At 52.9% G+C, this 127997-nt stretch overlaps 55 protein-coding genes across 55 annotated transcripts in view; 24 read left to right on the forward strand and 31 right to left on the reverse strand.

The window, feature by feature from the left end:
• Window positions 1-519, forward strand: part of K489DRAFT_378522 (SFK1-like membrane protein) — a 1361-nt gene extending 842 nt beyond the window's left edge. Inside the window, exon 3 of the mRNA XM_033604428.1 lies at window positions 1-519. This exon is cut by the window's left edge and continues 211 nt beyond it. Coding sequence (XP_033461156.1) covers window positions 1-222 — 222 coding nt within the window. The 3' untranslated portion in view covers window positions 223-519.
• A 270-nt stretch (window positions 520-789) lies between these two features.
• On the reverse strand, window positions 790-2631 carry K489DRAFT_387705 (uncharacterized protein; the record flags this gene model as incomplete). The annotated part of the gene is made up of 2 exons (XM_033606348.1): window positions 790-2493; window positions 2611-2631. 2 exons carry the CDS (start codon window positions 2629-2631, stop codon window positions 790-792), a joined length of 1725 nt encoding a protein of 574 aa, XP_033461157.1.
• A 98-nt stretch (window positions 2632-2729) lies between these two features.
• K489DRAFT_378525 (uncharacterized protein) lies at window positions 2730-3661 on the forward strand. Its single transcript, XM_033604429.1, has 2 exons — window positions 2730-3487; window positions 3545-3661. The coding sequence occupies exon 1, from the start codon at window positions 2888-2890 to the stop codon at window positions 3386-3388; it is 501 nt and encodes a 166-aa protein (XP_033461158.1). The 5' UTR covers window positions 2730-2887; the 3' UTR covers window positions 3389-3487; window positions 3545-3661.
• On the reverse strand, window positions 3635-5033 carry K489DRAFT_387706 (Formate/glycerate dehydrogenase catalytic domain-like protein; the record flags this gene model as incomplete). Its single annotated transcript, XM_033606349.1, has 6 exons — window positions 3635-4093; window positions 4146-4400; window positions 4460-4491; window positions 4543-4632; window positions 4697-4715; window positions 4767-5033. 6 exons carry the CDS (start codon window positions 5031-5033, stop codon window positions 3635-3637), a joined length of 1122 nt encoding a protein of 373 aa, XP_033461159.1.
• A 5273-nt stretch (window positions 5034-10306) lies between these two features.
• Window positions 10307-13552, reverse strand: K489DRAFT_369048 (uncharacterized protein; the record flags this gene model as incomplete). Its single annotated transcript, XM_033603004.1, has 2 exons — window positions 10307-10750; window positions 10817-13552. The coding sequence occupies 2 exons, from the start codon at window positions 13550-13552 to the stop codon at window positions 10307-10309; spliced, it is 3180 nt and encodes a 1059-aa protein (XP_033461160.1).
• Window positions 13553-14690: 1138 nt separating this feature from the next.
• K489DRAFT_387708 (uncharacterized protein) lies at window positions 14691-17224 on the forward strand (the record flags this gene model as incomplete). The annotated part of the gene is made up of 4 exons (XM_033606350.1): window positions 14691-15159; window positions 15216-15911; window positions 15982-16054; window positions 16105-17224. 4 exons carry the CDS (start codon window positions 14691-14693, stop codon window positions 17222-17224), a joined length of 2358 nt encoding a protein of 785 aa, XP_033461161.1.
• Window positions 17225-17452: 228 nt separating this feature from the next.
• K489DRAFT_353833 (uncharacterized protein) lies at window positions 17453-18307 on the reverse strand (the record flags this gene model as incomplete). The annotated part of the gene is made up of 2 exons (XM_033602487.1): window positions 17717-18307; window positions 17453-17631 (listed from the first exon to the last, which is right to left on the reverse strand). Exons 1-2 carry the CDS (start codon window positions 17946-17948, stop codon window positions 17453-17455), a joined length of 411 nt encoding a protein of 136 aa, XP_033461162.1. The 5' UTR covers window positions 17949-18307.
• K489DRAFT_378531 (CobW/HypB/UreG, nucleotide-binding domain-containing protein) lies at window positions 18308-20137 on the forward strand. Its single transcript, XM_033604430.1, has one exon. It carries the CDS (start codon window positions 18616-18618, stop codon window positions 19732-19734), a length of 1119 nt encoding a protein of 372 aa, XP_033461163.1. The 5' UTR covers window positions 18308-18615; the 3' UTR covers window positions 19735-20137.
• Window positions 19888-20877, reverse strand: K489DRAFT_174346 (N-terminal nucleophile aminohydrolase). Its single transcript, XM_033599396.1, has 3 exons — window positions 20760-20877; window positions 20552-20709; window positions 19888-20492 (listed from the first exon to the last, which is right to left on the reverse strand). Coding segments are annotated over exons 1-3 (612 nt in total). The 5' UTR covers window positions 20762-20877; the 3' UTR covers window positions 19888-20040.
• A 140-nt stretch (window positions 20878-21017) lies between these two features.
• Window positions 21018-24174, forward strand: K489DRAFT_353844 (WD40 repeat-like protein; the record flags this gene model as incomplete). Its single annotated transcript, XM_033602488.1, has 2 exons — window positions 21018-21381; window positions 21439-24174. The coding sequence occupies exons 1-2, from the start codon at window positions 21205-21207 to the stop codon at window positions 24172-24174; spliced, it is 2913 nt and encodes a 970-aa protein (XP_033461165.1). The 5' UTR covers window positions 21018-21204.
• A 296-nt stretch (window positions 24175-24470) lies between these two features.
• K489DRAFT_378538 (uncharacterized protein) lies at window positions 24471-26067 on the forward strand. The gene is made up of 2 exons (XM_033604431.1): window positions 24471-24984; window positions 25047-26067. The coding sequence occupies exons 1-2, from the start codon at window positions 24546-24548 to the stop codon at window positions 25607-25609; spliced, it is 1002 nt and encodes a 333-aa protein (XP_033461166.1). The 5' UTR covers window positions 24471-24545; the 3' UTR covers window positions 25610-26067.
• Window positions 25705-28371, reverse strand: K489DRAFT_378539 (adenine nucleotide alpha hydrolases-like protein). Its single transcript, XM_033604432.1, has 2 exons — window positions 25898-28371; window positions 25705-25760 (listed from the first exon to the last, which is right to left on the reverse strand). Exon 1 carries the CDS (start codon window positions 28143-28145, stop codon window positions 26175-26177), a length of 1971 nt encoding a protein of 656 aa, XP_033461167.1. The 5' UTR covers window positions 28146-28371; the 3' UTR covers window positions 25705-25760; window positions 25898-26174.
• A 554-nt stretch (window positions 28372-28925) lies between these two features.
• Window positions 28926-32096, reverse strand: K489DRAFT_378541 (isomerising glucosamine-fructose-6-phosphate aminotransferase). Its single transcript, XM_033604433.1, has 4 exons — window positions 31703-32096; window positions 31553-31623; window positions 29776-31413; window positions 28926-29714 (listed from the first exon to the last, which is right to left on the reverse strand). Exons 1-4 carry the CDS (start codon window positions 31705-31707, stop codon window positions 29332-29334), a joined length of 2097 nt encoding a protein of 698 aa, XP_033461168.1. The 5' UTR covers window positions 31708-32096; the 3' UTR covers window positions 28926-29331.
• A 117-nt stretch (window positions 32097-32213) lies between these two features.
• Window positions 32214-32717, reverse strand: K489DRAFT_369057 (uncharacterized protein; the record flags this gene model as incomplete). The annotated part of the gene is made up of 1 exon (XM_033603005.1): window positions 32214-32717. One exon carries the CDS (start codon window positions 32715-32717, stop codon window positions 32214-32216), a length of 504 nt encoding a protein of 167 aa, XP_033461169.1.
• A 326-nt stretch (window positions 32718-33043) lies between these two features.
• On the reverse strand, window positions 33044-35703 carry K489DRAFT_378543 (amino acid permease). Its single transcript, XM_033604434.1, has 2 exons — window positions 34787-35703; window positions 33044-34726 (listed from the first exon to the last, which is right to left on the reverse strand). The coding sequence occupies exons 1-2, from the start codon at window positions 35266-35268 to the stop codon at window positions 33445-33447; spliced, it is 1764 nt and encodes a 587-aa protein (XP_033461170.1). The 5' UTR covers window positions 35269-35703; the 3' UTR covers window positions 33044-33444.
• Window positions 35704-36862: 1159 nt separating this feature from the next.
• K489DRAFT_378545 (uncharacterized protein) lies at window positions 36863-37701 on the forward strand. Its single transcript, XM_033604435.1, has 2 exons — window positions 36863-37205; window positions 37255-37701. The coding sequence occupies exons 1-2, from the start codon at window positions 37051-37053 to the stop codon at window positions 37418-37420; spliced, it is 321 nt and encodes a 106-aa protein (XP_033461171.1). The 5' UTR covers window positions 36863-37050; the 3' UTR covers window positions 37421-37701.
• Window positions 37467-38157, forward strand: K489DRAFT_174692 (uncharacterized protein). The gene has a single exon (XM_033599398.1). It carries the CDS (start codon window positions 37634-37636, stop codon window positions 38111-38113), a length of 480 nt encoding a protein of 159 aa, XP_033461172.1. The 5' UTR covers window positions 37467-37633; the 3' UTR covers window positions 38114-38157.
• Window positions 38158-39113: 956 nt separating this feature from the next.
• K489DRAFT_174690 (uncharacterized protein) lies at window positions 39114-43282 on the reverse strand. Its single transcript, XM_033599397.1, has 5 exons — window positions 41771-43282; window positions 41373-41712; window positions 41288-41306; window positions 40954-41238; window positions 39114-40863 (listed from the first exon to the last, which is right to left on the reverse strand). Exons 1-5 carry the CDS (start codon window positions 43068-43070, stop codon window positions 39232-39234), a joined length of 3576 nt encoding a protein of 1191 aa, XP_033461173.1. The 5' UTR covers window positions 43071-43282; the 3' UTR covers window positions 39114-39231.
• A 2309-nt stretch (window positions 43283-45591) lies between these two features.
• Window positions 45592-48415, forward strand: K489DRAFT_408563 (uncharacterized protein; the record flags this gene model as incomplete). Its single annotated transcript, XM_033607489.1, has 5 exons — window positions 45592-46911; window positions 46963-47083; window positions 47143-47570; window positions 47628-48219; window positions 48300-48415. The coding sequence occupies 5 exons, from the start codon at window positions 45592-45594 to the stop codon at window positions 48413-48415; spliced, it is 2577 nt and encodes an 858-aa protein (XP_033461174.1).
• Window positions 48416-48789: 374 nt separating this feature from the next.
• K489DRAFT_408564 (uncharacterized protein) lies at window positions 48790-49462 on the reverse strand (the record flags this gene model as incomplete). Its single annotated transcript, XM_033607490.1, has 3 exons — window positions 48790-48822; window positions 48977-49176; window positions 49255-49462. The coding sequence occupies 3 exons, from the start codon at window positions 49460-49462 to the stop codon at window positions 48790-48792; spliced, it is 441 nt and encodes a 146-aa protein (XP_033461175.1).
• A 1440-nt stretch (window positions 49463-50902) lies between these two features.
• Window positions 50903-52493, forward strand: K489DRAFT_378554 (uncharacterized protein). The gene is made up of 2 exons (XM_033604436.1): window positions 50903-51099; window positions 51151-52493. The coding sequence occupies exon 2, from the start codon at window positions 51191-51193 to the stop codon at window positions 52172-52174; it is 984 nt and encodes a 327-aa protein (XP_033461176.1). The 5' UTR covers window positions 50903-51099; window positions 51151-51190; the 3' UTR covers window positions 52175-52493.
• A 640-nt stretch (window positions 52494-53133) lies between these two features.
• Window positions 53134-54666, forward strand: K489DRAFT_316494 (uncharacterized protein; the record flags this gene model as incomplete). Its single annotated transcript, XM_033601168.1, has 2 exons — window positions 53134-53920; window positions 53957-54666. The coding sequence occupies 2 exons, from the start codon at window positions 53134-53136 to the stop codon at window positions 54664-54666; spliced, it is 1497 nt and encodes a 498-aa protein (XP_033461177.1).
• On the reverse strand, window positions 54574-55865 carry K489DRAFT_378555 (succinate dehydrogenase iron-sulfur subunit). The gene is made up of 3 exons (XM_033604437.1): window positions 55480-55865; window positions 55267-55418; window positions 54574-55206 (listed from the first exon to the last, which is right to left on the reverse strand). Exons 1-3 carry the CDS (start codon window positions 55832-55834, stop codon window positions 54883-54885), a joined length of 831 nt encoding a protein of 276 aa, XP_033461178.1. The 5' UTR covers window positions 55835-55865; the 3' UTR covers window positions 54574-54882.
• A 531-nt stretch (window positions 55866-56396) lies between these two features.
• K489DRAFT_378556 (uncharacterized protein) lies at window positions 56397-57854 on the forward strand. The gene is made up of 2 exons (XM_033604438.1): window positions 56397-56560; window positions 56659-57854. The coding sequence occupies exon 2, from the start codon at window positions 56701-56703 to the stop codon at window positions 57715-57717; it is 1017 nt and encodes a 338-aa protein (XP_033461179.1). The 5' UTR covers window positions 56397-56560; window positions 56659-56700; the 3' UTR covers window positions 57718-57854.
• Window positions 57473-58812, reverse strand: K489DRAFT_378557 (Pre-rRNA-processing protein PNO1). The gene has a single exon (XM_033604439.1). It carries the CDS (start codon window positions 58644-58646, stop codon window positions 57876-57878), a length of 771 nt encoding a protein of 256 aa, XP_033461180.1. The 5' UTR covers window positions 58647-58812; the 3' UTR covers window positions 57473-57875.
• A 196-nt stretch (window positions 58813-59008) lies between these two features.
• On the forward strand, window positions 59009-59988 carry K489DRAFT_378558 (proteasome subunit beta type-1 precursor). The gene is made up of 2 exons (XM_033604440.1): window positions 59009-59187; window positions 59242-59988. Exons 1-2 carry the CDS (start codon window positions 59084-59086, stop codon window positions 59927-59929), a joined length of 792 nt encoding a protein of 263 aa, XP_033461181.1. The 5' UTR covers window positions 59009-59083; the 3' UTR covers window positions 59930-59988.
• A 108-nt stretch (window positions 59989-60096) lies between these two features.
• Window positions 60097-62596, reverse strand: K489DRAFT_378560 (uncharacterized protein). Its single transcript, XM_033604441.1, has one exon. The coding sequence runs from the start codon at window positions 62509-62511 to the stop codon at window positions 60382-60384; it is 2130 nt and encodes a 709-aa protein (XP_033461182.1). The 5' UTR covers window positions 62512-62596; the 3' UTR covers window positions 60097-60381.
• Window positions 62597-62849: 253 nt separating this feature from the next.
• On the forward strand, window positions 62850-63825 carry K489DRAFT_353879 (ribosomal protein L36e; the record flags this gene model as incomplete). The annotated part of the gene is made up of 3 exons (XM_033602489.1): window positions 62850-62906; window positions 62992-63092; window positions 63179-63825. 3 exons carry the CDS (start codon window positions 62850-62852, stop codon window positions 63339-63341), a joined length of 321 nt encoding a protein of 106 aa, XP_033461183.1. The 3' UTR covers window positions 63342-63825.
• A 488-nt stretch (window positions 63826-64313) lies between these two features.
• Window positions 64314-64908, forward strand: K489DRAFT_408573 (UPF0041-domain-containing protein; the record flags this gene model as incomplete). The annotated part of the gene is made up of 3 exons (XM_033607491.1): window positions 64314-64386; window positions 64453-64525; window positions 64596-64908. The coding sequence occupies 3 exons, from the start codon at window positions 64314-64316 to the stop codon at window positions 64906-64908; spliced, it is 459 nt and encodes a 152-aa protein (XP_033461184.1).
• A 336-nt stretch (window positions 64909-65244) lies between these two features.
• K489DRAFT_335307 (PR-1-like protein) lies at window positions 65245-65915 on the reverse strand (the record flags this gene model as incomplete). Its single annotated transcript, XM_033602187.1, has 2 exons — window positions 65566-65915; window positions 65245-65511 (listed from the first exon to the last, which is right to left on the reverse strand). Coding segments are annotated over exons 1-2 (420 nt in total), but the record flags the coding sequence as incomplete, so codon positions are not given.
• A 432-nt stretch (window positions 65916-66347) lies between these two features.
• On the forward strand, window positions 66348-66750 carry K489DRAFT_175135 (uncharacterized protein). Its single transcript, XM_033599399.1, has one exon. The coding sequence runs from the start codon at window positions 66381-66383 to the stop codon at window positions 66630-66632; it is 252 nt and encodes an 83-aa protein (XP_033461186.1). The 5' UTR covers window positions 66348-66380; the 3' UTR covers window positions 66633-66750.
• Window positions 66751-68047: 1297 nt separating this feature from the next.
• On the reverse strand, window positions 68048-69259 carry K489DRAFT_316390 (NAD-dependent glycerol-3-phosphate dehydrogenase; the record flags this gene model as incomplete). The annotated part of the gene is made up of 1 exon (XM_033601159.1): window positions 68048-69259. One exon carries the CDS (start codon window positions 69257-69259, stop codon window positions 68048-68050), a length of 1212 nt encoding a protein of 403 aa, XP_033461187.1.
• Window positions 69260-71480: 2221 nt separating this feature from the next.
• Window positions 71481-74596, reverse strand: K489DRAFT_317106 (kinase-like protein; the record flags this gene model as incomplete). The annotated part of the gene is made up of 3 exons (XM_033601212.1): window positions 71481-71647; window positions 71716-74356; window positions 74447-74596. The coding sequence occupies 3 exons, from the start codon at window positions 74594-74596 to the stop codon at window positions 71481-71483; spliced, it is 2958 nt and encodes a 985-aa protein (XP_033461188.1).
• A 2886-nt stretch (window positions 74597-77482) lies between these two features.
• On the reverse strand, window positions 77483-78632 carry K489DRAFT_175338 (uncharacterized protein). The gene is made up of 3 exons (XM_033599401.1): window positions 78326-78632; window positions 78048-78200; window positions 77483-77986 (listed from the first exon to the last, which is right to left on the reverse strand). The coding sequence occupies exons 1-3, from the start codon at window positions 78449-78451 to the stop codon at window positions 77585-77587; spliced, it is 681 nt and encodes a 226-aa protein (XP_033461189.1). The 5' UTR covers window positions 78452-78632; the 3' UTR covers window positions 77483-77584.
• Window positions 78633-79000: 368 nt separating this feature from the next.
• Window positions 79001-79732, reverse strand: K489DRAFT_175291 (uncharacterized protein). Its single transcript, XM_033599400.1, has one exon. The coding sequence runs from the start codon at window positions 79578-79580 to the stop codon at window positions 79179-79181; it is 402 nt and encodes a 133-aa protein (XP_033461190.1). The 5' UTR covers window positions 79581-79732; the 3' UTR covers window positions 79001-79178.
• An 818-nt stretch (window positions 79733-80550) lies between these two features.
• On the forward strand, window positions 80551-81714 carry K489DRAFT_369073 (uncharacterized protein; the record flags this gene model as incomplete). Its single annotated transcript, XM_033603006.1, has 1 exon — window positions 80551-81714. The coding sequence occupies one exon, from the start codon at window positions 80551-80553 to the stop codon at window positions 81712-81714; it is 1164 nt and encodes a 387-aa protein (XP_033461191.1).
• A 963-nt stretch (window positions 81715-82677) lies between these two features.
• Window positions 82678-86317, reverse strand: K489DRAFT_316172 (ArfGap-domain-containing protein; the record flags this gene model as incomplete). Its single annotated transcript, XM_033601141.1, has 3 exons — window positions 82678-86007; window positions 86059-86192; window positions 86254-86317. 3 exons carry the CDS (start codon window positions 86315-86317, stop codon window positions 82678-82680), a joined length of 3528 nt encoding a protein of 1175 aa, XP_033461192.1.
• A 6191-nt stretch (window positions 86318-92508) lies between these two features.
• On the forward strand, window positions 92509-93478 carry K489DRAFT_175675 (uncharacterized protein). The gene has a single exon (XM_033599403.1). The coding sequence runs from the start codon at window positions 92617-92619 to the stop codon at window positions 93124-93126; it is 510 nt and encodes a 169-aa protein (XP_033461193.1). The 5' UTR covers window positions 92509-92616; the 3' UTR covers window positions 93127-93478.
• A 26-nt stretch (window positions 93479-93504) lies between these two features.
• On the forward strand, window positions 93505-94116 carry K489DRAFT_387750 (uncharacterized protein; the record flags this gene model as incomplete). The annotated part of the gene is made up of 1 exon (XM_033606353.1): window positions 93505-94116. One exon carries the CDS (start codon window positions 93505-93507, stop codon window positions 94114-94116), a length of 612 nt encoding a protein of 203 aa, XP_033461194.1.
• Window positions 94117-94637: 521 nt separating this feature from the next.
• K489DRAFT_175678 (uncharacterized protein) lies at window positions 94638-95314 on the reverse strand. Its single transcript, XM_033599404.1, has one exon. It carries the CDS (start codon window positions 95171-95173, stop codon window positions 94685-94687), a length of 489 nt encoding a protein of 162 aa, XP_033461195.1. The 5' UTR covers window positions 95174-95314; the 3' UTR covers window positions 94638-94684.
• A 141-nt stretch (window positions 95315-95455) lies between these two features.
• Window positions 95456-98767, reverse strand: K489DRAFT_387729 (acetyl-CoA synthetase-like protein; the record flags this gene model as incomplete). The annotated part of the gene is made up of 5 exons (XM_033606351.1): window positions 95456-96561; window positions 96625-96744; window positions 96813-97234; window positions 97399-97591; window positions 98743-98767. 5 exons carry the CDS (start codon window positions 98765-98767, stop codon window positions 95456-95458), a joined length of 1866 nt encoding a protein of 621 aa, XP_033461196.1.
• Window positions 98768-99382: 615 nt separating this feature from the next.
• On the reverse strand, window positions 99383-101897 carry K489DRAFT_175689 (uncharacterized protein). The gene is made up of 4 exons (XM_033599405.1): window positions 101548-101897; window positions 100152-101442; window positions 99685-100086; window positions 99383-99589 (listed from the first exon to the last, which is right to left on the reverse strand). Exons 1-4 carry the CDS (start codon window positions 101628-101630, stop codon window positions 99581-99583), a joined length of 1785 nt encoding a protein of 594 aa, XP_033461197.1. The 5' UTR covers window positions 101631-101897; the 3' UTR covers window positions 99383-99580.
• Window positions 101898-101930: 33 nt separating this feature from the next.
• Window positions 101931-102613, forward strand: K489DRAFT_369079 (uncharacterized protein; the record flags this gene model as incomplete). Its single annotated transcript, XM_033603007.1, has 2 exons — window positions 101931-102021; window positions 102207-102613. The coding sequence occupies 2 exons, from the start codon at window positions 101931-101933 to the stop codon at window positions 102611-102613; spliced, it is 498 nt and encodes a 165-aa protein (XP_033461198.1).
• Window positions 102614-106432: 3819 nt separating this feature from the next.
• On the reverse strand, window positions 106433-106636 carry K489DRAFT_298590 (uncharacterized protein; the record flags this gene model as incomplete). The annotated part of the gene is made up of 1 exon (XM_033600352.1): window positions 106433-106636. A coding segment is annotated over one exon (204 nt), but the record flags the coding sequence as incomplete, so codon positions are not given.
• A 1097-nt stretch (window positions 106637-107733) lies between these two features.
• Window positions 107734-108576, forward strand: K489DRAFT_175809 (uncharacterized protein). The gene has a single exon (XM_033599406.1). It carries the CDS (start codon window positions 107981-107983, stop codon window positions 108470-108472), a length of 492 nt encoding a protein of 163 aa, XP_033461200.1. The 5' UTR covers window positions 107734-107980; the 3' UTR covers window positions 108473-108576.
• Window positions 108577-108840: 264 nt separating this feature from the next.
• Window positions 108841-109314, reverse strand: K489DRAFT_175861 (uncharacterized protein). Its single transcript, XM_033599408.1, has one exon. The coding sequence runs from the start codon at window positions 109205-109207 to the stop codon at window positions 108920-108922; it is 288 nt and encodes a 95-aa protein (XP_033461201.1). The 5' UTR covers window positions 109208-109314; the 3' UTR covers window positions 108841-108919.
• On the forward strand, window positions 109315-110356 carry K489DRAFT_175860 (uncharacterized protein). Its single transcript, XM_033599407.1, has one exon. It carries the CDS (start codon window positions 109422-109424, stop codon window positions 110211-110213), a length of 792 nt encoding a protein of 263 aa, XP_033461202.1. The 5' UTR covers window positions 109315-109421; the 3' UTR covers window positions 110214-110356.
• A 990-nt stretch (window positions 110357-111346) lies between these two features.
• On the reverse strand, window positions 111347-112793 carry K489DRAFT_408584 (uncharacterized protein; the record flags this gene model as incomplete). The annotated part of the gene is made up of 2 exons (XM_033607492.1): window positions 111347-111514; window positions 111570-112793. The coding sequence occupies 2 exons, from the start codon at window positions 112791-112793 to the stop codon at window positions 111347-111349; spliced, it is 1392 nt and encodes a 463-aa protein (XP_033461203.1).
• Window positions 112794-113216: 423 nt separating this feature from the next.
• Window positions 113217-114632, reverse strand: K489DRAFT_315806 (uncharacterized protein; the record flags this gene model as incomplete). Its single annotated transcript, XM_033601113.1, has 2 exons — window positions 113217-113438; window positions 113508-114632. 2 exons carry the CDS (start codon window positions 114630-114632, stop codon window positions 113217-113219), a joined length of 1347 nt encoding a protein of 448 aa, XP_033461204.1.
• Window positions 114633-116965: 2333 nt separating this feature from the next.
• Window positions 116966-118785, reverse strand: K489DRAFT_315961 (glycoside hydrolase family 17 protein; the record flags this gene model as incomplete). The annotated part of the gene is made up of 3 exons (XM_033601124.1): window positions 116966-117380; window positions 117780-118196; window positions 118256-118785. The coding sequence occupies 3 exons, from the start codon at window positions 118783-118785 to the stop codon at window positions 116966-116968; spliced, it is 1362 nt and encodes a 453-aa protein (XP_033461205.1).
• A 1472-nt stretch (window positions 118786-120257) lies between these two features.
• K489DRAFT_316721 (DnaJ-domain-containing protein) lies at window positions 120258-120746 on the forward strand (the record flags this gene model as incomplete). Its single annotated transcript, XM_033601189.1, has 1 exon — window positions 120258-120746. The coding sequence occupies one exon, from the start codon at window positions 120258-120260 to the stop codon at window positions 120744-120746; it is 489 nt and encodes a 162-aa protein (XP_033461206.1).
• Window positions 120747-120808: 62 nt separating this feature from the next.
• On the reverse strand, window positions 120809-122108 carry K489DRAFT_378582 (putative carbonyl reductase). Its single transcript, XM_033604442.1, has one exon. The coding sequence runs from the start codon at window positions 121732-121734 to the stop codon at window positions 120988-120990; it is 747 nt and encodes a 248-aa protein (XP_033461207.1). The 5' UTR covers window positions 121735-122108; the 3' UTR covers window positions 120809-120987.
• Window positions 122109-122414: 306 nt separating this feature from the next.
• On the forward strand, window positions 122415-125052 carry K489DRAFT_378583 (uncharacterized protein). The gene is made up of 4 exons (XM_033604443.1): window positions 122415-122601; window positions 122669-122884; window positions 122939-123042; window positions 123445-125052. Exons 1-4 carry the CDS (start codon window positions 122473-122475, stop codon window positions 124835-124837), a joined length of 1842 nt encoding a protein of 613 aa, XP_033461208.1. The 5' UTR covers window positions 122415-122472; the 3' UTR covers window positions 124838-125052.
• Window positions 124798-125399, reverse strand: K489DRAFT_353919 (uncharacterized protein; the record flags this gene model as incomplete). The annotated part of the gene is made up of 3 exons (XM_033602490.1): window positions 124798-125097; window positions 125164-125191; window positions 125266-125399. 3 exons carry the CDS (start codon window positions 125397-125399, stop codon window positions 125044-125046), a joined length of 216 nt encoding a protein of 71 aa, XP_033461209.1. The 3' UTR covers window positions 124798-125043.
• Window positions 125400-125921: 522 nt separating this feature from the next.
• K489DRAFT_378585 (uncharacterized protein) overlaps window positions 125922-127997 on the reverse strand; it is a 3997-nt gene continuing 1921 nt past the window's right edge. The window contains exon 1 of the mRNA XM_033604444.1: window positions 125922-127997. This exon is cut by the window's right edge and continues 1921 nt beyond it. Within this exon, the coding sequence (XP_033461210.1) occupies window positions 126146-127997 (1852 nt within the window). The 3' untranslated portion in view covers window positions 125922-126145.

Consider the following 127997-nt stretch of genomic DNA (forward strand, 5'->3'; position numbering starts at 1 on the left):
TTCATCTTCTACATGTGGTCATACATCATCGATTTCTTGCCTGCGACCCGGACGAGGAATCGGGAAGATCGCTTCCCTCCGGTCAAGAAGAGTCACGATGAGATGGCCGAGGATACGGAGCGTGGCGGAAACCTATTTGGCGGACCTGTCTACAGCTCTGGCGGCCATGCGGCGACCAACGGCCACAACAATGAGCCACCTTCGGCCGCGAGGAATTTTTGATTTGGCAATTTAATACACGCGTTGCTGAAAGGTTTTGGGAAGGAGGAGAGTTTGCAATTTGTTTTGGAGATAAAAACATCTGACGGCGACGGCATTGGCCGCCGGAGCGCTCGAAGCGGCGTGTGCTTATGACCTGTGAATGAACAGAGAACGAATAATAATTTAAACTTAATGTCTGCTCGCCTTCATCTAGATGCGACATCTGGCTGTAGGCCGGAGCATGAGAATGCTGGCACTGCCATTCCAGCAGATGCCGGGAACGGTAGATCTACGTATCAATCCCATGGAACGGAGGAAGATTGCGACTCTCCGCAATGCCATTAAACAGCATGACCGAGCGGACATGCGCCTGGATCTTTTCATAAGCCCATGAGACTGAACGTATTTGTGTACGCTGTTGCAATTACGAACAACTGCCAACCAGCGCCGCTTTTTCAGGAAGTCCCACTTATCAGGCGACGAAACGATCTGGTACATAATGCACATCTAAATTGATACAGCAGGTGGAAGTAAAATAGATCCTGGTGGTACAGTGAAACATGGTATAGTGCAGCTCGCTCGCTCGCTTCAATACTCGCTCGACAGGCCCGGGAAGAGCTTCAACTTCGCCGGGTCCACATCGCCGTCCTTCCACAGCGCCCTGCCAAAGTCATCATCAGCACCCATCCGGCACCACTCCCACCCTCGTCGGTCCTCCCTCACGCCCAGGAGATCCAATTGTTGCCGGGCCGCATCCGGAATGAAGGCCTGCAGCATGATGGCCACGAGGCGGAGATTCTCCGCCACCAGATATACGACGGCGTCGACGTCCTTCCATGCAGCGGCGTCGTCCCCGGCAGGAGCCTCACCTCCGTTGGCGGCGGTCATCTCCTTGACCATGTTCCAGGGCGCGCGGTGTTGCAGGTAGCCGTTGCCGCTGGCGACGGACTGCATGATGATCTGCAGAGCTCTGTTGGGCAGAAGCTGTCGCATCTTCTCTTCCACCTGATGCGGGAGCACGCGTGTGCGGCCGTAGTCGCGGGCGCCGTCTTGGCCGGACTCGTGATATATGCTGGGCTTCTCGTCGCCCTGATGTCCCGGATGGGCGTAACGCTTTACTGCTCGCGCGACGTCCCATCTCTTGTTCTGCATGATGCGGGATGTCAGGTTTCCGAGGCCATTCTGGAGGTGCTTCTTGTATTTGGCGATGATGAAAGCATTTTCGTAGTCGGCGTCGTTGGCGATGCCTCCATCGTGGATCAGGTACCATCGCATGACATCCACGCCGAAGCGCTCGAGCGCGAAGAACGGCGAGACCACATTGCCGGTGCTCTTGGCCATCTTCTCCTTGCCGATGGTCCAGTGAGCATGTGCCAGGATTCGCTTGTGCACGGGAATATCGAGCGCCATTAGCATCGCTGGCCAGTAAATGCAGTGAAAGCGGACAATATCTTTGCCTATGATCTGAACATCGGCGGGCCAGCCGCCTTGCTTTTCAGCTCCTGGCGTGAATGGATATCCTACGGCTGATGCGTAGCTTAGCAGAGCATCCAGCCAGACGTAGATCGTCTGCGAAGCGTCCGTTGGCACAGGAACTCCCCACGAGAGACGTTCCCGTGGCCGGGAAATGGATAGATCTTCCAGCCCGGCTTCGACCTGCGAAACCACGTCGGCCAGTCGGGTTTTCGGCTGTATGTAGTCAGGGTTACTGGCATAGAATTCTAGCAATCGTTCGCGAAATGCGCTGAGACGGAAGTGATAGTTTCGCTCGCTTGTCCATTCCACCTCCTTGCCCGTCTCCATGCTGACAGTCATCTTTCGTCCCGACATCGGATCGATCGCCGGCTGTATCTGCGACGCTGGGTAGAAGGTCTCGTCAGACACGCTATACCATCCCTCGTGCTTCTTTTCATAGATGAATCCACGCTGTTGCAACATGTGCCACGCATATTCCACCGCCTCTTTATGCTGCGTATCCGTCGTCCGGATGAAGAAGTCATGGCTCATATTCATTCCCTTGGCAAGCTCCCGGAATGTCTCAGCTCCTCCATCGCAGAACTGCTTTGGTTCGACGCCCGCCCTGGCGGCTGCTTGCTGTATCTTCATTCCATGCTCGTCTGTGCCAGTGAGCAGGACGGCCTTGCGACCTTTCAGCTCTTGCCAACGTTTGAGGACGTCCGCCAGGACCATGGTATACATGTGGCCGACATGAGGCGGGGCATTGACGTAGAATATAGGCGTGGTGACATAGTAAGGCTTATCTCCGTCGATTTGTGTGGTGACATCTGAGCTCTCAGTCGCGAATGAGCGCCGTGGATTTCGATGTGATGTGGGGCGTGAGCAACATATCGGCCCGAACGGCCGTCGATGTGATATATATGAGATGGATGTTGTTGTAAATCTCGACACTGTCCGGATGCGCAAGGACATCGTGAAAGTTGAGGTGTAGTTTCTTTCGCATGAGAGCTCTCCATTCTTGAAACGAAGCTAATTCCAGCACATGTTCCCATCTTCGGCAACGCCCCAAGCGCGGATCTGGGGTACACGGCAGTGACGGCCTTTACCAGTACGAGACGTACATGCGAATATATGTCGGGCAATCTTAAAACGCTTGACGAAGATGAACTGGCCGAGCAGATGATTCCAGCAAACGGCCGTTCACGTTCTAACACGGCGAAACGTCATGATGTCGGTGCCATCTCGACTTCCTGTCGAGCTGTGGCTGCAAATCTTCGAGCACGTCGAACCTTCCGATCTATGGCTTTCAGTCCGACGTGTCAACCGGACGTTTCGGATGTGTGCTGAAGACATCGCAAAGGCTCACATAATCCACCGAATATCGCTGAGCATGAATCTTAGTCTCGGATCAGGAACTCATCATCGATGGTATGACGTTCGTGGTAGCGTCAGATTAGCTTTCAAAGCAATATCACAGCAAAATCCTCAATATGCAGAGTTCGAGATTACTGCCTTTCTACCTGTAGGCTTCTCGCAAAGCGCAGAGGAGAAATGGAACCGGATGTGTGCCAAAGATACCGGTGGAGACACTCCCTGGAACGTAAAATTGGATGGCGGGAGCCCAATCGCTATGCTCCTGCCAGACAGTACGATCTCTCGAGAGCAAGGCTTGTGCTGTAACTGGAAGTCGATGTTGTCCGGCTACTTGGCAAGGCTCAGAAGCTCTTGAAACAGAAGCGTGAACGCCATCAGCACACGTGAAGCCGAAATGGCAGCATTTGGAACATCACGCCTACTTGCACAAAGCCCCACCTCCTCATTGGATGAGGTAATTTCAACGCGTCACAGGCCAAGAAGTCGCGAAATTGAGTTGACGAGGTTCTAGTGTCTTTATCAAGTCTTCGCAGTAGCTTTGAGCTCTATCAGCATGCCATGTTCTCCATCTCATACGCTCGTGAAGCATTGACAGCTGGCTCTACGCGGTGCTCTCAGGGAGCTTGGCGCACTTGTCCTTGAACAATTTTTCCGCCTGGGCCCACACCCTTGCATTCTTCCAGTCGTTCAGCTCCAACAAGCTGGGGAGAAGTGCCGAGCTGAAGGCCTCAGACGCTTCGCGCGGTAGCAAAGAAGGCAGATGGTCAATGCTGATGACGGTCAAGGGCAAGTCCGTCGCATCAGCGCCGAGCTTGACGGGAACAGTCGGCTCCGAGAAAGTGGTGTTGATGTCGTAGATCGGGATCGGGTTGTTGGGGTTGGTGGTGTCACACGAAACATCGCATACCACGGCCAGCTTGCGTTGCGGCGACGCCAGAGAAGCCTGGTCGATGAAGGGCGGGATCTTCGCAGAAAGGTAAATGCAGTTGACAAAGATGTCTGACTCGACGATCTCTTGGTATGGTCCCTGCTTGGCCTTGGTCTCGGCAATATCCCATTGCTGGTATCGATGTTAGCGTTGAGCCGTGATTGCCTTGACAGCAATAACTTACAATGATATCTTCAAGTCCGGCCTTGACGCAGAGATCGACAGCGCCACGTCCGCAACGACCTAGTGCGCCAATGACGAGAACTCGGGGAAGGCGTCCAGTCTTAGCCTTGCCCTCTGCAACCGCTTTCTTGACATCGTCAATCAACAGGTTCTCGTTTTCGTAAGGCTTGACGCCCGGTAGGAGCGAGTCCTTTCCGTGGACTAGCTGATGGGCCCAGGCCATCAAAGAGAGAGCAGCGCCCGCAAAGCCGGCATGCTAGATGAAGTAGTCAATAACAATGTTGAGCGAATTACATGACGGCGATATGAACTTACGTAGCCGAAGGCGGCAACTCGTCTGCCATTCTCTAATAACCGAATCAGCTTTGGTCTCCGGCGAGTGTATCATTAAAACTCACCATCCTCGAGGAATTCGAGATCCAGCAGAGTGCCATTGCCGCGAGGAAAGCGACTCAGCACATTCTGCCAGCCGCCTTGATCCTTGTAGCCTGCCGAAGCCAAGTTAATACATCTACGTGTGTTTTGGAAAAAACTGAAGATAGCACGACTGACAATGAGCGAATTGAACGTGCTGCCGACCATGTTAGAAAGTTGTAGTCGAGATTGCGGTCTTTTTACGTACAGTGTGCTTGAGTGGGAAGTCCTCTTCCGGCAGCTCCTTCAAGCCGATGATGATGTGTTCCTTGGGTACATCGGTCCAAGAGCCTTCGGGGACCAGCGAGGCACCGGTACCCTCATATTCTGAGTCATTGAAAATGCTCAGAGACGAACGCTCGACGTTGACGACGTAGCCAGCATCGACGAGTTTCTTAGCGATGGAGGGGGTGATGGACGACCGATGCTCCAATGGCTTGGTCTCTGCACGGACATGTAGAACGGTTGGTGACATGTTTGAAAAACTTGACCGATAGAAGTTTGTGTTGATTGACAAGAGTATCGAGATAATATTTATTTGCTCAGTGAACGAGCTTGCATTGGGTTTTGCTACTGGAGCTTCAGTACCTGCCTGTCCTACCTAGGTACAATGGTCCCTGACGATGACTCTTAGGGTTTCAAGAAGTCTTTCGTCACCTGCAGATTTCGAAATAAACCAGGTTGGCGCTTTTTGCGCTTACACTCGGCTGACATTCCGAACTACTTGCCTCGCTGGCGTAGCAATCACGACGGTGCTCCCTTATAATACCTCAGCAAGTATTCAAGTTGACATCATGACTTTCATGAAAGGCCACCATTGACTTGGACCGCCCGCAACAACACTCTACTGGCATCATGCAGCGCGTCATGCAGCGCGTCGGCAATCATTCCACGCCGATTTGGCCGCTTCTATGGTCTTGGTTGCTTGATACTTATGTTCTCGACCGCGAGTCACGGCGACGTGCATAGCAAGAAGTGGCGCAGACAATCAAGTCATGATATAATGAATGAGTTATCAAGAACGACAGGTAGCTTGTGCTGAACGACAAATTGTAGCCCACAGAGTATCTCGCGCCACCACCAGTAAAACCAACACCGACGAATAGTTGTAGTAACCCAAAGCCGCTTGCTTCACAATTTGTGCTGCTCGACTCGATATTCGGGATGTATGATGCTCAACTCATCGCCATGTGAGTAGTGTTGGTTCTTGAATGACTGATGCAAAAGGGTCGAATGATCTGAATGAAGGTAATTGAATTCAAATGTTGCAATGCTCCGACAGAAGGGGGTCGCTGGCCAAAGAATGAAGACCACCAGCACTCTGACGTATTGACAGAAATTGGAAAGAAAGTCACGACGTTCTTCATAATTGCTGTGCGTTTGTCAGCAGTATCCAGGTCGTGTTGGACGGTTATTGCCGTACTTTTAAGACTCAAAGTCCGGGATCCCTCAGGTGAGGATCTCCTTCCTGCTCGTTATTGTCGTTGGCAAATGATATCGAAGCGTGCTTGGGGAGCTCGAATTGTATCCAGTGTTCAGCGGTAGAGCTCCTGTAGGTCGCCTTCCCATTCGACCCAGGATCTCGGGGCGTAGGTTCGTCCCCACGGAAAGAGGACTTGCTGAGCACGTGGCCAAGGGAAGAAGCGGAGTAGTTGAACATGCTTGTGGAAATGATGTCTGAGGAGTTGTAACAAACGTGACGATGTGGCACGGATGTTCAGATCTGGAGAGCCAATGTCTGACTATATGTCTTTTCTGCCCAGGTGGTCTGCGAAGTGGTCGAGTTCGTACATCCCATTCGAGACTCTGTCGCTCTTTGTAAAATAAGGCATGATGGCAGCAGGCCGCCCGTCAAAGGGGATTGCATCGAGTACCAAGGTAGCATTTCAGGCGTAGACTGTGTCGTTCTTAAGGGCAACGGGACCAAGGAAGGGAAGGCTTGTTGACCACCGCCACGAAGGCAACCAATTCATCGATGCTGACCGATGCCACAATGCTTCAGTATTACACTTGTCTGCGAAATTTGGATCGCTAGTATGCAAGGCAGCGGTTTCCCTTTTCGCTCAGACCGAACGCGGTGTTCAGGCTACCGGATGGCCCGTTGCGAACCCAGTAGGTCAAAGGGCACTGATGCCTGATGCTCGAAAGGGCCGCTGCAATCTAGCAATTGGATACGGCGGAGTGCGAGGGCACGCATTGGCGAGCTGCCAAGTTTCACCCTTCGTGTGTTGCATGCGGTTTATTCTGTTCGCCGGCCGAAGACAAATCGGCCAGAAATTGAAGTGCTCCCATACTGCTTGAGGGCGGCAACGTCATAGTATAATTTTCTCACGGCAATACATCGCCAGCACAGAGCTTGCGCCCTTACCGAGGGCGGCGTGAGCCTTGGTCAGCGGCGGCGACACGATGCACTTGGTCGGTTGTTAACTAGGAGAAGCTGTCGTATTGTGAGTGTTACTATTGTGTGGCATTGTTGCAGCGGGCGGGAGAGCTGGCATTGCTGGCGGAAGAAAGCTCCGGCGGCGCAGCGGTCGGGAGAGGGCGACCGCGCCCATTCTTGAGGGTAAAGCGGGCCACCCCGTAGGGCGGCGTGGGCGGGTCGGGCTCGAGCATAGCGCGTGCTGTCTTGCAATACCTTGTCTACACGTCGTCAGCCTTCGGCCTCCTTGCCCTCTTCCTTTGATGTTGTAAATGTCGTGCGGTCGTTTGTATTTCCGGGCTCAGAATCTCAAGTGTTACGGCATGCACGATACTGACTGGAAATTGAAGCAAAGTGCATGTCATTGAGCATACAAAGGAGCTGATTGGGAGGATACCAACATCGTAGTAATTCAAACAAAACAAGCAATGAATGACGAACGCATGACCAAACCGCCCTTTCGCTTCCCATTGGCCCATTGCCCACAACTAGAGACTTGTCTTGATGTTCTCAGAGCCATACGTCGTATGATTCGGTTGTTGTTCACTGGGCCGAGAAGGTTTGTCCAGCTGGAAAGGGAGGCATTGACATGCTGAACAGAGAGGAGCAAGAGCCCCTGGCGACCTGTCGGATAAAGGAAATGATTGCAGAAATTTCATGATTCATATGAGCCCAAAGACGGATGGCGCTTAATGGTCGTTTAATCGTTGAATTGTGATATAGCGTCGCTGGTTCACATGATAGCTTCGAAACGCAAAGTCGTAATACCATCAATGGCATGGCCTAAGAGAGCAGAGGTATCGGTGATCGATTTTTCCAGTGGAGAGTGTTGAGTGTTATAGGTAGACTTTGAAGACGAGGAGTGCTCAGCAACCCGAGTCACGAGGTTGTGGGTCATCACCGTAGTCACCATCATCTTCATCGGCATCGAAGTTCACGAGATCGTGCTCGTGCAAAAGTGTTGGTTTCTTGTTGGTGCCCGGGTCACGAGGGGTGGGCCCCGGGTCAGTCTTGCGACTGTTGGCCATGACGGCCGGGAAGGGGCACGCGATTGAGAGCATGGCAGGTAGCTGGATAGTCCTCTTGATCGAAAAGGTGTCTGAATTGTGTTGGTGTCTCAGATTTCAACATTCGCAAGTTTGCTCAACAGATTATATACACGCATTCAGCAGCTGATCTCCCTCTACATACGAGACCAATGGCCTTGAAGGGCCATAGCCGCCCTTGCTAGTTGATCCTGTGGGCTAGGAGGAAGGTCTGGGGGTTGACTCTGCCACACTCGCTGTTAAGGCAATCGTTGTCATGGGATCATTCTTGAGCAGCAGGCTGTCCAATTGGATCGACTCACTTCTGACTCTCATTGCACATCGACCTAGTGATTCAGGTACACCGAAGAGAAGTGTCTGATGTCAGCAGTCTTCGATGCCGGCAGGATGTTCAGGCAGGCCACGCCGCCCACAAAGAGGATGGGACCCTCCATGTCTGATGACTATAATTTTCCATGTTAAGCGCGCCTGAGAGAGGCGCAGGGCAAGCCTTGCCTAAGACATGACACAAAGCCATGGACGCAGACTTGGCTGATATCGCAGGTACGGGGCTGCATCTGGCAGATTTCGGAAGCGGACAAGGATCAACTTCGGGGCGCAACAAGGGCCAACGCGCTTGAGTTCCTGCTAGACGTGTGAGTCACGTAGAGTGTGAAGCCTCCTACAGTCGTGCGTTGTCGGCGCCTACGTCCACGCAGACGAAGACCTGGCGTAGTAGTGGCGAGATGGTGCCTCCCGTGGGATACTGGCGGCTTGTTCAAGGTGAAGTGCAGTCATGTCCGGCAATACGGGAGGAATGCGTCACAGTCATTGGTTTATAAAATGCGGAAGTAGCTTCCTTGCCCCTTTGGGTGGAGCTTAGCACACATCATAGCGCGCCTGGCGGATGCTGCCCGTGGTCGAGGTCAGCAAATTGGCGGCCGCCGGGGCAAGCTCACCGTACGGTCGGTACACAGTCACGACACCTCCAGGGCTGGCAGTCATAAGTACGGTAGGCCCGGGGCGCATGCAAGTGTTCTTTACGGGCGGAATTCGTGCTGGAGAGGAAGGATTGAGGGAGGTGGAGGTGGAGGGGCCGCAGCGTTGTTTGATGGGCGCCGGGCGGGCCATGTTCGTGGCCGTCAGTCATCAGTATGCACGCCAGCCCTCTTCGCTTTGGAGCCCGCCCGCCGCCGCCCCAAACACACCTCTAGCAGCATCATCGTCTGCCTTATTTACTTAAGATGCAGTATCTTCATGTTGACAACATCACCATCATCAACACCACAGAACCTGAGATGTTCAGGACCGCCACCAGCGAATATCTTCAGTACAGCGTGGTGGGAGATCGGCAACACATTGATCGTGCACCTGTGTTCAGGCGCTCACAACGCTGTGCCCTGATCACTGGGCACGCAGAGTGTACTGTATACTTTTACTGCACGCTGCGCATCCTTGCCCTTCCGAGGTCGAGTCGGTAGCCCTAATGCTTGCTTCCTGCTCATTACTGGTTCTGGCTGGAATTTCAGGAATAGTGCCAGTGGACGTCAGCAGTGTCCAAGGTGATGTTCCTCCCGCAGCTGCCTCCCGCAGCTGCTTGTGAGTTTGAAATTGTTCGTCCGTCCGGTCGGGTCAGATCCGTACGTACCGCAATACTGTGTAAGCACGATGCCTGTAATAAGGCCAAGCTATTGTCAGACCTGTAAATGGACCTATTCGTGGATATCTGATCGCCTGAGAGATCGTCGTGGTCGGGACGAATCGGCCATGTGCTCGCCGGAGTTGAGGCCAGGAGCACCAAACATGACTGAAGATACTTGACCCGACAAATACTTTCACTACCTCGCTTGACAATGATGCATCGCTCGAAGGGGCCTGTGACCTCCCTAAATGCTCTTCCTCGTCCGGCGCGGTGCAAAACGACCCAACACAACGGCTCGCGCGTGCATGTACTGTGCATGGGTCAAGCATACCCGACCTAGCACCAGCATCGATCCAGGTGAAAAGGGTGTTCAGCTTGTCATTCACTCCAGGCTACATCGGCATCGCGTCGAGCGTCACGACACGCTGCGTTGTTTAACCCATCAGCATTTATGTTTTGCAAGGCGGTGCACTAGCCCCTTGGGCCGCGATGACTGCATATTTCCTCATGCGGGCCTCGTGGTGGAAGCAAATCAGTAGCTACAGCGGGCCTTGACCTTCGCTGTCTCAAGATCAGATGACTTCTACCTTACACCTGCCAAAGATACGAGCCATAATAAGAGGCGCAGTCCTTTGCTGTCGTCAGTCCATCTTGACTTCAGATCACTCCTCGGCATCGTCGTCCTCCATCTCGTCATCGTCGTCACTGTCGCCACTCTCTCCCTCTCCATCCTCCTCCTCCTCATCGTCATTATCATCGTCATCATCATCGTTCCCGTCCCCGCCCTCGGGTGCATGTAGTCCATAGTCATCCTGGAAGTACTCCAGAGGCTTGGTCTGGGGCGTGAATCCGGCGGCTGTGAAATTCGCCACAACGGACTCCGCCATGATTTGCGCACAAGTTATCACCAAGTTGGAGGTGTTGGGCTGGAAAAGAGGCACCAAGTATTTGGTCATGACCTCACGGATATGCTCGGCTGTGATTTCGCCGACCTTTGCGAGGAGCTCAGCGTTATGGTCCTTACCGACGCCACGCAGAACTTGATTCGCAAAACTCGTCTGAGCCGCGCTTGCCATGGTGGCCTCCTCGCTTGCCATACCGTAGACCTAAATTTGGAATCGTCAGCGCTGTTGACTTCGAACGGTACCGTCACACATCGAGCGTGCACTTACAATTTCACTGATCGCACTCTCGATCGCGAATCGATCAATCTCGGACTTGCCGCTTGCATAGCCTTCAATCTCTTCCTTCGCGGCGGTGTATGCTTTGTATGGATCTGGCGATCGGTAGATCAAAAAGGAGAGTGTACCTGTGCTGCTCGACTTCAGCAGACTGACGCCATAGGCTAAACCGGTGCCGCGTACGGCGACCCATAATGGGCCTTCGGTCGCGGAGAGGAATCCAATGGCTACGAGTAAAGCAGGATAATCGGGATGTGACAAAGAATTGGGCCCTTTGGCGGTGAGTAGACCAAAAGAGGAGTCGATTGTCGACATGGAAACGACGTAGGCTGTTGAGCCTGGCGAGCGGCCGACCTTGCTCAGTGTCTCGGTAGTGCTGTCGAGGACCTCAAGAGGCTTGCTCAAATCCATATTGTGAGTGAGAACATCCCAAGTCGAAACAGGATTCGGCAGCTGCTCCACATTTGCGGCAACATACACTCTGAAATTCTCTGGACGATGTAAAATGTTGCAGAGTTTCGAGTACTTCTCAACAACGGCGGTTTCATCGCTCTTCAGCAGCGCTCGCAATCTTTTGAGACAGACGGCGCGGGTGAGAACATTAGTTGCACGCCGAACGCCGGATTGCTCGAATTGCACCATGTTGTTCACGGCGAACAGCATGCTCTCTCCATCTCGCTTGGACTCAGGGATTTCAGCAAGCATCTTGGTCAAGGAAGCATACAATCTGGTCGGGTCGTGGATGGCGTCGAACATCACCGTTCGTAAATGACCAACAGCGGTTTCGTAGCTCTGTGGCTCGAATGACATGCTCAACGCTAGCATCTCGCCGTTGCCGATGGCTGAATCGACGCCATAGTAGGTAGTATCCTTTTCGAGCTGAACGACCAGCTCTTCGAATTCGATCCGCTTGCCATCGCGCGTGACTGGTGTGGTGAACAAATTGGCAAGATACAAGGGCAGCAACGGCTTCAGTTCTATTGGTAGCGATGAAGTGCCGATCAGGATTTGTGCCCGAACGAACGTCGATGGGATGTGTTCGAAGTGAATAAATAATGGTGATTTGTTGTCAGATTTGTCGATTATGTCCTGGATCTGATTTTTCGAATCTCCAAGCTTTCGCGCGGCACCGGATCGCGCTGTTACGGTAGGAATGAAATGCACGGAGTTAGTGCTCGGCTGTGGCCATTGTGCGAGCAACTCGTCCGGAATCGGTCGGTTGTTTTCTTTTTGAGCCTGCTTCAATTGTTCCGATAGCTTCTTGAGTCCTTCCTCACCCAACCGGTCCTGCTGTGCTTTCACTCGAGTCTTTTCCTCGGCCGTCAGCCTGTCTGCCAGCTCCTTCGACGGCTCTCCCAGGACCACGACATGATTTGCGTCCGAGATCCATTTCTTGAGAAAGTCCTTCCACTGAGATTCAGTCCATGTCTCGATCTCGTCCAAATCTTTGAATGTGCACATCGGAGCAAGATTTCGACCGTCCCTGTCGCCGTACAAGTGATCCTCAATCACGGGTGTCGTGAAGAAGTTGCTGCCATCCTCTGCTTGCTGCTTGATTTGTCGGCGTGAGCGCTGGACACAGTCAAGCATGTACGCCATGTCCAAGGGCTTGCTTGCTGTATCCTGCAAGACCTCGATCAGTCGTTCATACACTGAACGTAGCTTGTCAGTATCGACTGAGACCAGACTGAACCAAATTGCTACGTCTGGGCGCGTATCGGTCGAATAGTAAACAGCGCTGCAAAGTTGCTCCCGTTCAACAAGAGTGTTCTCCAAGACAGCGATTGACGAGCCGCACAGAAAAATCAACAGAACGGCGAGAGCGCTATTGGAAACTTCATCTGTGATGTCGGGACCGACGAATCCAATGAGAGCTTCACCAGCAGACTCGTCTTCCTCCGGAAATTTGATCGTTTCAATTTTTGTCTCGGTCAGCGAGGGCGTGGACCCGGACGCCACCCAAGGTCGGGTAAATGGGCTATCCAGAGATGGAACATCCGCTTCGATCGTCGTCTCGAAATCGTCAAGCAGGCGTAGCAACTCCTTGTGATCAACTTCGCCAGTAATGATGACTCGAAGATTCTTGGGCTGATACATCTCACGATGGAATGCCCTGATACGCTCAGCAGTCAGAGAGCGAAGCTCTTTGGTCATTCCGCCAGTCTCCGATCGATAGCCGTTACCAGCAGGATACATCATTTCCCGGGCCCGACGACCCATGATTTCATCCGAATTGTTCTCTACGCCTTGCATTTCCGAATAAACTACACCAGCATCATTTCCTGAGCCATCTACATGGTGAACCTCGGTGTAACAGCCAGCGTCTGTCAGAGTTGGCACAATCACATGCTCCAAATAAGCCGGTAAGATCTGAGCAAAGCCTTCCCAACCAGCAGTCTTGAGCTCGTAACAAGTGTGGTCGATATCAGTATACGCATTGGTGTAAGAAAACGCGCGGCACGCCAGTCTGTCGAGAAGTCCCTTGTAATGGTAGCTCTTGGATCCCATGAAGCACAGATGTTCTAAAGTGTGAGGTGCACCCGAATTGTCGTGAATCTCAGTGGCAAGTGCAAACCATCCTTCGACTTTAGGTCCCTTTTGATCAATCACAACAACGCGCATCCCGGTCCTCGTCGACTCATATTGAGCGATCTTGACAGGCGCATAATCTACAGTGAGTTGCTGCACTGTTCTGAAGCGAGGGTGAGCCTGCGGGATGCCTGGCATGCTGTGTGATCTTTCAGTGGTCGTCGACAATCGGATCGGTGTATGGCACGAGATATTCTATACTGCAAGACCCGTGCCGCAGACGTGCTGGCACCGAGCTCTTCACTTTTGGCAGATCTTGTCTTGGTTGGCCTTGTATTTTTACGACCACTTTTTGGTCAACGGAATTGAGCAGGAAGCAACCAGACGACACTTCTGCAGAGAAGGATGAGAATGCCCAAAAGTGCTGTGTACCCAAATCTTGTGCTTGTATGTTGACTTTAAGATCATGACAGCGCATTTGGCTGCAGGGTAGAAGAACAGCCCACCAGAGTGACGCACCTTGAATAAAAACGCATGCGTGAGCCCTGGAGATGCCTGCCCACCTGCAGCTGTTGAGGGATGCATATAGCTGCAGCCAGGCCCGGGGATCCTGCATCCGACCTGACAGCTTCAGGCTCCTCCAGGGCTCATTTCAATACAGCCTGATGAGTGTTCAGCGTAATGGTGGACAAGAATATCATCACGGTTCTGATCGGAGTTGGGCATTTCAACCTACATGTGCTATCCAACTCTGGCGATAACGTTGAGAATTCAATATTGATGATGCATTCCAAGGTTGTCGTTCCTCATACTTGGAATAGAACACGAAAGAGATCGCCGCAGAGAGTTTGCGGCCAGAAAGGGTACTGCACACACATGGAAGCGCCGTGCGCCACGTATTTTACGCGATACCGACGTGCTCTGGTATCTCCATCATTGAACAGTTAGTTCCTAGCCTCCCGGTATATTGCAGGACGCGCGAGAGCCTGTCCTGCTCCATTTCCTCTTTACTTCTCGTCCCGTATTCCTTTCATGCTCTCATTGACTGCATCTATCCCGGGATGATACTCACAATATTCTCCCATATCCATATCAGATCTATCACGGCCGCGGTATGACATCCGCACCTCGCGTGCATTCCCGGCGCCTTCCTGACCGACCATTCTGTGCCCACCTGTCTTGAGACACATACGCCCGAGAAGCGCATCGAGCGGGAACAATGAGCGCGCTTTCGCACATTCTGGCATCCGAGCCAGAGCCGTCGTCAGCATCATCACCAAAATTACAGCATCAATCGGCGACATCTCAGTCTGACGCTGCGACGTCATCAGCCATCATGCCAGAACGAGTCGATAACGACAACGTCGACGAGCACGAGGACGATGACAACGACGACCAAAATGACAATGCAGCAACGCCAAAGCCTGCCGCTGATGCTGCCACGTCCACGACGGCCGCTTCCACTTCAAAACGCACTGGCGCACCGGCGCCGCAGCTTGGTACGCTCTATCAGAATACAAAGATGAAACATCTAAAGAAAGAGGACGGTATCCCTTTATGGAGGAAAGATATGCAATATGACTTCCTTCGCCACGTCCTACGCGACCAAACGAAGTGCTTCACAAAGTATAGCGAGCAGACCTCAAACCACACCTTCGCGGAAGTCTATATCGATGCTATGGCAAAGAGCAGCAAATGTAGCAAAATCCTGAAGGACAAATTGTTGACAGACCCCGAGAGCGCTATCACGATGGCTATGGTATGCCTGTTAGTCAACATCGGTCGGATGAACACCACGCTCAACTGTAAGCCATAGGGTAGAGCGTCGTAGCCATTGCTTTGTAGCTGATAATTTTTGCAGTTTTCCCAGAGATGCGCGCTCAGCTACGTACCTACCATCCTATCCCAGCACTCCAAGCACACCAAGATTCCTCGACCTACAAACAGTTGCAGGATGCGCCGCGTCTCAAATCCATTCTTAAGGGCGCAACAGAGGATACGCGTCAGCCGAGCACAATTGAGGACATCAGGAACGCCGCGAAACCACGGACAAACGCCGTGAACCTCATCTTTGTCATGCACCAATACTTTCCCAAGGTCACTGAGCTCCACTTCCCAGAGGACCAGGAGTTCTTCGATCTTGTTATGGGAACAAACATGGGCAGTGAGACGAGAGCAAAAGCTTTCTTGTGGCTCATGTGGTGGTACCTTGAGAGCGACTTCAGCTACGAGGACAGTCAACGCAATCCTTTTGGACCCGGTGAAGTCAGCGAACAAGACAGGGACACCGACCCGCTACCGGCTAAAGTTCCGAAAATTGCGATTCTGACCGAGGAAGAAGAGGAAGCAGAGAACGTCGACCCGCCTTCTGAATTGAAATTTGGCGAGGATAAGCGGAGAGAGCGAATCGCGATCCTCGCGAGCGAGCCGAGTCCAGCTATGATAGCCCTGAAGCGCGCACGCAAAGAAAAGGGGCACAGTTCGACTCCAGGTCTATCGCATGGTGATGATGGTGGCAGCGAGACAGGATGGGCCGAGTATTCCAGTAAATTGAATCGTGAGTGACGGCAACTAAGTCGAAAGGCATGTTCGATACGTAGTGCTGACATTCTCGACAGCTCTCACAGGCCGATTATCGGGAAGAAATTTGGAGACCGGAAGTGAAATGACGCGGTCACCTTCGCCAGGACGCAGCTATCAGTCAGTGGAAAGATCTTCATGCAATGACCTTCTACTAATCTAGGTCGTAGTGATGACGCCGGCTTGGATCAATCTCTCCATCTCACGACTCCTAGTGCACACTCCGGCAAGAAAGGACCCGGAAGAGGAAATTGGCGACGCAAAAAGGGCGACCTTAATGCTACTAGCAGAGCGTTCACGGACTCTTCACACCAGAAGCCCCTATTGCCCAGCACGAGTCACTTGAGCTTTATGCACGACGGCTCATTTGAAGGATGGGGCGACACACCACTGAGTGAGAGACATGGCGGCTCACAGTTCGGTATCGGCAGCGGCAAGAACGACCACGTTCCGACACCTTCATTTCAATCGACAAAACGGAATCGAGGCATGACGCAGCATCAGTCGGCTGTAGTCAATCACCGCAAGCAGCAAATTGATTACTCGCTCGACCGCCGTATTCGAAAGGCGCACGAGCGCGCAAGGGACAAAAGGGAGCAAGAAAGTGCCGTCATACGAGCATGGAAGCGAATCCGGTCCATGCCTCCCGACTACGACTCCGAGGAAGAGGCCATAAGAATCCGAAGGGCTCGAGAGCGTTCAGAGAAAGACACGGACGAATGGCGAACCACGAATCATCTCACGAAGGATGGCGAAGATTTCTTTGACAACGTAGATTTGTGGCGCCGACCACGAATGCTCTTCGCCGGGTTCGTGCGTATCAACGGAGAGGTCAGCGACGTAGGGGAAGAGTCTAAGAGCCTCGCAAACTCGCTGCGTCGGGCGTCGCGACGACTAGAGCGATGGCAGGACACTCCTCTACCCGGCGACGTGGTCCTTCGTCGCATGCAAATCGAGGCCCAAGGCGGATTCGAAAAACCTCGCCCACGAATTAGTTTGTCTCCCGTTGAAAATGTAGCCGAAATCGAAGAGCCTGAAAGCACGCTTGGCAATGGCCCGGTGCGAGGTAGCGCTGTGCGCGGTGGACGACGACGAGCAGGAACCTCGCGAGCTAAGGGCCGACGCGAGACCAATCAAAATGTTCAGCAAGAGATCAAAGCAGATCCCGAGCCCGCACCAGACGAAGATGACGGTGCAGCGGAGCTCGATGAGGAAGATCGAGAGATACTTGGAGAAGTCGACGCTGACGAGAGCGAGGATGACAATGAAGACGAAAATATGGACGATTGAACAGGGCTGACACAGGACATTTGCTGAATACATTTTAATCAGCTGTTCACCGCGAACAAGTGTATGCGCAGGCGCGATGTACTTTAGGGAGGAAGAACTGGGACAATGGAGTCGGTGTTGTATTTTGATTTACGGAATCTGCGCAGCGGACCAAGCGATCACACCGAGAAGAGGCAAAGGGTGACCGCGTAATCCATCCTTTCAGTGCTGAATTGGACCACGCCGGTCTCAGTCAGCGTTTCGGTCGAATGTTGTGGGCTTGTCCTTGATGGGAATGTCGCTGCCCGCAACAGAGCGGTATTTTCCACGAATGAAGTCGGAGATTTGCTCATCTTTGGCCTGCTCAACGGCTGTCTCATTGTCTTGTGCGCCCTGGCCGAGGAACTTCTCCTGCACGAAGTCGACACCTGACGCACGGCGAAGATAACATCCGGGTTAGCCAAGCACGAAAAGCGAACGGCTTTCACTTCATCAGGCAGATTCGAGACGTACCCTTGTCGAGATAATCTTCGTTCTTTTCGCTCTCGCGGCCACCCCCAGCAGCATTGTTGAACTTGTCGGCCAGCCCGCCGAAGAAACTACCCTCTGACTTTGGCTCTGTGGTGGATGGATTCTGCCCCGCTGACTGCCCGTGGTTACTTGTGTCTACTTCATTGTTTGCGGGGTTGTTGCCGTTGTTTTGTAAATTGCCACCGTTGTTGGCAAGGTTCTTGATAAAGTCCATGTTTGCTGATTATCACGTTGAGAAGCTGTGGAGCGCAGTGAGTTGTTCCAGGTCACAGTTGTCTATGTTCAAAGAGCGAACAAGAAACGGTCGTTGAGAATGAGACGAGAGATGAGCTTTCTATAGATGCTCCCATTTGCATGCCTAGACGGCAGCCGGATGAGCAAGTCGCGTGCCTCCAACGCCTCCTTCCCTGGCTGTTCCTTTGATGTCACTTGGCATGACGTTTCCGTGGAACGAACAAGGAAGCGGCTGCAAATGTCACTCTTGTGGGGGTCTGGAAGCGGCGTCACACTCTTCACCTGCAGATCTCCGAGGTCATCGTCCCAGACGAGTGCAAATTGCACGCATAGCTGCAAAACCTCATATTGCATGTGTTGCAGCATTAAACATGTGCGGAGGCCTTGCGAGGCGGGCGAGACATCATGCCGTCAATGCCCTTACACGTCCGCGGACCGTGTGTGAGATAAAGTGTGGGGCTGTCGCGTCGCTGCAGCTGTGAACCACACTGGCTACTCTTTCGAATTGATCCCTGCCCAGGTGGTCATGATATGGTCGAGCTCTAGGAAGACATAAATGATACCTTTACACATAATTAAACATTTTCTTCAGAATACCTCATACAGCAAGCTCATATTAAGACAGACTCGTCTGCAGAATTGCCACAATGAGTGAAGCAGCAGCAGCTACATGCGGCCGGATCCCGATCACGATCATCACGGGATTCGCAGGCTCTGGCAAAACCACATTAATTCTAAAATTGATTCCACAGCTTCGAGCAGAGAATCCTGGTTACAAACTAGCCTTGATCAAGAACGAAATTGGCGACCTCAATGTCGATTCTCAGTTAGCCGAAGCGGCTGAAATGACTGGAAGCAAGGAACTTTTGGGCGATTGCATATGTTGTACCAACGTTGGCCAAATCGGAGACGCGTTAGAGACATTAGACAAAGAGAACAACCCAGACCGAATTATTATCGAAACATCAGGCAGTGCTGAACCATTGAAACTTGTTCTCGAAGTGAATCGACTGTCCAAGGAAACTGGTCGCTATGATCTGGATGGTGTCATCAGTGTGATTGATGCCGAAAATTGGGGAGGTTATGCAAATACATCCTATACTGCCAAGCTCCAAGCGAAACAGACCGATTTGATCGTGATCAATAAGTGGGAGAGCTTGGGAGAGCGTGAATTCGACATCTTCCTGGATCGGCTCGGCGACCTGGACGTCGATACTCCGCAGACGAAGAGCGATCAGGGCTGGATCAGCAAGGATCTCCTTTTTGGTTTCGACCAGAAACTTGCAAGGGCATGGATAGAGGAGGGCTCACAACACGTTAACAACCACGACCATGGGCATGCTGAGGGCGATCACAAACATACTTCAGAGATTGAGTGTCTATCTGTGACATTGACCTCGACCACAACCGGCCCGAATTCCAGTGTTGACACCCAGAAGTTGGACCGTTTGCTCCGATCAGCGCCGAAAGACGAAGTGTATCGAATCAAAGCCGTTCTCTACAGCAATACGCCACCGAAAAATGGGGACGGCAGTGTCGTGGACGGCCCTGTAGCTGGACGGGGGCGTTACATTTTGAACTGGTCATTCGGGCGTTGGACGTGGGCTCACGATGCGATAAACGATGCGCACGCACCGACTCTCAGGATGTCGATCTTCACAGCGCCCTATGAATCGAATAAGTGGACGAAAAAGATCGAGAGTGGTGACTTCGTCGCTCTCGAAGGAAATTCTCAAGGTGCTCTTGGGGTCAAGAAGGTCCAATAAGAGTTGAGGCGTCGCAAGGCTCGTGGCGTCCGAGGTTGTCTTGGTATTTCGCATACGGCGGATCGGGAATAAAGTCAGTAGTTGTCCCGGAGCGCGGACACTGGCACGCAATGCAATCGGATGCCGCCCCTTTCAACCAGGAGGCCCAGTCGGCTACTGCGGCAGAGCAACAACGAGGATAGAATGACCGAGAGCTCATGACACATTCCTCGTTTGCTATTGACTCGTCTCGCTGCTGGGATTCAGCTGCAAATGCATGTAATGACACCTAGACGCCCAGCGCCGATCCAGAGAAAATCAATCCCTTCACGGCGCATACACAGGTGCACCGTCCTCATATGGCTCGTCTCTGATACCGTCTTTCGTAATAACCTTCACAAAAACTCCTTTGAAGTCAATCGGCAACCGTCTCTTAAGCTCATCTGTGCACATTCTCAGAATCTTCATGCCCTGCTCAAAGTCGATGTCGGGATGATGGTGCTTGTCAAGAGTGCTGAGACAGTAGTATTGCGCGTAACCATGTGCAGCATACGGTAAGGATGCACATGATGCGAGGTAGTCGATCCAGTACAGCTGCGGTTTGTTGGTAATGGAGTCGAAGCCGCCCAGGAGAAGGTTGACGTTGTATGGTGAACGTGATCGTAACGATTTTGCGAGCTCCGATCGTACGAATGATGCCGTCTCCGAGGGCGTCAGATCGATCGAGTTTCGCATGCTGTATAGCTGAATATTGGCCTGGATGTACTCTGCGAATTGAACTATAGTGATCATGAGCACGTGAGGATAACAATTCGAGCCCAGGCAATATCACTCATACCTGTGTCGCCAGCCTCTCCGACGAATGCCATGAGCGTCTGCTTGTTAAGCTTCCGGGTCTTATCATCGCTGGCCTTCAGGATGGTGGCACCTCGCATAGCCGCTTTTGAGGCGGCGATGATGGTGAAGTCCTTGCCCGTGATGCCTAGGAGTACCTCCCTGCAGTAATGTCAGCATGTTGTGAGGATATAGACTGAACCAAGACACACATAATGTTCTTTGCCGTAGGCTATGGCTGTACAGTCGAAGTCGATTGGTGAAACAATTGATCGTGTGGGAGTCTCGTTAATAAGGTGTTGTAGTTGCTCTCCTCTGTGTCCTACTGCTAGTCGCGGCATGCAGCTGTTCTTGACGCAGGCAACTGAACGTTGACGTGTAGCTGTCACAGGGAAGGTCTGCCGACCCCGGCGTTAGAAAACTTGCGACCGAACAAAAAATGGCAAAGCTTCAAATTTTGAACGCCTGCGCGCATCGCAAAACTTCAAGATTTGTCTCTGAGATTGACTGAAACAAGCACTTTCGGCAACGTTATCGTCGCGAGAGTCAGATTAAACATACCGAAACTGCAGGAACGACCTCTTTGACGACAACTCGGTGCGCCCGCACAATGAGCAGCCATTAATACATAGGCGAACTACTGGGCCAACGTCAATCATGGCATACAAAGCATCCTCCCGCACAACTTTCGAGCCTTCTAAAGTGATTCAACCAATATATACTGGCGGTAGTGTATCACTCAGCCACGATGGAAGAGCCCTTGCTACAGTCCTCGGCGAGGAGGCCCTGCTCACCGACCTGAACAACGGTCAACATTTGGCACGGATCGAAGGCGTAAGTCGTCATCCCATGATAGTCGCGAGCGCAGACTGACAATTGACAAGTGATTAGGATGGCGAGGCAATTACTTCTTTGCAGATCACCCCCGATGCGTCGCATCTTATTGTATGTTCACGGTCGCTATCTATGCGCATATATGCTCTCAGAGGTGCCTCATCGGACAGTGAAGTCACAACCAAGTTAGTTCGAACAATCAAACCGCACGCAACCCCCGTCGTTGTCACTGCGGTCGATGCCGCAAGCTCTCTGCTTGCCACAGGCGGAGCAGACGGCATAGTCAAAGTATGGGATATCCGAGGGGGGTACGTGACACACACCTTCCACGGCCATAGCGGCGTAGTGTCTGCACTTCATTTCTTCCAAGTGGAAGAACAACGTCAAGCGCCCTCAAAATCTCAAAAAAGGGCCAATCAGCCACTCCATCAAGGCGGCGAGATTGAAAACATCGCAACAACGACTACATATCGCCTGGCATCTGGTGGTGAAGATGGAAAGATCAAGGTCTGGGATTTGCATAAGAGAAAGAGTGCTGCGACGCTAGACGCTCACGTTTCAGTGGTTCGGAGTCTCAAGTTCTCGACCGCACGGCAGTTGCTATTGTCTGGAAGCAGGGATAAAACTGCCATGTTGTGGGACGCGAATACCTGGAAGCTTGTTTCGACTACTGCTGTACTCGAGACTATCGAAACAGTCGGATTTCTGGCCGATGACGATGCTTTTTTCACTGCTGGGGAGACTGCTCGACTAAGGATATGGGAGATCGCGTCAGGCAAAGAAATCACAGAAGAACAAGAAGCAGGCTCCGAGCTCGATGGTATCCTGGATGTGATACATTTTCCAAACCTTTCGTTCCTGTTGACCGTGCATGCGGACCAGACGCTTAAGCTCCATGCTCTTGAGTCGGTCTCGAAGCTGTCGGGTCGGAAGGTAGATCCGCTGCCCATTATTCGCAGGATCAGTGGAAACCATGACGAGATCATTGACTTAGCATATATCGGGCGGAAACGGAATCTTCTTGCTATGGCTACAAATTCGGAAGACATCCGAATCATCTCGTTATCTACAACCACCGAAGTCGAATCTGCATTACAATCTTCTCCTTACTTTGGAGCAGACGTGGCAGTACTCAAGGGCCATGATGAGATCATTATTACGATCGACACTGACTGGTCCGGGCACTGGCTGGCAACAGGTGCAAAAGATAACACCGCCAAGTTGTGGAGGCTTGATCCTGAAGCAAACTCATTCGAATGCTATGCAACCTTTACGGGCCACGCTGAGAGCATCGGCGCGGTGGCCCTTCCAAATGCTGTGCCGTCCGTTGGCTCAAAGGAACACGAAAATCCTTTGGCATTTCCGCCGAAGTTCTTGATTACCGGCAGCCAGGACAAGACTATCAAGCGATGGGACATAGGCGCGACCACTGGGAAAGCGCCGCGCGCCGTGTACACTAGGAAAGCGCACGACAAAGACATCAATGCCATCGAAACCTCATTCGCCCTCCAATCGCCCATGTTTGCCTCGGCTTCGCAAGATCGAACCGTGCGAATTTGGGATGTAGAAAGTGGCGAAGCTATGGGAGTGCTGAGGGGCCACAAGCGCGGTGTCTGGTCTGTTGCATTTTCACCACCCGGTCTACCTGGTCTGACAACCACCGGAGAGGGCGGTGGCGCAAGTACTGCACGTGGCATGGTCGTTACAGGAAGTGGTGACAAAACTGTGCGCATATGGAATTTGACCGATTACAGCTGTCTGCGGACATTCGAAGGCCATGTCAACAGCGTTCTCAAAGTGATATGGCTGCCTTCGTCTCGCGCAGGTAAGGACAGCCGCGGTGTGCAGGTTGCCAGCGCGGCGGGAGATGGACTCGTGAAGGTGTGGGATGCTCAAAACAGCGAGTGTGCAGCCACTCTCGACAACCACATTGATAGAGTATGGGCTTTGGCCGTACGGCCTCAGATTCCCGCCCTGGAGAAAGGGCGACAGAAAAACAATGGTTCGTCTGCAACAGCGACGAACGAGGATGACGATGAGAACATCGCCCATGATGGCACGCCTGATTCAGCCAGTTCGCTGGAGCTGGTGTCGGGATCTGCGGATAGCACCTTGACATTCTGGATCGACACGACCGCCGAGACAGCATTGCAAGCAACTACACAAGCGACAGCCCGGATAGAACAAGATCAAGAACTACAGAATCATATCCGCGCCAACAATTTCCGCGAGGCCATTGAGCTCGCGCTGCAGCTAAATCACCCAAAGCGGCTACTTGAATTATTCTCCACTGTGGTCAACGGGCCGCACACAGCTGGAAGCTTCACGGGCAGGATAGAGGTTGATGAAGTACTTGCCTCCTTGAGCAACAGCCAGATCTGGGCTCTGCTTAGACGGGTCAGGGATTGGAATGCCAATGGTCGCACGTTTCACATAGCACAGCGTGTGCTGTACGCCATGAACTGCACATATCCGAAAGAGCGGCTCTTGAGCCTACAGCGGAGAAAGGCATCATCCGTTCTGCCAAACGACGACGAGGAGCTTGTGAGTGCTATGTCGGAACTGAGCACCAAGCAACGGACGCAAAGTAAGGAGAGCGTCAAGGACGTCCTCGACGCTCTAAAGGCATACACTGATCGTCACCACTCGCGGCACGAGAAGACGGCTGATGAGCGATACGTTCTGATGTGGGCATTGCAGGAGATGGATGAAGTGAATGGTGGCCTGGATGGCTCCCTCGAAGTGACCAATGGCGTTGCACACGACGATGTTCTCATGCTTGATAATGTATAAGGTAGCTGCGAAGGAATGCAAAGCCTCATGTAATTCTGTGTCAATCGAAAGCATGCGCTTGTTCTAAGCGCACCGTTGGTTTTGGAGCAAGAAATGTCTGACACGTCTGACAAATGTCGATTTGTTGTTAATTGTAGCCTGATCATTGACTGGGCACGCATCGTGGCTTAGAACAACACCAGCATGAAAAAAGCTGGAGCCTACAAGTGGGACCTCGGCTACAGAACAACGCTCAGACGTCATGGTCGTGGCACCGCAAGGATAAAATTGACAATTCATCATTTAAACGAGCGACGAATGCTTCGCATTGGATCGTGAGAGCTACATTTCAACCACGAAGATTTTGACGATATACTCATCCGACAACAACCATGGATGTAGCGATCTCCAGCACGACAGGAGCTGCCCTGTTTTGGCTGTACATCGCTGCAGCACTGATATTGACCACAGCTGCGATCTATACCATTGCAAGCATCAAGATTGATCGGAAAACCGCTACCGACGTTGCAAACACCAACTATGATACCGCAGTATTCACAGCATGGGCTATTATCAGCTTTGCGACGATCTCATATAATATGCTGCAAGTGCTGGCGCAATCCTACGAAGCTTGGCCTTTGAGCCAATTTTACCCTTCATTGAGTCTCGACGACCCCTTTGGTGCGATCCAAAATCTGTGGGCGTGGTCGACGACATCGACGCCGTTCGTCAAATTTGGCCAGGCGATTGCGGGCGATGATTTCGGCTGGCTCTGGGCGCAATCGGCGTTGCTGAAAACTTTTTCTGTTTCGCTTTACATTGCATACGAGGGTAGGTCGCATCTTGCACATTGCTTCTGCATATGCAGAGTCTGACAGGAGATTCACCCACAGGTCCTCGCATAGCAGTTCCGAATACCTGGGTCTTCCTTGGTCTTGCACAGATCTTGCCGGTGTCATTTGCCTTGAACCTGTTTTATCTGGCTCAGATCCGGCTGCCCCAGAAGCCTCATTATCCCGTGGCCACGATCCCTCAGCCTGTTATTTTCGGCACGGCTACTGTCTTCTGTGCTTGCCTCATTGCCGCCCCTAAATTCGCAGCTTCGGAATACCTCCTTCCCATAATCTTGCTTGCGCGACTCGCGCTCCTAGTCCCCGCTTTTGCAACCAAGACGGAATGGCTCGCGGTAGATCATCCTGATCCAGAGCAATCCGGCTTCGGCTTGTACACGGCACAGATCGTCATGGAGACTGCCATCCTAGTGGTGACAGCTATCCAAGGGAATACCATCGTGCAGCGCGAATTCGATTGGGTCGACCTCTTCCGCGCCCTCTTTTTGAACCCGGCCGTGACGACGCTCGGCCTCGATCTTATTTTCAGCATGCTCAGCTATGGCACATGGATAGCCATACAGCGACACAGCTTTCCAGAGGACGAAGAGCCCAAGGAAGAATAATGGCCTTCCGTGGACGATCGGAGGTCTTTCTCCTGGTCGTTTATCTCGCGCTTGGCTCGAATACCGATATTTCATCGCCGCATGCTGCCTCACAACACGGGCTGACAGCAGTTATGACTGATTGCAATTCTGGACCTGCGACCATGGAATGCTGAAAGTTCCAATGCGTCAGCTCAATCCGGGGCGTGCAAATGCCATGAGCCGAAGTCATGAACAATGGCTTTCTTACGCCCGCTGATGCTTGAGCACTCTTAGATCTACACGAACTACTTGGAGGGCTATACATACCATAGTGTGCAATATATTGCAACCAATAGAAGTATTTGGATACATCGCCGCTTACACTTCGGCTTTGTTGATTCTGATCAATGCCATGAGCATGTAAAAGCAATCGATGTGTGATGAGCAGAATCGCAGTTTCGCCATGGCTGGCGCCTGTATAGTATGAAATGATCGGTCAAATCTGCGATTGGTTTCGAGCTGCTTTTCCCTGATTCCTTGAGCGCCAATGCACAGATATTGTGATGGAGCAACCGACTCCATTCGTCCTGTTGTCACGAAACTACTACATATCGGCATAGAATCTTTCGGAAAATCGTTCGAGTGTGCGAAGGACATCTTTCAAGTGGAATGATTCAGGCAATGCCATGTCCGTTCGTGCATGTTTACCCGTGCCCACCCATTCGATCGCGGCACCTCGTGGTAAAGAGTCGACCACGATCACTGTCAAAGGGCCACACGATTCATGGCCCTCGACTGCGTGAACGATGGTCTGTTGTCGTCCTGGCCCACGGCGATTTTGTAGATGCCAGACGTCGAAATCTTCGCGCTCATCGACATCGGGGGAATCATTACCAGCGGCCGTCGACTCAATGTATGCCTTCCAAACACATCTCGCCAGTTGGACCCGATGCTGAATATCGTCATCATTTGTTGAGGCTACAAATGCGACTGGATTTGTCCAGAAGAGAACCTTCATGCATTTACCGATGCGCGCAAGATGCTGCAATGCTAATACGGCCTCGTGCAGAAAAGAGATTGCCGGTGACGTGTGCGCAGGGCAATATATATCCATTGATGCAGGTTCCAATGCAATTTGTCCTGATACGAATACTGTAGCGTCCGTGGCCGGTGTTTGAGGGTTAGTGGGGAAGCGAATCGCTTGGGAATATGGTCCAATGTTGGCAGGCGCCCAATACGATCTTGATTGGACATGCAGACCTTCGCGCGAACCCGGTGCCACGGTCATGCTCATCATGAGCAGACTGTCTGCTGGCAAAACCTCGGCGCATGCGATGGTCAATCTCGCTGCTGGGTTAGGCTCCGTGAAGTATGTTCGATAAGCGTCGTTGACGGCGGCGAAATCGTGCATGTCCCGAAGTATGATTGTAGTGTATGCGATGTCACTGGTTTGCAACCCCATATTCGATACCCGTGCTACAGCCTCAGCCATGATCGATTGGGTTTGTTCGCTCGCCGAGGACCCTTTCCCGGTCAACGCAGATAGCAGAATCACATCACCTTCCTGTTCAACAGAGTCCGTTACGCTGTCCAGAGTCTGAAAAGGCTTTCCGGGCCGCAATGATTCTTTGATCTCGGACGAACTCTCTTGGGTTGTCTGATTTTCCACGAGTCGATCAATAATCTGCTGGAAGGGATCGTCTAGTATTGCAGGTTTAGGAACCTCTACAATTGGGCTGCAATCAGTAAGGGGCGTTACGCTTGAGTCGAGAACGCGGACTGCCGCAGATCCAGCTTCTCCGGGCACGGTCTGCATAGACTCCGGATTGATGACAATGCGACCTTTCCACAGTGGTGCTGGGCCTGCGACACAAAGCGTCTCATATTCACCGCCTTCTCCAAGTACAGCGCCGTCGTCTGGTGCCCCAAACCTCCGAGCGGCGTTGGTAAGACGAGTAATTGTACGATGATCCGCTACATTTTGCCAGAGAAAGCTCTCATCAAGGCCACCGGAGGCTACCTTGATGATGCGTGCATCCTGACCTACAGTCGACATGTCCTCCAAAAGCGAGCTTTGCGAATGGCCAGCTAGAGACGGCCATTGCCAGAGATATGAGAGCGGTACAAGTCCGAGGCGGATAGCAACGGACTCCACTCGGGTACGTTGATAATCGGACATTATAGCACCGCTACTGACGGCATTGATCTCCGGATGGGCTTGCAGGACTTTGCGGAGCAATGGCATGAGCGATTCAGTCTCGTCTGACTCGGTGGAAGTTGCCGATGATCCCAGTGTCGCCGGTCCATATGATTTGGCTTGGTTGACGGCTGAACCAAGGATCTCTTGTCTATAGAGTGGTAGTTGCAAGGCATCTTGATATTGAGGTATGACAGCATGGCCGATGGTCTGGTACATGTAGCTTTCAGAATCTTCAACGGCAGCATCACGGCCGCCCTGTGATGGATACAGATTTGCCAGCGCGACTATTCGATGTCCGTTGCGCTGGCAATGAAGCATGGAAAAGAATGAATCTTTGCCGCCGGAGATGAGTGCGACGACGTTTAGCCCACCCATATTGCAAAGATGCCTCGATGAATCTCGCTTGTAAAGATAACCTTCACGGCCAGGACTCTGGGACAATACGGCTTATGGTTCAACTAAAGCTCGTTCATGGCCAACGGGTAGGTCAGTTCAACAAGGTTTCGGACGCTGTCGCCTACAGCGTGGAATAATCGTTACTACTTGTGGACAATGAGGACAGTTGATATTGGAGGGATGAAGTTGCCATTCAATACACAAGAATATGTCATTTGAGTGATCCGAGAAGCTGTCCCAGTGTCGTGCTTGAAAGGCTATAGCTATGCCGACACTGGATTGGTCAAGGCATACAGGGCAAGAATTACATTGTTGATAAAATTCGTTCATGAAAATTCTCACGTCATTACGCAGGCTCTTCTTCCCAGGAAAATTTGAACAGCCTCCGCTTTTCGAGACCTCAAATGCAAGACCCTTTGCATTTTTAAACAAGATGTGATGAGACGAAATAGATCCCATCGTGTTCCTACGAGAGGATATCAAAATGGGGAAGAAACCGAGTATGTTCGGCCGCCGGCACGCCGTCAGGGCCATTCTTGCACAAAGGCAACGGCAATCGAGTCGGAAATGGCCGGTCAGAGGGACCGAGTTTTGCAATATATTTTGCTCTGTGGCGCGATCGACACTACGTCTTTCCACGGTGATGATGAGGTCGACGAGCAACATTATGGGAAACTGATCGATATCGCGCCGCCGCACGAAGGAAAAAAGAAGAAAGCGTTCCATGGCAGCCGGAGATGAGAACTTATAGGAAAGTCGGGTAACCAGGGCGGATGCGCTAGTCTTTCTTCGGACGCGCGGCTCATTTGGACTGCCCAGTGGACCAGGTAATGCCTGCCCGTGAGAAATGGATTGGATTGTATTGCAGCCGCAAGGGAAATGATCATTAAAATCGAATCGAACGAACGGTGAACTAGCTTGGAGACAAATTTGAGAACTAATCACGTCTGCAGTGAAACCGTGAAAGCACCGCCGATGCCACTGTCGCAATTCCCAATATATCCGGGCAATTCTTAGGTATTCGTGCAAGCGTATAGCAACAAGTGTTGGATCTGACATACAATAGAAAGACCTCCCAATGTGACGCACCATCTGGTTACAAATCCATCTATTCCGAGACTCCGAGGCCCATGACTGGAAGACCACACATGCCATGTCGGGTACCTCACTCGACTGTCACGGACTTCGCCAGGTTGCGTGGGAAATCCACGTTGACGCCTTCAGCGACGGCCAACCAGTAGGACATGAGCTGCAACGGGATGACGTTGAGCAGGCCTTGTAGGACATCGACGGTGTGAGGAACCTCGATCTTGTCAGTCTTCTCACCGGGGAACTCCTCGTCTCCGGTGTTGCAGATGACGATCGGTCGACCCTTTCGCGCAATGACTTGCTGGTAGGCGTTCAGAGATTTGGCGAAAATGTCGTCTCGTGTCAAGATCATGACAATAGGCAGGTTCTCGTCGACGAGGGCGAGGACACCATGTTTCAGTTCGCCAGACATGACGGCTTCACAGTGCAGGTATGAAATTTCCTTGATCTTGAGTGCGCCTAAGATTCGTGATCTGGTTAGCAGTGCCTCAAACGACGTGGGGTTGTCAAGATATCTTACCTTCGAGAGCAGTCGCGTGCTGAGCGCCACGGCCGAGCAGGAGCATGGACTTCTGATCCTTGAATTTCATGCACAGCTCCTTGATGCTCTGGTCCATCTTCAAGATCTCCTTGAACTGATCAGAGACCTTTCCGAGACCTTCCATGATATCCAAGCGGCGTTGCTGCTTGCTTGCGCGGTCTTCTGACAGCGAAAGCGCGAACATTACCATGCAGACGAACTGGGCTGTATAAGCCTTGGTGGAGGCGACACCGATCTCGGGGCCTGCGTTGATGTGCACACCACAGTGGGTCATCAGAGAGATGCTAGAGCCGACGACGTTAACGATTCCGACGGTCAGAGCACCGCGCTCGAGACAGTAGCGCAGGGCCATGAGCGAGTCGGCTGTCTCGCCAGACTGCGAAACAAACACGCAAGTATCATCACGGAAGACAGGCGCTTGACGGTCGAGGAAGTCAGAGGCCAACTCCACCGAGATGGGGATATCGGTCAGTTCTTCGAAGCATCCTCGAACAGCCATGCAAGAATGGTAGGAAGTACCACAGGCGATGAAGATCAGACGTCTACATCTCCGGATTGTGCCAATGTATTGTCGCAGACCTCCCAGGGTCACCAGCTTCTTTTCCACATCGAGACGACCACGCATCGCGTTGATGACAGACTCGGGCTGCTCGAAGATCTCCTTTTGCATGAAATGGTCGTAGCGACCCTTCATAATCTCTTGCAACTCGATTTCGATTGTCTGGATGGCGCGGACTTGGCTGGTTCCATCGCTCTTGGTCAGACGGTGGATGTTAAGCTGACCTTCGTGGATGTGAGCAATGTCGTCATCCTCGAGGTACAAGACCTTCTTGGTGTGCTCGATGATGGCGGATGGGTCGGAGGAGAGGAAGAACTCGGTCGGCTGCGGGACTCCATCGTCGGAGAGGAAGGCGCGCGATTGCGAACGGTGAAGTAGTGATTTGTCAGGAGGTGCGAGCAGGTTGGCGCCAAGAAGTCCTTGGTTCCTCTTAATAGCCACGTTTTGGCTCGCCTGTTCGGCCGGGAGCACTTCGCCGCCATCACCGAATTCAACATCGACAAAGTCGACCTTCATCTTCCGAGCTGTTCGCACACCCACGACCAGAGGCGAACCCTTACGAGCCGCAACAACTTCGCCTGGGTAGCGGACACTCTTTATCAACAGACCGAAAGCGCCCTGCAGCTCTTTGATGACCGCCTTAACGAGGGTCGTGAAGTCGATAGTCGGGTGGGCATCGTATATGTATTTGGCGAGCTTAGCAATGGCCTCCGTGTCGGTGTCCGTCTCGAACTGGAAGCCCTTGGTCTCCAAAAGTGCCTTCAGCTCTTTGTAGTTGGTGATGATGCCGTTGTGCACGACGGCAAACTCCCACTTCGGATCCGATCGATGCGGGTGGCAGTTTTTGCGGCTGGGCTGACCGTGGGTGGCCCAACGAGTGTGTGCGATACCGGCATGGTTGTCGAAAACTTTGGTGAGATCTGGGTTCTCGGCGGCGATGAGCTCCTTCAATTTGGCGACCTTGCCAACCTCCTTGTATGCGAAGACCTCATTCTTCTTGTCACCATCGATGGCGATACCGGACGAGTCATAGCCTCGATATTCTAGACGAGCCAGACCTGTGGTGGAAAGGACAATGTTAGACGTATGACGGGAAGATGGGAACAGCGACGAGCACGGTCTCAGTGACACTCGCACGATGCAGAGCCTGAACTATACGCGGGTCGCCGTCCGCACTTTCGCGTGAATCGAACTTACCATTTACCAGTGTGTCGAGGATGTATTTGCGGTCCTTCTCCACCAGGTAGTTGATGTAACCAAAGATGCCACTGTTCGAGGCTGGTGTTAGTTCTGCTTCTCCGCGAATTGATTCCGTTGCATCAGTTCAGGACGGCCAGCGATACTCACCACATGATTGCGCGAGGATTGACGAAAAGAATATGTTCGATATGCTCGGGAAGGTGAGGATTATCACCTCAACAATGTAGGCGGTGACCAACAGTTGGCCAGTTCACAATCGTGCTTTGTTGAGGCGAGTGAAGCGCGGGGTACGTTGACGGATGCGCCCTGAGTTGATCCAAGTGTTTATCAACGTGGAAATATGATCGATTCGGACAGATCCACAGGGAATTTTGGATCAGAAGAGTGAAGTGATTATAGAAATTTGAGAAGTAAGAAGACGAGGAAGGAAGAGTGTATGGAACGATGTGAGGTTTGGAAAGGGATTGTGACGTGTACAGTCGATGGCTCTTCTCGATGATTTATTATTCTTCCGTTGTCACTCGGTTTGATGCTGAGCCGCTCCTGGAACGCGGCGAGAGCTCCCTCCCCCAGGGTCTTCGTGGAGCTTTCTATTGTTACCATACATGCACCGTGCTTCACCGCACTAACGAAATACCGTATGAACCTAAGGTTTATTTTAATAAGCTCGGGCGTGCTCCGCCCCATTCGAACGAACGGGCTTGAATGCAGCTATCTCCGTGAAAGGGCACGCTGTAACAACAAGTTTCACTGGATAATTGAAGTCGGGCATCGGAGCTGCACTCACGAGGCTCAGCACTCCTGGCGTCCAGATGCCCATTCCAACGTCCAATGTGACCATCCGCATGGTATCCTTCTGTTCTGCATACAGGCACACCTGAGTGTCATGCCAGCTGCTTCCACTGCTTCTGGACATTGGCTTCAACTCTGAAACGCCGGCAGCTCTGAGCGAATGTGGAACTGAGGCGCGAAGAAGGTCTAACAATACTTTTCCACGGCAGGTCGAGTGCCTCATGGCGATAAATCTCAGCGCTGACGCAGGACATTCGACCATCATGACCTGTGTGGCACGAAAGGCCTTCATAGACAGGTCCCGTTGAATCGTTGGAACATGATCCGCGAACGCCCAGAGGTAACCTTGGCCAGTGGCATAACGAGCCATTCAGAGGACGACCTTCGGGGATCATTCAGGTCGCAACCACACGCTGGTAACGCACGGGGGTCCAAATACGAGCCAGCTCTGCGACTTGAACACGTCTTGGCCGTTAAATTACAATGGTCGATCTTCTGGTGAGGGAAGATTCGTTGTACGAGAAGCCGGAATGCGCCAGGCCGTACTTTCGTTGATTGCGGGCTAAAAATACACCTTGAGCCACGACCACCGCCGCCGCCGACGCCGTGGACTGAGCTTAACGTCATTTTCATAAGACAAGGGCACGCATGGCAAAGGGCTACTACTATACTTAGGCACAATACGTGTACACCTCTAATTGCTTCATGCTTCGTACATGTGAAAAGTTTCGACACTCCTGAACACTGTTCACTTCTCATGAACTGACCATGCCGCCGTTCTCGATCCCGTGCAAAGCCACGTGGAAAAGCGAGGGCATTCACTCGATTGTAGGAAAGTCCGAGCGATGGGTTTTAACGTAGCAATCCATCTGACATGACAGCTCGTCCGCATGGCATTGGGCACGTGGCAGTGCACCACGGAAGCCTGTTGAGTCTAGCATTTTGCAGGGGCGATATCGGTTTTTGATTATTCATGGATGTAAACAAAACACGTTCAAGCGGAAATTTGAAGAGCTGGAGAATTTTCATTGTCATGATCGTAATCATCATCGCCGATAAAAAGCACGTCTCAGGTGTTCTACTACTACAACACCGCACTAGCAGAAAAACTTATAGAAGCGCTTCCACGCTGGCCACGTCGCTTGCTCGGCCTTCTCTTCAGCGATCAGTTCCGCGAGGTTAAGATCACGGACACCAGTGTGGAGGTCGGCATTGTGACTGCGCACGAACGACGTCCTGAACCAAAGTTTCCAGCCCAGGTAGAAGACGATGACGATGGGTGCAGCAAGGTATGCCTGGAAGAAACTTTCGGCTTGACCCTCGGGACCCAATTCACCGTACCCAACGGGCCATGCGCCTGTCCAGAATTGAGCCATCAACACCAAAATGTTGAAGATGAAGCCCAGATATGAGCCGAGCAAGCCAGCCTGGCTGCGGAAAGCCAGCTCGCTGAGGCTGTGACCCTGCTTGGCCCAAGCACGACGGAAGCGAATGTGTGCGAAACAAATGCTCGTCCAGGTAAGAATGACCGACAGACCGGAAAGGGCAAGCATCCAGTTGAACGCATCCTTTCGCTTGTCAGATCCGGCGAAGAAGGCGAGAAGGCCGAGGGCGGATGCAACTGCGATTGACACGATGGGGCGACCCTTGCGATCGACGTAGCCCAAGATTTTGGGCGCCTGGCCTTGGTCGGCAAGCGCAGCGAGCGTACGTGAACTTCCGTAAATGGACGAGTTGCCCACAGACAACACGGCAATTAGAATGACCACGTTGAAAATGGACGGGAGGACGGAGATTCCGGCATTCTCGATGGAGATAACGAAGGGCGAGGCCGTCGCGTCCCAGCTGCCACCGCCGTTGATGAGACGCGGGTTGTCGGCATTGACCAAGAGGCCAACGAGGGTGAGCGAGACAATGTAGAATAGCGTGATACGCCAAAATACTTGCTTCACAGCCGTGGGAAGAGATTTGCGTGGGTTCGCCGTCTCGGCAGCAGCAAGACCAACAAGCTCTGTTCCGGAGAAAGAGAATGCAGCGGTGACAAACACTGAACACAGACCCTTGAAACCATTCTTGAAGGCGCCGCCGTTGGCCCACTCTCGGCCTCCAATGTATCCGCCTTGAGGGCCGCCACCGGCCGCGAGAATGATGCCCAAGATGATGTAGCCGACGACAGCAATGACTTTGATGATCGAGAAAACGAACTCGGCCTCACCATATCCTTTGACGCCGAACAAGTTGATAGCGATAATCAGAGCCAAGAAGATGGCCACCCAGGCGTCTGGATTGATCGGGCTCTTGCCTTGTTCCCAGTACTGAATGGTCAAGCAGGCGGCGACGATTTCAAGCGGCAGGACAACGAGCCACTGCAAAGCGTAACTACGAGGCATATGTCAGTACGCGTATATTGCAACCGTGGATACTACAGGAAATGCTTACTTCCATCCCATGGCGAAACCCCAAGCCGGGTCGATGAAACGAGTCGAGTAAGCGGAGAAGGATCCAGCGACCGGGAACAAGACGGCCATCTCGCCGAGAGCGTGAACCGTGCAGAACAACATGATACCGATGAGTCCGAAGGCGATAAGGAGCGACGCTGGGCCACCCGTGGCGAGTGCGGAGCCGGAGCCGACGAAGAGACCAGTTCCGATCGAACCACCAATGGCAATCATCTGCAGATGTCTGCCCTTCAATGATCTCTGCAGCGGAGATGAGGCGGTGCCGGCAGCAGCGCTCTCCGGGTCGTAAGCTCGACCGCTGACGCTGTCCGAGCGCTTCGGGGTCATATGCGCATTGGGATCCCGCTTGAAGCTGTCGATGAAGCGTCCAGCGAAACCTCGCGACGAGCTGGTGTTAGAGTCGTCATACTGAGGCAGCTCGGTCGGGCTGGAAGCCGACCATTCGGGGCCTGATTTCTCCATGCTCGGTTGAGGCTCTACTGCTATGTCGCAGTGTGCTGTCCTTGCGATCTAAGGTAAGCAGAACAGGTGAGGACTCGGCGGGCGAACATAGGCGCCTCTGAGGCGCGCGATGCCAATATATATACCATAGCTAGACACCCACCCGCACACGGATGCACATGAATGCGGACGAGGGCTGCGATACCTACTGAACCTTGTCACGCGCACATGAAAATGGTGGAGTGCGAGCTTGCTCGCTCGCTCAATGGACCGCCTTCTGGAAGCGGCATAATGGAAGACTTCAGGGCTGTCAGACTTCGGATGAATGCCGCCTTGTAGCGTGGGTGCCGCTAGTGCATGGCGAAGGCGCATGGCGAATGGGGAAGGACTGGCCGCCAGCGGGGCTGGAAGGATGCCGGGAGATAACAAGATGCTTTGTGACTCGTCACGTTTTTGATAGCGTCCAGGTGTGGCTCGGACGGGTCATATCTCTATCTCTACGACCGTAAGATCAGCAACACCACCACCATGACCACCACCACCGCCGCCGCCGCCGCTGCTGCTGCTGCTGCCGGAGACAGAGGTGGGAGAAGAGATTGGACATGAGATGTCCCATGGCCTGTGCGAGGCAAATATTGGCGATGGAGGTGGGTAGTGTGTCGCCGCCGACAGCTTGCGTGTACAATAGCTGATTAGTGCTCGCCGGGAAGCAGATATGCACAGTGCACTGTGCACACATGGTCTACAATCTAGCCGAAAATCTCCCCAACGCGTGCGAGACACGATAGACTTTTCGCGAGCTACTACGAGGCAATCGTACTGTCGGGTCGTTGGCCACCAGATATGCCTCTAGCCGAGAGCGCAATCGAGCGACTCTGTTGGACCTTCCAGATCCGCCGTACTGGGCTTTGCTCCGATTGTCTCAAGATAACGCGAGCCCACTAGAAACCTACCTTTCGGCGGAGCCGCCTAACGCTTCGGTGGTTTTCGGCGAATGTTTTACCTGCCATTCTTTCCCGACAGCCTTGGCGAGATGCCGACAGGTTTGATTCCCTCTGTAGAATTTCACCCGCGTCGATCGCCTGGAAGGCAAGCATGTGCCAAACGAAAGCGAGATGTCGCAGACATGTGCCCCGCGAGCATTCCGATAGTCTCTGCTGGAGATGTCGCTATGCGGCACAACAAAGTTTATTCACGCAAAAACAATAGTGCAGATGGTCGATATCCTGCCGTGATGGCTGGGATGAATGTCATGCACAGGAATGTGGGAGCTGTACAGTAGCACAACGCAGGTGGGAACATGACCCGAGTTGAAGGACAGGACAGGACAGGCAGACAGAGACACTGCGGACAGGGTCTGACGTGCCCGCCTGAACGAGAATCCTGGTAATCCATGGATTCCAGGATTACAATGACTGCATTGTTGCAGCTGCAGGATTTTAACTAGGAGTCGGGGTGAGCGATTGAAGAATGTCACACTGTTCTGGGGTAAAAGGTCTGTGCGGCGACGGCAAGGCAACCTCGGAATGCTACATTCCTACCACTAATAAGCTTGGAAGCTTGCTATCGTCGTCGAAACACTTGGCGATCCCGTCCCGAACGCTACTTGCCTGCTCTCGTGCTCATATTTGATGCTTCGAAGGATGCTGCGACTGGAATCTGTTGACCAGTGAAAAGATCCAGTTCCACCTGGTTAAACAATGGTGATGAAGTTGGGCGTGATGACACGCGACGTCACGTGGACGGCGGGACGAACAAGGGAAAGTGCCCCTTCATCTCTTCCTTCCGTCCATTCTTCCTTCCATGCGACGCAACCTGTCCAGCCTGGGGCCACTACTCTTCCTGCAGTACCAGCTCATGAGGGGAATGGGAACATCTGACTGCTCCAAAAAAACATGTCTGTCCTGCCATAACAACCTGTGTACGCCGACGAGGGAAGTGTCCACATTTACTGGAGAGTAGGTTGCCAATCTCTTTTCCTATGGTGGGATACTCAACATCGAACAGCGAGGAAAGCGCCTTCAAAGGCTTGCAATCACATCTTGAGAGCATGCTTGACCTCTCCGCCGAACTGTCCGATTGCGAATCATCGAGTGAGGTTTGCGGTATCTCCCTGCCCAGGTGGACAACCAAGTATCCTCGAGGGAGGGACCTGCCCTTTCCAGACGTGTGAGACGGGGTGCGCCGAGTCGCATAATCACTGCGATCGCCGCCTCCGGCTCGCAACCTCTTCGCCAGCTTCTAGAATGTCTTTTTTATCAAGCGAGGCTGGACTTGCCCCGCCAAACCCAAGGTCCTCGAAACCACCTGCATCTATTCGATACAACGGCTGCGAGTCCGCGACGAGGCATGCGCTAATTCTTTGGTGATCGGTGGCCGACCCCGAATGGAACTTAGCTCGCCCCATTGGTGTGTATACATATGTACTGGAAATGTACTGTACTTTATAGGCCCACCTGGGCAGGTGTGTATCGTCGGTGCAGGATGCATGTTTGTCGCACATCTGACTGCTCACCTGGGCAGCAGGATACTGATCCTTGAAGAGGCGGCCTCACTTCGCCATCCCTCCATCATCTCCATCATCGATGACTACTTTGTATTGGCTCGACCGGTCATCATGTCAGTGATGTATTCGTGTGATTTTTGGATGCTTGTGCGACAAGTCGACGAGTTTGCCGTATTTCTCATCGCTCATTCTCGTTTGATGTTCACTTTCAGATCAAGTCGGAAGGTGAACGCAGGCGATTTCCTCGATCTTCTGATAACCTCCAGGGCTGTGGCGCTGCCGAATAGGGCAATTGCGCCATGCCTTGTAGCACTTGTCCCTGCAAACAACCACAGCGTCGCATGGTTTGCAGCCGAGTGATGGCGCTTATAACCCTGGAGGAAGATGGAAACTGTCATTGTCATGATAATCATAATCATTATTATACCAATGTCAAGTTATTATCTTTCGGGCCAATAACCACTCCATTCATGATCTGCACTTATCATAATGTTTCTCAACATCAACTTATAGACTATCTTTGTTGCATCGCGAATCCTGCGATAAGCCGGCGTCATTTCGGCGTTGTTATTCCAATTTTTCGGCACGCGGGACACGGTCTTCTGAGCCCATCGCCGAGATAGACCTTGTCGATGCCATGTGAGCGCACGCCCATCGCGCCACGACAGCGTGACCATGAACGCCTCCGTTGCAGCACATCTCTGTTGACAATCTCCCCGTCGGCCTGGCCGGGTCTGGCCGAACGGCGACCTCAAGATCCATGGGCCGTCGGGTCAAAGACGTCTCGCAGATAAGAGACACCCCACCCCGTACGAGCAATTCCATGGCGACGTGCCGATGCAGGTCCAGGCTGGCGCCAATGCACCACTAATACGGCCTGTCATCAATGCGAACTCAGATTACGCAGGGGATCGAGCCGATACTCGACAGATCTCCGATGCCAAATATGGACTACCTAGGTGTTTTTGACGGAGAATTAGTTCATTGGTCTCGCGGATACAGATTCTGCTTCTTTGGCGGCCAGAGCCGTATCTGTACCCACGTTGTGGCGCTCGTTATCTACCGTCGGCCCGACATAACTCTCGATCTGTTCCGCATGACAACCACCACGATGAAGGATCGAGGAATACTTTCTCGTCATACGTCTTTCGCGTTTCACCAATGCCATTCGTTTGCGACTGAGCCCTGGGGCTCGCAAGAGAGCCTCCTCCGTGCGCGGTGTCAAGCTGAGCGATACTCTTGAACACTGTGGCCATGGACAAAGTACTATTTGTTTCGCTGACTCCGAAAGGCTCATGTGCACATCGATCCGAACCGTTCATGTTTCCGTCTCGATGCCCGGCTCGCGTGTATGTCGGTGGAAGATCGATCCGATCTTAGCCTCGACACGCTCAGCCTTGCGCAGCGCCCATTGAGCGGTCCGAGGAGCCTACGAGAATGTTAGCATTTTGTCAAAAGACCTCCTTCTCCGATCGGGGCTAAGAACAGGACGGGCGTACCTTGTATTGCATCACTCCTCGATGTTGACGCTGCTTCTGTTTGGCATCCTTCTTGTAGTCCCGCATCTGATCGATAATAGTATAACTTTGAGAGCCGTCGGGTTTCTCGCCACTGTCGTTCTCGTCATCCTCGCCGCGGTCCGACTCGGAGGTATCGGAGTCATCCTCATCCGAACTCGATTGTGGTTCGCCACCGACTATGCCTGCTTCTCGTTCTGCTTTCTGATCATCAAGATGATCTTGTGCCACATTCAGAACTTCGAGAACATTGCGCAAGTTAGGATCTTTGTGTGCCCAAGAGCCGTGTGCACTCCCCATACCGCTCCAGAATTTGACGTTGAGTTTGATGCTGCCGATCTTCTCGCCGCAGTCATCCAGGCTACATGCTTTCGCACGCGCGAAATCGCCGGTCCACATTGGCAGGGTGATCTCTTCCTCCTCATCATCCCGGATGGCGTTTAGCCAAAGTATGGCGAACGCGTGAGTACCGTCTTTGCCTAGTGTCTTATGCTTGATCCGTATTGCAAGACAACTGCTGTAACGTTGGCGCACGGCAAGTTTGAGACTATTGCCTTTCCGTGTCTTCCAGATCGACGACCCTTCACCAGGACGCATCTTGCCGCTGGACAGATTGGTGTATAATTTGACATCCATGTCTCTTAGACGTTCTGGAATTCCTGTGGTCGAGATACCCGGCTGGATTTCGAGCGTGCCATAGTCCCATCCCAGAAGGCTCTCCGGCTCTTGGAGCTGGACGCTCCGCCAGATCAAAGATATTCGCACACGGCCATAACCCACGCCGCCGACCAACGGGTAGTACTCGTTGATCTGGGAACGTTTCGCAAAGACGGTTTCCAATGGAAGATGAACGATTCCCAATAGAGGATCGTCCTCTCCGACTCTTTGGTCGCGCACGGCAACGAACAACTCGGCCGTCCGCCAGTCGGCGATGAATCTCTCAGTGCCGGCATTGAAGAACGGGCGAGCATTCTTGGGCTTGGAGCGGGTCTTGTAGACCTTGTTGTGGTTGATGATGATATTACAGTACGCGGAGGGTAAGTCGTCACCGTCTTCTGTCTCCTCTCGATCCGCTGCCGTCGTGTTCACGTGAGACTTGCTGATGTTTGACAACTCAAGACCAGTGATTTGGTGAATTTGGATCCCAAGAATACCAGAAGGGAAGCCATCAGGCGGCGGCGCGGAGATCGTCATCGCGTCCTGAAAGTTCTTCAACTCCTGTGCTCTCATTTGCTGCAGTTCTTCGTCTGTCTTGGCATGTCGACCTTTCTTGATCTGCGCTTCCCGTAGTTTTCTTTTGGAAATGTGTTCCACCTTTTCTTCCAGCTGCTGCTTGGATCTGATCTCGGAATCAAAGTCTTGTGCTTCGTATTGACATTGCTGGAGCCTTGTTTTGGAAAAGTATCCAACACTCCATTTGAGCTTGCCTGGCATCTCTTCGCCTGCCTTGAGCGCTCGGAAACCATCTACACGATCACACATTTTGCCGTTACTTTCATCTGACCTCATTATGTTCTTGAGGTCGACTTCAATTCGGCCCAAGTCGTCATCTGCGGTGAAACGGTCCGAGTCCCATAATTGTACCCGTAATCGCTATTGCACGTTTTGTCAGTAATTGTGGATTGGTCAAGCATGGACAATCCAACACCAAGGCTCGATTCAAGAAACGACCAGAAGACTCACCTCATCAACATCAAGCTCTGCCGGCGTGACCAAGAGATAGCATCTTTCGTGCCACACTGGATTCATCTCCTTGCTCAAGACTCGTGTAGACCATAGCGGCTTGCCAAACTTTGCATATCCTACAGATACGTACGGGTCTGCGCCAGCTTTGCGAATCAACGGTATCGCAATATCACCACATCGGAAGTCGTGTCCGGATTTAATATCGACTACCAATACACCTCTTGCAGTCGTATCCTTCTTGAAGTCATCGCCAGCCAGCATGTCTTTGAGGTCCAGAGTAAGCTAGAGATCTGTCAGCATCAGACCGTCTTCACTTGACCTTCGATCTTACCGATTTGGGAGCCACATATCTTTGAGGGTGTGTCAGTATTGTGGACAATTGCAGTAAAGACTCAATAGGCGAGGATGGGACTTACTCAGACATGGCCGCATCTATGGAGCTCTGCACAAAGTTCTTGATGAGCGGCAGAGCCATGATGTTTGGTCCATACTTTATCAAGGGAATGCAGCTGATGTCAACTTTCGGCTGGCCTAGACATGTCAGAGTGCAAAGTGCAAAGAATGGCGGATCTGGCGTGAGCTGAAGTCGCAAGCGAGCAAGACCGACGACGCCCCGGACATCGACCCATATGGGAATCTTCAAGTTGCCGGGGAGATAAAATGCGAGTACCATGTGCACATCCTTGGAGCGGTCTTGCAGCGATGTGGGAGGTCGAGCGTGATAGGCAAAAGACACTTCGAGATTGATGAAATCGCCTAGGCTCGGTCAGCGTGCAAGACTTTACAGCTATTATTAATCGCGGAGAACACCAACCTTCCTCTGCTTCCATGCCACCTGATACCTGAGCTTCTGAGGGACCTCCATCGGCTGGCTCCTCTTCGACGGGAACTCTAGAGCTCTCAGACTTGGTCGATTCGTGGCTCTTCGTAGGCGGTGAGTCTTGGTTCTTGCTACCAACCTTCTCATCCTCGGAATTGAGATTGCCATCTGGGCCAACAGATCGCGCTGCTGCTCCACTGGGCAGCCAGCGAATGCCTAGAATGCGAAGCGCTTCGCTGCCTTGGCCAATGTCTTCCACGCCGACCATTTGAACAATGCCTGGTAATGATGCCTGCATAACATCCTCAAGCATATCAGCTACACTCGTGAATAAGTCCGGGTTGATCAGTGGCCAGACAGAGCTGACGAGCGAGTTCAGCCAGGCCACTGACTCCGTCTCCCGTGCTTTGGCATCTCTGATTGTGCTTTGACGATTCGCCTCCCAGATCTGCGAGGCCCAGATGTCTCGCACGCGATTGGCCATCCAAGCCCGCAATGTACTTATCAAGAAAAGTATTGCAACACAACTGCCGGTACCAAGGACCAACCACATGCTCAACCCGAACAAAGGAGTCGATTTTGCTAGGTCTGGGACAAATCGCTCCGCTGTCAAAGCTAGCGTGATGATGAGCGTGCATCCCAGCAGACCCACTGTGACTACTCTCTTGAGAACATCGATGATCTGAATGCGGAGTTCTTCGTAGTGTGGCGGCGGGAATAGCATGTTCATAGAGTCAAGGCCATCTTGCATCTCGCGGGTCTCGTCCCGCAGCTGCCCGAGCGACTTTTGTTTGTTACTTAGTCCGGTTGCAGTCCTCAGAGTCGATCCAAACGATGGAGGGTTTTCTTCAATCTCCTGGAGTGCATGCTGGGTAAAGTCGGAAATCTTGACCGGAAGATGTGTGACGGGGTCGGTGACTTCACGCTCTGCGCCCTCATTGCGTTTTGCGACCTGTTTTCTTTTCTTCTTAGGATCCTGCGGGCCCAAGGTACCCTCTGAGGTGTCGACTGCATCCTTTAGATCACCTCCGCTATCGTTGTTAGCCTCACCATGATCGGCAACGTCTTGATTCGCTTGTGTCTCGGCGGCCACAGTGCGGGTGGCCGACGGTTTTGTATCAGCATCTGGTGTGTCGTGGTCGGCTGTGCTTGGGTGGAAGCTTTGCTGAGCAGCGCTAGCTTCTCGGGCTTGCTGTTCAGCACGATACTTTTGGATGGTGGGAATTGGTCGTGCATTGGAGAACGGTGTGCCATATCGCCGCCGCGACTCATCGGCATCTTGACTACCCGACATTCTGAGGGGCGTGAGTCGGACTGGATAGCGATTGCGTTCCGTCGATGCTACATCAATCAATGCCAAACTCAATGCGTCAGAGGTAGCGGTTTCATTCGGGATGTATCTATGCTGGAGGCGTCTTTGCAGGCAAGGAACCTAGCTGTCTCCGAATTCATCGAGCACTGCGTACAGACCAGTCGAGTTTCAAACATCAATCAATTTCGGCTCATTATCGACGGCTACTAATGGTATTGTCATGAATATGCTTGGCACACAGCAAACCAGTAAACTTGAAAACTGCACAAATGACACTTCCGGGTTGGCCTTGTTACGTCACTCCTGCGTACGTACACATGCCCAAGTTGTCAATGCACAAGAGAATTCCCCCGTACATCTGCCGAGACGACGACGACAATGATGGGTGACGAATGCCCAGGCGCATTCACCATCTGCTGGCGCTCAAAATCGAGCAAGACTTCGTCATCAGTATGTAAAAACATGTACGATATACCAACGCATGTCGCATCGTTATTATGAGGCGTCGCGAGAGCGTAATATTGCTTGACGTGCTGAAATGATAAAGAGAAAGAAATCGCGGGCGCATCGACTTGAGAGCCGATAACAAAGAACCCTGGCCAGGTGATCGATCATTTTCACTTGGAAGCCCTCTAAAAGGGCGGTGGTATTGCTCATCCACATGGGTACTAATGTAACGAGGTACTCGGGGAAAGAGGCCTACCTGCTGCATTCTCTAGGTAGGTAGACCACACCTGATCTAATAGGTCAACGCGTACCTAAGAAATGGGTAGATACATGCTGAACTGCATCTCATGCTTCCTCTATTATTACCCATGTACAGTATCATCACTCCTCAGTTCCATACCGGTCTCGTAAATCCATAACTTACAAGAAAGAGATCGGGTTGTGTACACGACCGGATAGTTCTTTGCTGCCTCCGTCTGGTCAGGAGGCCTGGTATGTAGCAATATAGCATTTCTATAAGAGCATCAGAGTATGCAAACCATCATGCCATCGGGGATAACACGGGATGTGAAGCAATGCGCTACGTGGATCATCATCACCATAGTCGTCCACGGGTTACACTTCATCTCATCATCGTTATCATTACTAACAATGTGTCTCACGGCCCGCTTCAAGCAGAATCGGATGCTGCTGAGATGATCGGAGAACTGGTTCCGAATCTGATACTGGGTCGCTGGGGGGATGAATGTTGAGATGGGTCAAATAATACTCCCGTGTGTGCTCCTGCTCCCAGGCTGAATTAAAACAACAGTGATAGCTACCTGACAGTTCAGCAAGCCAATCATGCTGTTGTCCCGCGGTGCCTTGAGAAGGACCCAGGATGGGAGCTGCCCAGCTGTGCTGTATGTTTGAGGCGTTCAATTCATCACGGTCCGTCTGGACTGGCTTTCATTCGGCCAACCGGGCTGCAGTGTCCGGTGCAGGTGTATCGCGTGCATAATTCGGCGCGGGCGGCCTCATTCCTCTCGCCAGACCGTCCAGGCTTGCACGCGTATGCATGTCCTGCACTGATGGTGGTTGCGCGGGTCTGCGCGGTTTCGTCAACACCGACGGCGATTTTTGATACGCCTGGTGTCCCGGATGATGCAGATGGGCACTGATGGCTGGCTTGCCGCCTTCATCACCCAGATTCCAAGGGTTCCAAAGTTCCAAGGTTGCCATCAATTCACCGGCGGAAGCACCGCCCGGCCTCTAGCGTCCGGCGAGTGAACTAGGTTCGTCTTAATTCTGCGCGTGTGTCTTGTCTCCCTGCGCTACTCTCGCCATGTCCACGATCAAGCGACCACTAGGCGAAGTCACAACACAACATTGTCGACCGTGTACTAGAATCGCGACGACGACGACGACGACGACGACGACGACAACAACAACGCGCGCACAGCTAACGATTCGCATGCATTACCAGCGTAGTGGGGGCGGAGATTCGCGTCGGCCGCATGGTGGAGTATTTTTCGTACTTCGTCCCCTCCCCCACTGCCTGAAGGTGGTGTACGTACTTTGCGCTCATGTCATCCTGCCGTCGCCGCTCGCTGGCGTGTGGCAGCTCAGCGATGGCGAACAGCGTTCTTGACCAGGGTCCCTGATTCCGAATCTACACCGGGGTCCCTCTCTTCTTCTCTCCCTCTTCCCCCGTCTGGCAGATCACGCAGGTTCCGGTTCTCCCGCAGTATATTGTCGCTTCGATTGCTGACACTCTACGTTTTGCTCAACTTGATGCTGCGCCTCATCTCCACCTGTGATACGCAAACACGACAAAAGGATCCGACCTCCTTTGCTCGATTCGGTACAATCTCTTGGCCTGTTGCATGCATGAATTCCTCCTAGTCGCTCTCGGCCACTGCTGCGCTAGATACACGGCCTTGTCTGGCGTCACCGCTGACTACTAAGGATACCGGTGTGTTAGGACATCATCGTAACAGTTCCACAACCGGTCGACCGGTGTTCGGACCGGTGAGATAGTCAATCAGACCGGTGACATCGCACGATAAATATCATCATGGCGGTTTGGACTCCTGCGTCCTTGGGGTACGGCCCCGCTTATCTTCTCGACGGCCTTGTAAAGCAGGATCACGAGGATCCCGAGTGGAAAATGTTCGTTGGAGATGCTCAGCATTTGGAACCGCAGTTGCACCACGACTTTGTCGTTCAGCGGCCCGACGTTGGCAGAGATGACCATTCCATGCGACACGACGGGTCAATCGCACCCAACCACGAGCGACAGCCCTACGGATCGACCAGCTATAGTTCCCCTCAAACTATTCAGCAGAACGGGTCATTCGTTGACCACTTCGAGCCACCTTCGTACGCATCGACTAGCTATAGTTCTTCTCAGACCGAGGGTTTCAGCACCCCGTCATCGACACCAGCTCCTGATCATGCGGACGAAGCTTTCTCGCCCGGAATCGACGAAGATGCATCAGGATCTGCTTTTATTCCGAACGATGCCGCTGCTCAGCAAAGTGCCGTCCGACATGAGCGACTTCCACTCGCGTACGCCGCTGATTCACAAAACCTTTCAAGCTTGCGCGACCCGCTGTCAACGACACTACAGTCCAGTATCGCGTCCGAACAGGCGCGCTTCGTGACGCAGCCGCCAGGCTTCGCGTACAATGCTCCAGCCTTAACACCATGGTTTGGTAATGTACATGACATAGCGCAGGGGCCGCATGAGTATGTATCAACGTCTTTGAACAGAAACGCGCTAGATGAAGCAAGTCTCGAAACTCAATTCCACTCCTTTCAACCATTCCGCGGGCTTGACGATGCCCACGACCTCGGTAGTTCACCAGCTGGCCCTGATCAACACATGGCTTTTCTTTCGTCAGAGCAGCTGAGACTTCAAGCGATACCACATCATCAGTCCAATCTCCTTGCGCAACAGCTCCTGGACAGCTCGGTCAATATTGGGGCGCAATTTGGAAGCCCCGGTGGCACTGCGCTGCCGAATGGGCGCAACATCGCTTCCCCGAACGACTTCGGCGTCGAAGATACTCTCAACGATTGGCAAATTGTATCGCCATATACCCAATCTCACGCGTTCCATGACATCACCACATCCTCGGTAACTGGTGCAGAACACGCGAGTGCTCCCTCACCAGAAATCACCATACAGCCCCCAGCGAGCTCTGCTATGAACAGGCGTACCCGAGTGCGTGTACCCTCGGAACCAAATCCAAATACATCTAGGCCGAGCCAGTTTCGTGTCAATAAGGGAGGTCGGAAGAAAGGCACAAATCTGCCACAAGCTGTTAAGGTCAAGGCAAACCAGATGCGCGATTGCGCCGCGTGCTGGTGGTGTAGATTGCAACGGATATCTGTAAGTGGCTCCCATATACCCGCTATGTGTCACACACTGACGTTACCCCAGTGCGACCGACCTGAAGGAGCGCCTTGTTCCAAGTGTATAATTCGAGCACCATTGGGTACTTCGAATTTCTTCGGATGCGATCGCACTAAATTGCCCGACCTCGTTCATGACTTTCTACCTCGTAAGAAGATTCATTTCTCTCCACGATCCCATCGTCATCCAACTTACCCAATTTTGCAGATTCCGCGACCGAGATGCACCAAATAGAAACAGTGAAAGCTACAATAATGCGAGATGTAGATGGTTTTCTCGATCGAGGCATCGACGTATCCCTCTCCTGTGGCTACGGGCCACCACTGATCTGGAAACTGTACGAGTTTCGTCCACAAAATGCAGCACTTCTCGAGCAGTGGCAGTATGTGCAGGACAAGAGGACTGGTTGTACCACGCGAGTTCCAAAATGGTCGCCGCCGCTTGGAGTCAGACAATTCGATGAGCTCAATGATGCCAAATTCGAGAGTCACCTGACTCGGCTCTTGCACCCGAACGAGCTCATGCACTTCGGACGAAGTTTTTACAAGGAAGAACGTCGCCGAGATAAAGCCATGTTCCAAGCAAAACTGCTCCAACACATGTGTGATCTGCACACCAACAGTGGTGATGGCGAAGTTCGTATTCCTGACAAGAAAATACACTACCGGTGCGCTGCTGACTAGTTCCCACAGCTCAAGACACTATTGACAGAAATCTTGCGCATGCTTCTAGTCACTTACATCATGGCCCATGTGCTGACCATCGAGCGTGATACTGTACACAGCGTCATGCGCTCACTGCAACGCGCAAAGCCGCCCTCCAACGTGCGAGGCATGCAGCATATCTCGCCTCGTCTGGCCAATCAACAGTTGAAGTGTTATTTCAGCAGGATTCGCGCCAAAATGTATGAGCAGCTCTTGAAACAATTTCAAGCTATCCTCATCAAATTCCTCCCTGGCGCCAAAGAGTCGACTTGGACGCAATCCTTTTGCCTTATGCTGGGCTTCGCAATGGTACTCGAAGAACTGCAACATACGCTTTTCATACAAGCAGATGTCTCGGCCACAAGGGGCACCGCTTCACATGCTCAAGCAAATCAGCAATGCGCCGATGCGTGCCATCGAATCGACGAGCGCTTTGCGCTGCTGATCGGTATTTATCGATGCAAATATCGTGACAAGACTTGGACAGGTCTCGGGAGCTTTGGTCCTGGTACGCCCAGGCTCGAAGATCCAGCTTCCGATTACTTTGCCCGCAGGGTTCGCCACTTACTTGATCAGCGAGGTAAGCTTCCCGTTTTGAACAGGGATGTTTGGGCCCAGTTTGAGATGAATTCACTAACATTCACTATTACCCTCATTTAGTCGACCACTTGAAGAATCGCGCAAGTGTCACATATGCACCTGACTCGCAACAGTTCTACACGACAAGGTTGACCGCAAGGTTTCTCCTCGCTTTCCGCGATCTGCCCCAGATGTGAAGACTTCCATCACGACAGAGATGCTTCTAGAGTCCCTGTGCCGAGGGCCGGATCCCCCGTACATACTGCTGCTTGTGTGCGGCCTTGTAAGGAGCTTTGACGTCGGGCTCTCTTTGGGGTGATATGCACGCAGCAAACTACAAGCAGGCGGTAATGATTATGATAGAATTATGACAACCACGCCTGGTTCAAGCAACCCTTGGCGCCCTATTACAAAGGTAGTCCCACTCGGCGTGACAGGATACTGAGAACTGTCGAGGAATTTTGATACTTTATACCCGCCTTGAAAGCAAGTCAAACGACGCCATCCCAAATTTTTACCATCGCGTGAAATTGCTTTTCGTAAAGAGCATATCAGACCCATCAGCAACGAGCTACGAAGAATGCACTCGCTCGCCAGCGTACAACTGTGATAAATCGCATTTTGATCAGCTTTGCTTCCCGCCAGCAGGAGACTCAAGCTTTGCGTTATGTTATGCCCAACATTCATGTGCCCGCCAGAGAAAAACACAGTATGCCGATCAACGCCCCTATCAAGCCTATTCCTTTCACTTCATGTACCGGAGCTGCACCCGTCTGCGCGGGTGAGGCTGCGCTGGTCGTTGCAACAACCGACGCACTCGTTGCAGCTGGAGCAGACGTGCTTGTTGTCGATAATGTAGCGTTGCTAGCACGTCCAGCATCGGCAGCACAAGTAGCTGTCTGTGGGAGATCGGTGACTTTTGAGCCTTTGCAGATGAGTTTGGCAAATGCGATCACAGCTATCGAATTCAGGTGGTCAACGCAAATTCACGACGTTTGAAAACATGGTCGCTCGAAATGCAAAAAAGGAGACTTACCAGCCTGGTCGGCGGTGTTGCATCGTTTGCTCACACAACACGCCAAGTCGTCGATCAAGGGCTTGTTGCTGCAGATGCAATTGACATCGCCGTTCTGACAGCCGGCGAACCCACCGATACAACTCTGGGAACAGGCAGGCAGGCCAACGATTTGCGAGACGGTTCTGGTGGCGAACAGGGCTGCGAGGAAGACGATATTCACCCTCATCGTCGGACCTATCTCACGTATAGGCGGGCTTCAGGTTGTTCGAAAGTCATTTGCAGCAGAGCCAATGTAAAAGGTAAAAACAGAAACGAATCATCCACTGCAATCGTGATCGAAAGATTTCGCGAACGCGGTCGAAGACTTCCTCACTTGGGGCAAATGCGCATGCGAGGCAGAGAACCTCCCCCTCGATCACTTCTTACATCACCGTTAACTTAAAACGAGAACTTCAGCCAAGTCTAGAGAGTGACAAGAGTGTTGTACATATTCTCCGGGAGATTTGACGTCGAAAGCACCAAGCGCGATCTACCGTTGGACAGATCTTGTTGGACTGTGGAGCCAATGACTGTACATGGACGGTGTTTGTCGACGGCACGCAGTCAACTCCAGAAGTACTACGGTAGAATTTCATTGGTGCCGCACGACAAACTCCCGTCTCGATCGCGTGGTTGGACGAAATGGAGCCGCTCTACCCAAACCCTATCACCTAGCTCGGAATAGTCTCTCCATTGTGATTGTTCCAAGGTTGACACGCTTGTTGGCAATCTGGGGTTCAGATCATGCTCGTCGATGGATACTCTAACTTCAAATGTCCATTATTTAACACTCCAGATGGGCCACGGATACGATACAGGCCGGAGAATGTGCTGTTCGGCGAATCATTTTTTGTGACAGGCTCGCGCGACAATTGGGGTCACAAGCCACCATTTGCGATGGAGCTGTGGACCTATTTCTCGTCCCGGTGTCCCACTTTGCATACGTCTGGACGATTGGCAGACGTTGATAAAGGTTAAGGTGTTCTGCTGGAGGCTTTGTGTCTTTCTGACGCATAGGTCGGTGTGGTCGTTGTTGTTGTTGTTACTGAGGCAGCGTGGCAGAATGGCAGCATGTTTGGAGGCATGGCTGTGATGCCTAAGGCAAAACTTGAAATCTTGGCGAGCCACCGCGCGGGGCATTACTGATTGGGCGGGCGATGATTTTCTATCTGGGTAAGAGTCACGAGTCAAGATTCCACAGTTGATCAGACAGAAATCATAGTTCGAGTGCTAGTGGTATATTTGACTACGAAATCAGCTCAGGTCCGACCCTCAGAACATCGAGCAACCTATCGCAACAATGGTGGTCAACGGTGATATGCCCTCGGACGACGACAGCGCCCCTCCCTCACCAGTCTTGGAAGCACAGAAGGACGAGGAGGAAATACGACAAAAAGGCCCAGCACCAGCACCGAAATCAGCGCTCAAGAAGAGCAATGCTGCTGCCGCCGCTCTTGCGTCGAGGCCAGAACTTCCAGAACAACCAGAGCCAGCCGACCTCGACGTTGCGTCATTAACACCTTTATCGCCCGAAATCATTGCTCGGCAAGCAACTATCAACATCGGTACGATTGGACATGTCGCTCACGGAAAGAGTACGGTGGTCAAGGCAATCTCGGGAGTGCAGACGGTCAGATTCAAGAACGAGCTTGAGCGAAATATTACAATCAAACTTGGATACGCGAACGCGAAAATCTACAAATGCGACAGCGATGAATGCCCACGACCAACCTGTTATAAGAGTTTCAAGAGCGAGAAAGAGATTGATCCACCGTGTGAGCGACCAGGTTGTGAGGGTCGGTATCGTCTACTGAGACACGTTTCGTAAGTATTGCGGTGGACACACTTGTGACAGAGATACTAAGACGCCTTCAGTTTTGTGGACTGTCCCGGACACGACATTCTCATGAGCACTATGCTTTCAGGTGCTGCGGTCATGGACGCTGCTCTGCTACTCATTGCAGGAAACGAGACCTGCCCTCAACCTCAGACTTCAGAACATTTGGCCGCCATCGAGATTATGAAGCTTCAGCACATCATCATTCTGCAGAACAAAGTCGATCTCGTACGAGAGGAGGCTGCTGCACAGCACTACGAGTCGATCAAGAAGTTCATCCGCGGCACTGTTGCTGATGATTCGCCGATCATCCCAATTTCCGCCCAACTCAAATTCAACATTGATGCCGTCAACGAAATGTTAGCCACAAGGATTCCAGTCCCGAACCGGAACTTCCAAACGAGCCCTCACATGATCATCATTCGTTCGTTCGATGTCAACAAGCCCGGTTCAGAAATCGATGAGCTGCAGGGAGGTGTTGCAGGTGGATCAATCTTGACTGGTATTCTGAAATTGGGCGACGAAATCGAGATCAGACCCGGTATCGTTTCAAAAGATGAGCAGGGCAAGATCCAATGCAAGCCAATCTACTCACGCGTTGTCTCTCTATTCGCTGAGAACAACTCGCTCAAGTTTGCTGTTCCCGGAGGTCTTATTGGTGTCGGAACTCGTATCGATCCTACTTTGTGCCGAGCTGATCGTCTTGTCGGTCACGTTCTCGGTTTGAAGGGACAACTACCGAAGATCTACACAGAGCTGGAAGTCAACTATTTCTTGCTACGACGGTTGCTGGGTGTCAAGACGGCCGACGGCAAACAGGCCAAGGTCGCGAAGCTCACCAAGAACGAGGTGCTGATGGTCAACATCGGTTCTACTGCCACAGGTGCCAAGGTCCTGGCCGTCAAGGCTGATGTCGCCAAATTACAGTTGACGAGCCCAGCGTGCACTGCCAACGGAGAGAAGGTCGCGCTCAGTCGAAGAATTGAAAAGCACTGGCGGTTGATCGGTTGGGCGACGATTCTGCAGGGAGAAACTCTGGACCCACAGGAGCCCACGGATTGAGAAGATATTTTGCATGACTGAAGTAGTCGGGATTGAGGCAATGGATATCCACGGGCGTCATCAGTCCCGCAACCAAATCTGATCCGAACGTGGGTACTGTTTCGTTTCAACTTGCGAGGATGAATTGAACGACGATATGTAATTGGCGGCGTTGTAGGTGTCGTGCGAGGGTATCCATTCTTTGTCATGTTGAGCCATAGACAGCTAGTTATTCAGCACGATGCTATGTCTGCACAATCAAGCTCTCGTTTGAAGGTGAAGCAGAATGACTTTTCCATCAGAGCTGTTCTGTTCATCACACATGAGGTGCGGAGATGGCAACATCGATGTTTTTGCCAATAGAAAAGCTATTCCTGAGGCTATTCTATTGCTGTCATTAGATTATGGAGAGGTTGTAGCCATCGCTGAATCAGCATCCAACGGATTCTGATAGATTCCACGATCCAGCCGGGATATAAAGAATGCGTGTAATGAGTGTAGAGGGAGGCGTCGCCAGGTGGGGCGAACAGCGTTTGATGCGGTGACGACGGGTGTGTCATGTGTGTGCACAACGTCGTCCTGCAATCATTTTTCAATTAATATAGGTATTGAACACTTTAATAACATACTAAGCTACTCCGTCTCAAGAAGTGATATTGCTTCGATCGGATACGGAGAGGCTCGGCCGCGCAAGGTTGTTGAAAATAACACAACTGCTATTGTGCGATTTTACTGGCAGCCACGACGCCTCGACCTCATGAACGACTACATGATAAGCTTGAGATTAACAAGAAGTGAGCGCCTCATCCTCATCACGCTGGGTTACATATTTTGCGCGCCTGTTGTTTACAGGAGAGGAACGCTGCTCTTGAGACTCTGGTCTGCGAGAACAAGATTCGCAAGACAGCGGATCCAACAGGCTGCACAGGCGCCACCTTCGTAAGCGATCTTAACGACGGCAAGGCCCCAAAATTACCGCAATGGCCTCTTCACATGTCATCGTCCTCGACTCTGCTCTCAAGCGCACTCAGATCAAGGTCACACCGGGTCGTTATATGCGCGAGGTCTTAGAAGAGGCATGCAAGACGAGAAAGCTAGACCCTGAAGGCTACAATCTCAAAACACAATCCAACAAGCTCGTCGACCTCTCTCAGCCGTTTCGCTTATCCGGTCTCGCGGCTGGTGCCAAACTGCAGCTGGTTCAAGGGAGTCGCTCGCCGACGGTCGTGACCGTTGCTCTCCAGCTTCCAGAGAGCGAAGGCGGTGGCAAACTGGTTGACAAATTTCCAAGCACAACCAGTCTGTGGCTTGTCCTCCGCAAGTACGAAGATGCCGTGGCTGGGACTCCGCCTCGGCGGCTGAACCTCACCCAACGAGCGGTGCCCACCAATGTCGGGTCCGGAGCAGGGAGATTGGAGTACGAGCAGCCGTGTTTGAACGTCATGGGCCGTGGGCTTGAAGGCTTCTCGGATCTCCAAAAATCGCTTTCCCAACTCGGTCTGACCGGCAGCGTCATGATAAGGCTGTCTTTCAAGTCAAGTGGACAGCCGCTAGAAGAAGCCATGAGGCAGATGGAGCAGTATTTCATTGTGGCCGAAGCTTCGAGTTCTGCTACCGAGGCGGCAACATCTGCAAATGCTCCATCATCGACCACAGAAGCGCCGCAATCGCAACTGAATGACACAATTTCCAACGCTGACCTCGCTTCAAATGCCGCGCCGATTGACCAACAAGTGATGGATGTGCCAAAGGAAGAGTCCGTCACAAGTGGCTTAGTCGCTGCTCCTACAGACATTGCATCAGAAGCATCAAGCTCAGATACTTCCAACACATTGAATGGCATAGCAGTATTTCGTCCGCCGTCGTCCAATACGCCTGCTGCTGCACTGCAGGAGGAAGACTCCTCCACATTTGAGCCTGGTATTGAACATGCCAAAGCTCACCAAGCCGCTCTGCAACGTGCGAGCCGAAATACCAAGTTACTCTCGGACGCCGAGCTTGCTGAGCAAGCATCTGCACGTGAAGCCAAGATCGCAACGATTCAATCTGTCAAAGTCCGGGTGCGCTACCCTGATCAGAGCATCATTGAGACCAAGGTCACAGCCGCCGACACGGCGGCTGATCTCTATGCAAAAGTTACGGAAACGCTCGCTAACCCGTCCGAATCTTACGAACTACGATTTGCAGGACCGAAGGGCCCACATCAGGTGTTGCCACACACGAGCTCCCAGCTTTTAGTTCGAGATTTTGGTTTCCGGGGCAGCATTCTGTTGACACTTGTCTGGGCAGCCACGGCGAGTGTGCAAGCGAGGCAAAATCCCAGCTTGAAAGAAGCTTATCGTAGCCGCGCAACAGATTTGAAGGTGGAACTGCAGGGGCAGCGCGAAGCAGGGCAGGAAAGCCACCGCACGGCGATGGCACGGCCGGAGAACACTTCGGGTGGAAGTAGTGGTAAATCTAAGATCGATGTGGAGGCAAAGATGAAGAAGTTTCTCGGGTTTGGCAAGAAGTAACTGTATGGTAGTTGAGCGTCACCGTTAGCGATAATCCGAAATCTTACACGCTGTTGACAAGTCTCCGAGCGTTAAAAGACTGGTTTTGGCACAGACGGTGGAGAGCAATGAAAATTGTGTCGAGAATGATATGAACTGATATCTACATGACGGAAAACCCAACCGAAAGCAACTCCCTACCATTTTGCTGTACAACATTCCCCTGAAATCGATGGATTACGCAAAGGCCATGCTCTTCTTGATCTCGGCAATGGCCAAAGCTGGGTTCAAGCCCTTGGGGCAAGTACGGCTGCAGTTAAGAATGGTGTGGCATCGGTACAAGCTCATGCTGTTGTTGAGAGCATCCTTACGTTCCTCGGTGCGTTGGTCACGGGAGTCGGCGATCCATCGGTAAGACTGCATCAGCACGGCAGGTCCGAGGTACTCCTCGCTGTTCCACCAGTATGAAGGGCATGAAGTGGAGCAGCATGCGCAGAGAATGCACTCGTACATGCCGTCCAGCTTCTTACGGTCAGCCTTGGACTGAAGGTTCTCCTTGCCCTATAATCAATTCGTCAGCTCCATCCCAAATACTGGGTTTCGACACATGCCAAGACTCACGTCAGCTGGTGGTTGGTCCCGCTGTAGGTATGGCTTGATCGATTTGTACTGCTTGTAGAATTGGGTCATGTCCGGAACAAGGTCCTTCACGACGTAGGTGTGAGGTAGAGGGTAGATGCGCGACTCCTTGGCAGTGTCGGTAGGAATACGGCCTGTCACAATTCTGCATCAGCTAAATTCCTAACTTATACCATTCTCTTTTTGCCCACGTACACAAACAAGCCAGGGTGTTCACTCCGTCGATGTTCATGGCGCAACTTCCGCAAATTCCCTCTCTGCAGCTCCGTCGGAAGGTAAGAGTCGGGTCAGACTCGTTCTTGATGCGAATGAGGGCGTCCAACATCATCGGGCCGGTCTTGTTGAGGTCGAGGGTGTATGTTTGCATGTAGGGCTTCTTGGTGGGTTCATCTGGGTTCCATCGGTAGATCTGGAACTTCTTGTTGCGAGCCTGCGGATCCGCCTTGGGCTCGGCGACGGTGCCGGTTTTGGCGGGCTCGACAATGGAGGCCATTCCACGGCGGAAGACCTGAGGCGCAACCATGCGCCGCGATGCGAGTCGAAGAGCCATTGCTGCGATGTTGTCGATGACAATTGACGTGATTGAGTGGAGATGGTCGCTGTGAGGAAGGAAACAAGTAGGTCCAACTCGTGGCAAAAGTGGTGACATCTGGGGCAGCGCCCGGCGTTGCCAAGCCCTCCACCCTGATCTGCTTTGGTTACCGAGGCCGATGGCCAATCCGCTTGCAGGAAATGGTAAACGAAATCGGAGCCGCTGACAGATTTGCATTCCTCGAGTGTGAATTCGTTCTTCCACGCGCAACATGGTGCTCCGATTTTATATCGCTACAATACGTTCCAATCGGTCTTCTATCGCAAATGAATCACATTTACCAAACGGCAAATCAGCACCTGAGCAACCCTGGCGGTTTACGTCTTTATGCAGAGAGTGAAAGTCGCGCGCATTCGTAGGGGATACGTTACACACAAGCTGCGCCGAGAGCGACGGTATTCCGTAGACTTCTCTCCAATGTGATCTGGTGGCAGAATTGGGCACATCCCGCCCGATCTCGCTTCCACAGCGCTATCGAACTCAATCTTGCATATCCACACTTTCATGACTCTTCCATTTTCGTTGGTCATCCATCTCGACATTCCGGTCTGCTACGTGAATGATGCGCTCAATGGAGATTGCCTCATGATGTGAACGCACGTGAGTCACGCACGTGACCTTAATTTTGCCATACACACCACCGCCACTGATGGGTTCTCGTACCTGAGGGGCATGTAGTAAGAAGTATGCCCTCTGGGATCAACAGTTCAGCTAGGCCCTTCTATCACTACAACAATAAAATATTGCGTCGAGACTTACCGATACTAAGATCCTTGTTGCAGTGGCGACCACACTCAACGTCGCTTCGACGTCAAGGGACGACAATGTCCACCATTGGGGCCGCATCCCGTCGCCCTGTCGATCTGATACTTGACTTCGATGGCACACTCACAACATCGGACACGACGACAACGCTCGCACAGATAAGCGAACAGTCTCGTAAATGCTGGCAACATGTTCTCGATGGTTGGCTGGTCGATTCAAGGCAGTTCAAGCAAGTTCCGTATGATTGGAGTAACCGCGGGCACGAGGAGTACTCCCGTTGGCTGGATTCGCACCGACCCCTAGAGATGGCGAGTGTACGTCGTGCTCAAGACTGTGACATGTTCAAGGGCGTGACGATTGAGCATATGAGGGCCGTGATTAATGCCTCGTTGAAGAACGGAGAGATACGCATGCGAGACGGCTGGCAAGCGTTGTTTCGTTTGGTGAAAGATTCTCATGTTGTCGGAAGTCAGGTCCGCATCCTGAGTGCCAACTGGAGTGAGACATTTGTTCGAACCGTTCTTTGCACCGCTGTACAGCAGAATGCAATATCGTCGTCCGGAGACGCAGAGACTGTATTGCATCAGTATCTTAACGACATCGAAATTTTTGCGAATGAGATCCATGGTCTAGGCTCGCCTGCTGGAAGTTCAGGACGCCTCGTTCGTCCCTTTGATCTTGGCATTCGAACGAGCGGTGATAAGGTCAAGTACATGCAGCACATGACGAGTCGAGCTGCTGAGCACTCGGCAGGACACAGCGACACGGACAGGCCGCTGATTGTATATGTTGGCGATTCTGCAACCGACTATGGCGCTCTTTGCCAAGCTGATTTAGGTATATGGCTTTGTGACATTCCGGAACAGGAATTAGGCGCCAAATTCAGCAAGGCATTTGCCCCGCTCAGAACAGATTTACCTCTGTCTCTTGCAAATTTGGGTGTCACTGAATTCATCGAGTCGCGGAAAGAAGCCAACGCTTCGGCTTCGAAGTTCTATTGGAGCAGGGACCTGCCCACGATAGTAGCCTTCCTTCAAAAGTATGACGCTTTTCGTGGAGGCATCAAATCGACATGAATCGCATAGCATATGACTAGGGCCGCGGCCACTTTCTCCCCTCTCATCGAGTGTCATGGCCGCATCTAAACTTTTGATGTCCCTACGACAAATTTGCAAACTCCTTAACGCCTACGCTAAACTGGTGATCATCCTATCATCTGGGTAACATGAAACTTTCAAAATCTTTCCTTCATTCTCCCAGCGACCGTCCTGAGGTTACCGTAAACCTTGCCAGGTGGGCTTCCCAGAATCAGACTGACCACTGCCTCCCGCGCAACATGTATATTCTTGAATCCACCGAGAATGTGCACCTTGTGATCTGCGAGAACAATTCTGGTTCGGCTTGCGTTCTCGATGGCAAATTTTGTTTTCCCGTCCTTTCCGGCAATTCGGCCGATCGCTCTACTGAGGTGCTCGCCTTGAAGAGACTTTACGTCCTTCACCTCAAAAGTCTGGATGTACAGATCGTCTAATCGGAGAAGTGCAATTGCATCATCAAGGTCGAAGCCCAAACAGAAGGCCTGAATGAAATCTGCGCCTTTCTGAATCGCGCCTGTGTCCGTAGTGCGACTAGATGTGCGAAGCTCAACGGCCTTGCTGGCGATGTTCATGCGCACCTGTAGTTTGAGGTGCTCAACCAAGGGCGGGTATATTTTCGCCCAGTTGGCTTTGAGTGGAGACATGCGATGCGGTGGCACTCGCACTTTTCGCTCCTCTCTTCGATGTCTTGCTTTGCCCGCTTGTTCTGGGGCAAACAAAGCGGTGTTCTCGCTGTCTACCTCCATATTTGACTCAAATACGCCATCTTCCGCATCTTGATCCTCTGGAAGCGAAGTTTCAGTCGCAATTAGAATGTCTTCATTCATGTGTTCTTCTGGTGCGGCGATGGGCACGCCCTCGTTTGCCAACTCTTCCGGGGCTCTTTGCAGAGCCGTGGGCGCAGGCATTTTGAGGTTGTTTCAGTGGTCGTGCGAAGTTCGGGACGAAATTCTTCGAATTAATATTTGGTTGCGATCCTATCTGCAGGATGAAAGGCCACATGCAACTTGACGAGTATCTCTGGCGAATACAATTTTTTTCGCAATCGCAATTTTTCGTCACGGCGAAATTATCACTTGGGTTGCGATAAGAACTTCGAGAGTTGCCAAAATTTTGAATTGCCCTCCAGTGATGACTCAGCACATGATAAGACGGAGCGGTCCGAATGAGCTTGCCGATGGAGATCCCGCGATGACACCTGCGCGTCTGTCTGGAGCCTTCACAGGACTGGCTTGAATTGACCCATTATCCCATATATTCACGACGTTGATCCACTTTCCGGCAAGCACCAGGCACATTCACACTGATCTCATCTCCGTTGTCACCGTGCTTCATACCCAACAAAATGGCATCTGCCTTCGGATCATCAATGCTCTCTTCTGAGCCAGGCTTTTCCTTCTCACAAGCTCCACAGATGCGTTCAGAGCCACGACAGCACGGTTTCTACCCGTAAGCAACGCATATCGAACACTCAAATGACACGTGCTAAGATAACTTGTGTAGCTACACGGACAATGGTGGTTCAACGCTTGGAATTACTGGTCAAGATTTCGCCGTGCTCGCTGGTGACACTCGCTCTACCTCTGGCTACAACATCAACACACGCTATGCGCCGAAATTGTTTCGAATTGGAGGAGACGGACCGAACAATGAAGGAGCTAAAATTGTGCTATCTGTGGTTGGTTTTGCGGCCGACGGAAATGCGTTGAAGGAGCGCCTAGACACTATCGTCAAGATGTACCGTTACCAGCACGGCAAGGACATCTCAGTACACGCATGTGCACAGCGGCTCAGTCACATCCTCTACGGCAAGCGATTCTTCCCATACTATGTCACAGCGATCCTAGGTGGACTGGATGAGGAGGGAAAGGGAGCTCTGTACAGCTATGATCCTGTTGGATCTTATGAGCGGGAACAGTGTCGTGCGGCCGGTGCAGCGAGTTCTCTCATCATGCCCTTTTTGGACAACCAGGTAAACCTGAAGAACCAGTACGATCCGGCATCAGCGCAGGGTCTAGAAAAGAAGGCATTGCAGCCTCAGCCTTTGCCACGGGAGCATGTCATCGAACTGGTACGTGACGCATTCACGAGCGCAGTCGAGAGGCACATCGAAGTCGGTGATGGGCTACAAATGATGATCATCACGAAGAACGGCATTGAGGAGATCTACTCGGAGTTGAAGAAGGACTGAGCAAGTACGAGAACAATGCAAACTATGTGAAACGAAAAGCATGTACAATACCCTGTAGCGACGACAAATGTGATGATCATGGTTCCTCACACAAGATGGCATCGCAAGGCACGAGACTGCGAGGTTCAAGTCTAGTCCTATGCAGGTACGGGACTGCGTTGCGTACGACAGAACGGATTTGTGCCGCCTCACAAGGTGTATGATTTTCGTGTGACGAGTTACAGGTTTAAAATAAAACAGGCAATTATCGTATATCTCTATCGCACAGAGGGACGCCGCCCTTCGAATGTCATGAATCTATGCAGTAGACGCCGCAAAACATGAAATATCCTCCCAGCCATCAACGCCATAAAATTCCCACATGAAATGACCCTTCCGAAACACCATCGCTCCAAGCATTGGCAACGCAGCGATCATCATAGTCGATCCGCGAAGATTGTTGAAGTGGAGAATCAAGCCAGTTGCCCTGCTAGTCCAATAAACAAAGCTTGCGCTGCAACCGACGCCGCCCACAATGTCACCTTCTTTAGCCGGCGATTGCGATGCTTGCGATCACCGATATCGCTTACAAACGCGCGATACACTTCTTTGCTGACGTTGTTGACTAGACCGCAGTCAAAGACCGTCCACGATCCATCAAAGTCGCTGAGCCGCTTCACAATGCGGCAGGAAATGGGAATAAAGTTCGATCCGCCATGAGAATGACTGTTGATATACGCAATGATTGGGCGTACAGCGGCGTTGTTGACGTACGACAGAGTGTTGTTGAAGATCGGAATGCTAGCTCGTACATCATTGAGATGAAGCTTCAGATCTATAACCACCGGGCGTTTGTCATTTTCTGTCAGGAATGCAGGCTCGACAGACGCTCCGTCAGGTGACTCAGAAGAGTTGTGAATGACATTTTGGGCGTTCGAGGCATCTTCTCGTGGATGTGAGTTAATGACCGTCGTCTCCAAGCGCTCATATATGTCAGTGAAAACTTTGGCAACGCTATCATCGGCATCATTTGGTATCATGTAGTCTGCTACAATGTCGATGTTGCCTTCATATATCCAGCTGAAAGGTCCTTCCACACCGCGATTGAGGTGATCGATCTTGAGGCCGTCAACTCGAAGTCTGCTGTGCTTCTTCCATTGCGCAGCGTCTGGATCACGCCCATCAACCAGCGGCGCACCTGTGTATCCATGGACTTGTCGGGGGTGAATTGTGAACAACGATTCATCAAAGCTGCCACTGATATTGTTCGCGTTGAGGATATCGTAGAAAAGCCATTGCTTGCGAAGTCTGGGCAATTCCCCATTGAAAACGCTGATCGTGTAAGGCCGAAAGCCACCCGGTTGGTACATTGTCAGTAGCACATCATCAAGTTTGAAACTGTCGATTTCAAAGTCGCCAGTGTTGTGCTTTCGCCGGTTCTTGGTCGGATCTTGTGGCACTTTCACAGGCTTCACATTCGTTCGGTCAAGCACTCCGCGGACTCCACGCACTTCGACATCTCGTAGTAAGCCCTTGCCGTTGAACCACTTAGTGAATGAGAGCGAAATTTCAATCGTATCCACTTGAAGATCAAATTGAGTGTAATTCCCGTCGTCGAGCTCCTCCAATTTTGTGGCCTCTTGAGGAGAATCTTTCAGCTTGTCCTTTTCGATCTGTGCCTCTGCTGCCGCCGCCGCCGCCGCAGTAGCAGAAGAGCCCTTGCTGACTGTCCGTCGTCTTTTGTTGGTTGGCCGCCGACTGATGAAGACGTTTCGGAAGCGGATCTTGCCATCGCTCCAACGTGGCACAATTGCGCTCTCGAACACTATTTGAACACCCACGCTTCTCGTTAAGTAACCCGCAACCCAGCTAGCAACTTGCTCTTGCGTGAAAACAGTGTTGAGTGCCCAGATGGTCACTCCAAAAAATGTTGTTGTGCCAATGACCACCCATAAGATATGTCCCCAAAATATCCAGCTAGCGAATGCGAAGATCTCGTCGAAATTGAATGGTCGACTGCTTCGTATTGAAAACCATTTAAAGCGAATCTGCAGTCGATGCCAGAAACCTGTTGCAGCAGCAAGGAGCTCCTCCTTCGTCGGTCGGTGCAACGCGGGAAGTCGATTCAGAAGGGTCTTGCCGGTACCAGTTGTCGTTGCTGCTGGGTTAGGTGATGGCAGATCTGATTTCGGGCTTTCAGTGGTTGGTGATGACCTGCTAGCCGTTCGCAGTTCGTCTGACTTTTTATCATTGCTATTCCATCGTCGATATCCCGCGAGCAAGTTTATGTCGAGAAAGGTGTTAGGGATCCGATGATGCGCAGAGAAACCAAGACGAGTTCTGCATCGTAGCTGTTTTACAATCACGGAGGAGGCAAGGGGCGGTGGTGAGCAGCTCCTGATGACGGTGATATGCAGTTGTCGGGAGAATGTGTGTCCCGCGATGCAGCTGCTCAATTTTGATGAGATTTTGCTATGTGTCGGCCTGACGGTGGACCGAATAAATGTAGCAGCAATGCTCCTCTGGAATACCGCGCTCGCTAAGCCGGGTACACTTGGGAGTTGAAACCTCCTGCGCCCAACGTTGAAAGCGCATCCATTCATGATCAATTCATGTTGAACGATTGCAAAAGGCGCTGTTGAAGAGCACGACGATGAAATGTGGGAAAAACCCGTCCAGTTCGGAGTCGGAATCAAGTTTCATACTTGGACCTCCATCCCGGGGAAAATTAAGCTTTCTACAGATGACGCTCCATATTCATGGTCGCGACATTTTTCACGTGATCCAGCTGCACCCGCTGCGTCAGAAATGCCAAGCCACCCTCACGAGTCGCACTCACGCTAAGCGAATTTCCTGGATGCCACCCTAAGCGGCATGATATTGACTACTGCTGCTTCTTGACGCTGCCACAACCTGATCATTTCAGCACACATCAGTCAAAATGCCGAAGGACGTCAAGCAAAAGTCTGGCTTGATTCTTGGAATCAATGCCGGTCACGTAAGTGAAATCCGCTCGATGATCTCGAACTCTTGAGTACAGGATTTCAGCAGGAAGGCATCGACTAACCAGCCTGCTCCTACAGCAAGTAACACCGCTTCAGCCGAAGCAGCGCATCTCGCGCATGAAGGGTCATTTGAGCAAGCGTACTGCCTTCGTCCGGGATATCGTCAAGGAAGTTTCAGGGTACGTGTTAGCACCAACGAGCAGCCCACCAAAGTAGGCTCTCAGGCGATGGTGTCAACGGTGGACTGACAACTGGGTGTGAACAGACTTGCACCATACGAGCGCCGCGTTATCGAACTTCTCCGCAACAGCAAGGATAAGCGTGCTCGTAAGCTCGCCAAGAAGCGATTGGGAACTTTCGGTCGTGCGAAGAGAAAGGTCGACGAGATGACCAAGGTCATCGCTGAGAGCAGGAGAGCTGGTCATTAAGCGTGCAGGTGTTATTTGAGAATACTGGGATGGCATGCAAATTCGGCGCAAAATGGCATGATTTCTTCTTCAATACTTGACTCCATCACGACTATGATGCCCAACCAGTTGCGGCTCAACTCGATCTGATCGACGGCATGACGGAACTTATGCAGGACGAATGGAACCTTTCTCGACCGTTTGGTGCACTCACGATGAGGGACGAAGACTGTCCAGTGAGCTCGGCCAGGAGCAGTGATCGGAATACCATGGAGCACAGCAACACTGCATGGCACAAATTCCGTGCTATTATGTTCACGATAGCGACGACAGAGCGTCTCAGTGGAAAGTACTTTGAACTCTTTCGTCTTAGTTATACAAGTTGTGTCAATTTGTGGTTGAGTTACCTCCGATCCTGTGGACGTGAGTGCGGTGATTTATGACATTTGTGAAGTCTCACACGTTCCGGGCCCCTGTCAATGTCTTCTATTCTCGCAACAGCCACCTTTCATGTCTCATTCTTCCAAGGTTCTTGTAGATGGTCTGTACATATGGCCGCACGTCTAAACTACGAGCACTTTGACTTGACGAGTCGCTGCTGCACAATTCGAGCATTCAAATTATCCTGCGATGTGTTTTCAGGCGACGCGAAAAAGGTCCGCAAAATTCGTATATGAGTCCGGACCTTGGAGAAAGGTGCAGAACAGGCCTTCTACCGCTGTTCAGGAAAACAAACTTGAGCATTCCAAGGTGGGCAAATGACCTTGGAAGCATGGCGAGAAGTGGTGAACTCACACGGCAGGCGGCCGGTGAACTGGTGGAATTTATTCTTAGCTCCGGCCGTGCGCGAGAATTCCACCTCCAGGTGTGACGAAACAGCTCTCAACTTTGCAATCCCACAACATCACACTCTCTCCTGCGAGTGATCCTGCAACGAAAGGCAGGTCCCTTCAATCTTACAATCACATTATCAAAAGCAGCGCGTTCTCCAAGATGGCAGCCGCAATCAAAGCGATCAATGCGCGCATTCGCGCCAATCCGGTGACGGACTACATCTGCTCAACTCGTAAGTCATCGTTGGCGCTTCAGGATCGGTTTGAGCTATAGCGACTGACACTTTAATCATGTGCAGACTTTTGGGGTCCCGCAAGCAATTTCGGAATTCCCCTAGCTGCGGTGATGGATACTCAGAAGGATCCCGACTTGTACGTTGAGTAGCCCGCTCCCCTACAACGCACACTCTCGATGCATTCCTGCTTACAGGCTAAACTTCAGCATCTCTGGACCCATGACTGGCGCACTGGTTCTCTACAGCGCAACCTTCATGCGCTACGCCTTGGCGGTGTCACCCAAGAACTACCTCCTGTTCGGCTGCCATCTCGTAAACTTCTCGGCTCAATCCGCACAGGCATATCGTTATGTCAACTACTGGCACCTCGGAGGTCGGGAAAAATCTCTCGAACAAACGGCGAAAGACGGGTTATCAGATGCCAAGGCTTCAATTGAGGGCGCGGCGGCGACTGTGAAGGATAAGGCTCAAGATTTGGCAAGCCAGGCGAAGGCGCAGGCAGAGAAGATCACAAAATGAGGTCACGTAAAGAAGCCGATACGCAGGCCTAATGATGGATAATGAATCCAGCCACTACCAACTTTGTGTTAGCATGTTCTCCCGGCCGCGGCGAGACAGCGCGTGGCATTTGCATTATATATGCGTGGAGTTCAGGCGATCGTAGGTAATGGTTTGGAATTCTTTTTATGACTTCGGGGGGCAATCTGAAGAATTTACTCAGAGCCGAGTCGATAGCAGTACCGACATCGCGACTAAACATAGCAACGACAATTTTGAGAAAGCTCTCGTCACACTGCCAGCATTTCCTGCTCCACCAAGGGACCCCGGAATGTCCCCTTGCGATCTTGGCGCAGAAACGTTCCCTGCGAAGGCGCCGATGACGTTTCCTGGTGGATAGTACTCGCAGACTAGAAACCAACCTTTGATATCATTGTTGTTGCACCGGGCGGCTCCGCATCCGACCGCGTCGGTCCTTTGCCAGACGAGCTGTGTGAAATGTCCTGTCTGCTCTGAGAAACTCGATTGTCGGTAGCTATACATGCTTGATTCCCGGTACCATCCATCGATAGCCCGCCCAGGTGAGGAGTATCCGGCCGCGAGATTCTCTCCGTATGGACTGTCCTTGAAATCGAGGATCAGCACACATTCAGTCGGAAGAATGATCTACGTGTGTACCGAATGCTCCCATTTGCATGTCTGGGCATACGCCTGTGCGAAGTCTGCGAGCGTGGAATTCCAAGTAACAGTCGAAGCATTATGTTGCAAACGATACGTGTTTGTACTGTTCAAAATCGTCGTCTCCAGCGATGGATCCCCATACGACGACATGACTGTTGTAACTCCGTCGATCTGGCTCGAGTTGATGAAGTTGGTTCTCAAACTCGCTTTGTCTCGAATGGCTCTCGGACGACTATGCGGATTGCCAATTATTCCGAGCGTTGTCCATCCTCATATAGCTCTTGGAACGCCGGTTCGTTATGCCGCGCCCAACAGCATCTTGACATGCAGCGATGGCTGCCCATCTGCTCTGACGTAATGAGACGATTCGCTGGCGCTCCAAACCTTGAAAGTGACAGAGTGACAAACGCCACGGCTAAGCAGGCGAGGTCGCAGGCCATTTGCGACACCAAGATTGGACACACATTCAAAGATCGACCACGACGACTTTTCCTCGTAATCAAGGAAACTTGGGCTGAGATGTCCAGCTTATGAGTACGACCTTGAAAACCTTCGATATAGTTATTAGCCCCAGACGCTACGTCCTAGTTGGTAGTTCATATTCTGTTCTGACTCGACGAGGCGCGGAGAAGTGCAGATGAACTTCAAGCCTGAGGCGTCCAGTACACAGACCTCTCGAGCGCCAAGCCCGTCGTCCCGCTGGAGGTCTACACATAGATGCGAATTCAATGTGCTGGACTTTTCTTCTTTCTCCTCTTTCTCTCTTCAGATCAAAACAACGGAGCCAGCCACGACCGTTACCGCGCTTCCTCATGAGCACGTTGACTAGGTATCGGTTGCCAGCTCTCCTCGGAGGGTGTGGTTCTGGAGAGAGATATCTCCTGGATTATAGGAAGCCTGCTCCTCGATGGGTCACTTTATTGTGGCGATGGGGTGGAGGTGTCCGAGAAGGGAGGACAAATTTATCATGGAAAAAAGCCCTTGCCGTTCTTTGGGGAATTTACACGACGACCCATTCAATGACGCTGGCGATATCTGCCACAAAGGATCTGCCATGGCGGTGAAAATTACGCCGCGTTACGTTGCTGCATTCAGGCAGGAGAACGGATACAGGCGATGCCAGTGATGCTATAACGACGCAGCGCAGCGTCAAGCTGTGCAAGTCTACTCTAGCAGATCGCGCATCTTTTTGCGAATTTTCACCTGCGCCGTGATACGTAGCAATTGTCTTAACAATGTGGTTGCTGGTGACTCGAGTTGGATGTCGGGGTACCTTAGCGGTAAGGTAGGGAGTACATGCCTATTTGACGTTGAAGCGGCATTCCATACGGCTTGATCGTGACCGAGACTCGGGGCTGTGAAAACTACAGCGCCGTAGAGATTTCGAGACAGCAGAGAGACCCTCCGATCGCGTATAGTTCGTCACGCATGGCCCATGGCGCCAGCTCTGCGTGAACATGACTTCGAAATTGTTTACAATTGAGGCACTTGAACGAGACGCAGTCGAAACAGTGACTTTGCTATGGACAGAATCTACACGATGATGGTCAAAAATCTCCCAGCGTATATTTACGCCGTTCTCTTCTGATGTGAGAAGCACCATCGTGGGACGTGCTTGTGGTGGACATCACGAATCAAGTATGTCAACCGTGAGGTCGCGTTTCTACATGACCGATTGTGACCTCTGCACTTCAAGCGCTGCATGACTGGGAGTGTATCAGGCTGAGACACTCGTGAACTTCCGTTCGCTTGACACGCACAGTCATCGGCCTGTTCTGATCCTCACCGCCCTCTAATGGCGACACGCGCAATTTTGGTTCTTCTCTAGACATATCCCTCGCTCAGCAAAGACCCAGGCCTGTGCTGTCTGCACTCACAATCAGCGGAAGACGTTTGCGCTGGCTTTGGCGAAAATTGCCCCAGCCCAACGACAGTGTCCAGTCTCGAGCGCCGACAGGCGCCTCATGGACGTCCGAACAGCAACTGTCTCGGCTGAGGTCATCTTCTCTGATTGTCTATCAGCCGGTTTGCATCCACATGCTCCTTGCTTCCATCTTTTATAGCACGCTAGACCAGGACCCATGCGTGGCATTTGCGCTGCATGCTAGGTCGCTTGGATTAGCCAAAGTTGGCTATGCCAATGACAGACACATGGCATTTGGCTCTATAAGGCGACATTGCGCCTGCTCTATTCGATATGGTGTTTGGAATTTTGCAGTTCAGAGTCCGATCTGAGGGTGGTGTGCCTCCTCCACTTGCATTGTATCATAAACTCATTTCGGGAACAGCTCGATTCGTGTGGCGTTGGGGTATCGTCGAAAGAGGCGAGGTGCGAAGAGAGCAAATACACCTGGGCATGCTTGCACGCACGCAGGTAGCCCTGCGAGTTCGCTTTCAAAGCTTCGCTCCACGTCGTTGCGCGCCACCTGTTGATATCTATGTTAATTGTGGATCCATATTGTTTCAAAAAGAACGTGCACTAACTCTTTTCATGAACGGTAGGCTCAAGTAGCTCAGGCAAGTCCTCGGGTCGAGCTTTGCCTTCCAAAATATAATGAACGGCGGTGAAGAGTGGGAATTCGCCCTCTTTACCATTCGCCTTCAGAAAAGAATTGACCTCCGCAGCTGTGCTGGTACCTTGCAGCTTCTGTCCGTTCAACTCACGACGCTCAATCTCGTGAATGTCAACGCGCTCGGCGACGCTCATTTTCGCGCAACGGAAGTTGCGGCCGCCCGAACACGATGTGATTAGATCGGCTACACCACAACTCTCCTCGGTGAAGGTCTCTGGTTTGCTGCTTGAGCCAAAGAACATTTTACCGAACTTTACTTCCTCCATAATCCCCACGCGCATGATGGCCGCCTTGGCGTTATCGCCCCACCCTAGCCCGTCGACGAAACCCGCGGCAAGCGCCACAATGTTCTTCAATGCACCACCAAGAGACACGCCCGCCACGTCATCGGTCACACGTACGTGAAAGTACGGTCGGTGAAAGAGCTTCTTCATGCTCGCATGGCAGAGTTCGGGGTACTCGGCTGGAATCGCTTTTAGGCCTGACTTGCTGTTGCTGGACGGGGCCGAAGATTCGCCAGGTTCGTGGTGGTCCATAGCTGGAGGAGCGTACGCAATAGTTGTCTCGCTGAACTTCTCCAAAGCAACCTCGTTTGCGATGTTGGCACCGCTTAACGCGCCGCAGTAGATTCCCAACTTCTCGCCGATGCGGTCAGAGAATAGATGGCAGCCATCGTCTGTGACTTCAACGCCCTTGATGCAGCTGATGCCTCGTGCGAAGGGCACTACATGTCCTTCGATATCGTCGCACGTCTTTCCAATGAACTGATGAGGCAGGTTGAAGACGAGAATTGTCGCACCCTTGACCGTGTCCAGCAAATCTGCGTTTGCGATCAAATTGGTGGGAAGAGAGATGCCGGCGAGGTATTTGACGTTCTCGTGGAGCTCGTTGATGAGGTGTGTAAGTTTTTGCGGTTTTGATGCGAGAGCCGAGTTGGCCTTGTAGTGTTTGCTGTCCTTGGAAAGCTGAACATCTTCCTCGAACACCCACATTTGCACCTCTTCCTCGAACTCATCGGGATGCTCACGAGTGTTTTCGGCGACCACTTTGGCGATGGTGGTTCCCCAATTTCCGGAGCCGACAATGGCCACACGGTGCTTCTTCGTAACGCCCGACATGTTGATGTTGGTGGCTCTTTGATTCGACCTAGCAAGGAGACTGGTATGTGACGTAGGTGCTAAGGTGAAAGCTGCGGAGTCTGTGCGAAGGTCTGACCGCTGTTGCAAGAGGCGCGCAGGGTGATGATAAAGTCGAGATCCAGACACACCTTTGTCCCAAACAATGACTCGAGCAGGAGAGGATGGGGTTGAGACGCGGGTGAGGTGTTTCCAGCAGTCGCGTGCCCGAACGGTTCCGAGGCTCGTCAGTCGGCGGGATGCAATTGGGATCTTCCAACCCGCGAAAGCAGCGTGCATATATAGCGGCCGGCCGAGAGAGAAGGGTGGTGCGATAAGAAGGTGAGGAGGAACAGAGGGAGGACGAGACAGCCGCGGCTTTGAAGATATTTGAGAAAATGGCCTCTTCTCAACTTGTTCCCGCGTTGTGTGACCAAAGCAGGCTTTTTTGGTTGAGCTGCGGTGTTTGATGGGACTTTCTGGTTATCCTGAATGATGATGCCTTCCGCTATGACCTCAACCCCCAGGAAAGGCAAAGCACGGCCCTCGGCTGTATGTACCACAGAACCACAGATGCCCCAGATGCCCTTCGGCCGCTCGGGGGGTCACAAAACTTCCCCAACAACATTTTGCAGACGCTTATGTGGAAGACATACGGACACGATTCGTATACCACCTGCACCATACCTTGTAGCTGTTGTACACAACGCAGGGATACCATTCTGTTCAGTAATAATTGGCTGCATATCCGTCCGTGGCGCGACGTCCCCGCCTGCGACATTCCCACCGATGCCCTTCTCCCAAGGCTCCCTCACGATATTGATTTGAAGCAATGGGATCGACGACCCCACGCCAAGTGCGCGTTTGCCTGTGTGCTTGCGCGTTATGTAGCGGTATGAGAAATGGTGTGCCTGCAGCTGAACACTTTACAATGCAAAATAGGTATCTTATATACATGCCCGTATTTGGTTGGGGGTCGCGCGACCATCCCTACGGCCTTATTGCACTATCGCGTGGATTGGCCGGCTTTTGCGGCGATAGCCTCGTTTGCAGACACGACCTCGGAAGGTGTAGCCGTCGACTGGGCGGGCGGCGAAGGTCTTTCAGCTCAATGTCCGCTGATCACCTGGGCACCGATTGACTGGAGGATCAGGTCTTGCGCGGCCAGCATTTTCCACCGGTTCAAGTACCCTGCTCAACCACCCAGAACACACCCATTCATTCATTGCAGCATTTGAGTGAATCTGTCGCCTTGAGTGAAAATGTCTCTTGACCCTGACATTCACACTCACAGTGACAGTTCATGCTGAAATGAAGCATAAAACGTGTAGAATACTACTATCACTTTTACACGTACTAGCATATCAGACAAACGATAATGCTGTGGGCGAAACCAATCGATAAATCCATCAAAATGTAAATTCCGGTCGTTCTGCGTCGCTTTATCAACCCTAATTCGACCCTAGCCGTACGCCTCAGTCAAAGACGGGGCAGACAGTATTTATGGACGGCAATACCAGCACTTGCCCCGATCGCTCACTGCCTCGTAGGACCGTGGTTCCATATGTATCAGCTACGAGGGTGATCGCGATCGTCTTCGTACAGGCGGAGGAAAATGCTATTATGCGCATTACAAGCCCCATTGATCAACATTGACAAGAAAGCGCAGTCTACCCAGCGGGATAAAAGCAAGATAAAGCCGACACGCTGTATACCACACCACAGTCTAGTGAAACTCCCGTTTTCCAAATGAAGTCAAATGCTTGAAAGGTCTCATGCAATCTGCCCGGATATCGGATACTTGAAAGAACCCCCCAAACGCCGATGACCAACCGCCCTCTCTCATCATCACAAAAAAACCCATTGTCATTTCCATTGCGAAAGCCGTGACATTCGCTGCTCATGGTCCGTTCCACTTCATTTCCAATGTTGGGGTGTTAGGCATATAGATGGAGCAAACAGGCCTCGCGTCACAAGATATTTCAGCGTACCACCCAAGAATGCAAAACCCTGCGCCACCCTCTCGCTTCGTCCAATAGTCATTGATGCGTGTAGGTTTTTTTGATGTTGCGAATGCCATTGATTTTTCGGTAACATGTTCTCGAAATTTGAGATTCCGTGTCAAGATGGGTGAAGGAGAAGGAACGAAAGCTCCGTGTCGAACAAGCCGGCGGATGTGTAGCATCCCATATCCTTGGAGCGGCCAAGAATCACAAGTGTAGATTCATCGAGGTGAAGATCCGGAATATGTCGGAGGATGTGCATTCATCGTCGGCGATGAAGCAGTCCGCGGGGCTCTTCCATCGCTGAAGGAAGCGCGTTTTTGTTGAACCTGCGCAGCATGGATTTTCTTTCGAAGTGCACTCAGACGAGCCCGGGTCCCGTCAATGACTATCGACAGCGTCAGCGACAATGAAAACCAACGAATGTGTATCCAGGCGTCGTCAAGCCGAACTTACGTTTCACCACTGTCTGCCGATCCTCCGACTCCATGCCATTTATGATCTCGTCCGCGGACTTGTCCCTTTTCGCACTCGGCCGGCGCATGAGAGGCTCATCATCATTCTCCAACACAGCCTCGAGTAACATGATTGAAGTCCGATATCCCAATTCGCAGTCCTGAAAGTCCTCACCAACCAATTCTGCGACGGCAGCGCCTCGGCTCATCTCTACCGCACGATCGAACATGAGTCGCTCCGCAGTGACGCCACTAGTTATCCGGATGTGGTCGACTGATGTTGTGATCGCCGCAGTGGTACTGGCGGACGCATGGTTGCTGGGATGGCCGGGATGTGCCTCGGGGAGCTTCCGTTGCGTGGCCTGCAGTTTGCGTCCGACTACTTCGGACTTCTCCAAGCATTCATTGAAGCGCTCTCGAGACCACTTGACGACACCGAGGATGCGCGTTCCGACGTTGGACGTATTGGCCGTCGCATCGGCTGCTGAATGGTCACCACTCGTCTGCTTGTTCCACCAATATATCGCCAGATCAATAATCTTGGTCAGGATGGCCAGCGCCTTCACATAGAGAACTAAAGCCTCCTCAGCAACTCCGACAATGGCAATGGTGGTCATGTCCTGGTCGCCGTCTTCATTCTTCGAGCCAGTCAGGATGTTCTCCTGTGCCTCAAGTTGAAGGATTCCGAGAGGGTCCTGGGACGAGGGTGTGGCTGGAATGAGTTGACGATACTTTACCTCAGCAAACCCGAAGATGACATCACTGCGGGTAGCCGCCTCTTCCACGATCCGAACAATCCTGCCGTCCTCGTCTAAGGGCAATTTGGAATCTTGGCCATTGCCGATCGCTGGGAGGCCTTGCGTCAGGGGATAGGCAGGAAAGGCACCAAAGCCCTGGGGCGGCGAGGCACCTTTCGCTGGAGGGGATGTGCCCAACGCGCCGAGCAATCGCGCATTGGCGGCATTGAGCGCCTTGCTAAGCATGTTTGTCGCGGACTGGGGCGATGGAGCATATCGCCTTTCGAATGAGCCCGCACGCTGATGAGCCGAAGTCCTACCGGTTACCATTTGCATCGTACGTGATGGACTGGCAGGCTGCGCGCCTGTGATGGAGGTTGGCTGACCTTGGGTTGTGGCTCGACGTACCATGGTACCCCCACGAGCCTGCAGATGAGGCTGCGCATCCAGTTCATCTGCGAATGCGTTGACCTCGACAGCTCGCTTCTCAATAACCACATACTCCTTTTCGAACATCAGATCTTGCGCAGTCTTTTCCTTTGCTTCATGGGCAGCGTGTGCATCTCGCGGCCTTTCTGCTTCTAGAGTGGGCTCGCGGACTAGTGGCGGGCCAGCGAGTGGTGACGATCGGCTTGGACGTCGTTCCATGCGTGTTGCCGAAACATGCTGTACTTGCGGCTGTGTGACCTCTTGACGAGCGGGCGCAGTCATATGAGCAACCATTGGCGGCCGTCGTGACTCGCGCTGACTGCTCTGACGTCTCATCTGTATGCCTGTCTCTTCCGGTGTATGTTGCGCACCAGAGGACGACCGCCGACGTGCGTCTATTTGCTGCTGCTGATATTCTGCGTCGTGAGGACTCAAGGACGCTCGCCTCTGCACTTCGTCTTGGGACCGCCTGGGTTGTGCTTGAGCGTGTGAGTGATCGCTTGCAGATCGCTCTGCATCTCCGCCTCTGCTCGCCTTTAGACACAATTCTGTGGCTTCCAAGTCTGGCAGTTGTGTGTGAGCAATGTCCTCGCTGGCCAAGTTGGGTATGTCGCCAGTCACGACGGGATCATTAAACAAGTCTTCATAGGTCATTCTCTCCACCGGGCTCTTCTTCAATAGTTTCCGAATCAGGTCTTTCATGCCTCGACTAATGACCATGTTCTTGTTGTCGAATATGATCACGTCGTTCGCCTTTTCAATCTTGCGCAGCAATTCGACGTGATTCTGAGCTCGGAACGGCGGTTTACCGACCACCATTTCGTGCAACACAGTTCCAGTCGACCATAGATCAGCACGCGCATCGTACTTTTCGTATCGCAAGATCTCCGGCGCCATGTACAGAGGCGACCCGCATAGCGTCTCGGCCATCGACGTAGAGGGCAGATGACGGGCAAACCCAAAATCAGCAATTTTGAGCATGGGAAGCGACACGATTCCTACTGCCGGGATCAATGAGTTCTCGGAAGCTGCGAGCGGGACGTCTTCGGCCTTTTGCTTGGACATGTACATGGGCGCTGGGTTGAGGAGTAGGTTTTGCGGCTTGATATCTCGGTGAATCATATTGCTCGCACGGAGATACTGCAGTGCACTTGTGATTTGTTTGAGGAAATGTCGTACAAGAACCTCATTCAAGCCTCCAAATTCCGGATTAGGATATTTTCGAAAGATGTCAGCGGTCTCTGGGAACGTCGGCAGAGTGTGGCGCTTCTTCATAAATTGCGCCAGATCTGAGAGCTGACAATATTCCATGACCAAGTAGATATGGGCGGGTGTACTCGTGCATGAAAACAACTGCACGATATGCGGATGCTTTAAACGTTTGAGGATGTCAATCTCTTGAGCGAGATTCTCTTTGAGCTTCTTGGTCAGTTTGGCCATCTGAACAACTTTGACCGCGGCGAAAGACTTCATTTTCTGGAAGATTTCGTGTCAGCATCAATGCTCGCATCAGTTCTGTTCCCTTCACTCGATCGAGAGGCCTGGTGCGTGTGCTGAGGGACCTACTCTATGTTGGGCGAGGTATACTGCAGCGAAACTGCCCCGGCCGATCTCCTTGCCTCTACGAAACTCTCCTATTATTTCATCTGGCTCTTGCTCTGGCGGCACCTGGGCCGACCGCCTCGACGAGGACGGCGGTGCCCGTGGTGCTGCCATGACTGGCTGGGTGATGCTTTACCACGCCCGAGCGGCGAGTCTTGTGTTCTTAAGCACTATGTATCGTCGGCAAGTTTGGCGCGAGGTCCAGAAGGCATGGGTGGTCGATTAACACAGCGAGGCGGAATATGGCGGAAGGGAGCTGAAGTCGAGTTCGAGATGTCACGGACGACGAGATGGATAGCTACCCAGGCAGGCGGGCAGGCAGGCGGATGGATGAGCGAGTGGACGTCTACGGTGCACAGAGAGAATGCTTTGCTATGTACAGTAAATCGATTGACGTGCACGCGGTCGGTGACGATGATGGTCAGCGAGGTGGCGCTGGTGACTGGGCGGTGGAGCGTGGAGATCGATGGGTGATGATATATGTATGGTAGGGTCGAGATGGATGAATGACTGGACGTCTCACACGGCGTTTAGGTGTCGGCGATGATGTGATAGCGGCCGTTCGAATTGCGGAGAAGCAGGGACCTGCGGGCTGCGCGCGGACGCCAGGCAGACGAGCAGCTTATCGATCCAGCGGAGTCCAGGACGAGATGTTTGAGTTTGAACGACGAGGAAGTCCCGAGAGAGGAAGAATTACTAGGTATATGTGACGGTGGCAAGCCACCTGCAATGAAGAAGGGGCGTTGATGATTGTGATACAGATGAGGGGTTGCAAATGCTAGCGATGAATGGGAGAGTAGGAAGCGAGAGATAGGACAATACAATAGTAGTAGGGCGGCGAGACCGCGTGCGCGCCAAAGAAAGAGACGGGAGATACAGTAGATAGAGCAAGAAGGTGGGTGGTTGGAGGTTGGTGGTGGTGGAGGTGGTGAGTATGAGCCCTGGAGCGATGGATGAGCGCCCGGGGCCAGTCATCAGCGGATGCGGTCAAAGGGTCGTCGCATCCACTTTATCACTCTTGTTCTTCTCGGGCATAGGGGTGTAGCCCACGGGTGCATATGACAACGAGTGGGCGACCATCACGCTCAGATGACCACCAGGTGGTTCAACCGTCTCCGCCATCAGAGATGCTGATGCAATACTGGACATTATACACGACGGTGCACTCAACACTTTCGAGCAGTCCACGGGTACTATACCTCACCTGCAGTCCAGTACAGAGAACATGCTGCATGCACGCAGTAAGAAACAGCAATGCGGGTGGGGAAAGCTTCTTGGGGATCCATCGATAAGCTATCGATAGCATGAATTCATGGACACCGCTGGCCGTAACCAGCTCATCAAAATATTGATAATTACCAGATTGAGGCGCCGCCCATGCTTTCCCTCTCAAGGTCGCAATTTGGTTGAAAGGTGTTGATCCCCAGCCTCGATGGCAGTCATACCGGAATATTACAGGACCTAGGTACTCTCCTTTCCAGGTGACATGTCTGGTTCACCGAGTCCAGTCCGGCACCGAGTCGCGAGAGGACCAAGCTAGGTACGGTACATGGTCATCTGCACGACAGCCTGGGGAAGGAGCACGCATTTGAGGTTTGTCGGTATGTCAGGTACTCCACAGGACCTACTGTACTGATTCACCTTATATTCTCAGCTCTGCATATACACGATTGAGTGCATCCTGATCGAGTCTCCAATGTCTGGCGGTGTTGTTCACACGAATTACCCACATTGTCAAGAGATCGTGTCGGCAGAGTTGAGCACCCGACCAGCACGCAACCACCATATGTGTGTCGCGTGTTGTCCCGTTTCGGCTTCGCGGGTCCCGCTCCGAGCACGTGCAAGTTCCCTCACCCCCGGCGGCTCGATCGTCCACCGCCCAAATTGGTGTGAATCCTGCTGCAGTCGATTCACAGGGATACTCAAATACTGCCAGTAGCTACGGCAGCTGGGTCATGCAGGCAAACATGGAACAAGTGCTTTGCTGCTGGAATCAATAGATGCAGGTGGTATTGCCTGGACAAGTACGACGTCATGTCAGTATCCTCCAAGCATACGAACTGCGTTTGTGGAACACCATGCGCAGAACCGCAACCATTTGTGATCAGTTGTGACCGTCCTGTTGCCAGGATGAGACCTGAACACACGAGAGGATAGCTGTCACGTGAACAGTGTATGGCGATGGTAACTCACAAGTCTTGTCACGGCCCGCGGTGCCCTGAATCGATCAGTCGTGTGTGTACTGTCCCGTGTGCGTCCACATCCGCGTGATAATTATTGTTCCGATCGCTTTCTGGTAAAACCGCGATCTGCCATCAACACATCTAAAAGCGTCCTTTCGTTCTGAATCCATCGCTATTGAGATCGATGTTGTCATCACTTCAGGTTTCGCACCGATTGGAATATCGCGCTGCAAGGGGCAGGATCCAGATGACGGAAGCAGGAACCAGCGTGTCACACAGACTCCCCACGTGCGGAGACAGCGGTCAACCAAGTTGTGGGCAACGATCAAGCACTGCACCGCGTCCTCGCACGCCGTCACATAGTCGACCTCTCACATCGCTGTCGCTGCATCTGTGTTGATTGAATGTCCGAGTGAATTCTTCGACGCAACTTTTCCAGCAAGCAGCCGATGCTCACAGCGCGATCCGAAACTTTCGAACTTTTCGTATAGCACCCATCAATGACTGTACGAGAAGCATATTTCCAGAACGAGCTCACTGTGTCGGAAGTGAGTATCATTGGACGCTTGGATGTGCTCGAATTCTGCCCTTTACTGAGGGCCACTCAATGTCTGTTCACCGTGCCTACGCGCAAGCCGGTTCGGTTCAGACCTGGTAAGAGTGGCATAACCGGAATTTACTGCTTTTCGCAGAACCAGAACATCACCGAACTCTGACGTTGGTGCAGCGTCTCTCCCGGCAGATGTGAGCGGAACACGTCAACTCGCTTGTTCACTCAACAAGTCTAGCAAGAACATCAAAACTTTTTGTATTACTTTAAATAAACATTATGCTGAGATCCAGTCACTCACGACCTTCCCCGTATTGCAAGTGGTGTCCGATTCCGTTGAGCCGCAATATCTGACCGAGAAATGTCTTTCTATAGGAGGGCGATGACGGCAAGACCAGCGCCGAGCAGACCACCAGCAACAGCGGGGACAGCAGTCGGGTAGGCTGCGCCTGAAGGTGTGCTCGTGGAAGTGACGACCATGATAGAGCCGTTGCCGTTGGTGGTTGTACGGGTGGTGGCCGAGTTGACAGCATTCGAGATTGTGGTTCCGGCGCCTCCAACACGCGAAGAGGCAGTCGAGGCAGCTCCATTCACGGCTGAAGTGACGGTGGCGACCACGCCGTTGGCTCCGGTGGAGAGCGTGGTCGCTACTCCGCCGAGTGCGGAGGTCGCGGTCGAGGCGGCACCGGCAGCTTTTGAAGTTACGGTCGCGAAGGCACCGGCAGCATCTGAGGTAACGGTCGCAAGGACACCACCACCAGCGCTTGTAACCTGTGTCGAAGTTATTAGTACAACTTGCAGACCGCTGGGGTTGTTGTAGAAGTCAACGAACAAAAGTCGCAACGTTGCCGCCGAGAGAAGTGACCTGGGTGGCGATGTTACCACCGATGGAAGTGATGTCACCGCCAATGGAGGTGATCTGCGTTAGAATGCCATCGAGCTGAGCAGCGGCGAGCACAGCGGGCACGAGGACGAAGGTCTTGATCTGCATGATGTTTGCTGGCGAATGTTGATGGTAGTGTAGAACAAAGTCGAAGGCCTGAAGAAGTGGTGGAATGAGGAGATGATTCAAGTGTGGTAACTGCGTTTGCTGAACAAGCGAATGTCGACAATAAATATCCAGATGAGAAGGACGACCGGTATGACTTTAAGGAGTGACGTGAATGAAGGAAGGTGATTGAAGATCAGGGACACCAGCCAAGGTGAGGAAGGAGGAGGTGTCGTAATGACGGCCATGGTTTCCAGCAAGCAGGATACAGTAGTGATGCTGGAAGCGGATCGGCCAGGCACGAGGGCGACTCAGGGCTGCTGATGAGAGATTACGTCGGCGCACGAGCCTCCCGGCAAAGTGGTCGTCAGCTCGGCGAAGTCAAAAGCTGCAGGTGGGAATTTGTAATGACCCTAGTACGCCTGATGGAGTATCGCCGCCAGTTGCGCAGCCGTCCAGCCCGAAACTCAGGAGTCACCTGCGCAGAGGAAACAATCGTCCTTAACACTTCTGAGCAGCGATGGACCAGAATTGCTGACAGCTCAACCCTCACAGCCACCCAAGCACACGTAGGCGTTTCCAACTCCTCCGTGACAGGCCCAGGACAGGAATGCGTCTGACGACGAATGTGAGCGGACTGTTGTGCAAAGCGTCGTCAGCACTGAGCCCAATCTGTGGCTCCGCGCGCAGGGCTTTGTGCGATCGTATGCCAAGAGAGCCAGGCAGACGAAAACACTGGTTGGTGATGATGACGATGACGGCGATAATGTTGTGATTCACAGCGGCGGCGGCGACGAGGACAGTGGTGTTGGTGTTGCGACGAAGGACAGATGTTGCAGGTAAAGATCAAGAGAACGGTGAGCGGCGGGTCGTCGCCTTTTCATGCCTTCTCGCAAACCATACCTCATGTTATTACACAGAAGCCCCCCAACCACTGATCGCGCGCGCACGGAAGAAGGGTGGCAGCCATGTCGTTCACGGCACAGTCGCCCTAATGTTCTGCACCTTTGCTCTGCCAATAGATAGTGGGGAGCGCGATATAATGAATAGTCCAGATGCGTATCTCCGCCTTGTACAACGTTTCGGACGAGCCACATCCGCCGCGCCTCGCGAGCACATCTCGTGGTACATACATACAACCGTTCCACAGATACTTATCGTCGTTGCTATTTCCCTGGAATACCACAAGGCAACGAAGTGGAACGCCGGAAATTCATCAGCCTCGTTCAATTTGTCTGCGATGCGCGAGCGCCCTGCCAGACGGAGAGCGCCGTGACCAACTTCCGCTGCCTTTTTCCAGCAAGACCAAGAGACATTTCGACAAGAAAATGGGCTTTTGTTAGCGCGTCCACCACAATCTAGGCGAGCGGCAGGCATGACTCGCAAAATTTACACCAGACTCATGCAACAATCACTTCAGCCTGCTCTTGATAGCCTGGTCGCTCACACTCTTGCCGGTGGGATTCATCAGGAACGGGCGATTTGAGGTCGAGTCGACGGAAGTGGTCGATGGAAGTCAGTCTTTCCCATAATAACGTGATGACAGCTGAAATCGAGGCGACAGCCCCTGATTATTAGGCATTGGAATGGCGTCGCCCAACGGTTATTGACAGGGATGGATAGATGCGGGTACCGGCGCGCCGCCCTTGTCACGACGGCGCATCAAGTGTGTTAATGTAGCTCACGCGAGCAATTTCTCGTGCTTGGCATTTAAATTATGAGTTGGTGACAGCCTTAGAAGTGGCACGGCAACACATTTTAAAGCTTTCCGCACTCCAGACAGTCTAATAATTCTCCTGATGTCTCCGGGAGGCTGCCCAGGTGAACATGATGTCCAATGCTGAAAGGCGGAGAAATTCCTGCCATCATAGGCTTCGAGAGACTTGTTTGGCTTGACCAAGACAATGCTGCCAGGGCTGAAATTGGCACTGTGAGCTATTATTCCTGCAACGGGACGATGAACAATGGTGCCCATATTTCTAAAGCCTGCGGGCGGGGGTGGATGAACTGCGAAAACGTCTCGAGCGTGCCGATGAAACGCCTGTCAGGCCAGGAACGGCTCAGGTCTCGAGGACGCTGGCTCTTCAAAGCGTACGGTGTACTGTACAACAGTCGACTACCTGGCAAGCCAGATGTGCCGGCACGGAGGCTGGCCCCACACGTGACCTCGGCTTCACGACTCTCGATACCGATGTTCGAATACAGGCTCGTGTGAGAAGGCGGCAACAGATACGGGAAGTCGAGTCCGTCATTGTTCGTGCTGTCATCGAGGCGATCGTTTCGCGTTCTACATCGTCTCTGAGGTATCGAAAGAGATCTGAAGTCGTACGTGACGTGCTCCAACACCATGTCGGATTATGTTCGCGATGGTCCGAGACCGTTCGAGGAGGAACCCACGAGCGACTTCAATTATCCCTGGGCCGCCGCCCCGGACATCATCCGCGCAAACCAGAAGGACGCCTATTTCCAGTCAGTACTGCTGAGCCAACTGTCATCGGTCATTCGATCTCTATATGGAGCTCGAACCGAACACAAATGGTCGCGCGAGGCCGGCGTCTTTACCGAGCTGCTCTATCTCGGCCTCACTACCTTCATCGGCAACCGAACCCTAGGAGAGGAGTACTGTGATATCGTCCAAGTCGAAGACGACACGCATAGCCTTCCTTCTGTCGTCCGTCGCGGAGGATATATCATCTCCAGCGTCTTGCTGCCCTATGTTCTGACGCATTTCCTGCCGGCACTACGCCGTCGTTTGCGCTCGAAACTGGAGAAGACTCTATACCGATCTCATCGGAGGAGAGTTTCGTCGCCGACGCGCCGCAGCCAGCCTCCGAACCGTCTTCACCAGATTCAGGAGTACGTGCTCAAGCATCTGGACTCAGTCACCTCGCCGGCCCCAATCTATGCCGTGAGCCTGGCCATTTTCTACTTCAGCGGAGCATACTACCAGCTGAGCAAACGCATCTTCGGTCTGCGATATGTATTCACTCGTAAGCTCGAGGAGAGCGATCAGCGAGCCGGCTACGAGGTGCTCGGCGTCTTGCTCGTCGTGCAGATGGTCGTGCAGACGTATCTCCATCTACAGGACACCTACGAGACCGCCCAGCAGCAACTCAGTGTTCCAGCACCCTCGGCAGCTGACGTCCTTGAGAACCAAGGCGAACCAGGGCACGACGATCCCTTCACCACACCGCCGCTGCTCTTCAACGCTCCGGCGCCGCGAGGTCTTGATCCTGAGGCGACGCGCCAACGCATTTCCCACATGACCAACACGCCGCTGGCCACAAAGCCGCGAGTCGATCTCCGCGGCCCGGAACCCCTGCAGTGGATCGAGAGTGGACCTCAGCGAAAGTGTACGCTTTGTCTCGAAGGCATGAAGGACCCGTCCGTGACGACGTGCGGGCATGTCTTCTGCTGGAGCTGCGTCACGGAATGGCTACGCGAGCAGCCCATGTGTCCACTCTGCCGACAGAGTGCTTTACCGCAACATGTCCTGCCTCTACGAGGTTGAATCCGACGGTTGTGGGATCGATGATGGACCCACCGCATCTTTCCTGCTGCTGGACCCTGCGATCTGATGCGCAATGTACGAAAACGGCGAAGAAGACACAATACTCAATCATTCATCTCGCGATTGCAGCCCTATCTAATCCCGGTCCATTAAAAAGCCCCCGAGTCATTAAGCCATTATCCATCCTTTCGGGCAACTTCTATTCTGTTATTGTGATAAGAGAGCCATGCAAAACCCCATGACTTCAAGAACAAACACGAAGGCCCAGCAACGGCCACATGTGGTCATATGCGTGAGCATTTGCAGCATAACACGTAATCCAAGCCCTTTTATACGTGTTGGCAGATCATGAGGCGCCCTTCTTGTCGCTCTCGGGCTGCCTCCCAGCAGGAACAAACTCCGCTTGCTCCTGAGCTCCCTCCGATGGTTCACGAAAGGCGCAAAAGGTCTCATAGATGCACCGACTCTCGCCTCTCAACGAGGTTAACCGTGGAGCCTTCCAAGTCCCTGGCCACCCCTTGGCAACTCTCCGCTTAATGACTTCCTGCTTCGTCAATCATTCGTTGATGGGCGCGCGCGCTGGCGTGACATCGCCCGGATGCGTTGCACCAGGCCAGACCGCGGTTCTGAAGCATCATGCTTGCTCGAGGCATACTCACTCTCGGCGTACGCCTCGCCGGCTCGCAAGACATCTACACTGACGGCGAGCATCGTCCCGTCCAGCCCTGGCCAATGTTGTCGTAAAGAACGCATGCTAAGATGCGGCCGCGGTCGTCGAAGGCGATGGATCTGTCCGAAGGCTTGACCTGGGAGCGCCCGGTACGTGGCGTCGCGAACAGTGTCTGGAGCTGGAGGCGTGGATGCTGCCAGTGCTGTCGATTTGGCGCGAGGCAAAAGCCCCGGCAGCCCTGCAGCAGGCATCGTGGACGATGTGGCCAACGGTTCAGAAAGTCGGAAGTGCTGCTACTTCTTCACTAGACCTTCCATGGCATCCGTAGCAGGGCTGGCACGGCTGCGGGGCCGATCACGACTGTTCCGTTTGAGGAGCCGCTGCGGTGCATCTCGCGGCCTACCTTCGAAGCCCGAGCCATTTATTCCACCGGTGCCGACGATGCTGCCGTTGGGAAGGACCTGAGGCAGCGCCGAGAGATTGTCGCCGTTGGAATCGCGGCCGGCGCTGACCTGGCTGCGGCCGAGCTTCTGATCCGTCTTGAATTCGAGGTAGAGTCTCGCAGCTGTGGTCAATGGTATCGGAGCTGGCTGAGTTGGGATATCTGCGCCATTCTGCAGGAGCAGCTCGGCCATTGCGAAAGGTTTGCGGAGTCCATTTTGGGGCGAAGAGCTGGATGGCGCTGCCGGAACAGCCGTAGTCATCCGTAGACTTGATGTTGACGGGGAATGACTATGGTAGAAACCGCCAGCGGGCGCTGCCGGGTCGGCGGCTGCCAGGGCTAGGTACACAGCGTGTGTTGAGCGCGAGCGGTCGTGGGCGTTAGGATTTGCCCGCTGTGCAAGAGCATGTAGCACACTATGTATATCATTTTTCTTGATCGATGTGATGAGGTGATCATCTGGCGTAAGAGCGCCCCCGCTGTTCTGCACGTACGTTCGATCGCCGTACTTGGCCGTGATGAAGTGTAGCCTTTGATCTCGTGTCGAGTGCGGCGCCGGCTTGAGGAATTGATCGAGTTTCGATTCCCAGACCGTGTTGCTGATGCGGTTGCCCACGAGAAGCATGATTTCAACAATGTCTGGCGTGAAGGCAGACGTATCAAGCGTCAGCGAGCGGACCTTGGAGATGTGGGTTCCCAGCGAGCGATGAATGCCACTGCATTCAATACATAAAAGTATCCCCAGATTGATGGAGCACCAGTCGACCTTGCTGTCGGATCCACAATCCGCGCAGAACCTGTTGCCTTCGTCGACGTCTCGAATGCGTTGCAACAGAGCCAGCGACTCGTGATCGCTGGCCTCACTTCTTTTATATTGTGGTTTCTCAGCGATCGTGGAATGTCGACTGACCGCCGACGCAGCAGCGTTCCTGTTGGGGTTAGAGATTTGCCGGTGGCCCGAGAACGACGAGCTCTTCCCAGTCAGGACCGCCGCGATGTCCTTTCGGGTCGAACTGGGCTGCCCTGGCGTGGGTGACGCTGGCAATTGCGAGTTCTTGTTCTCGAATGCGCTCTGCAGGGCATTGTTGATCGCAGCAATCCACGAACGCATGTCCTCCTCCGCAGGCGCCTGGTACACACGCATGAATTGCGGCGTGATCACCTCAAAGCAGAAACGCCGATCAGAACTTCGAGCCTCACGGACAGAGGCCATGCGCAGATCTATTGACTCTCGATGCAGGTCGAGCTTGTCCTTCCAGTTCACGTATTCGGAGAGCTTTCCTTGATCGAGGACAATCCAGAATTTGTGCCATCCAGGTTTGATGATGCCCTTGGGATCCACATCGCTTCCGGGTCGACTGAGTGCCCAGAGCAGGCCCTCCTTGCGATGTGTGCCGCTGTTCGAACTTGGATTTTGTTCTTCAAGGTCGCGGATTCCCTTGAACTTGGAGTTCGGACTTGCGGTAGGTAGTGCTGGTGGAGCCATTGACGAAGGTGCCGAAAGTCCAGTGTGGGCCGTTGGTTGGACTGGCATTGTGCGCGAGACAGGAGGTGATGTCGACATTAATAAGCCATGCGCACTTACGCTACCCGACCGTGAGAGCTCTACATCGCTCGGACGCGATGTCTCTTTCACCGATGTGGAGTGCGCGAGACCCGGAGCGCCGCTGCCCCCGTCCTCACCGCCCAATTTGCTGCTCGTCTCCAGTGCGCGGCGTTTTTCTTCGCGTTCCTTACGCTGGAGTTGATAGTCCTGATCTGCTATCCGTACCTCGGAGACCAGAGCATCCAATTGGGGAACCATGTCTTCGATCTTTTTGGCGGTGGCCAGGTAGCTTTTGGCTTGTGCATCAGCGTACTTTGTCAATTGCGAGAGCACCTCCTGATCCTTGCGGCCTCCATGTAGATCGTGCATGAAACTTGAGTAGTCGAAGCGCTTGAGCTCAAAGGTCCTTCGTTTCGCTTGATATTTTTCATCGCTTTGCCTTTGCTTCTTCTCCTTGAGGGATTCGGTGCGCTGTCCAAGATACTTGCCCACATACGAGTAGTACTCCTTGCTCTCTTCATCAAATTCGCGTTTTTTGTAATCTGCCTGCTTGATCTCGAGGTTGTACAGCTTGCTGACCGGATCGATCACAAGCCTTTGCAGATTGACCGTATTCTGTCGCTCATACTGTAGAATCTCCCGAGCGATCTTGTTGAAGTAATGCTCCAGCGCTGGTTGAACCGCATTGGCATTCGACGTGGCCGCATCTTTCAAAGCCTGTGTGAAATCGCCCACAGCTTGATTGCAGGCTTGTTGCGCTATCTCGGCGGCCTCAGCCGTACGTAGAACCCTCTTCATGCGCAAGCGCATGTTTCCCGTCTTTTGCTCCAGTGACCGCATCGTCGCGCGAAACAGCGGGCCATCCTCGTTGAGTGATGGATCATCCTCTGGTTTGCACACCGGCACATCAACTTTGACTGTCCCGGGTGCAATCGTAGTGGCATTTGATGTCGAGGTGGTCACTGGTGCCAGACCGAGGCCATTCTCAGGTATTGTTTCGAAGATGGGTGATGTCGGTTCACGAGGATCCTTGTAGCTGCCCTCGCCTTCGGAATCGCTCACGTTACTGATGCGGGACTCGATCGATTGCGTCGACGGCACTCTCAGCCTAGGCGGAAGATTAAGTTCGAGTCGTGGCGATTTGGGCGCTGCCAGGTAACGCTGTGTGTTCTGAACCCAAAAGGTGAAGTTGGCAAGGGTTTCCAATCGGTCCGCGCGCGGATTGTACTCCACGAAACTGCAGCTATTGCGCCAACCTCCTCCTTTGTCCTCGGACGACTTCGGTGGTCGCCATTTCCACGTCCATCCGAACTGTACCGAAGGGCTGCCGTCAGTCGCGTAGTCTCCAATCAACTGGACGTTTGGATTTCTGTGTAGGTTGGGATCCGAGTGGAATTCCCGAAGAACTAGATTCTCCACCTCTTTGGCGCTCGACGCGAAGATGTAGGTCAAGCCTGAGATTTGTGTGTCACCAGCGCTGCTAGTGGTGGTGGATGCATTTGAAGGTACGGGTACGCCGCCTATTGAGTTTGTGGGTTGGCGAAGGAGGAATGTGAAATGAAAGCTGAGCTCGTCGCTGTTGGATAATCTGAGGAGGAAGGATGGTGGTGATCCACTCGTGGTTGAGTCGGGATCCTGACAACTCCGTCAGCCAAGGACTCGCGATTCACGAACAGCGCTGCCTACCTGGATGTATTCGATTGGGGTATCGTCGCCTATATCTCTGCTTGCGCTGAATCTAGTCGCTGGAAATGCATTTGGAGTGATTCGGAGTAAGGTTTGGCCGCGCGAGTTGGTGACGTTCACGTTCGCAATGGTGACTGCAGCATCCGTTGTCAGTATTCGCTCGAGTCGCGGAATGGTCACACGGGTGAAGATTACATCTCGCCTGGTCGGCCAGGCTGAGGGGCGATGCCTCATCAGGCCTGCTGCCGACGTTGCCCATGATCAGTCGGCAGGCTGTAGAGGCTATAGAGCCTCAAGATCGGTGGTGCGACACAATGTGATGATTCACAGGGCGAGACTCTGTTGTGAAGATGGCGAGGACGTAGTGAGCGGGATGCGGGGAGTATTGGTCGCTCCACGCAATCACGGACGTTGCGGTGTTGGAAAGGATGCGCGCGCGCGCCAGCACAACCTTGAGTAGAGCCGTGAAGGATGGTTGGATGGTTTGCTGAAATAATGCTGCACAGGGTGCGATTGTGCTGTGCTGTAGACCTGGAGAGAGGGTCGCATCTACAACTCCGCTTGTACTGTATGGACAGTGTAAAGAGAGGAGGGCACTTGCGGCGACGAATGGTGGACCCTGCCGCCCGCCGTCGCATCACCATCTTACAGCAATTACAGCGCGACGCATTTGATCATTACATACAGCCTACTGGACGAAGAAGAAGGCGTCCGTGTGTCACTAGTCGCCCGAAGGCCGAAGGGAAGCCCATGGGTTCGTATTCTTTCTACTACTGTACAATAGTGTGTCGAGGGAGTGAGCAGTACCTCGTAGTAGATAAATCCCGAGTCCGTGGATGCTGACGATCAATTATGCATCATTGCCTAGGTAGGTACCCGACTGACGATGAACAATGTCCGCTTGTGAACATGTGGTTTTTGTTATATCATATCACAAGCGAGGAATGACCTCAGAACAACCACGCGGAACATGCAGATAGCCGCCATGCGCGAAGCACTTCTATTCCTTCCTCTACTTTCCCCTTTGTTGGCCGTCGTCATCATCAACATCGGAAGTCATCATCACACATCGTGGACAAAATGGAGTCCGGCCCGGCTGATTTATTCCCTCCTTATACTGTAGCCGGTCCAGGAGGCGAGATTGTGCACAGTTCGGCAGTTAATTTATCTGGCCGCGTGTCACTGAAACGTGGTATAGTACGTGTACCCTGGGTTTCATCTTATCTTTGTAGTCGTGTTGGTACGCTATCGACATCCCTTCTGCCTCATGGCCTACTTCATTGGAGACTCTCATTCAATTCTATCATCGCTGGGAGAATGATCAGCGTCGACTAATAATCAGTCCGTGTTCCGCGGGCGCCTGCTCGTGCATTCGGGCGCCCGTCGGTGGACAGTACACGTCACGGTCGTCATCGGGCATGGCGCGCGTGGTGTGCGCGCCAGCAATTCCTTTCCCCAGCAGCCCTGGAGCTGACTGCGAACTTCGTGGGCCGTTCCTTCCAATACTCTGGCAATGGAAAGTACGTTGTCTGATCACCATTCTTCTTGTCGTCCTCCGGCGCCAATTTCGCGCCTCATCGACCTAGGTATTCACAACATCGATTTTGGTGGTATAATTGCTATTTGGGATCGATGCCGTTCGGTGACACAGGACGATTCTAGCGTCAGCTTCAACATCTATTCTTTCCGTCGCACTACAGGCGCGGGCGAGACTGGGTCGATGCACAGTACACCCAACGACTTGGTTTATATATGGGCATCCATGTGCATGGCTGCCTATATACTCAGTAGCTGAGCAAGCTCATTGGTGTCGCGCCATCACGTGTCGCTTTTGTCAGCTCCCACAACGACGCAGATAGATGGGGAGAGAGACATATGGTCCTGAACCTTGTTCTGATCTCGAGCTGCAGATGATGCACAGACACCTTCGTCATCAGTGAGAAGAAGTCACAATCAGGCCAAATAGCCGAGACGGAATATTCATCGCAAAGTGCCTGGTCGGCCGGAGAGATTCTCCATTGAAACATGCCGTCTTTGACGATTCCCGTACCGAATCTGCATACCAATGTTGTCGATTGCCGGTTTCGTATGCGAGGGTGCTTTGAACACCACGGCACTAAAGAGCACGAGATCATCACGAATGTCGTCGCGTCGTGAAGCATGAATAAGATCTCACCCACATGCACGAACAGTGATCATAACCTAGACGAGATCTCGCCATTTCATCGTACTGCGGACAACGACTCCGACGACACCGAAAGATCGTTGCGCCCGCCTCAGCTACACATGATTCCGTCGCTAGGCAGCGACATGTACCAACCGCTTCGCAAGGCTTTGCACTCAAAGACAACATACTTGGTTTTGATAAGGGGACTCTTACGATGTCATCACGACGACGGGCAACGGTCGTCGTTCTGTCGCCGACGTTGGACGGTGATCATCATCGGCTCAAGGGTATGTCCTCAATCTAGCAACCCGTGCCGAGAAATGTGTGATGCTCCACGAACGTCAAGGGCAGACACTATAGTCGCGAGTGTGTTTCAATGTTCAGAGTCGGCGTCATACCTTGTCGGATGACTTTTGGCCTCAGTCTTTGGCGACAGGGTCGCGAGGATTCGGGGAAGTACCCGGATAGCTTGTGATGATGTAGGACTGCCCTCCTCAGTTGTGCCTCATTGCCTGCTGACCGGCGATTTGGAGATGACACATTACGTAGCCGTGGGCGCCCCTGGACCGTCTGAGACATGACAGTGGTGCGGGTATCAGTCGATCGGGCAACCGGTGGTTCACTTGTCGGAGGCATTGGCGAGGTACCATGCTCCGGGTTCACCAGCAGAGCCCTGATGGTCTGGCACGTCTCAGCAGACCTCCAAGATATTCTCACCTGTAGCGAGCGATAAGGGAAAAAAATCTCCCTTCACTCGACCTATGCTCAGACCAAGATGTGACATTTCCCAGACGGGATCTCGCTTTTTCACGTGGCATGAGTCAATTATCTCACTGTTGGTACAGCCGCCGCCAAGATTATACTGTAGAAAAGCCTCGCTCTGTGCCATCAGCAATCACGGTTGAGGTCCGAACGGCGAGAAGACTTATCTGTCGTCGAGACGATGGTAGGGCAGATGAGCGGACGTACGCATCACCCATAGCGATGAACCCCTCTGCTGCCGCTGCGCCAACGGTTCTTCAACACTTGACTACCGTAGGATGTAGCAAGAGGGCATATCATACAATGACTGGAGCCACGACCGTCATTGTTCCAGACTGACATGGCTTAGGGTCAACGACGGGGACAGAAACTCGTGTGCATGTCGTCAAACGGCCGCGTGAGGGGTAGAGGTAGATATCGACCGTTGCTCTGGGTCGATAGAGATAGAGAGGACCTCAGCAACAACTTGAGATAAGCGACTATGCCGTATGTTTTCCCTGCTTCAAGTTGATCAGGTAACGTCGCTGTGTAAACCCGTCCCCGGCCTAAGCGATGGACTTGAAAGGAGCGCCACGTGCGATGGTCCCCACGCTGTAGCCGTGCTGGGCATATGCTGCGACAAAGAAGAACGCATGCAACCATCTCCCTACTAGGTGTAATGTAGGTAGGGCAGTGAGGATCGGGGACGAGTGCAGGTGCAGCCGAAGACCGTGGGCATCTCTGGGGCTAGCACCCGTGTCACCACCCAAAAAGTTGCATGCAGGCCGGGGCAGAGAGATCTAGACGGACCGAGTTATACACAACAGCGATGGGACATTCTCCTTCGAAGATGCATGTCCACTTGTAGTGATAGGAACTGCAGTATCAATGTCTAGACGATCGAATCTATGTGTGCTGCATTGCATTGCAGTGCATCGGACCGGACACGAATGCGGAAACTCACGTGTTCTTGTAGCGTGTTTTTCCGTCCTCGGCGTGCGCCATTGTCCATTTCAAGGCCATTATGATGCACTTCCAAGGTTGATAGGCCTTTCCAGAGAATGATTCAAATCCAGCGTCTGGTCACACTGCATACTGCGCCACTTGCGTGCGTTCGACGGTCGAAAGCACGACGACCGATGTTAGCAATTCGTGCAACACCACTTTACTCTGAAAGATTGTATTCGCTGTGAACTCACCAATGTCGAGAGGTTGTTGGGGCCCGTCACGTGAATCTGCAGTAGATGTTGGTGCGGCCTGACGCGAAATCGAACGATACATCCAGGCGGCGCATTGTGGCAATCCAGATTGATTATCGCGCGCGTAATAGAAGCCGTTGATACCGTTGGAATTCGGCGATCCACATCCGATGAGAGATTTGATTGGTGATGTGATGATCGTGATGACTTGGACTAGTGGCCGGTATCATGTACATGTATGTAGGTGATTTTTGAACGGATACGGAGTTGCTGTACTTGGGCTCTTACTAGCTGCTCCTACCATCATTTCCAAGGTTCTCGTACGAGGGCGCCATACAGTGCCTCTTCTATTTTCTCCCGCATCACCTCCGTTCAGGCCGTTGATACGATAGATAGAAAGATCTTCGTGACATTCGGTCAGTAACGCTCGAGACACGCGGCGAGGGCTTGGCTTCCGTGTAATCCTCCCGTGCACTGTGTCAGTTCCAAACCTCCTGAGACACGCCAACAGCAAGAGAGGCGACCTGTCTGGACGCTGCGGGGTACTGTGTCGTGTGTGTAGGTATCCCAGCACATGCGCGAAGGAGAGTTTCCACGGTTGTATGGTGCGCATTTGCCTCCGTCCAGCGAGGTCAAAGCCATCTCGTCCGATGGTAGACGGAGTGAACGAGAGCCGCCCAGATCCGGGAAGGAACGAGTTGGCTGTTAGCTTTTGTTGGAAGTGGGAAGCACGCGGGCAGAACCTATCACTTGACGGATCGATCTCCACTACTGCGGCGCTGAAATGTATAGCATGCAGGTGACGATGAACACCTGGGTACCAAATCGGATTGTTCTTCTGCCAAAGGCATCTACTGTATAATCATAAAGGGAGCGGCAGGAGTGTCCGTAACCTCGTGGTACCTATGAGAAATATGTGATCATCAGTGTAGATGTCATTCCTCTCTCTTCCACCCCAAAGCCTGTAGAGATCACAACCATTGCCTTCCGCAACAAGCCGGCGTGTAATAATAGGAAGGAGACCAACACTCTGCTGCTGACTGCCGTGCGATTATCGTGATCACAAACAGGTGCCCGCAAGTCTCCGCGTCCGTGTGTAGTGCGGTCCTCGATCTCTGGGACATGGGGCAGGTGCGCCCTTGTAAAGAAAGGGTGAACGGTCATCCGCAAGCGGAGTGCTATCCTGCACCATCTGCACCTGTCCACACCTGGGCAGTCTTACACAATGTGACAATCGTACGAGATGGTAAAGAACAGTATGACCTCATCGCCTATCACAAGACTGTGAGAAGATCATCGCACGTTATGATAAGACAATGAGGATTGAACATGGACGACGCTTCATCGATCATCGTCGCTCTCTACTGTATCATGTACACCTGATACAGTACGGTCCATGTGTATGCGGATGGGCGGGCAGAACCACCGATGATCGAATTGATGGATGAATGATCGACAAACACACAGCGAGTCTAAAACATCAGCAGCGGCCGGAGAGACTCGCCCAGTGAGACCGAAGCTTGGAAGACACCATCACACGCGCGCGTGGGCGCCGCCGCGGCGCTGCAGGACCAACTTTAACCGGATCCGCAGAGGGTAAAGTGCGAACGCCTTACGAACGCCATAACCGTCGCGTTCCAACATCAATTACTCTTGTTGTTGTATACTCCAGGGCCTGTTAATACAGGTTGATGATCATCATATCTGTAACAGGAGCTACACGCAGTCATCATTGCAATCACTGTTGTTGGCGAGCCATTGCTTTGAGGTATCTTTGATTAGAACAGGACGACAGTAACAACAGTTCATCGTCTCGGGAACTGCGACCGGCAGGACGATCGACAAGTTCACCAGGGGGGCATGATTTTACAGTGCTATTAGTCGCACGACTACTGCACCATTTTCTGCGCCGTCGCCAGGATATTGGGCCCAACTATGTGCTGTAATCAGTAGAAAATGAACCCATGTTGGCCGTGTCGTTCGATTGATGATGCATACAGGATGACATTGCAATTACCGGTGCAGTTTCATTGTCAGAGAGGACGAGCATCTGGCTTGGCAGTGACCTCTTCGTCGTCGTCGTCGTCGTCGTCGCCCTCCAACAACGGTAGGGACACACCGGCACACATAAACCTGGACCATACTACACCATACTGTATTCTGTATACTGTACACATACCAACACACACCCAGAGCAGGTAGCTGGTCACACCCACACCCATCCATCCATCCATGCTCTTTCTCTCTCACACTCGCTCACACTCACTCATCACTCACACACACACACACACACACAGCACACAGCACACAGCACACCACCGAGGAGCACACTTTGGCTCGCGCGTAAAAGACGGAAGGGAAGGAGCGAAGCTGGAGGCATCCACATAACGGGCGTCCACCCCATCCATCTATCCATCCATCCATTCGTCCTTTGCTCCGCCGCTGCTGTCAATGGTCTCGCCCTATCTTCTGCACCTGATAACTTTCTGTGCTGTACTTCCCGTCCTGTACCCACTACTGTGCCTGCCAGGTACCACGACTTCCACCACCACCACCACCGACACCTCTCTCTCTCTCTCTCTCTCTCTCTCTCCCTCTCTACCACCTGCCTGCATTTGCGTTGTCGAGAATCAGTCCACTTTCTCGTTGACACTCCGACACGCAGCAGTCCCATCATCTGGACTTCCACCTCGCCCGGAAGCCTATCTACACACCACCACCACCACCAATTGCACCTTCTTCTTCTTCTGCTGCTGCCGGTCTCTCACCACTCTCGCGTTCGTTCTCACCACTACCACCGCCGCCACCACCACCATCGGAATCCACCTCAACTCTGGTCGTGCTGCCATTGCTCTTCACCTTCTCTGTCCCTCACTTTTAACATCGTTGACTTCCGTCCGCCGCCGTCTCGTCGACCGTTCTATCCTTCTCGCGCTCATTCAGCCCAACCCTTTATCTTGACAGCGATTGCATTGTTGCAACATCTCTCGTCTTCTTTCAAGAATCGATCTCGTTGTCCCCGTTGTCGTGCTGCCCTCATTGCTCGGCACTTCACACATCCTCCACCCAATCACTCGACTCAATCACTCGACTGAATCACTCAACTCAATCACTCATACATCACCAGCTCTAAAGTCTTTACTCAGCGCCAGCGGGAAGGTCTGACACCTGCATCACTTCCCATCTCTGCAGCCAATCGTTCGACTTTGCACACGCACATCTGGCCCTGCAGTCGCCATTGACGCTCGCTCTCTCTCGCGAGGCATCATTCGGCGTGCACTATCCATCTCCCGGACAGACGCTCACACACACATCACATAGACGTGTGCAGCTTACGCCATGACAAATTCACGCCCCATCACCTTCGGGGCCACCATCGTCACCAGCCAGCCCAATGCCAACGCCATCGCTCTTAATTTACCAGAGCAACATCTCGACTCACCGGTACTTACGCCAGTTCCCTCCATAGACGGCTCCCGTGATCTGGAAAGGGGTCCATCCGCAGTATCACCATTCTACGAGCACCCGGCCGCATCACATGAGTTTGCTCCGTCGAGTCAGCAATACCAGAGCCTCAAATCATCTGGCAGAATCACCGAAAAAGAGCTGGAGAATGGACAAGTCAGCCCCATTTCGAGAGATACCGAGGTCAACCCATTCACGAGTCAGGTGAGCATCGGCCATAATAAGGAGTGCAAGATGTGGCCTTCGAAGCAGACGCTCTTGCAAACCCGAGCTGCCCAGAAACAACAACGTCGCGCGAACCGCACGTGTGCTCCATTGCGTGACCGCTGGGTTGCATTGACCAAACGACAACGTCTGATGATCAAGATTGCTACGGCTCTACTCGTCGTCGGAATTGCCGTAGCCATCGGTGTTGGCATCAGCCTCGCCGTGAACGGCACCTACTACCGCCCTGACGGAAGCACGACGCGTGTGGGACCAGCGTGATAGGAGCCGACGCCAATTTTGCAGGTCCATGCTCCAGCTCCGTCCCAACCTCGGTCACTCATCAACTCTACGCGAGGATCCCATACTCGCATCACAGGCCGCAAGGCGTCCAGCCGAGCGCGCCAAATCTTCCAACACCAACACCGACGATCTCGATCTGTCGATGGATATTTCCCTCATGCATTGGAGACTACGCGAATTCTGTAGTCAGGCGTTACATTAGCATTACGATCACCGCTTTCAAAGGATCCTTTTGAGCATCGGACCATTTCCCTTCCCACGCCAGGTTAGGTCGCGCGGAGGGGAGTAATGATCCAGGTCCGATATACTCGGTTTGTTTTTCGTCCAGGGGGTTTCATGCCCTCAAGCAGGGTTGCTGTTGGGAAAAGGCTTTATACATACATGTTGCTGGGCATGGGAGAACGGCGTTTTGGTGGGAATCGGATGGGTTTTCATTTTTCAATCCATATTTGACATGAATTGTCTGTGTCCTTTTATGTTTCGCGATTCCCTTATCGCAGCTACTTGAATGAAAAAAGATTTCAAAGGGTCTCCAGCAGTCCGTATATCAACCTACAACACATGATCTGTCTGGCGCCGTTGACATACTACCCGTCAGTGATCGCCATTGCGTGCTCTGCCGGCGAGCAAGTCCGCAACGAGGACGAGGACTGGTAGGTATCCTGCTCCAGCCCGATCTCAGAATCCCGACATCAACGTGGGCCGACACGAGAACGACAGACCGCCGCTTCCGCCACGAACACGTGAACGTACCAAGGTCTTCAGAACGAAACTCGGGCGACCCTGGGCTTCCCTCCTCCCCACACACAACGCCCTCATCCGCCGCCTGGTCCGTCTGTAACGCGTCTTGGCCGGAATCGGCCGCCGTCGTGGTGAGCCCGTGTCCCCGGTGCGCCCCCGCGGGGCGACGTTGGTCGTGGGAAGAGGGAGAGGGAGAATGAGGGGCCCTCCTCGGGTGCCATGGTCGGGGAGAGAAACGGAGAGTGGTTGATGCAGCCCGCCCGGTCGCTCCTCCGTGGCTGTGCCTGTAAATCATGCAGCCCCTTACCCTTGGATACCAGGTGTTCACCCTGCCTTCTCACGGCTTTCACGACGTTCTAGAAGGCAGGACACATCCCCTTTCGGGGACCATAAAGCCCGGCAATATCAATGGTCGTCACCGATAGGAAGAAAAAAAACATTGAAACTTCAAAAGTCATCATGATATCATGAATTTCGTCGAGGGCGGTCGAGATTATCTGAAGGGAAATGATTACGGATTATTCCAGAGCCTGCTCTGGCCCTCCACCGACCGAGGGACGATGGATGAGGATCCTTCTTACAGCTTCAGGCGGCCGCTGCGCAGCGCCTCCCAGTCCTCGCGGCGGTAGGGCTTGTACTCGGCGGCGTCCGGCGGCAGCCACAGGACCACATCGTTGCTCCCGGACTTCTCGATGAGGTCGAGGTCGATCCCCTCCCGCTTCGCCTGGCCCTTCTGGATCTTGAACGTGCCCGTGTATGCGAGTTGCGGCGTCACGCGGAGGAAGACCGGCACGGCGTACCGCGGCAGCCGGCTGCGGACATGAGCGGCCAGCCCGGCGCGGTTCAACGCAGTGGCGTCGACGCCCGATTGCAACACGACCGTGGCGCAGCCGCAGCGACCGTCGGCGTTGGGTACGCTCACGCCGTAGACGCTCACTTCCGCCAGCTGCGGGTGCGTGCCGAGGACGTCCGCGACTTCGTTGGTCGAGACGTTCTCCGATTTCCATCGGAATGTGTCGCCCAGACGGTCGACGAAGTACAACCGGCCGTCGGCGTCCTGCCGCATGACATCGCCGCTGCGGAACCACAGATCGCCCTGTTCGAACACGTCCCGTATCCAACGCTTCTCCGTCGAGGCCGCGTTGTCGAAGTAGCCCTTGAATGCCTGTGGTGCGAGTGCAGGGTCCACCTTGATCAGGACCTCACCAGGCTCGCCGACGGCGCTCTTGATCGCGTGGCCTTCCGGCGTCCGCATCAGTTCCTCGGTGTCTGGATCGATGCGTGCTCGCACTTCACGATAACCCATGACGCGGTCCCATATCTTGCCGCGCACACCGATGGCGCCACGACTGAAGGCACCGCGGTTCCGGTTGAAGGACGAGCCAAGGCCGTCCGTGGCGGCGTAGAGCTCGTGAATGACCGGGATGCCGAACCGTTCGCGGAAGCGCTCCCAGACGTCGGCGCGCATCCCATTGCCCCAGGCGACCTGCACCTTGTGCTGTCGTTCCAGCGGATGCGGCGCAGAGTTGACCAAGTAGCGGCAAAGCTCGCCGACATATTGGAGATGCGTAGCTTTACTGGCGGACACTTCGGGCCAGAATGTGCGCTGGGAGAATTTCCGGCCGAGGCACACCGATGCTCCGGCGTGGACGGCGGGTCCGAAGGCGAGTCCTTGCGCAGCAGCTAATCATCCGGGTCAGCTTCATGAGCAAAGAGCAAAGGTATTAGCAGTTCTCGCTGGCTCACCATGATACATTGGCAGACAGGTGTAGAACCTGTCCTCCTGCGTCAAGTTCAGCAGTTCAGCAAATGCGCGACTCGCGTTCAAGACACGCCCTGTCTGCATCATAACACCTTTAGGCAGGCCTTCAGATTGTTAGTGTCCGATCCATGACACTTGAGTTCTTAGCCCTGAAAACGGCATCATGGCTCACCTGTCGTTCCGGATGTGTAAATCAAGCTTCGAATGTCGTCGGGCTTCATTCCAGCTGTGCGCTCGTTCGGTATCGGTGTGGTGTCGAGCATGGTCTTGAAGAGCGCCTCATCGTAGTACACAATCTTGATACCATTCTTCTCCAGCTCTTCCCGGCAAGGCTCGATGCGTTCGGTCGTGTCCCGGTCTGCCAGCACGATCCGAGGCTTACATAGCTTGATACAATGCGCAAGCGAGGCACCGGTCAGGTTGTGGTTGATGAAACTTTCACGTGCCCCAATGCCCTCCAAGCCATACCACAGCGACACCCATTCGGCGGTGTTGGGCCCGTTTAGTGCCACCATCTCTCCTGGCGCGATTCCAAGGTCGTGCATCAACCAGTTGCCCACGCGTTGCACGTCTGCAAAGAACTGCTTGTATGTCCTGTGATCTCATGTGTCAGCCGAACGTCCGCGTGCCCATGAATGCCCTGTCTCGGCCTCTGTCATTGATGTTCGAATTCTCTACACGATTTTCTACCCTTTCCTATTTTCTCCGGCGCCCATCTTTCTTCAGTGCTTCCGAATCGAATGGATCCCGTCACTCACCATGATCGGCCCTCGAACTCCAAAAACGAATGCCCCGGCTTGTCTAATTTGGCCCACTTTTCAACGTCATGATAGAGCAGCGGCCGCTTCTGTATCCATCGCTCCGTGACGTATTTGAGACCTTCGGCGGCGGCCTGTTCGGGAGTCTTGCGTGCCCAATCATTACGGATGTGGAATTTGGCATCGACATAAGCTGCCGCCGCGGCGGTGCCCGCCAGCGCTGCCAGCGTCGTTGCTACATGGTGAGAAGAAGGAATTTAGCATGGATTGTCTCACTCGCGATCGGCATTTAGGTAGGAGAAGGTCTGTGAGAGCTGTCGAAAGTGGTGGCATGAAGGGAGTGGCCGTGCAAAAAGGTGAAGCTCACCAGCCATGGGGAATGACGTTGGCCGCTGGAATTCGGCAGGGCGGTTGTGGCTCCCAGGCGGCGTTCCTCGTTTGCTATGGGCGAGATCTCGACTCTGCTGAGCACCACTTCACGCGCAAAGGTCTCCCGGCGGTGTAATAATCGTGAGAGAAGGAAGGCACGATTCACAGAGAGACAGGCAAAGGAGGGAACATCGCACAGCCTGGTATGTTATACAGTAGCGCATGCGAAGAGACAGATCTATGCAAGCAGGACATTTGTGAGAGGGCAACAGACGGTGATCGCTCCTCCGGCGTATCAGAGCTCCGGATGTCCGGCATTCGGCATACATAATTACTCGCCAGCACGATCACGGTTGCTGTGTATAATGTCGGCGTCGCGACATGACATTTCAGTTCGAAACTAGCCAGTGATCGCCATACAGAGCTTCCTCGCCCGTTCGATTGGCTTTGAACCTCCGGTCAAAACGCGTCCGGTGTCTCGTGGCGATCGCGTCGAATCGATCGAAAGCCGAAGTGGGCAATGCGAACAATTGAGCCTCGGATTCTAAACAAGCGGGAGCGCAACTACAACCCAAAACATGTTGGTATCGCTATGCATCCGTATCACTTCCCATGCACGAGGACCCTGCTGCAGTAGTGGAGCTTTCACAATACGACCATCGCCTGCAGGGAAATTGTGGTAACGACAGCGATTGAAATACATCTTGAGAAGCATTTGATGGGCAATTCGACGCGGTGGCGCTCTACCTGCACCATTATCTTTGGCGGGCGGGAACTCCAGTAAATAGTGACGACAGACCGCCGCCGCATGTGTGGGGCACATGGCATTGACAGGGCATACGTCCATTCCAAGCTGTTTTCATGCACAATGCTGGCACGAGAACAAAAATGAGGGCGAATAATTAACATGGCAAGGGATTCCTATTCCAGACGGATCTAATGGACTGATGTGTCAAAGCACTGTCTACTTCCGACATGGATCACGAGCAACCGCATCCATCGCTCCATCTGATCGGTGTGTGGCGCACAGCAGGTGACTGTGGAACCATCGCAACAGTCACAGATCCATCGAAACGAGTCGTCCGTCTCGAGTAGTTGAGTCATTTATTACAGTGCGGAACAGACAGTACTTAATCTTCGCGATTGCTCGCGGGCAACCCTAACACTCTGAGAGATCCCAGCGATTTGACAAAGCCCGGCGGTTGTCTTGGTGTCGATGTTGTTGTTGTTGTTGATTATATCTATATACATATTCGGCTGAAAACAACGCAGTGCCGGCATGGCATCATCCAAGGAGATGTGTATCTGCCCAAATGTAGCCCTTCCAAGTCCTCACACAAAGGAAATCGATCGGTTGGAGTAACCACGTGCAGTTTCAACACAAAAAAGCTTGTTCCCAATCCTTCCCAACTCAGCATTAACAACGCTCAGGTCCATAACGGGGAGGGGGTTAACCGAACATCCCAAAATCAAATCTTCCTATCCGATCCCTGTATGCCCTCGTGGTGGGAGGTATGCGCGCGAATCAGAAGGCGATTCTGGCGCCAACGAGGACTCGCCATTCACCTGAGCCTCCGACTCTATGTCTCTGTCGGAGTTATCAAGTCTATCGATCCCGCTCCCGGTCGCCTGTAAATGTATACTGGAGGCGGAATGTCAAACCGCTTGAATTATCGGATCGCAATCGCTTCAGGAAAAAAATTCTTGCTGATGTAAACTTAAACTCCATCCCAAGAAGTGTGTATGTATATATCCGTCGTACGGCATGCTCCCTATGAGAGCTGCTCACGCGACCACGTCGTCCGTGACGAATTCAACGAATCTGCCAGTGCAGGTCAGTACAGTGGTGCACATCCTATGAATACGGGAGCATCGCCGCCAGTCATTGTACGTGGAGGTTTGGACACATCAACTTACCATCGCGGCATATCCTGCTCCGAGCGCGAACATCGCCCAGGCGGAGCCCGACAGATCAGGCCTCGCTCTCATCGCGCCGCCGCTGTTCATGTCATCGATCGTCGATGTGGGCGGCCGAGAAGTCGTGGTATGCGACGTCATCGGCGTCGTGGACGGCTGCTTTGTTATCGTCGGTGGAGCAGGGGTGGTGACTTTTGGCGGCTGAGACGCGACCGGAGGAGTGTCCGCCGGCGGTGGCGCTGGCTGCGGTGTCTCGACCGGGGGTGGCGGAGGAGCTGTGACTGTAATTGTGGCTGTATTCGGAGGTGGGACATCTGCTGCTGGCGGTGGAGGTGGAGGCGGCGGCGCTACGGCGTCGACTGTCGATGTCGGCATTGGAGGCGGCGCAGAGGGCTCGATGATCTGAGTTGGCAAGTGTTTGTAAGCATTCACTCTATCGAGGTCAAGGACTACGCGCTATCACTTACCTGTGTGACAGTCTCCGCTGGAGGTGTGACGAAAACCGTCGAAGCCTCGACACTACTTGGCGCAGACGTTGTAGGAGGTTCCGAACTAGTCATTGGAGGACTCTCGGGCACTGTCGTCATTGAGGATGTTTCGAATGACGAAGTACTCTCAGGAATCGTGGAGGTCATGGCCTCTGGTTCCGGCGGTGAGCTAGATGTGAAGACCTCTTCCGTCGAACTAGGAATCGAGGTCGCCGGCACCGAGGCACTCGTCATCGTCGACGTCGGTGGCTCCGTTGAAATCTCTGACGATGTACTCATGGTTGAAGACTCAGAAGTGCTACTCAACATGGCTGATGAAGAAGTAGTAGTGGCTTCCACCGTTACGATGGAAGAGGTCAAAATTTCACTGCTCGATACAATCGAGGATGAAGAGATTTCCTCGCTCACAGTCGATGTGGAAAACGTGTCGTCAGGCATGGTAGATGTGGAAAACGTGTCGTCGGGCATGGTAGATGTGGAAGAAGGATCCTCGATCATGGTGGATGTGGGGAAAGGTTCTTCGCTCGCGGTGATCGTGGAAGAAGGTCCCTCGGTCATGGTGCTTGCATCACCACTCATGGTCGAAGTGAGAGGGAAGTCATCATCCATGGTCGATGTTGGAGAGATGTCCTCTGCCATAGTTGATGTTGGAAAAAAGTCGTCGTTCAGCATCGCCGTGGAAGCTAGCTGGTCGGACCAAGTGGATGTCGCATGATGGTGCATCATCGAGTTCATACCACCGCCGCGCGCGATTTTGCCATCGTCGTGACCGGATGATTTCCCCTGCGGCTGCGATGAGTCGGTGCTGTTACCCCCGTTTCCGGGCTGAGAAGACTGGTCGCTGTCAACCCCAGTAGCAGGGGGAGGAGATCGATCATCACCGGGCACGTTCCCAGGCTCAGGCGGTCGATCGCTGTTCAGACCGTCACCAAGCTGGTTCGGTTGATCGCCACCGGGACCTCCTCCAGGCGGGGGCGCACCCTCACCGCTGGCATCACGGCTACCATTTGGAAAGGCTCCGTTTTCGGGATTAGTCCAATTAAAGGGAGTCGTCAGATTTGACCCTTCCGGACCGCTAGGTGACAGTGGCTCCCCAGTGGGTTGGCTGAGCGCACTCGTCGTATCTGCCGGCTGTCCAGATTGAGGGTCGCTCGTAAACGACGTTAGGGTCGGTTGTACGGTCGACTCAGGCACGCCAGTGGTGAAGATGGAGCTCGTTGTAGTAGCATCGGTGACTGGGAATGAGGATGAAGAGATTGTACTATCAAAGCTTGAGCACGGATGCCAGGGTCAGTGGAAATGTACGAGAAGCGAAAGTCTTCTGATATCCCACAGAAGGTTCAGAGCAAAAGATAGGAAGCAAGCGACCACTCACCTAGAGCTACTTAAAGTCGCGAATGCTAAAGGACAGACGGAGAGCAGAGTCAAATGGGCTAGTGCCGGTGTACTGAAATGCATTGCTGGTTAGTGATCGATCTGCACCACAGTGTGTGCTTACTGGAATTAGGTGGAGCTTCAGCCTGTCGTCAAAGGCGAAGTGAAGATTAGACTGGTCTGGCGATGATGACAATTCATAAGCAAGGAATCCTGAGCGTGTCCGATTGATGTGAACGAGGATGAGCATTGAGTTATATCTACTACAACAATTTATGCCAACATGGAGTCCTCTCCAATGTCAGTCGCGACGGCAACCTGGGTGGATTGATTGTTGTTGTCGTTGCTGCATCTACGCTCGACCCTGTGCGATCCTTGATCACAATGTCTCGGCCATTCATGAGAGTCCATCGGCAGTCGAATTACCGTCATGCTGGTGAACCGATGAGAGCGGGATGCAGAGTGCAAGGACTCGGTGCGAAAGCGGTGATTCAGGGCGGATCCTCGAGTGTCGTACGGCGACTACCTCTCAGCTTGCTGTCAGATCGGACGTGCATATGCAGCGACGATGACCGACCCTAGGCATTGTTCTGCAACGCTATGTCGAGCGTAGCTCGTGAGATAGCAAAGATTGCTTGTGGCTATCTGCACTCAACGTAGGTGCATCGCCATTGATGAGCAGAGTCGCCACAGAGATGGATCCTGCGGAGGGCAACAGGCCCAATGAGATCTGGACAGATATGCATGACCGACTCGATGTTCGGCCTGCTCATCGGATCATGTCGCAGCGTTGCATGCGCTTCCGATGCCGCATTATCAGAGGGCGAGAGCTGAGATCAGCGGAGGTGCGCACTCAGTTCTGCGAGGACACCACGAGCATGTGTAATGCTAAGATGCACTCCAAGCAAAACGATCGAGCAAGCCAGGACGACAATCAGGCCCATGACCGCTCCGGTGGACACGAGGATATACCACGAGCTCTGGAGAAGGACGTCAAAGCCGGTGCGGCCATTCCGCGTGGCGCACTGCGCTTCGGTGTCTGTGCAGAGTGGGACGGGAGAAATTAGCGGAAATGCGGGCGCAACGGATAACCATTCTTCCAAGCCATTCGTTTCCACGATCTATCGACATCGACAACAAGTGGCGGGGTTCTCGTTTATGCAGGAAATGAATGTGTCCTTTGTGGTAAGTGGCAGGCTGCTCCAATCACATCCGCTTTGGAGTGGCCACCACCAGAGACCGCAAGGTCGAGATGTCGATATCGTCGACAATGCTGATGAGGGACCATGACCGGAAAGCTGCAAAGGGAAATTTCACCTTACTCACCGAGTTTCATTCGATCCGGCCTGGCTGCGGTCGACAGCACAGAGTAATCGTTGTTGTCGTGAAACGCTCGAACGGTCATTTCGTGCTGGAACGGCCGGTCCGCCGTGCCCACCAACGATGACTCGGGCATATTTGATTGGAAACGATGCTGCTGATGTTGAGAAGTCGGCGGCGTGGTCGATGTGTTGCAGTCCACCAATGCCGTCCTGCTGCAGTTTCGTTGGGTGTTTCCGGGCCGATCTGTCGTGATCTTGTATGCAACAGTGCGATCCTGAGAGGCAGCTGACAACGACGTCGCTGAGACAGATCTCAGAGGCGGTTAAATGGCGTGGACAGACAATAACAAGTAAAGCAGGGAGTAGGGAGGCGGCTAATGATGTTGTGATGTTGTAGAAACGTCGAGCATGGTTTTGTATAGGATGTGAAGAGATGTCCCGAATAGGGAAAGATATGTTAACAATGAGAAGTCGAATGAACGGCGTGAGAATAGATCATCTTCTCATCATCAGACCAGGCCCCGGTCAGCAGTCAGGAGCAAGGCGGCCACTACAGACAGGACATACACGGTCTGTCTTGACCACCAAGCATTCCAGGGACTAGTGATCGACGGACGCCCCCGACATGAACCCACGGGATGTGCACAACCTACAAGAAGTACTGGAAGTGCGGTGGGCGCTGGTCAGCTGAGCCCGCAGTAACCAAATAAACGGCCTTTCACAGTCTTGATTCTCTACGCCCGCCACCGTCGACGCCGCCTCCTCCGCCGCCGCCGTCTCGCAACCATGTCTTAGAGGAGAAAAGAGGTGGTCGTGTGATTGACTGGACTGACACTTTCTTGATTATCACGTGAGGGATATTCTATACGCGTGTGGAGCGTGGGAACTTCCCGCCCGCGGCTCGACCTCGGGAGCCTCTTTCTCCGCAACCGCTAACCCACCACCGGTCTGGTTAGTGTCGATATGTCGTGTTAATTATGAAGACCCTTGAACGTCGCTCTCCTTCACCAACTGCAAGGTTGTCATCATTTGTTCAACGATAGGCTCTGCAGTTAGCGAACACAAACACCCGTTAAGAAGCAACCTCACTCGCCAAAGCTGGAGCGTTGGACGACGCGGTCATGGCCCCCATGCTGAGGATCCCGGCTCTCTCGGAGCTGTGCATGGGTCTGGCGATGTTGGAGACGATCATCCCAGGACGATGACGAAACGGCTTCGATGGAGAGGTGTCTAGACCTCCGATCATCTCCCCAATCACTTCAGAAGTCTGAGGCTAGGGTCACAGCATCCCAGCACGACGCGAAAACTTCACGGGATCGAGCATATGGGAGGACGTGATTGCATGTGCAGTGTGTCGATCCCCAGGCGTCTTGTCGAGGCCACATCGAGCGCTCTCGCATGAGTGGTGTCGTCCGGTAGGCCTTGGATTCTGAGAGGACTCGGAAGCACGCATCATTCAGACCTCATTGCGGATATTAGGTCATCTTCAATAATGGGCTCCAGAGTTGCCTATGCGTGTCTCCATTGGGCAATCATGAAAGAGTGATAATGATGAGTGACGCAACTTCAGCTTTGACACCACGGTATATACAGCATCATGACTGCGCGGACGCCTGGTATACGCACGCGCCAGCATCGCTACAACAAGTTCTCCAGCACCATGACAACTGTAATGATCAAGTATAGACTTCGATCGACGTCCTCTTTCAGTCGCGTCGTACGTGCAACTGTCGACGGGATATAAAGTCATGATGTACCTTCCGTGCGCGTGCATAAAACGCGTGCTGCTGCCAAATTCTTCTCGCTTTGGTAGGTAACTGTGTATACCGATGCTCCGTTTCGGACTACAGCGTTCGGTTGATGAAGCCTTCCGGAGCATTTCAAACATGGACTCCCGAAAATGGGCCTGCAAGTAGATGAATCAAGCAAACCGAAACATTGGACACTTTGACCTGATGTCGATGGGCAAATGCGATCGATTCGAAGGTTCATGAATGTCAAAAATCAATTTCTCAAATTGTGCTTCCGCGAAGACCTATCGCGACATCAACATCGCTCGTATATTGTGAAAACATGAAAAGATCAGCGATAAAGTCAATGGGGCGATTTCGTATTTCAAAACAACAACAGCAACAGCAACAAGAAAAACTATTTCTGCTTCGCGAAATGCTCAATACATACACGGAGACAAGCGCAGGAAGTGGTATATGTGTAGATGAAACGACGGCGCGGCGGAGATTCTCTTGAGATGGGACGCTGATGAATGGCACATGAACGAAAACAGCAACGGCGGCAAAACAGTAAGTAGCAAATAGCAGACATTCCGACCAACAGTGGAGAAGAGAGAGACCAAGATACCCCAAAACTCCCGAATTTTTCCAAAATGCTTCCGCATCAGATCGAAACGTGACATCCAGGTTGGAAAGACGATCCCTCCTTGCTTAAAGCGGATCCCAGGGAGGCGATATGAAGCGACGGCCATTCCCTCCCCAAAAGATTGCACGCCATACGCATCAAATTTTGCATCAGGCTCATGATGTATGCAATTCGTGACAGTCAAAGTGGGTATAAATAACCAAGGTAAGAGCAAGCAAGTGGGGGAGGTCTTGTGCTCGCTCCGGATGGCTCGGCCCTGAAACCAGGTCTTGCAGGTGGGTAATTATTGTTCCGAGCGGATATTGCGCGATCTGGTCGTGAAGCCTGGTTCGGGAGGTCTTTGAAAACCGACCACAGCCTGACAGTGGTGAATAAATCTATTGAGAAGATGTGAAAATCGTCATGTCGTAGCGTCGTGATTCGCATGCCGCGCCCAAACATGTTTGAGCGAGCGAGCTGGTATTAGCCGATGTCTGTGCTCGAGAGTGGCTTCGAAACTCCGCATGGCGTGCAATTGTTCCCGAGTAGAGTACAGACTATCGAATTGGAGAAGAAGCCAGAGGAGAGAACACAAGTGGACTCTCACTTCTTCTTACTGCTCGAGCTCTTCGGTGGAGGACCTCCCAGGAGACTGAACAAGCCACCAGGGGCCTTGCTCTTACTCTTGCTCTTGGACTTGCCCGATGACGATTTCTTCTTCTCCTCTGCAGGCCCGGCGCCAAGCATACCGTCGTAATACCCAAGGTCGCCAAGCCCAGTCATAGGATCGGGGTAGAGACCTGGGAATGACTGCGCTGGGCCGGCGTGCGACGGCGGCGGAACAGGCATGCCTGGGGGCATGCCCATGCCGGAACCGAATCCCATGTTTGGCACATCGATCACCCCGACAGGGCTACTGGTCTTGCGGCGCTCAGCTTTTCCGTTTGCTGACTTCTTGTTCTTCTTGTTGGCCGCTGCCGCATGCTTTTCGTGTAGGGCGGCCTGCGCCATCATGTGTTCCAATTGGCTCATGGTTTGCGGGTGGCCGGCAGGACCTCCCATACCTTTAGGCAAAGGAGGCATTCCCATGCCCATGCCCATTCCAAATCCCATGGGGTCCCAGACAGGATCGGCTTTGGGTTTTTCTTCCTTTTTCGCCTTCTTCGGGTCTTCGGGGAGTGGCCAGAGATGCATGTTGACTTCCCAATCGGGCTGGACCATCGTATCCCATACCTGCGGCAGGATGATCTCACCGTCGGGTCCGGTGAGGTCGTAGTGTCCTGCGCGAACGTGCTCGCTGACCTCGTCCATCTGCTGGAACGCCTGATCGATGAGAGCCTGCATGTCCTTCCATGTCTTGCAGCGCGCCCACGGGAAGCTGAACTTGCGGCCAACGGCGTCCTTGAAGCGGATCGGAGCTTTGGAAGCGTCCGGCGCAGGCGCATTCTTCTTGATCGTCTCCTCCAGCTCCTTCTTCTTCTTCTCGGACTCTTCTTTGGCTTTGGTCAGCTCCTCGAGCTTCTTGTCCGCCTCAGCTTTGGTTTTCTCGGCCGCTTCTTTAGCCTTGCCCTCGGCTTCTTCTTTCGCTTTCTTTGAGGCGTCCGCGATCTCTTCCTTTTTCTTCTTCTCTTGCGCCGCCCTCAGCTCGGCAGCGGCTTTTTCGTCCGCTTCACGCTTCTTTTCCGCCTCCCACGCCTTCCTGGTCTTCTCCGCGTCGGAACGTACCGACTCAAGGGCCTTTTTCAGAGTTTCAATCTCTTCGTTCTTAACAACGTCCTTCTTAGTGGCGGTATTCAATTGAGCCGCAAGCATCTCACGAATCTTCTCCAACTCGGGGTCCTTTTCAGGTTTAGGCGCTGGAGTCGGTGCGCTAGGAGGTGGACTGGCTACCGGTGCAACGGAAGGTGGAGCGGCCCACGGGTATTGCATTGGATGATGATAGCCTGGCATGGGGCCATATGGGTTGAAAGCCATGAGCTGATTATAGGGCTGCATAAGCTCCTGGCCTGAATAATGTGAAGGAGCGGCGTAGCTCTGGGGCCGTGAGTAGCCATGCGGCCTTTGTGGTGCCTGGGATGGCGCAACTGGGGCTACTGGCGCAGGCGGTTGGTCCGATGGGTAGTATCCCGGTCCCATGTCGAAGGGGTTGCCCTGGGGCTGCGGCGCGAAAGCGTCATGCCCGCCATGCGGATGGCCGGGATACGCGTAGCCCGTCAGCTGTTGTTGCTGGTAGGCTGGTTCGTAGTATCCGCCGGAGCTCATGTTGGGCGGGTATCCAGGATGGTGTTGTGGGGGTGCTCCTCGGTGTTGAGGATACGGCCGCGGCCCACCGGACTGGTGGCCCTGCGGGTACTCGTCTGGAGAAGCCACGCTGTCGCCGGAGCCGCTCGATGCGACGCGACGGGGATATATCGGTTTTGTGGGCACCTCACGCCGCTCGGGGCGGTATCTGATGGGCTCGATATGCCTCCGCAATGGGTCTTCCTGTACGGCCCGAGGATGGCGCGAGGAGTCGCGGCGAGAAGGAGCTTCCGGGACTTCTACGGGCGGCCGGCGACTGCGGTGATTGCGGGGATGTGATGCAGAGTCGGAAGGGTTGATATCGTCGGGGACATGAAACCAACTGTTGTCGCTGGAGCTGCGGCTAAAGCCGCTGGAATGCCGTGACCCTGATGCACTGCCGGAGGAGGGGTGTTCGGTGGGTTCGTAGACGTGCTCGAGGCGCTGGTTACCGGTCACGCTGTAGACTTCAATTGGATGTGCACTGCCGTGGGAAGAGAGAGGAAGTTAGCTGAGCTGCCGCAAGCGCGCTCACACCAACAAACCAGCGATGATGGTGGTGATGGTGATGATGGTGATGATGGTGATGATGGTGATATGGGTATAGCGATTGAGGTAAAACGGCTGAGCACGACCAGTGTGAGGGCAGTGCGCAACAGCGGGGATGTTTCCTGGTGGCGTGAGGTCTCGCAACGGGCAAACACGGCGGTGTGTGTTGCACGTTGGATGGAGCTGGAGTCGATGTGCAACGACGAAAAACAACCAAAGCGGGTGAAAACGGGGAATGTGGAGGAAGGGTCGGCGCAGCAGGACTTACGGCATGAAGCAGTTGCTATTGACCGTGAGCAGCAGATGTATCCTGGTCCAAGCGATTCCAGAGGCGCGGCAGAGAGTGAGGAGGAAAGAAGAGAGAAACGGCACAGCGCAGGGCGAAGAAAAGTGGAAGATTGTATGCGTGCAGGTGCGTGAGAGTGTGTGAGTGTGTGAGTGTGTGAGAGAAGACGGAGGAGAGAGGCGGGCAGGAGGGACGCAGGTGGGTAGGCAGGCAGGCAGGCAGGCAAGAACGGTGGTTTTCTGTGTGCATGTACAGTGAGAGTGCCCAGGTGTTGTGTGTGTGTGAGAGAGGGAGGAGAGAGGGTTGCAGCGAGCGAGGGGAAGAAGAGCGATTGTTGACAATCAAACGCCCACGATCGTGAAATTCGGCGAGGAAAGAGTGTTACCTAGGTAGGTAGGGATGTATTTGCAACAGTCGGGGGTACCGTACGCAGGTGGGCAGTCATCAAATCCACGGTTATTGTTATGCAAAACGACCACAACAACAGTGACAAAAGTGTTTGGGGGAATAAATTAGTACACTGACATGACATCGCTACATACACTGCCCAACCATTCACGAGAAATAATGACCGGGCGTGATCATTGAATGCCTTCATGGCAGTCAACATAGCGACGATGATAAAATAATAACAACATCAACATCAACACAACAGCCTGGCACCCTGGCTCGGCTCTTGGGCGCGCTACACTGCTGGCGGTCGGGTCCCAAATCCCGGCCGGTCGGTGGGGCGGCCGAGCATAAGGAAATTGTCCTGTAGCAATCTCAAGGATAGTACAGTAGTGTATAATAATAACAACAATGTGGCAACAGATCGTGTAGAGGCCCAAGAGAGAAAAGAAAAGGCAGTCATGCAGCAGTTGTACCATTGTTTGTGATGGTCATTCCCACCTGAAGAACGAGGGAGCCGTGGAAGAAAGGAGGGGGAAACGACCTTGGAATAACAATACAGGCCAGATTCCGCTTCTGGGCCGATGGTGGTGGTGGGAAACGTTTGATGTGAGGTCCCTCGGGTCATGTTCTGGACAGCACACAGACACATGGCATCAACGGATGGTATGAACAGTTTGTCCTCGCCAATCGATGTATTACAGCCCTGGAGGTCATGATTCCACTCCGAGATCGAGTGTGACTTCTACAGTGCACCCGGTTCTCCCAAAACACCCCAAAACATTCCATCGTCTTCTTATCACCAGCAGACCGCCAATTCCACCATCCGGTGTACATGCTCTGCTGTACATGCGATCTTTCATGAATGCACAGATGCGTGCATGCAGGAAGCACGACATGTACATATACACACATGGGATGGATTTGTTGCAGCAGGAGGCCAGGCAGATAGACCACACAACGGGCTATACGTCGATGATGCGGTGCGGCTGTCATGGTCCTCATCACAGTAACTGTGTGACGCCAACCATAGCAACGACTCGGCCTCGGCGAACGAATGTGTTGACGGGAGAACTATCTTTCAACACACAAAGTTGGGCTCGATTTCTGCAGAAAGCTTGTATCCACGTCCCATGCACGCCCGGCGATCGACCATGTCGGCGCACCTGTATTCACAGCCCGAGGTGGGAATCACTCCGGTGCGGGAGAGGCAGCCTGGATCGAGCATCTCCATCCAGAAAAGTCAACAGGAATCCTACCGGTGAAGAGGATTCTGGATCGATGCTGCTGTGCTGCATCTTCACATGCGTGTCTGCCTGCGCGCCTGCCTCTGCCTCCGCCTCTGTCCCACTTCGTTGGGCCTCCATTGGGTGCAGTAGCGTCGGAGGCCAGCCCTGCGGGAAAAGCCTCCCTGCTCATCGGGCCTCCAGGGCCCTCCCCACTCGATATTGTCCAGAACATTGCGAAAGAGAGACGAGAGCTTGAAATGTTGAGGCGAACTAAGCCAGATGTTCATAGTCGATGAGGCGCAATGTATATAGCGAGCAGGAGAGTGAATCCGCCGAGGAAGAAAACCTGGGACGCATGCACTCACGACATCAAGATGGATCCCATTGGCGGGGGCTCGCTAGAACTTCCTCCCAATTGCTGACCGTGCTTCTACATATGCACTGTCCGAGACACATGGATCCCTCCCACCAAATCGCGGCGCCAATGATTGCGTCCTCAGCCCAATGCGGACCACCGCACGTGTATGAAGTGACTCACCGATATGACGTACAGTTGGGCTGCATCACGGGAGCCAGTTTCGACGCTGAAGCCCAAAGGCAGCGAGTCCGCAAAGGAGCTTCTCATCGCACCAGGACGCGCAGGAAGGCGCACTGTCATGATGTCGAAGGCGGTCTCGTGTATGCCCAGCCGTGAGGACCCCTTTCATGTGTGTAGCTATGGCTGACATGGATATGCACCGCTATACACGCTGGGATCTTCGACTCAAGGCCGGCAGTGGCACGCTGACGCAGGCACATGCGCCCATCTCATCCTCTGGATGCTCGGATTCTATAAGCATGCCGGCAGTCTGAAAGCAAAGCAATTGAGGCTTAAGTGATGCTGTGTGACACGGTCGAGAGACCTAAACACGACCATTGTATCAGCTGCTTGAGTTGCGGCACACGATTCACGGAGCGACGTGACTCTGCTTCTGGTCCTGCTGATTTCCTCCCGAATCCTTCGTCTTGGTAGTTACTCTGGATTTGTCCGAGAGATACCCGTAGAGGTGGCGATCCGAAAGTCATGTCCAGGCCGACATATTCCATACGAATTAGGACGTTGGGGCCATCGTGCGAATACGCCCATACGCCACGGCGTCAGCATACCATCCTGGAAGCGCAGCATCCTTTGGGCTGCCACATCTTCCGGAAGGTTCGCTCTTGATTCTCCCAGACGACTGGTGCGCACCGCAGTGGTGCCCGACTCGGTGACTTTTGGCATCGGCGCTAGACCAAGTAACGGTCTTGCGATCCAGGTACGACAGCCCTGCCGGGTCATCTTGACCACTCGTCCCTGTAAATTGCCGAGATGGCTTTGAAACAGGCTACGAAGCTCTCAGCAAGCATTGCTCAACCTTCCAGGTGAAGATCCAAGACGTTCATGTCCTCAATTTCTGTGTCTTGTACTTGATCGCTTGGGGATAATCTGTCGCCATCAAACTCGAGATATACTGCTTGTTCTTCCGGAAGCTTGAATGTTTTCTTCGCAGCCTTGGTGATCTTGGAGATAACCGTGTCCTATGAAGCAGCGATCAACATCTTTCCAGTGGCGCCAAAACATCAATGAACTTACCGGCTTAACGAGCACTTTGAAATCATCGTGGCCCCTTGCCCTGATGACAACGCGCACGTATTGTTGGCCAGGCGGCGCATCTTGCGCGGTTTCCGCTGCTGCAGTAGTTGGTTCGTCCTCAGCTACCTCTTGAACGCCTTGTGCTTGAAGCGCCTTCGCCGATTTGAACTTCTTAAAGAGCTCCTCCGTCATGGCTTCAACGTGCACGGAATCCACGCCATCCTGGGTGCGGTCGTCGATCCTCGTCACGCGGCCATGCTCATCCGCCTCCAGACCTAGACTGCGACAAAAGGTGAGATCGTAAAGTCGATGGCCGCGATGAGTCAAGAATACCTTCGCCGAGAACTCCTTCGAGAACTTTTGCTTCGCGCACCATACTTCGCGCACTTCTTGCAGCCGTTGCGAAAGCTTGCGATAGATGATCAACGGAGCAGTGCCTTCTATTGGAGAACTGATGAATATTTTGATTGTCGCATCAGGGAGTATAGGGGCCGGTCGTGCCGCTTGCTCCTGGTCTTTGCTGCCAGCTGCGCGATCAGATCTGTCCGTTTGCTGTGCGTTATGCCTGGCTCTCGCTTTGCGACTCAGCTCCGCCAACTCAGGATCCGAGTCCTCCTCTTCTGCAGGAACCGCGGGTGACCTGGCTTGACGAGGCACTTCTGACACGAACTGCACATCTTCATCGTCTGACAGAGTCACCTGGTTTGCGCGCGTGTGCCTACCCTCTGGTGCTTTGCCTTTCTCTCTAGCGACAAACGATTGTCCGTCCAATGCCGTCGCTGTTGTAGGTGTCGTCGTGTCTGCATCGTCATCGCTGTCCACCGTCTCTTTCGATTCGCTGCGCACTTTCGTCTTCGACGGTGAGACGACTCCAATCATGCCTAAAAGGGCCGCACTATCCTCCGAGTTGATACGCCTCTTTTTCAGCTCGCCTTTGTCGTCGGTCTCTGCCCCCTCGCCTGAACTCGTGCGCTTCGTCTCAGCCTTGCGCTCTGCCTTTTCTGCACTCTTCTCTTGCTGTCGCTTCTCTCGCTCCGATTTCTTTTCCTCTTGAAGCTTCTTTTGTCGTTCCGAGTCTTTCATAATCGACATGAAGGAGCTCGAATGACTAAATAAGCCTGCTCCAGATGTTTCCTGACCATTTCCATCGTCATTATCTTCGTCGCTGGAGTCGTCCGCGGCTGTCACATTCTGTGACCAAGCCGGGCGTTTGAAGAGCGACATTTCTCCGAAATTAGACTTGTATCGCGAGGGAATACTACAACACCATCATTCAAAGCATTGTCAGTGCGTTCGTATCACTGAAACCTTCCAGATGTGTGAGCGTCGCACGAGTCGCTCAGCGGGTGGTCGCGCAGCATCGTCAACTTGCGCAAATACAAGTGGGGCAGGAGCGGGTTGACGCGATATTTTAACACGGCATCACGTGATTACATTCGTCCAAACTTTAGCATCTGTTCACACGCGCTTGCACGTCACTGCTCCATGCCCTGGTGACAATGAATTTGTTACCTGGCGTGCCTGGGCATTCACGTATTAGGTAGGAACGATGGGTTTTCAGTTTGATCGCAGGGGATTTTCTATTGAGAAATATGAAACAAATGACAACTTTTTTCCATCAGTCAATAGGATCTTTTCGGATCACAGTCACTCCTTCAACAGGGCGACGGCATCGGGCTCGCTGCACACGTAAATGGTCTCATGCTTGTCAGTGAACCCATTGAAGCGGGTCGCAGAGCATTTGGTGTAAGCTCCCATATCCTCAAAGTAGAGCCAATCGCCTACGTCGACCGTGTCCTTGGACTGCCACTGCTGCGCAATGCAGTCAATGCCGTCGCAGGTTGGGCCCCAGATGGAGTAGGTGATGGCCTTGCGCGCCAACGCTTGTTCACGACCGTGCGCTTCATCCTCAGCAGAGGTGTAGCCGGAGTCGAGGACATCGTCTCGGGAAAGAGAGTAGCGGTAGCCATCCTGCTTGGCCTGGGTGTTCAGCACCCGCGGGATTGGATGCTGGTGATCAAAGATGATGCTGGAGAAGTTTCCATAAACACCGTCGTTCATGTAGAGCATGTAACTGTTATTGCCACCAGGAGTGACCTTGTCTTCAACAGTACGACGAGCGATCACGTTGCACGCGAGGGTGAAGGCGGAGCTGGTGTAGTACCTTCCTGGTTCAGCAATAATGCGAACATGAGGTGGGAAGTGTTTGTCCACAGTCTCTGCCAGGACTGCGGCCATCTCGTCGAAGGTCTCGGAAACGAAACCTCCACCGCAGTCAAGAGTGTGCATGTTGAAACCAAGCTCAGCACCCTTGTCAAACACGGTGCGAGCGTCGCGCACAGCCTGTCGGAAGGCACCGGGATCGGATGCACCAGAGCCGACATGGAAGGCCACGCCGACAATGTTCAGCTCCAATTGCTTGGCAGTCTTGAGCAAACCTTCGGTCACGTCCATGGCAGCACCGAATTTCTGGCTCAGGCGGCAGAGGGAGGCGGAATCGTCGGTAGAGATCCGCAAGAACAGCTGGGCTGCAGGGAAAAGCTCCTTGATCTTGTACAGCTCATCGACATTGTCAAAGGTCATCTGGCTGACACCTTGCTTGGCGGTGAAGCGCAAGTAGCTTTTGGTCTTGCAAGGCTGGGCGTAGATGATGCGAGACGCATCAATGCCCATGGCCAAAACCTGCTCGATCTCGGTCTTGCTGGCACAGTCAAAACCGGCACCCATCTTAGCCAAGAGCTCAAGAATGCGTGGGTCGGGGTTGCACTTCACGGCGTAGTGCGGCGTGATGCGAGGGAGGTGGGCCTTCCATCGCATGTGCTGGCGGTACACGTCGCCTAAGTCAGCGACGAAAAAGGCATCTTCAGCGCCAGCCTCGCACTCGTCGGTATCAATGGATTGGATATGCTTCTGCAAAGCATTGCCGATCAATTCTCTTGCCAATTTAGCTCCATCGTGGACGCTCTCGACTCCGCTGTCGCTGCCCGAGAGGCTACAATAATCTCTTTTCAGAGACGGGTTTGCAAAATTGCTGTAGAGAGTGTCGGTAACGCAAGACCCCATACCCCTGTTGCGGGCAAAGGTAATCTCGGTGGAGAAGGGTGGTTGATTTGGAGGGGATCCGAAGATGTATTAAGGAGGCTTGAAGGGCACGAAACCCGACCGGATTAGCCCTGGGTGGCGAGGCCCAGAGTCTTCCCCGGACGGAGGAAGAGCTCTAGAGCAGCTCTTATGCGGCAGCTGGGGAGTTGGGCGGTCGAGGAATGGTTGTCCAAACAACTCAAACAGCAGATCTCGAAGCTCTTGAGTGTGGACTGGAGTCGGGTTCGGGTTGACCTTGGCGCGATGAGGTTGGATGTGTGAAGTCTCGGGGAGATGTTGCGCGCTTATTGAAGCCGTGTTGTAAGGCTCGTACTGTGGAGATGGTGAGAACTGTTCGAAACAAGTTGCGCGGTCTTATATGTTGGAGGGTGCGGGGGATTTCGTCGACTTGTCACGAGCAGGTGGTGCATCTCGTCGGAGTGTCGACGTCGACGGAAGGACGGCTCATGTGGTGGGTGTGGAGGAAACGGTCGGTGTGGTTTGTATGCGCCATTTCGACACAAGTGCGATGGGTGAAAATGGCGACAAGGTGAACGGTGGAAGGCTGTACCGTCCGCAGGTACCGAGGATGGCACAATGGGACTTACCACAAGATCGACACTTTTGGGGTCGACGCGAACGCGATGGCGTGGTTGAGTTTAAAAATGACCGAAGATTGCGGAGATCCGGTCTGGTAGAAGCGTCGTGAGGAGGATGTCAAGAGACGAATGTTTCTCAAGGAATGAGAGAAAATTCGAATGTACGAGCGAAGTGATGGAGGTGGGGAGCAAAAGCCAGGCGCCTTGGGGGGCTGTGACAGAGGGTGACGGCCACACACAACGCACGCACGCACGCACGCACGCACGCACGCACCTGGGCACGATTCGTTTCCACACGCAGCGGCGTTGGCCTGTGTTCGCCTTTGTCCACTACGTCAAAATGCCGCACCCACATACCGAGCGTACTGAGCTGTACGGGTCGTTCTGCAGCAAAACGCCTCGATTCTTCACAAATCACAAATCACAAGAGATGACCACTACCACCACCACCTGCAGTACTGTAATAACCGCATTATAATGATAATGACACCACACCAGTATCACGAATATGCTGCGCGTCCACCACGCATGATGAGTGCTACCCAGTGTTTTCTGCTGCACCTTCATGTACTGTACTGTACTGTAGAAGCAACCTTGGGAGTATTCGTCACAGTGGCACGACGAGCAGACCGTACATACGCCGATGTCCGCCCTATGCCGGTGGAGAAGGCATGTGAGGCCTGGTGTCTTTCTTTCTCACACCATTAGCATCGTCATTCCAGGTTACAGTATCATCATCATCAGTGAGGCTTGGTTGGCCCTGGAGCGCTCTTTACTTTTTACTTTTTATTTCTCCTGGCACTCCACGCATGGGTCTGTGACATATTCTCCGCGCAATCCTCCCGCTCGCCTATGAAACAAGCGCATAACCTCAGCGTTTGCATCGTCATTCATCCTGCAAATGCCATAAGAACAACCTCGAATACTGTAACAATACTAGCGGGTCCGCTATGGTGCGCATTCCGCTTTGAGGACAGCGCCACTCATCGCTGTATTCAGGTCCTCATCCTCGGACAGTTTTCAATGCCTCCGTCTTTTGAGACATCTCCTAGCAGTAGCCTGTCACAACGCTTCTGACGCGCGTTGTCCGATGATCCCCCTGACTCGATGAGGTCTACACAGTTCTCTCGATCTTAGTCTTCTACGGTATGGCATCTGGTTCATCGGAACGCTTAATGATCAGTATGGACGGCACTGAACAACCCTTCACTCTAGTGCTGGCGTACTTGTCCTGCGCACGCAACCACAAGCTTCAGTTCCGTCGGTCGACATGCAAGCGCGACTTGCTCGGCCTTCGGTGTGAACAGTTGGCGGCAGCCATTTTTGTGCCATTTCACATGTTTGCGTTGTTATTTCGACAGAGCTCGCCGCTCTCAGCATGGTTGCGCGCCGAGTGAAGAACGTAGAACACCAACACAGAAATGACGAAATGCGTCATTTTCCGTCAACTCGACGGCACTGCCGCAAAGACCGACTAATACGTTGAGTCAAACAACAAAAGACTTTTATTAGTAGCAAATAAACCCCAGAGCTGGTGCGATCCACCGCCGCTCCTATGCTAATGATACAGAGAAATTTCAACTGTGCGCGACATAATTCCCCGGTCGGTCCCAAATATCGCACGGCAGTACTCGTCCGGCAACGGTGATCGTGGTGAAAAAATGCCTCACGGACACATGACGTGCATCGACCAGGGACGACGTGATCACCTCAGCCTCAACAGACAGCAACGTACACTCCGAGAGGAGAGGGGTTATAGTCCTGGAAGAAGTTGACGTCTAAGCCGCCTGCACTCGAGAACGTGTAGCTGATCCTCTGTCCAGCTGGACACTTCTGAGTCAGGACGGAGTAGTTGTTGCCCGGAACGACTCTCTCAATGGATGCCTTTTGGCCATTGGTCGCAGGAACGGAGCTGAAGCTGGTTTGCTCGGTCGCGGGCGCCACCAATCCAGCAATGGCGAGTCCACCTTTGTTGTTGAACGAGTACGACGAGGTCTCGAGGTGCGAAATCTCCGGGAACAAGAACACCAAGGAACAGGTCTTTCCGGCGTAACTTGCAGGAATGTCGAAATTGAAAATGCTGCTCACGGTCGGGCTGATCGTGCCGTTGTAGGAAGTCCCATAAGCTTTGCTGGGATTTGCCGAATCGACCGGCACGATCAAGTGTGGGTACTCGTAAGGACCATTAAGATTAGCTGGACAACTCGATTCCGTAGGCGATGCCGCTGCTTCCGAAGTGCTAGTGGTGGAACTAGTTAAGGTTGCAGTAGTCGGTTGTGGAGAGCAGGAACTTGGGCATGCGGTTACGGTAACCAGTGTAGTGCGGTAGGCAGTCAAGATCTTGCCGTCGTCAACTGCTGGTGACGAAGACGTCGTCACAGGAGTCGGCATCGGTACCGGCGGAACAGATGGGCCGACTCCGGGCGCTGTAGCAAGAGAAATCGTGCTCGATGGTGCAACGCTGTTGGTCCCCGTGGAAGCAGCAACCGTCGTCGCGGTAGCGATAGTGCTGCCGGTAAATGAGGAGGACGGCGAAGCGTTGCTATTCTTGCAGCTCAAATCGTAAAAAGGGGCACTGTTCAGATCCTGGCCGACAATACCAAATGATGGCGAGGGAGTCGAAGGATACGCATCCTGAAGCGTGTACCAGTAGGTCGGGATATTTCCAAGAACGCGGCATGCGACATCCTGCCAGTAGCGAGCAGCATTCTCCGGCGAGGCTACGGCCTGGTTTTCTGTCGGTCCAGATACTGGCCATCCGGTCTCAGTGATCCAGACGGGTTTGCCTTGTGAAGCAGCGACAGTGGCATTGTACGACTCGAAAAGCAGCTCGGCGCCATTCTCAATTCCATTCGCCTGAGTGTTCTGGAAGTATGGATAGCCATCGAAGCCGAGCCAGTCCACAGCATTCACGACAGCAGCATTGGAGCCATTGACCCAAGCGGTCCTGAAGTATTCAAATGTCAGCTCGAGAACATGGCATAAGTCAAAGATCGCTCTTCTTACCATGTGTCTACATGGCCTATGGGCTTGCTCGCCGCAGGCGTACCCGAAATTGCATTTCGGACCTGTTGGATATACTTGACGAGATCGTCGGGGTTGGCACCTGCGCCGCTCTTGTTGATTATGCCAGTAGGGCTGATGCGATACAAATCCTCAGATCCGACCGATATGCCCTCGACAAGCTCGATGAATGCGTTGCCGTACTGCTCAATTGCTTGCTTGAGAGCAATGATCTCATTGTCAAAGTTCGACTGACCGGCACTCGTCCACAAGCCGAGCAGAAGGCCGGTGCGGGTGTTGATAGCAGCTGGGATTGCAGAGATGACGGTGTTGGCAGTACCACCTTGGATCATGGTGTAAAGCCTGGCTGAAGTGAACCCGGACGTGCCCTGCAAGTTCTTCGCACGAGTGAACTCGTTCTGAAAGTCTTGCTGTAGCTTCGGAGATCCATCATTGTTGGTCGACCCATAATTGAAGCCTTGTTGGACAGCAGCGACTGTACCCACAAGGGCAAGGAGGTTTGGAAACAGCATCATCGATCAGCGTGGTATTCTAGGAGTCTCGGCGAACGAAAGCGATTAGGTGGACTAGGATGAGAAGCTCGATGAGGTACAGAGAGTGCAAAGAAGATAAAGAATCAGAAATCGCCAATTTCGAGAGATCAGAGATTTCAAGACACGATATCCATGCCGTCACAGCATTCACGCGAAATGAATGAACATGACAGAAGGTGCGAACGTGCCTTGAGAGCCCTGTGCAGCTACCTCCACAAATTGGCCGTGAGTGTCTCATTGAGGTTGACTACATACCTAGGTAGGTGACCATCGTCGACGATGTGAGACCATGACCAATGAAATCATAAAGCTGTGCTCGTAATCGTCATCCTTGAGGACGCAAGGCTTCCGATGAAGGGCCGCAGGAACCACCTTTCGAGAACTCCGTGTCTTCCGTGTGGTGCAATACTGCAAAAGCGGCGGCATCCCAGAAATACAGAACAACAACATTTCACGTGCCTACATCAACCAGTGAGACACCTCTGGGAAGTGTGGAGCTCTCAAACATTTAGAAGTGCCAGGATGGGGACTCAGCTTCCAAGGTTGAACGAGCATGGCGATACTATACTTCTCCGAAGAGGTAACCTTCGAGACATATTTGCAGATCTCAGCTGCCGAATCGGTCACCACTTGCTGCGTGATCCGGATCGATAAGAAGACCATGCTCGTTATAATGCTTCTCGAATACATATGTACGCACCTTGAAATGTCTAGGTTTTTGGACTTGGCAGTCGTTGCAACAAGCCAGTGTGGCACCGGCCAAGCGTTCGCTGAAGCCGTTTCGTTCGTGGACGGAACTGGTCGCAAGCTCTCGAGGCCGCATAGAATTCTGAAGAGGAATGTCGCACAGTTTATTCGATACTCTGGTAGCAGGAGTCCCATCGTATTGAATAGGCTAGATGTAGCGAAAAGTCGCGTTGCAGTGCATTGAATCTATCAATACTGCGGCTGCACCTGTGTGCCATAGCACAAACAGATCTGGAACATCGACGTGGAGACCTCGAGGGCTTTCAGAAGGCGGCTCTGAGGCCCAGAGCACCCGCCCGCGCTAAACGATCATTGCAATTGCAATTCACGTGTGGTCGTGTAAATGGTCTATCCAAGTGTCCAGGGTACTAGTTAGTTTGAAGACTCCAATGGTGCAAGAGAAGACTGGAGGTGCGCACTTGGGCACGCTGGAAGCCGCCCGCCAAGGTCAACTCGGAAGCATCCGCCACATCAGCGCTCAAAGTCATCGGGAGATGATTCGAAACCTTGGAACATTTTTGACTCTAGCCCTGGAGGGCTTGCAAAAATTTGTTTTACTGACAAGATCTTGCCGCGTGGCCATCGTTTGCGTGCTCTCTGTGGTGCTGCTACCATGCGATGTTGATCATTGGCATCTCGTGATTGTATTGACATCTTAACTTGCTCGCATTGGTGCAAGCATGTCAAACCACGCACGGTCTGATATGTCGAGCTTCGTGGACTATTACGAGCTGCTTGGTCTTGGTGATCGACGAAACGGTGACGACAACGTTGGCACTGACGAGCTAAAACGAGGTTACAAGCGTGCGCTGTTGTCTCATCATCCCGACAAGCAATCCAGGTCATCCTCGACATCCTCCATCACTGTCGATACGATCACGATGGCATATCAGACCTTGTCCGACCCGCAAAGACGTGCTGAATATGATCGCCAGCTGCAAAGTCGAAGAGCCATTGAATTTGACAAATCACATGGCGCCGAGACGTGCACAGGCTTAGATGTCATCGACCTTGGCGATCTCAGTTGCGACGAAGACAGTGGCAACTGGACCAAAGATTGCCGTTGTGGTAGTCAGCCGGCATTCGTCCTTACCGAGCTCGAGTTGGAGGCGAATAGTCATTTGGGAGAGGTCATCGTGGGCTGCAAGGGCTGTAGCTTATGGCTAAAGATACTTTATAGCGTCGAAGAATGAACACAATCTTCAGCCGTCCATCAGGGACGTACTTGGACACGACAGCGATTCTGGCGGTAGTGGAGACGGATCACGCAACCGATACTGCTGTTTAAGATCTATTTCCTTGAGCTACCTTGAGAGCCCCAACTTGAGGGGGGATCAGATACCCCAATCCTAACTAGATGGCATAAAGTCCGTCGAGCGAAGTTCAGGCTTGCCTGCGGCAGAAGAATGTGCAGGCTCAGACGAAACTCTCCAATCACCATGGCTCCTTTCCAGACTCACTCACAACGCACGCGTGCACCTCCTCCTTACTCCCCAACAATGCTTTGACCAGCATTTTTGCTCCATCTCGCGGGTCTTTCTTGCCGGCGCCACCATTCAGGTTCGTGGCACAAAAGCCAGGGGCTGGTGCGCTTACAACAAAGCCTTCCTTCTCCAGCTCATGCACGTAATAGAGCATCACCATGTTGAGTGCAGCTTTTGTCGTGCGATAGAGCGGGAACTTACTCATCGGCTGACTGCCGTCTGCCGCCTTCTGTAGCGAACTCAGGCCAGTCGAAACAAAAGCTAGCCGTTTGCTCTCGCCCTTTTTGAGAAGTGGCAGGAAAGCCTCGGTCACGGCAGCAGCGCCAAACACATTGGTGTCGAATTGTTGATGATATGCCTCGCGCAAAGTCTGTTCTGCTGTCGCAGACTGATTGCCGGAAATTCCAGCATTATTCAGCAGCATGTCCAGCTTTCCAAAACGCCTTTGCACCTCTGCAGCAGCCGCCGAAATCGACTCGTCGTCAGTCACATCAATTTGCAAGACTTCGAGATCTTCTTTGCTGACTGCATACACCGGGTCTCTCAGTAGTCCATCAATAGCGGCATGTGCCTTCTCGACACTGCGGCTGCCAAGGAGAACATGGAACTGCCCCGTGGATGCAAGCTGTTGCGCAGCATAGTAGCCGAGTCCTTGGTTGGCACCAGTGATCAGAATCACTGGTTTGCTGACGGCCATTGTACTCAACGATCGATGTAATGAGTGTGTGAGACTAGGAAGTTACATGAGCGGCGACGGTAATTGTAATATGAACCATCATCAGCTGGAGGTTGCCTTGCGGCCGAGCGCAGACGGAAAGGACAGTACGGATAAGCTCTCTTGCCTGACCGATTGGGCAACATTCAGTGTTGGTAGCTCACGCAATGCATCGATAGCGGATGTTCGCTCTGATAAAGCTCCATAACTTTTCCCGTGTGAAGCAGGAGCCAGCATGGCATATTTTCTTTGATAATTGTATGTGAGCACCTGATTCTAATTATTTCCAATTAACTCACTATTGGCATGCGCAAGAATGCCTGATTGCGAAGCTACAGGAGCCTCTGTCGTGTTCGTGGACAAGCATTATGAACATCACCCACAGATCTGGCAGAGGGAGGCACAGGAGGTTTCTGTGGAGCCAGCCCTCGCCACAACCGGCAAGATGACGTACTACGGCGCGCACTGTCAAACCACATAGGAACGGAAGACGAATCTGGTGAGGTGACTATAGCATGCTGTATCCTTGACTTTGCCACGACGGAAAGTGCCTGTTCACAGTATAGTGCCCCGTACGTTCGACACCTGTCTAGCACGTTGCACAGTAGTGCCGGCATTCTGGTCAAGCCGCATTACGCGTGCGTATGCAACACACCTGGGCACTCACCACCTTCACATCTCTCGTGACATCACCCTCAATCGCATCCTTCCTTGCCTAATATGACAAGCATGCAGGCAGGCGTAGCTGGCGGCGAGAACTCGGCGCAAGAATCCAGTAGTATGACTCGAAGATTCCCAGACTATTCTTACAGCAGAGATCCGGAATTGCTGCAGCTTGCCAAACAGGTGGTAAGCTTCTACACGCCGTGATACACTTCGCAAGAAATTCGCTGACAGGCTCTGCTCGTGATGACAGCGCGATGATCTCGACGACGTTGATAATTGGGGTCGCCTTGTAGACGCTGCGCAGGCACAAGAAGGCGGACTCAACCGTAATTCCAATCCGCAGGCAATATCGTCCACGAGAGAAACGTTTGATTTTCTACTCGCGCGGTTTCCTCTATTCTTCGGTTTCTGGAAAAAGTATGCTGACCTTGAATTCACTATCGGTGGACCCGAGGCAGCAGAAATGGTGAGCAATCCTGCGCTGCGTCACATAAGCCAGACTTTGCTAATGACTTAATAGATCTATGAGCGCGGAGTGGCATCTGTAGGCACATCTGTTGATCTCTGGACAAATTACTGCGCCTTCAAAGTTGAGACCAGTCATGAGCCAGAAATCATTCGAGTGTAAGTTGTGAATGTTCCCAGCCCGGTTCTCGATCCCTTTCATTCTTTACCGTTCAGCATTTGGACTCTTCCAATAAGTTTGCGCCTCAAACCACTAATTTGATGCACATCTGTGCTATTCGCTTGGTGAGACTTCCATCCCCAAGAGATGAACCGCTGATGCCTTCAAACTCTCACATTGACATGATGGGCACAGTATGCGGTGCCCTTGATGAAAGCTACGTCGTAACAGACTTGGATAGCCGCAATGCCGGCATTTGACGCTGCTGCGAATGTTGAACATGATGATCGGACTCAGCGCTGTGCAGTTGGTTTCACACAAGATGTTCGCCACCCAAACAATCCCCCTTTTCCCTCCATCCCGAGCCCATGAGACGCCTGGCTAATAGACTGATACTCTAGACTATTTGAGCGTGCAGTCGAATGCGCTGGACTCGATTTCTTAGCACACCCTCTGTGGGACAAATATCTCGAATATGAAGAGCGTCTCGAAGCTCCGGAGCGTGTCTTTGCCATTCTCGATCGCATCATTCACATACCACTGCATCAGTACGCGCGCTACTTTGAAAAGTACTGCTTGGTTGCGCAACGACGACCTGTTGAAGAACTCGGCCCGGATGCAGCAATCGAGGGCATCAAGGCAAGCGTCGCCAGGGAAAATGCTCAGAGGGCCATCAAACCAGCAGACCTCGAGCGTGAAGTGCGAACTCGTTGCGGCGTTCTGCATCGACAGATCTTTGAGCGGACACAAGCAGAAACGACGAAGCGTTGGGTGTTTGAGCAAGAGATCCGACGACCTTACTTCCACGTGAGCGACCTGGACGAGCCACAATTACAGAACTGGCGCAAGTATTTGGATTTCGAAGAGTCAGAATGTCAACACGCCCGTATAAGATTCTTGTACGAGCGTTGTTTGGTCACTACTGCCATGTACGAGGAATTCTGGCTTCGATACGCTCGGTGGATTCTGGGCCAATCTGTGATCGAAAAGTACATTCGGTCAGAAGAAGTCCGATACGTATATCGGCGAGCATGCTGCTACTTTGTCCCTGTTAGCAGTCCAGCCGTGCGACTCAACTACGCCAGATTTGAAGAGTCTATCGGCAACCCCGAGTCGGCGATTGACATATTGGAGGATGTTCTCAGAGTCATGCCTGGAAATGTCGAGACTACCCTCGCGATCGTGAACACCCACCGACGGTCCTCGGGAGTGGACACGGCAATCGAGATGCTTTCACGCCATATTTCTGAGACCACAGATGTCCACGTCCGGTCTGCTTTGATAGTGGAGAAGACCCGACTTGTGTGGCGGGTCAAGGGCGATGCTGTCCGTGCGCGCGCTATTTTCCAAGATCACCACAGCCAAGCATTAGACAGCCGCAAGTTCTGGATCGGGTGGTTCGACTTTGAGACCGCGCAGCCCACATCAGAGGCGGACGAGGCGTCCAATTTTGAGCGCATCAAGCACGTCTATGAGTTGTCGCGACGAGTGGCTCAGCTACCTGCAGAAGTGGGCCAGGAGTTGTCGTCCATGTATTTCCAGTATCTGGAGGAACGTGGCGGCAAGAATGCCATGGAGGAATTCATCGAGCTCGACAGGGTGGTCAACGGCCCGGTCGGCGCAAATCGTCAGGCTGAAAACAATATCCTGCTGGATGGTAAGAGTGCAACTCAGCATGCCGTTGCTGGTGTCAATGGAACCTCCGGAGGAGCAAAAGTCGCCGAGTCTGGCATTCCGAGAACTGCAAACCCGGTCTCTGTGCCGATTGGCGGATATGAGATGAACGGCTCGTAAGCTAGATGGGACAACAAACCACCTGCGCCGTTCAGATCAAGAAATGCGACATATCGACTTCGCACTTTGCTTTTTGTATGATAGATCTCCCGCGGCGTGACAAAGCCTGCCGCTGCTGTACAATTTTCCGTGTCATATAGGTATTATACAATGCATTACTATCGATGCGTCGAGGCCTGGGAAATAACACAATCGGCCTCCGCCCGTCAACCAAACCAGCCCTTGCCTTCCCGTCGTTTCTGCTCCTTCATCTCATCCATCTAGAGCAAGGCCGTGTCAGTCTCACCATACCTTGTTAACACCATTCGATACACTGGCAATCTCACCCATTGCTTCTTGCATGCTTTGTATGCGCTGGGGGAGGAAACGTTAGCCTCTAAACGCGACAGAACTTTTGTCCCGATTTATGACCATGGCAGCGGACTCACTCGAAATAATCCTGGCACATGAGACGATCACCGCCGTTCCGGCGCAGACATTTGAGACTCCGATTGGCCGCATCCTGGCAAGGATCGAAATATTCGCTGTATCGTTTGCTGCGGCAAAGGTTGTCAACTCTCATGGTGTGGTGGCGGACGAATCATCGTGGGTTCTTGACCTTACCTTGTGAACTGGGCGGAGCTTTTGTCCCATTCGGTCGGTTCCTTTTCGTTGTCGTTGTTGCCGTCCGCCATGATGGCTGATTCAATTTTGAAAGTGAATGGGCTGGTACGATCCGTATAGATGGTTGGAGCGCCGCTGCTATGTCATGGCGGTCATGATGTCCTTGGATTTGGCCCATGCGCTGAGTTCGACTTTTACCCAAACCCTAAATCGACCCTATCGAGTTGCATCACATTGACGGGCACAAACACATACTGACTGTGTGACCTAGGGTCGGAGGTCACTTTCTTCTCCGACAAATTATGGGTGAATCGTGCGAGCGGAGTCATCATGGTAAACATTCGTATGAGCTTAACAGCTGTGGCAATCTGGCGAATGCCATATGTATCTTTCTCTCAAATCCAAGTGGGAATGTCAGGCGGACTGGACGATCGACGACAGCGACCAAGAGAATTTGACAACGGGATGTGAGAATGGTCCCGAGGCGCCACGATACACAGGAGTCAGAGTGTGTTCGTGAGAGTTGTAATAATACGGAAGGTATATGATAGCTATACTACGGCGGGAATCGAACAATAACCCAGGAAATTCAAATGCAAGACAAGAGGACACCCAAATGCGCCGGGCCGCTATGCAACATCAAGAAGCGAACAATGCGGCAGCCGTTATATGCTGTCGATACCACCCCTCTGCCCATCACGTCGATCATGTGCGATCCAAGTTGTTCAAACCAGCGACCTCAATGCCGACATTGATGATGGTACTGATGGTCCACAACGCGATCAGGCACCAGCCAATTCGTTTGCCAAACTGGTACCGGTTCAACGGAACGGCAATCATGAGCCCAACCAGCGTCAGTAGAAGCGTGAAGCCGGAAATGATCAAGGTACGCTCCACTTCGATGTGGAATGTCTTGAACTTGAGGTGCTTGTCGGGGTGTTTCTCGTGTCGGCGCTCGGCGCCAGAAATGAGAATATAAGAGCCCGAGAGGCCGATGCCAAGTAGGATGTTGAGCAACGGGCCACCGAAACATGCCGATAGCGCCATGACGGGACGTCCCAGCTGGGCTAGGGTCACGTTCGCAACCAGGTCACCGAGCGAGTTTCCGACGGCAAATATGGTCAGACCCATTATGGCATGAGACATATTGCAAATCACTGCTAGAGCCTTGAGACTGTCAACGACTTGGCTGGCGACGGTAGAGATCCAGGCGACACTGACAACAAAGCCGGCGTTGCTGAGGATAATATGGTACGCCTTAGGCTTGTGTGTCGGTGTGGTGGTGAGGAGCAGTGGAATCAACAGCGCCAAGCTGACGAGGAGAGAGATGAGACTGGGCCTGATCAGCCAGCGCAGTGGCAGCTCCGATGGAGCTTGTAGGTATATGGCGACAAGAATGAATTGTGGAGCCAGGAAGAGCTGCACTATCAGAAGCCAGCGATTCCAGACACGAGGGCTTTCATGGTCCTCGTAGTGAGGAGGTGGCAGTCTTGTTTCGGGGGTTGGGTGCTGCGAATCAGTGACCATAGCACCCAAGACAGCTACGGAGGGGCGTAATTCCCCTTGCGTTGAATCTAGGCGTGAGTTCGTAATATCTGGGCGGCTGTTGTCTTCAACCTCTATTAGAGGTTTCGTTGTGTCGCTCTTTGTAGGATGGCCAGCTGACGAAGGAATGTGCGGGTTCGCTTCTGCAGATGGCTTGCCTGACCAATGAACAGATCCACCAAGAAGTGGCGCGTCGTCCTTCTCCGTCATGTCATCCACAGGCACCACTGGTAGGGTCAGAGTCAACAGGAGCACGCTCGGCAAGGCGGAAACACCGATGAGTTTGCCCCAGATTGAGCGATCGTGCCACCGAGCGACGGTCGGGAAGAGAGTATGCAAGATGATATTAGGAGGGGGTAGCACGCTGTAAGGCCACCATTTGAGGCGTTTCTCGCTTGCCTCACATGGCCTAGCCTGGTAGTCCGAAAAGTAGTCCGGGGAACTGACTGGCCCCAGTGGACTGGCAATGTGTATACTAGGAGGTCTTGTGCTCATAGGTGACCTCGAGCCTCCGGATATTGACGACGTCGGAGAATCTCTGTAGCTTGGAAAAGGGTCTCTCGCATCTGTATCGTCATTCTCGTCGGGCACTACGATAATAGGCACTTCAAGGCTACGGTGTGCTGATGATGTGCGGCGATGTCCAAGATGATGCCCGTGCCGCTGGCCTGGGTTCTCTTGCTCCGTATGCATTTGTGGAATGATAGGCTGTAGTAATGATGTATGATTTATCGGGGTCATAGGACCAGGACTTTCGGTGAGTGCGATTGGTAGATGTTCTCTGGGAGTAGCGGACTCAACATTCAACGTCAAGGAAATCGGCCGGTCCAAGACGCTCTCGGAACCGTCGTGTAGCGAAGATGTAGAGGCAAGTGCAAAGTCATCCTCGCTTGCCTGATATTCGCGCTGTCGGTCTTGCACTTGGCCTGGACTGTATCTCTGTAAATCTGCATCGATGTGTAATCCCGCAGCATCGTTGGCGGAGACAGCCCGCATTCTTCCCCTGGGACCG

Source organism: Dissoconium aciculare, assembly GCF_010015565.1.
Source record: "Dissoconium aciculare CBS 342.82 unplaced genomic scaffold K489scaffold_4, whole genome shotgun sequence".
NCBI lineage: Eukaryota > Fungi > Ascomycota > Dothideomycetes > Mycosphaerellales > Dissoconiaceae > Dissoconium > Dissoconium aciculare.

Bases quoted from the DNA above. Each gene is read 5' to 3' on its own strand.
- K489DRAFT_378525 (XM_033604429.1), top strand. From the start codon at position 2,888: ATGTCGGTGCCATCTCGACTTCCTGTCGAGCTGTGGCTGCAAATCTTC.
- K489DRAFT_378531 (XM_033604430.1), top strand. From the start codon at position 18,616: ATGAGTGAAGCAGCAGCAGCTACATGCGGCCGGATCCCGATCACGATC.
- K489DRAFT_174346 (XM_033599396.1), bottom strand. The intron at 20,493-20,551 runs GTATGAGTGATA...TGATCACTATAG, and splicing joins CGGAGAGGCTGGCGACACAG to TTCAATTCGCAGAGTACATC.
- K489DRAFT_378538 (XM_033604431.1), top strand. From the start codon at position 24,546: ATGGATGTAGCGATCTCCAGCACGACAGGAGCTGCCCTGTTTTGGCTG. The intron at 24,985-25,046 runs GTAGGTCGCATC...ATTCACCCACAG, and splicing joins GCTTTACATTGCATACGAGG to GTCCTCGCATAGCAGTTCCG.
- K489DRAFT_378539 (XM_033604432.1), bottom strand. From the start codon at position 28,145: ATGGGTGGGCTAAACGTCGTCGCACTCATCTCCGGCGGCAAAGATTCA.
- K489DRAFT_378541 (XM_033604433.1), bottom strand. The intron at 31,414-31,552 runs GTAAGTTCGATT...TTTCCACCACAG, and splicing joins CCTCGACACACTGGTAAATG to GTCTGGCTCGTCTAGAATAT. The intron at 29,715-29,775 runs GTAAGATATCTT...CACGAATCTTAG, and splicing joins GCACGCGACTGCTCTCGAAG to GCGCACTCAAGATCAAGGAA.
- K489DRAFT_378543 (XM_033604434.1), bottom strand. From the start codon at position 35,268: ATGGAGAAATCAGGCCCCGAATGGTCGGCTTCCAGCCCGACCGAGCTG. The intron at 34,727-34,786 runs GTAAGCATTTCC...TATGCCTCGTAG, and splicing joins GGTTTCGCCATGGGATGGAA to TTACGCTTTGCAGTGGCTCG.
- K489DRAFT_378545 (XM_033604435.1), top strand. From the start codon at position 37,051: ATGCGACGCAACCTGTCCAGCCTGGGGCCACTACTCTTCCTGCAGTAC. The intron at 37,206-37,254 runs GTAGGTTGCCAA...AACATCGAACAG, and splicing joins GTGTCCACATTTACTGGAGA to CGAGGAAAGCGCCTTCAAAG.
- K489DRAFT_174692 (XM_033599398.1), top strand. From the start codon at position 37,634: ATGGAACTTAGCTCGCCCCATTGGTGTGTATACATATGTACTGGAAAT.
- K489DRAFT_174690 (XM_033599397.1), bottom strand. From the start codon at position 43,070: ATGTCGGGTAGTCAAGATGCCGATGAGTCGCGGCGGCGATATGGCACA. The intron at 41,713-41,770 runs GTTGGTGTTCTC...GACCGAGCCTAG, and splicing joins TGGCATGGAAGCAGAGGAAG to GCGATTTCATCAATCTCGAA. The intron at 40,864-40,953 runs GTGAGTCTTCTG...AACGTGCAATAG, and splicing joins CAGAGCTTGATGTTGATGAG to CGATTACGGGTACAATTATG.
- K489DRAFT_378554 (XM_033604436.1), top strand. From the start codon at position 51,191: ATGCTTTCAGGTGCTGCGGTCATGGACGCTGCTCTGCTACTCATTGCA.
- K489DRAFT_378555 (XM_033604437.1), bottom strand. From the start codon at position 55,834: ATGGCTCTTCGACTCGCATCGCGGCGCATGGTTGCGCCTCAGGTCTTC. The intron at 55,419-55,479 runs GTACGTGGGCAA...GAATTGTGACAG, and splicing joins GAACACCCTGGCTTGTTTGT to GCCGTATTCCTACCGACACT. The intron at 55,207-55,266 runs GTGAGTCTTGGC...AATTGATTATAG, and splicing joins GGGACCAACCACCAGCTGAC to GGCAAGGAGAACCTTCAGTC.
- K489DRAFT_378556 (XM_033604438.1), top strand. From the start codon at position 56,701: ATGTCCACCATTGGGGCCGCATCCCGTCGCCCTGTCGATCTGATACTT.
- K489DRAFT_378557 (XM_033604439.1), bottom strand. From the start codon at position 58,646: ATGCCTGCGCCCACGGCTCTGCAAAGAGCCCCGGAAGAGTTGGCAAAC.
- K489DRAFT_378558 (XM_033604440.1), top strand. From the start codon at position 59,084: ATGGCATCTGCCTTCGGATCATCAATGCTCTCTTCTGAGCCAGGCTTT. The intron at 59,188-59,241 runs GTAAGCAACGCA...TAACTTGTGTAG, and splicing joins CGACAGCACGGTTTCTACCC to CTACACGGACAATGGTGGTT.
- K489DRAFT_378560 (XM_033604441.1), bottom strand. From the start codon at position 62,511: ATGAATGGATGCGCTTTCAACGTTGGGCGCAGGAGGTTTCAACTCCCA.
- K489DRAFT_175135 (XM_033599399.1), top strand. From the start codon at position 66,381: ATGAGCACGTTGACTAGGTATCGGTTGCCAGCTCTCCTCGGAGGGTGT.
- K489DRAFT_175338 (XM_033599401.1), bottom strand. From the start codon at position 78,451: ATGGCCGTCATTACGACACCTCCTCCTTCCTCACCTTGGCTGGTGTCC. The intron at 78,201-78,325 runs GTCGACATTCGC...AACATCATGCAG, and splicing joins TTCTCATCTGGATATTTATT to ATCAAGACCTTCGTCCTCGT. The intron at 77,987-78,047 runs GTTCGTTGACTT...ACTTCGACACAG, and splicing joins GCGGCAACGTTGCGACTTTT to GTTACAAGCGCTGGTGGTGG.
- K489DRAFT_175291 (XM_033599400.1), bottom strand. From the start codon at position 79,580: ATGCCTGCCGCTCGCCTAGATTGTGGTGGACGCGCTAACAAAAGCCCA.
- K489DRAFT_175675 (XM_033599403.1), top strand. From the start codon at position 92,617: ATGGTCTCGCCCTATCTTCTGCACCTGATAACTTTCTGTGCTGTACTT.
- K489DRAFT_175678 (XM_033599404.1), bottom strand. From the start codon at position 95,173: ATGATTTACAGGCACAGCCACGGAGGAGCGACCGGGCGGGCTGCATCA.
- K489DRAFT_175689 (XM_033599405.1), bottom strand. From the start codon at position 101,630: ATGCATTTCAGTACACCGGCACTAGCCCATTTGACTCTGCTCTCCGTC. The intron at 101,443-101,547 runs GTGAGTGGTCGC...TCCGTGCTCAAG, and splicing joins GCGACTTTAAGTAGCTCTAG to CTTTGATAGTACAATCTCTT. The intron at 100,087-100,151 runs GTAAGTGATAGC...TTGCCAACTCAG, and splicing joins CAGCGGAGACTGTCACACAG to ATCATCGAGCCCTCTGCGCC.
- K489DRAFT_175809 (XM_033599406.1), top strand. From the start codon at position 107,981: ATGTGCACTGCCGTGGGAAGAGAGAGGAAGTTAGCTGAGCTGCCGCAA.
- K489DRAFT_175861 (XM_033599408.1), bottom strand. From the start codon at position 109,207: ATGGTACAACTGCTGCATGACTGCCTTTTCTTTTCTCTCTTGGGCCTC.
- K489DRAFT_175860 (XM_033599407.1), top strand. From the start codon at position 109,422: ATGTATTACAGCCCTGGAGGTCATGATTCCACTCCGAGATCGAGTGTG.
- K489DRAFT_378582 (XM_033604442.1), bottom strand. From the start codon at position 121,734: ATGGCCGTCAGCAAACCAGTGATTCTGATCACTGGTGCCAACCAAGGA.
- K489DRAFT_378583 (XM_033604443.1), top strand. From the start codon at position 122,473: ATGACAAGCATGCAGGCAGGCGTAGCTGGCGGCGAGAACTCGGCGCAA. The intron at 122,602-122,668 runs GTAAGCTTCTAC...TCGTGATGACAG, and splicing joins TGCAGCTTGCCAAACAGGTG to CGCGATGATCTCGACGACGT. The intron at 123,043-123,444 runs GTAAGTTGTGAA...CTGATACTCTAG, and splicing joins GAGCCAGAAATCATTCGAGT to ACTATTTGAGCGTGCAGTCG.